Genomic DNA, 140581 nt, shown 5'->3' with positions numbered 1-140581 from the left:
AAGAGGTTGAAATCTAGAGCAGGAAACATAAGCTACTTGTAGGAGTGTAAACGGTTTCAGTCTTTCTAGAAGGAATTTCATAATATATTTTGGGTTTTTTTTTGTTCTTTAAAATTTTTTATTTTTTCATTGCAAAAGTCAGATATACAGAGAGGAGAGACAGAGAGGAAGATCTTCCGTCTGCTGATTTATTCCCCAAGCAGCCGCAACAGCCAGAGCTGAGCTGATCTGAAGCCAGGAGCCCAGAGCCTCTTATGGGGTCTTCCACACAGGTGCAGGGTCCCAAGGCTTTGGGCTGTCCTTGACTAACTTCCCAGGAAACAAGCAGGGAACTGGATGGGAAGCGGGGCTGCAGGATTAGAACCGGTACCCATATGGGATCCCAGCATTGCAAGATGAGGACTTTACCCTCTGGGCTACCACACCAGGCTGCATAAATATATTTTTTAAAGTAATTATACCCTAATTATCAAACAAATATCATATGTCTCCCTTGATTTGTAGTAGCTAACATGTAGGGTAAAAAAATATATAAAAAAGAAAAATTAAAAATAGGTAATTGCAGGCCCGGCGCGGTGGCGCAAGTGTTTAAAGGTCCTCACCTTGCACGCCCGGGATCCCATATGGGCGCCGGTTCTAATCCCGGCAGCCCCGCTTCCCTTCCAGCTCCCTGCCTGTGGCCTGGGAAAGCAGTCGAGGACGGCCCAAAGCTTTGGGAACCTGCACCTGCGTGGGAGACCCGGAAGAGGCTCCTGGCTTCGGATCGGCATAGTATCGGCCCGTTGCGCTCACTTGGGGAGTGAATCATCGGACGGAAGATCTTCCTCTCTGTCTCTCCTCTCTGTATATCCACCTTTCCAATGAAAAAATAATAAAAATAAATCTTTTAAAAAAAAATAGGTAATTGCTTGGTCCTAAAAAATGGAATTATACCTTGACTCTGCAATTTACTTTCTAACATCTTAAATAAACATAAAAGTATGTCAACACTGGGTAGGGCCACAGTTGTGTTACAATAAGCCACTGCTTGCACTGCTGGCATTTCCTATTAGAGTTCTGGCTTGACTGTCAGCTCTTCTGCTTCTCACCCAGCCTCTGCTAATATGAATGGGAAAGCAGTGGAAAATGGTCCAAGTACGAGGCCTCCTGCCAAATAACTGTAAAACCCAGAAATCCCCAGGTCTTGACTCCGGCCTAAATGACCCAGATGTTACATCTACCTGGTAAACCAGGAAATAAAAGGTCTTTCTCTCTCTCTCTTCATCTTTCTCTATTACTCTGCCCTTTAAAAACAAACAAACAAAAATCTTAAAAAAAAAATAAAGCAGTATACCCAGAGGTAGACATGATATTTATTTCAACATTGTTTTAGGTTATCAAAATATTATAAATGATTAAGTATCAATAACAAGATTGATTAAAAAATATTAGGTAAGTTTAAGGGTAAGTATGGTTAACTAAATTTAATCAATATTAACTAATTTTATATTAAATATTAATTAAAGTGTTAGTATTAAATATTCAATAAGCTTGATTAAATAAATTATACATGTCAATGAAAGACATTATATATCCACAAAAATTATAATGTAGAAACTTTTTTTATGATAAGGAGAGATATTTCCAACATCTTAGTAAGTTAATTTATTTTTAGTAAGTTAATTGTAACACAACAGCTTCACCATGATCCCATTTAAAAATTTATTTTTATTTTATTTGAGAGACAGAATAAGAGACAGAAACCTGCCATCCTCTGGTTCACTGTCCAAGTGTCTACAACAGGAGGATCTGGGTTGGGCCAGACTCAGGAGCCCAGAACTTAATCTGGGTCTTCTGTATGATTGGCAGCCAGCCAAGCAGTTGAGCCTCTGCTGCCTCCCCGGGTGTCCATTAGCAGAAAACCAGAATTAGCAGAGGCTAGGACTAAAACCTAAGCACTCCAACACAGAAGGCAAGTATCCCAAAGAATATCCTAACAACTACCCTCAAAATGATTTCCCCCATTCCAATGATCCCAGTTCTAATTTTTTTTAAGATTTATTTATTTTTATTGAAAAGGCAAATTTACAGAGAACAGGAAAAACAGAGGGGAAGATGTTCCATCTGCTAGTTCACTCACCAAATGGCTGCAGTGGACAGAGCTGAGCTGATCCTCGGTCGGAACCAGGAGCTAAGAGACTCTTATGGGTCTCCCACTTGCAGAGTCCCAAGGCTTTAGGCTGTCCTCCACAGGACGGCCACAAGCAGGTCACAAGCAGGGAGTTGGATGGGAAGTGGAGCAGCTGGGACACAAACTGATGTCTATATGGGATGCTGGCCCTTAGAAGGAAAGGATTAGCCAGTTGAGCCATTGCGCTAGGCCAATTATCCCATTTCTATAAAACGTTCACTAGAATAAAAGCTAGAAGGCTAAACGAAAGTATCATTTGTCATTATCTTAGGTATAGAGATTACAGGTAGACTGATCAAATCATTATTGTATGAATTAGCAAATATGAGAGTGAACAAGAACAATACTAATAATTATCCTCACAAATAGGTGAAAATATGGGCCCAGCACAGTAGCCTAGTAGCTAAAGTCCTCCCCTTGCAAATGCCGGGGGTCCTTTATGAGCACCAGTTCATGTCCTGGCTCCTCCACTTCCCACCCAGCTCCCTGCTTGTAGCCTGGGAAAGTATTAAAGGATGGCTCAATGCCTTGGTACCCTGCACCCGTGTGGGAGACCCAAAAGAAGTTCCTGGCTCCTGGCTTTAGATTGGCTCAGTTCCAGCCATTGTGTCCATTTGGGGAGTGCTTCGCAGACGGAAGATCATCCTCTCTGTCTCTCCTCTTTATCTGCCTTTACAATAAAAATAAATAAATAAATCTTTTGGGGAAAAAATGGTAAAAATAGGCTCACAAAATGTGAAATAAGATGTATGGTTACTCTAATTGAATGACTTTTATTTTTTTCCTTTTTGTGTTTTTGCATTTTCTGTTTTCATCTTTGTTTCCTTCTTTCTTTCCCTCTCTTCTTCCTCTCATCTTTTTTAAACAACAGATAAAATAAGAGAGACAAGAATGGTACAAGAGGGGGTCCTTCAGTACAGCTTCAGTTGAATAAAGAGCCTATATGAGTGAACAAAAAAAAAGAAACACAATTGGAAGTGGGGATTTCAGGGACAGAACAGACCAGATGGCAGCTTATGTAACAAGTTGCCATCTCCAGAAATCTGCTTACTGTTTCTGGGTTGATGTATTTCAGATCTTGGTGTCTCCCTGACACGGTTGGCAGCACACATACCTAGAAATACAAAGGAGCGGAAATAACAGAAAGTACTGCACACCCAAGTTTGGGGTCAAAGACCCTCTATAATGTTCTGTTAAGACTGTTCAAAAGACTGTTAAGAAGACAGGAACCTTACAAACCAACTGTCTTTATAATGTGCTCAAACAGCAATTCCATTTCTAAGAACTAAATCTAAGGAGCTGATCGAGGATGTGCAAAAAGTTTCCGATTTCTCTACAAACATGTCCATCTTGGTTTCATTCATACGGAAAAGTTACAAAACTAAATAGTCTATAAGAAAACATTTTAAAAGAGATTATGACTAGCCCCAAAAGCAATAATATGAAATAATTTAACATAATGAAGTGATGCAGAACTATTTTTTATATGAAAAGATCCACCTGATATAATATTAAGTGGGGACAGGCAGGTAGCCCAACAGATCATAAAACATTATAAACTATTTTTCCAGAAAAACAAAACAAAAAAAGCATTTCTGGGTGTGCTTGTGTTTCTTCAAAATATATATAGAAAAAACTGTGAATATACACCAAGCAATAATTCCCCTGGTTGATAAGGTTTGGGGTAAATCTCTTCATTTGCTGTCTTTTTTGTGATGACCAATATTATTAATATAACTTTAAAAGATATTTTTAAAAATCAAAAAAGCTCCCACTGGTTTGCATGAGGGCCAAGTGTGTGGTGGGCAGGATCAGGCCACACTCCTACACCTAATGATTGCTGTAGAAGACAGGGCTGGAAACAGAACTGACCCAGCAATAGCAACCACCAGCATGTGCATAAGCTGACTTGGGTGACAGACTGTGCCAGACCCTGTACTGGCATGCACACACAAGATGACCTCAGACGAAGTTTCTTTGGGGATCCCTCCAACTGAACTGCTGATCTCAGAACCCCAACCATGAAGAGAGGTGCAGGTTCCATGGTCTGATCATGGAATGTATATGTCAAAGCTGAGCCTGCTCAGAGGCTCTGACTGAGCAGTGGACAGCATATCCAGGTGCACATGAAGGATATGACAGTCCATCAGAACCTGCAGAGGACACCTAGTAGTACCACAACAGAGGACAGAAAAAATCTATCATCTACCCCATCCATGGGTTGGCAATGAAAATCTGGGTAAATGGAGACTCTAAGGTGGACTATGTCAGCCAGTGGATTCTGGAGAGATTTCATTGTGTTCGGAGTGGCAAGATCAGCAGCAATTCAGAACTGATGAACTCTCAAAACCACCTAAGCAGTACCCTCAGAGCACGCCCAACATTTGCGGACCCTAGGATGGTTGGGAGGCTGGGTGGGGCTTCTCCATTTATCTCCCCTCTTACCCCAGATACAGAAAAAGAAAAAAAGCAGAGAGAATGTAGAAACAATGGTCTTATCCACTTTCCTGTAGCCCTTGACCCTTTGTGCCCTAGTCAACTATGTAAAGATTATCAAAATAAAATAATAATTTAAAAACTAACAAAATAAAATTTAAAAGGTAAAAAGTTTCACACTTTCTCAACTGTTCCACATTTTCTCAGAAGGAAAATTTTCTTACTAGAAAGATTTAGGGCTTAGATCTATGCCCAGAGCAGCTCACATTCTCAAAGGGTGCTTGGTGAGACACCTAATTATATCTAGTATCTCTACAAAGAGAGGATAAAAGGCTCAAAAACAAAATTACTGAATTCAGACTCACCTTGGAAAAATCACCAGTCAGTTGCCCCTGGTTGGACACTTCCTCCAGCATGCAAGTGATATTAATGTCACAGAGGGAGACTGTCTTCTTTGAGCCTGCACCCTGAAGATGACAAGATTCCCACTCACGCCCAGTCCTCAAGTTAAAGGTTTAGAGAAAATAAAGACAAGCACAAGGACATGGCAATAATGATGGATATTCCAGCAAGTTCAGAGAAGGTATCATTAGGAAAAAATATTACAGGGTCTTGGTTAAACAAATCACTTTCCATGCATTATAGATTGTCATGATACAATACAAAGTAGAATGTTGGGGCCCAGTGGCATGGCCTAGTGGCTAAAGTCCTCGCTGTGAATGAGCCAGGATCCCATATGGGCACCGGTTCTAATCCCGGCAGCTCCACTTCCCTTCCAGCTCCCTGCTTCTGGCCTGGGAAAGCAATCGAGGATGGCCCAAAGCTTTGGGACCCTGCACCCGCATGGGAGACCCAGAAGAGGTTCCTGGTTCCCAGCTCCAGATTGGCGCAGCACTGGTCGTTGCACTCACTTCGGGAGTGAATCATCAGACGGAAGATTTTCCTCTCTGTCCTCCTCTCTGTATATCTGACTTTGTATGACTTTATAATAAAAATAAATAAATCTTAAAAAAAAAAGTACAATGTTGGCTAATTTTGTTGACAGGGAAATAAGGTCATGATATCATTAAGTGTGTTAGGAGTCATGTACTCTGTAATCACACTTTAACACAAGACAACTAGGGGCCCGGCAGCGTGGCCTAGCAGCTAAAGTCCTCGCCTTGAATGCACCAGGATCCCATATGGGCGCTGGTTCTATTCCTGGCAGCTCCGCTTCCCATCCAGCTCCCTGCTTGTGGTCTGGGAAAGCAGTCGAGGATAGCCCAAAGCCTTGGGATCCTGTACCCGCACAGGAGACCTGGAAAGAAGTTTCTGGCTGCTGGCTTCAGATTGGCTCAGCTCCAGCTGTTGTGGCTGCTTGGAGAATGAACCACTGGATGAAAGATCTTCCTCTCTGTCTCTTCTCCTCTCTGTCTCTCCTCTTCTCTGTATATCTGACTTTCCAATAAATAAATAAATCTTTATTTAAAAAAAAGACAAATGAATTTTTATATATTTGTATATGAAAAATGCCTGGAAGAACATAGATCAAGTGCTAATAGTGGTTTATTCCTGATATATGGGATTATAAATATTTTACATTGGCTGCTTCTTTGTTAATTTTCCATCTTTTATTTTCCTATAATATCGCATACCTGTTTTAATATCTAGCGATAGTTAGATTTTTTAAGAAGCGGAATGAGGGCTAAGTCCTGCAGAAGTGGCCATCTACCACACCCGTCTGTTCTGTGACGCCGTTTCTGCAGGTGTGCAAAAGCAGCAGGGAGACTCTCCCCGTTCCGTTCCCTTGTACTTTCTCGGGTTTCACAAAAGAAGGTCGGGAAGACAGTATGATGCCATCACTTCTCAAACTATACTACAAAACACACATTTACTGTGAAATGTTCTATACACGAGCAGAGACAAAGAAGAGACAAAAAGAGGCAAAGAACAAAGGAAAAAGATGAAAAAGGAATCCCCAGAATAGAATAGCACCAAGGACAATGAGATAGAAAAGTTAACAGGTTCTTATCTTTAAAAAAAAGTCTTACCTTCCTAAACATTTCAGGGCCAGAACAATACTTTTTGTGTGTTCGATCTGGTATCACGTTGTCCTTAGATTTTACCTGCTTCACTCTTGGCCTATTCAAACCCTCTGGCATTGAGGGTGAGCGATACAGGCAGCTTCTATTCAGGAATGCCTGTTTGGGATTATGAAATGAGAAGCCTTTTAAAATAACTTGGATGAGAAATTATTAAATAACATGGGTATGGCATTTTGCTGATGGTAGTTTCGGTGACTGGAAGAGAAAAGCGTAACTCAATCTTCTTAAAAAGTAATTACTAACAGAGAAGAAAAATCACAAGTTAAATATAACGCAAAAAAAAAAAAAAAGGAAACATTAGAATGCCATAGCATGATGACCATTATAAGATTGATACTATGGAACTCAGCAGAAAAAAACCTGGATGGATCAAATACTATGAAGAAGCAGCTTTGAGAGTTATTGACACAGAAATAAGACCAAAGTATTGAGAACAGATTATTGCTTCTCTGAAAGGCATGACTTGGGCATTATATTATACGCAGAGGCAGGGAGGATTAAGTGACCACTGATAACTATCAACTAATCCAAGACTCTATCCTCTGTCCTAAGATACCATGAGGCTTCTACCTCTGGCCTAGATAACAGGCAAGAGCTTCTTCTCTCTCTCCACACTCACCTCACTAGAGTCACAGATTGGTTTAGAAGGCAGCTAGGCAATGAGGGAACCATAACTGGAAGACAGGTTAACAAAAGACAGTAAGAACATCCATATTTTACTTTATACCAACTCTGACTATCACGATGTTTATCATACGAACAGTTCTAAGGAAACTCCGTTGCTCATGGTGCCAATGAACTGTGCAGCACATACTTTACATACTGTATTTTGCATCTACTATATCTACCTTCTCCCTCGGACCCCCACCCAACTGCCACAATGCCCATATGTTTCTGTCTACCCTACCTCCATCCACTGATAACTTGCCTATACTGTATAACGAACACATCTATTGTGTGGTGTAGAATAAGAAAAAAACAATCTGGACCAATCAGGTTTCCTTTCCTGGTAATTAGACATGAAAAAAAGGAGAAATAATTAAGCTCAAGCAAGCAAACAACCCAAGAGACAGTCAGAACTTGATCCCAAGTACTTTGATCCTAAGCACTGGATTAACCTGATGCACCACAATGCCAGTAAAATATGCTTAATTTTTTAAATTTTTTTTTTTTTTTTTTTTTGGAAAAGAAGCTTTTGTAAGCAGAAGGAGAAACACAGAGAAATCTTCCATCCTCTGGATCCACTCCCTAAAAGGTTACAACAACTGCTGTTTGGCCAGTCAGAAGCCAGGAGCCTAGAGCTTTTTCTTGGTTTCCCTTGTGGGTGCAAGGGCCCAAGGAATTGAGCCATCCTTTGCTGCCTTTGGACCATCCTTGACTGCTTTCCCAGGACACTAGCAGGAAGCAGGATGGGAAGCAGGGATGCGGGATTAGAACTGGCACCTATATGGGATCCTGGCAGAATCAAGATATTTAATTTAAAAAAAAAAAGGCTAATTTAATTTGAAGATCAGAGTTATAAAGAGAGAGGAAGAGATAGAGATATCCAATCCACTGATTCACACTCCCAATGCCTGCAAGGCCAGGGTTGGGCCAGGATGAAGTCAGGAGCTTCTTGCTTGTCTCCCACGTGGTCCAAGCATCTGAGCCATTCTCCACTGCACCCATGTGGGAGACCTGGAGGAAGTTCCTGGATCCTGGCTTCAGATCCACATAACACCAGTTCTTGAGCTCACTTGAGGAATGAATCATTGGATGGAAGATCTTCCTCTCTGTCTCTCCTCCTCTCTGTATATCTGACTTTGTAATAAAAATAAATCTTAAAAAAAAAAAAGAAGGAATTTTAATACAAAAACGCCATCAGAAAACACCTACCTTGCTCTCTTCTTGATCCTCCAGGAAAAATCCCATCAATTCACTTGAAATCTCTCTTGCTCGATCTTGTACCATGTCTGGGCTTTTATCCAATTTTGAAAATATAGTAATGGGACTACCCAAGTAATTCACCTCGTTTTCTATCAAGTTTCCATTGTCCTGTTAAGCATATAAACAGCATTGCACCTAATTTAGAATCCTTGGCTTACACGGTGTACAAAAATTAACTCAAGATATTTCAGAGAATTAAATTTAACCCAAACTATAAAACTCTTAGAAGAAAATATAGGTGGAAAAATTTAATGACACTGAATTTGGCAATTCCTTGGATTTGACACCAAAATATAATAAACAACAAAGATGTAAGTTAGTGTCCATCGAAATGAAACTTGTGTCCAAGGACACTGTGAGAGCTGGCATTGTTGACAGCAAGTTAAGCTGCAATCTGCAATACCAGCATCCCATATGCATACCAGTTTAAGTGCGGGCTATTTCACCTGTGATGCAGCTCCCTGCAAATGTACTGGGAAAGCAGCAGAAAACAGTGCAAACGATTGGGTCCCTGAAATCTATGTGAAAGAATGGGATGGAGTTCCAGCTACTGGTTTCAGCCTAGCCATGTCATTACTACCATTTGGGGAATAAACTGGTAAATGTAAGATTTCTCTTCTCTGTTCTCTTTCTCTCTCTAAATCTGCCTTTCAAAGAATTAAATCATAAGAATGTGAGTACCATAAAGTTATTTTTTAATCAAATTTTAAAAAGTGTCAAAAAAATTTTTTAAAAGTGAAAAGGCAACCTAGAAAATGTTAAGAAAATAATTTGCAAATAATACATCCAACAAGGGATTCATATCAGAATATGTAAGATCATCCCATATTTGAAAGTTAACAAAAAATACTCTAAATAGTACGCTATCAATAGACATTTCTCTAAAGAAGATACACAATGGCCAAGAAAATACATCACAAATGGCTATTGCACATATTGATTCTGTTTCAAATCCTGGTTGCCCCACTTCTGAACCAGCTTGTTAGTGGCCTGGGAAAACAGCAGAGGATATTCCAAGGCTAGACCCTTGCACAAATGTGGGAGAGTCAGAAGAATCTTCTGGTTCCCAGCTTCAGATTGGCCCACCTCTGGCTGTAGCAGACATCTATACAGCAAACCAGTGAATGGAAAACTGTTGCAAAAATCTGACATTAGGGCTCAGCGCAATAGCGTAATGGCTAAAGCCCTCACCTTGAACATACTGGGATCCCATATGGGCGCCAGTTCTAATCCCAGCAGCCCCGCTTCCCAACCAGCTTCCTGCTTGTGACCTGGGAAAGCAGTCGACGATAGTCCAAAGCCTTGGGACCCTGAACCTGCGTGGGAGACCTGGAAGAGGCTCCTGGCTTCAGAATGGCTCAACTCCAGCTGTTGCGGCCACTTGGGGAGTGAACCACCAGACTGAAGCTCTTGATCTCTGTATATCTGCCTTTCTAATTAAAAATAAATAAATAAATCTTTCAAGAAAAGAAAAAAAAAGAAAGAAACCCAAGGACTTGGGCCATTCTCTTAAAAAAAAAAAACTGATATTAAAAAAAAATAAATAGGGCCCAGCTGCATGACACAGTGGCTAAAGTCCTCACCTTGCATGTACTAAGGTCCCATCTGGATCCCAGTTCATATTCTAGTGCTCCTGCTTCCAATCCAGCTCCCTGCTTGTGGCCTGGGAAAGCAGTGGAGGATGGCCCAAAGCTTTGGGACCTGCACCCATGTGGGAGACTTGGAGGGGGCTGTTGGCTCCTGGCTCTGGATCAGCTCAGCTCTAGCCATTGCCAGAGTAAATCAATGGACAAAATATCTTTTTCTCTGTCTCTCCTCCTTACTGTGTATCAGAATTTCCAATAAAAATAAATAAAGCATTAAAAAAAAAAAAACCGCAAGCATGATTCGGGAAGGAGCGTGCCTGGAGAGGGGATGGTACGATTCTAAAAGAGTGATTAGGAAGGGAGATTAGAAAGACAGTATAAAATCAAGAAAAAAAACTGACTAGAACTGCTAAAAACATAAGCACATTTCAGTTAATGGAAACAAAGCATCTATCTTTTATGCATACTGACCTGGGGAAGGCAAGGGAAGAGAAGCAGGGAAGGAAGAAAGCTGGCTAGAAAAGGGGATTCCCTGAAGGGATTAGGGAATGATCTTCATGAGGTTTCAACTTGGAACTGAAGGGTATCCTAAGGCTTAAATGGGAAGGTAATGGCTTCCTCAGAACGGAGGTTCACAAGCTAGACTAAGGGGAAACAAGAAGAAATTCAAAAATTTACATTCGTATGTAAAAGCACAGTTTCTGAACAAGTTACATAACTTGCCCTATCTGTTATAAAGGAAAGAAAAACAATTCTTGCCACTACAATAACAGCCATTTTTGTTCTCAGAGCAACCAACTAAATATGAATAATCATGATGACTTGCTATGGAGTACTTCACTTAGTTTTCTGTTCTAGGGTCAAATCTCAAAGAGAATTCTTTTCTCCAGTGAGTCAGCTTGCTTCTCCAGCACACAAACTGTCATCCCACAATGATACCAACAAGTTGCTTCACTCAAAGAAGAAAAGCTGCTAACACATTTAGATTTCCATTCAACACTCACATTTTCTTTCTTCCTGAGTGACGTACACTCATGGTCCAAAGCATTCGGAGTGCTACACAAAAGCTGCACGCGAAAGAGATTGCTTGTTGAGAACATTCAACATGCCCAAGCCTCCCACCCGAGAAACAAACTCAAACCCCAAGTGCAGGGTTACTCACTGGGCTGCACTTCATAGGGCTCTGGTGACGACTCCTACAAATGAAAACAAACTACCAAAGTAAGCCCAAATACTATGCAGTGCTTCCACATCAGGGTGGGACAGCCTATCTTTTCTTTCTTCCATTCTAGAAGTCTTAGTCCTTCTTGATATCCCAAGTTGATTAAAAAATGCATTAGGAATTTTCTATGGTAAACATTATGACTCCAGTTTATCTTGGGCATATGCCCTCATGTCACTTATGTAAATATAGAGAGGCAGGCTTATCTTGTATCTTCTGTGGAACTGATACACCATTTACTGATTCTGTAGCATTGAATACTATGGGCTAATTTTTCCTTGAATGAATTTCTATCCATCCAGGATTCCATCTGGTCTAAAATCGTAACACTAATTAAAGCCATTCAAAGAAAATATATGTAAGACAAATGAAATTTTCATACATATTGATTAAAAATTCATGGAAATTGTGATTTACATTAAAATAATTCTTTAAAAACAAAACCTGAAAAACCTATTACCTCGTTATTGTACATAATAAAATTGCTTTTGTAATCCTTAACTTTAAAAAAACAGTCATGGGGCCCAGCATGGTAGCCTAGCGGCTAAAGTCCTCAACTTGCATGTGAAAAGAAACCATATGGGCGCCAGTTCTAACCCCAGAGGCCCTGCTTCCCATCCAGCTCCCTGCTTGTGGCTTGGGAAAGCAGTCAAGGACAGCCCAAAGCCTTGGTACACCCCCCCCAACCACTTGGGAGATAAGGAAAAGTTCCTGGCTCCTGGCTTCAGATTGGCTCAGCTCCCGCCATTGCGGCCGCTTGGGGAGTGAACCATCGGACAGAAGAAGATCTTCCTCTCTGTCTGTCCTCCTCTGTGTACATCTGCCTTTGCAATAAAAATAAAAAATAATTTAGTCATTTGATGGGCAGAAAATAAGTACAGGGAGAAAGTAAGTACTCCCATGTGCTGACTTATTCTGCAGAAGTTCATGGTGAAGTGAGGCTCTCGCGTAGGTGCTAAGAACCCAAGCACCCGAGGTACTACCGTTGCCTCCCAGATTTTGAAGCAGCTGGAATCAAAAGTCAGAACCAGGAATATAACCCAGATACTCAAACGCGAGATATGCAAGTCCTAACTGGTGTCTTTACTTCTAAGCCAAATGTCCACCACCATATTTCCATTTTTTTAAGATTTTATTTTATTTTTATTTAAAAAAAGATATATAAAGAGAGGAGGAGAGACAGGAAGACCTGTCCAATGATTCACGCACCACACGACCGCAACGGCTAGAGCTGAGCCGATTCAAAGACAGGAACCAAGAGCTTCTTCCAGGTCTCCTGTGTGGGTGCAGGGTCGCAAGGCTTTGGGCCATCCTTGACTGCCTTCCCAGGCCACAAACAGGAAGCTGAATGGGAAGTGGCACGTCTTGGATTAAGTATAGCGCCCATATGGCTTCTTGGTACATGCCAGTTGAGGATTTTAACCACTACGCTACTGTGGTGGGCCCCCTATTACCATACTTCTAATCACTAGGATAAAGCATCTTTCATATTTAAATAAAAGCCTGCAGGGAAGTACAGTATAACATTTTCTAAAAATAGGGCCCAGCGCAGTGGCCTAGTGGCTAAAGTCCTCGCCTTGAACGCGCTGGGACCCCATATGGGTGCCGGTTCTAATCCCAGAAGCTCCACTTCCCATCCAGCTCCCTGATTGTGGCCTGGGAAAGCAATCGAAGATGGCCCAATGCTTTGGGACCCTGAACCCTGTGGGAAAGCTGGAAGAAGTTCCTGGCTCCTGGCTCTGGATCAGCGCAGCCACGGCCGTTGCCATCACTTGGGGAGTGAATCATCAGACGGAAGATCTTCCTCTCTATCTCTCCTCCTCTCTGTACATCTGACTTTGTAATAAAAATAAATATATCTTTAAAAAAAACATTTTCTAAAAATAATTTTGATTATGCTTTATGTGTAAAAGAGATAGCTTTTATTTTCACAACACTCCTTGGATCTTGGAAAACCAAAATACGACCAAGGAAGCAATCTAGATCCTGGAGCCCCTTATAACCAAAATTTTGTACCTCCAGTTTCCAGAGATTAAAATTCCTGCGACCAGAGCTGAATGGCATTCACATGAAGTTCATTTAGCAAAAAGGTACTTACATCCCACTAAACTGCATTTCCTGAGGTTCTGAAGAATCCATGTGACCTACAACAAGACATGAATAATCAGTAAGATGCATTATTTTTATACATGCATCATTGTTTTTAACTTCAGATTTTGTCCGTCACCAGTAAGTTACATTAATTTCAAAGACTCAACTTTTGAGCATAAAACCTACTGACTGGTAAAAGATACCAGGGTACAAAACACAATTTCATGGAAGATTAAGGATTTATATGCATCTCTCAAAAATTTTTTTCTAGGAGACACTGTTCTATGTTAACATATAGAGATTTTGGGCCCGGCGCGGTGGCGCAGTGGTTAAGGTCCTCGCCTAGCACGCCTGGGATCCCATATGGGCGCCGGTTCTAATCCCGGCAGCCCCGCTTCCCTTCCAGCTCCCTGCCTGTGGCCTGGGAAAGCAGCAGAGGATGGCCCAAAGCTTTGGGAACCTGCACCCGCGTGGGAGACCCAGAAGAGGCTCCTGGCTTCGGATTGGCATAGTATCGGCCGTTGCGCTCACTTGGGGAGTGAATCATCGGACGGAAGATCTTCCTCTCTGTCTCTCCTCTTTGTATATCCGCCTTTCCAATAAAAAAATAATAAAAATAAATCTTTAAAAAAAAAACATATAGAGATTTTTTTTTCATGAGCAAAAATGAAAACTTATTATTCAGGAAATTTGAAATTGGAAGAAATATTAGCATCATTGATTAATGAACCATTCCTTTTGCACACAGACTTACAAACATGCATAAAAACTAATTTTAAAGTATTTGTGTTGGTTTCTTTGTCTCAGGTGGGATTACACCAGGGCACAAAACTACTCAGATCATATTAATCTTCATTCCCACTATTAATCAGTCAACAAAACCTAGTCACCTTTGTCTAACTTTCAAATGCAAAGTGACTGTTACTATTGTTATTATCTTTCCCATTGTGCTCCTAATTCTTATTAAAAACGCTCTAGTTATCCATCAAATTCAACTCTCCAGGTAAGCTCTTTAACCTACTTCTTTTAAATTTATCCAAGCACCTGGTTTTCTCCCTTAGAAGTCATTCATCCCTTTGAGCTCTTCACCTTCTTTCTCCCGACCAGTTTCATCAAGGTCCGCAGCAGCGGCAAGCTGAGCGCCAAACACCTCCGCACCGCTAAGATTCGAAAGATCCAGGCAACGTTTGGGGGTATCTCTGTTGAGACACAATAATACAACAAGATTACTATTGAATAGTTTCAATCCTTAAATGGCTAAGATTATTTGATTATCTTCATTTGAAACATCTTTAAAGTCTGTAACAAGCTGAACAGCATCCAAAAATAAGTAAATCCAACTGCTTCCTATTAAGTATTTCAGACTGGACTGACAAAAATCTCCCACATTTCTTGACTCCAAAATAAGACTACATTTTCTCTTCATCAACATAATGAGACAGTATTGCTATTTTTTTTTTCAAGGGAGCTCCAAGTTTTTGTTTTTCACAAAGGAACTCTTGATCGCCCCTCTTCTGTGTTGTGCATCAAGAACACACAGATTTGATTTCTTCTTGGAAGAAATCTGGTGGCCAACGTATCAGCACATGGTACGAACACAACTTAAAGCACAAGAACACCACCTCAACATTACTATGAATCAACTGACCAGCTCACATAATGTGGCAGTGTTCCAAGATATCATATCATTTGACTCTCGCAAGATTCTAGTGAGACACGAAAAATTATTTCTATGCGATGGAAGTCTGAGATTCAAAAGAGCCACACAGCCAAGGGCAGAGCCGAACGGAGATTTCAATTTTCATCTTTCAGACATGATCCTTTAAACTATCCCCTCCACACACACACAACTGTCCAGAAAAGTAAAAGAGATAGCTGCCAAAACACAAGTGGATTTACCCAGACAAAATGCTGAGATTTGCAGATTCACCGAGCAGCTTGTCCACCGGAGTTCTAGGGAGCTCTGGACAGATGGTAAAGGAACTGTCTCTCTCCAGCAGCAGGTGCAGCATCTTCCTCTGGTTGCATCTAAAACTGGGTCCTGAGCCACAGCTTCCCTCCTCTCTCGTGGATGAAGAGATATCTGCAGACATGGTCTCTTGAGTTCTCAGCAGAAAAAAACGCAAAATCTAAAGAAAAGATGAGACCATCGACAGAACCGCTCCACGCTTTCCAGTCCAGGAGATCAGTACTGCAGCGGGGCGGGGAGCGGCCCCAAAGAGCGAATGACAACCTCGCTTGGGGGACGTGGTACCCATAGGAGGTGACTATGTGGAAATAAAAGCAGACTGCGACCTGTCCAGGCCCTCGACAACCCTACCAAGTCGTGGCAACGCCCAGAGCCCTCTGAGGTAAAGTCGGCAGGACCCCGGCGGGAGCCTAAGGAAACAACCAGGGGAAAATAAGCAGGCTTACCTCAAGTCCCGCGTGTGAGAAGACTCCAGCCAAACGAAAGGAAACCTACTGACAGGAGGCAGTTCACTAGCGGCCAGGTCAGCCTGCTGACTGGGTAGTTCAGAGTCGAGAAGCACCGCGCCTCAGGTCTGAAGAGCCACACCACACCTTCCTGACAAACACACCAACAGCCGCCGTCTCGACCATTCGAACCTTCCGCCCTCCCAATAACCTATGGTCGCAGGGCTCTCCGATGCATCAGCCAATCCCCGCGCGCCCGCCCAAGTCCTGGCAGCCAATCGTTTAGCTCGTACTTCACCCGGACGGGGGCGTGGACAAGCTACGGAAGTGGGGTATAATTTGCTCCACCCCCGAAGCCAGAACCGGCCGGCAATTGGCTCACTAGCGTCGGGCGGGGTGGAGAGTAAGCTCCGCCTCCCAGGGAGCCTGACATACGGCTGACTGACTCCTTTTCCATGCTTGGCCCTGGTCCGGTTCCACCAAGCCAGGGAGATTTAAATGGCTCCTCATTAGGGACTGCCATTCGCCAGCATGGTATAAGCGATGAGGAGGGCTACAACGATTTTTAAGCATTTATGTGTTCCTGGGTTTTCTCGCGTCGATATGAGACCTTTCCTTCTGAAGACAAATCCCTTGCCACCAGGGAGGCAGGTGGATAGCTCAGCAGGTGTGAGGTGTGCGTTTATGCTGAGTGGTATGGGGTCCTAGTTCGCTGTACCTTTTACAACGCAGCAGCTCAGAGACGCTAGATAATGTGTGTTCAATATACGCATGTGTGTGTGTGTGTGTGTGTGTATTCCTTTTCAGGGGAAGTAAGAAAGTTCAATCATCTAGACATATCCTTATCACAGTGCAAAAGATTTGTACGCTTTAGACCTGCACATTGGCTAGGTAATACAGAAATGCTTACTAATGGGAGATGTTTCTAAACGGTTAAGTAAGGTTGTCAATGGTAACAGATGACATGACATCAGTCATGGCTATTAGAAACTGTGACCATTGTACCCGTGCTCCATCAAGCTAAGTGTTAAAGTACATATTTATTTATTTATTTATCTTTATTGGAAAGTGAGATATATACAGAGAGGAAAAGAGACAGAGAGGAATATCTTCTGTCTGTTGATTCACTCCCCAAGCAGCTACAAGGGCTGGAGCTGCACCAATTCAAAGCCAGGAAGGAACCCAGAGCCTCTTACGGGTCTCCCACATGGGTGCAGGATCCCAAGGATTTGGGACGTCTTCGACTGCTTTCCAAGGCTACAAGCAGAGAGCTGGATGAGAAGTGGGGCTGTCAGGACTAGAACTGGCGCTCATATGGGGTCCTGGCACGTGCAAGGTGAGGACTTTAGCCACTAAGCTACCTCACTGGGTCCCTATAATTCTTTTTAAATGCTTACAATAACCTTGACAGGAAGGAAAGGCCTCCTCCTTTTCCCCACAGCACACACATGAGAAAAAAAAAAAACTGAAACATTTGTCCCACCCAACTTCCAACACACCTTGACCATCCTCACCCTAATTGAAGCCCCACATAGGCATGCATTCCTCTCAACTATGTATGTAAACAGTGTTAAAGATAAAATTTTAAAATGTTCTTACAAAGGTAAAAAAGAGAGATCTAGTGTGGGGATGAGGTTTTATGAAAAGCCCCTTCCTTGGGGTGCTATCCAGACAGATGGCTTTAAGAAATAAAGGTCAGAAATGCATTATCTTTGAGAAACATTCAGAAATAGAGCCTTTATCGGATGTCAGGGTCTTGGTGGTAGTACTGGCGAAGAAGTGCAGAGTAATCAGGCAGTTTTTATCTTGACCTTTTCATCTATGCAGACTGCTTCCCCAGAAAAGGGAGGAGCTGGGTGAACAGGTAGCAACTGTGGGGTCAACACAAGGCCTTCTTTTCCAAGTGAGATGGAAAATCAGGCAGGAATTAAGTGTATTGATTTCTGCTACAGTGACTATAATCAGACCTTGTGGGACACTGGAATTTTGCTGTAGGTGGAGAAGTAGAGACAAAGTCATCCTGCAGCAGCAGCAGCCATAGCGAGACACACGATGGCAGGTGCATATCTGGTTATCAGTGCTTCGTGCAGGGGATCCCCAAGTGAGTGCAATTGTAGATGATCACAACAAAGGTGTCAACCAGAGGCTTTGTTTCGATGTCACGTGGCAAGACAACTACAGACTGAGAACCCTGGCAAAACTGTGACTTTTTATGCCATCAAGTCTTAATAAGTTCCCAAGATTTTCATAAGTGGAGAATGTCATATTTGGCCCAGAAGACTTCAAAGCTTTATCCATTAAAAAAGAAAAGAAAAAGCAAAGGTGTATCCATCTCGCCAGTATCTGCTTCTGGCTGATTTGGCAAACTGCAACACATATTGACAAATTCATATAAACACATGCATACATAAAAACTAAACAAACAAGGGCCCAGTGTGGTGGCCTAATGGCCTTGCATGTGACGGGATCCCATATGGATACTAGTTTGTGTCCCAGCTACTCCACTTCCAGTCCAGCTCCCTAACTGTGGCCTAGAAAAGCAGTAGAAGCAGGAACTTCCTCCAGGTCTCCCACATGGGTGCAGGGTCCCAAGGCTTTGGGCTGTCCTCGACTGCTTTCCCAAACCACAAGCAGGGAGCTGGATGGGAAGTAGAGCTACCAGGATTAGAACCAGCGCCCATATGGGATCGTGGCACGTTCAAAGTGAGGACATTTTAGCTGCTAGGCCACAGCGCTGGGCCTAGAAGGTCTTAGAAAAAAAAAAAGAGAGAGAGAGGTACAGTCCTTGCTCCTTGGATATCCAAATCAGGAAACGGAGATGAGACCATACCTGGTAAACATCCTCCCACCTCCTACAACTGCCAGCCAGTATATACAGGACAAGGGTTCAGTGGTATGTTCACTATTTCTGGTTCATTGGTTGGGTGAGGGGGTACAGGGGCTGAGCTGTACCTCTGTGGATTTCGGAGAGGTTTTCACTTTTCCTAAGTGAAAAGTTAAGATCAGCCTGAGTGCACACACCTCTGATTCTACCTTCCTAGGCAGGGATTGGAGAGGCAGTGGAGCCTGCCCGTTTGGATGACCTGGAGGACTGGCTGCAGGCCTGGATCCCTCACTAAATTTGGATGGAGACCACGGGGTGCCCAGGTAGCACCCTCTGCTGGAGCAAGATCGCAGATACTCTGCTCCTGAGGACACAGTTAAAACTGGATACAAAGTAGTAGCCTGAGGACACCAGTTTTTTGTGTTGTTTTAAGATTTATTTCTTTTTATTGCAAAGTCAGATATACAGTAATGAGGAGAGAGAGAGAGGAAGATCTTCTGTCTGATGATTCACTCCCCAAGTGACCACAATGGCCAGAGCTGAGTTGATCCAGCTTCCTCCAGGTCTCCCACACAGGTGCAGAGTTCGAAGGCTTTGGAGCATCCTCCATTGCTTCCCCAGGCCACAAGCAGGGAGCTGGATGGGAAGCGGGGCTGTTAGGATTCAAACCGGCGGCCATATGGGATCACCGGCACATTCACGGCAAGAACTTTAGCCATTAGGCCACTGTGCCAGGCCCCAGGGTACCAGTTTTAAAAAAATAATGTTGGGCCTAGATTGATGATTCTGTGGCTAAAAGACTTTAGCCACTAGGCTACCATGCTGGGCCCTTCTTTTCCTTGTTTTAAACATCTTAGTGTCTTTCAATGTCTTGCAAATGAACCAATGCCACTCTGACTCAACCATTTCACTTTAATAAGCAAGGTTAACACTAAAAAGGGGAACAGCCCGGTGGTGAAGGGCCAGGGCTCGAGAGTCGTGGAGCTTCTCGAGACTCATCTGTGCAGAGGCAGTCCCTCGACTTCTCCAGCTCTCTCAGCTGTGAAATGTGGAGGTTTGGGGCTTTTTTCTTGGTGAATGTAAATGAACAGAATACTTACTTAGAGGATGTCTTGTGGTATCTGGCATGTCATGTCTGCACTGACAAAACGTCTCTGCTACACCTCACAGCCTCTGCCTTTGCTCCCCGTCATTTGCTAACAGGAACTGTGAAGTGCAAGGAAAATCTCTCCATCCCCAAATTCCCCATAAACATCGCACTTTTCCTTTATTCTTCCTTTTCGGTTTGTTGGCTTCTGCTCCTTTCCTTTCCTAACTCCATAAAGAAGATTCCTCTTCCCTGACTTTGCTTTCTTGCTGATCAAAGCTTTTTCCGGCTTGAGTCAGGCACAAAATTCCATGTAAAATATAGATCTTTCAGGGAGAATGCTGCTAAGTGAAATAAGGAACATGAGCTGGTGCTGGCATGGTGGCATGATGGGCTAATCCTCTGCTGGCAGTACTAGCAGCCTATCCAGTCACTGGTTCTAGTTCCAACTGCTCTACTTCCTTTTCCTTTCCTTTTTTTTTTTAAATATTGATTTATTTTTATTACAAAGTCAGATGTACAGAGAGGAGGAGAGACAGAGAGAAAGATCTTGCATCCGATGATTCACTCCCCAAGTGAGCTCAACGGCCGGTGCTGTGCCTACCCGAAGCCAGGAGCCAGAAACTTCTCCCGGGTCTCCCACATGGGTGCAGGGTCCCAAGGCTTTGGGCCGTCCTCGACTGCTTTCCCAAGCCACAAGCAGGGAGCTGTATGGGAAGTGGAGCTGCCAGGACTAGAACTGGCGCCCATATGGGATCGTGGCACATTCAAGGTGAGGACTTTAGCTGCTAGGCCACGCCACTGGGCCCCGACTGTTCTACTTCCAATCTGGGTCCCTGCGATGGCCTAGGAAAGCAGCATTCTGTTAACGCCCTGGAAAACCCATGAAGAATTGCTCAAGACCCCAGAACCCTGAAACCTAGTAGGAAATACAGAAAACCGCTCCTTGTTCACAGCTTTGAATCGGCTCAATTGTGGACATTGCATCCATTTGGGAAGTAAAGCAGCAGATGGAAGAACTCTCTCTTTCTGCCTCTCTATAAGTCTTTCAAGTTACAGATTTGTATTAAAATATTTTTATTAAAAAGGCATATTTACAGAGAGAAGGAGAGACACAGAAAGATCTTCCATCTGCTGGTTTATTCCCCAAACAGTCACAATGGTCAGAACTGAGCCAATCTGAGGCGAAGAGATTCTTCCCAGTGAGAGGTGGGGCAGCCAGACATTGAACTGACACCCACATGGGATCCTGGCACTTGCAACGGGAGGATTAGTCAGTCAATTGAGTCATTGCACCAGGCCCTCAAGTAAAATAAATCTTCTTAAAGATTTATTTTTATTGGAAAGGTGGATTTAGAGAGAAAGAGAAACAGAGAGAAAAATCTTCCATTATTGGTTCACTTGCCAAATGACTGCAACAAGCAGAACTGAGCTAATCTGAAGCCAGGAGCTTCTTCCAAGGTCCCATGACTTTTGGGCATCCTCCACTGCTTTTCCAGACCACAGGCAGGATACAAACTGGTGCCCATGAGGGATCCTGGAGCTTGCAATGTGACAAGCCATGGAGACATTGCACCAGGCACAAGTAAAATGAATTTTAAAAAGAAATGAACATTACCTACATCACTATTACTTTCCAATCATTTTAAAAAGCAATTTAGAGCCTGCTGCAGTGGCCTAGTGGCTAAAGTCCTTGCTTTGCATGCACCAAGATCCCATATGGGTGCCGGGGTTCTAATCCTGGCAGCCCTGCTTCCCATCCAGCTCCCTGCTTGTGGCCTGGGAAAGCAGTCGAGGACAGCTCAAAGCCTTGGGTTCCTGTACCTGAATGGGAGACCTGGAGGAAGCTCCTGGCTCCTGGCTTCGGACTGGCACAGTACCAGCCATTGCGATCACTTGGGGAGTGAATCATCAGATGGAAGACCTTCCTGTAGGTCTCTCCTCCTCTCTGTATAACTTTCTTTGCAATAAAAATAAATAAATCTTTTTTTTAAGATTTATTTTTATTATTTTTTTATTGGAAAGGCAGATATACAGAGAGGAAAGATAGAGAGGAAGATCTTCCGTCCGATGATTCACTCCCCAAGTGAGCACAACGGCCAATGCTATGCCAATCCGAAGCCAGGTGCCTCTTCTGGGTCTCCCACGCAGGTGCAGGGTCCCAAAGCTTTGGGCCGTCCTCGACTGCTTTCCCAGGCCACAGGCAGGGAGCTGGAAGGGAAGCGGGGCTGCTGGGATAGAACCGGCGCCCATATGGGATCCCAGGCGTGCAAGGCGAGGACCTTAACCACTGCACCACCACGCCGGGCCCAAATAAATCTTTTAAAAATCAATCTAGGACTCTGTACCTGCGTGGGACACCCTCAAGAAGCTCCTGATTCCTGGCTTCAGATTGACTCAGCTCTGGCCACTGTGGCCAGTTGGGAAAAGAACTAGCAGGTAGATCTTTCTCTCCTTCTCTCTGTAAATCTTATCTGCTTTTCCAATAAAAATAAATCTGTTTAAAAATATAATAAAATAAGCCCTCCAAGCACACATGTGTGGCCTAGTAGCTAAGGTGTACAGCTCATACCCAAGTACCTGGGTCAGCAACCACGTCTGGAGGCCAGCACAGTCACATGGCACACTAATCTGCAGGACCAGCATCCTGGTTTGTGTCCCAGGTGCTCCACTTCGGATCCAGCTCTCTGCTTGTTGCCTGGGAGGTCAGCAGAGGACGGCTGCAGTCCTTGGGCCCTTGTACCACATGGAACCACATGGGAGACCTGGAGGAAGCTCTTGGCTCCTGGCTTCAGATCACCTCAGCTTCTCCTGTTGAGACCATTTGGGGAGGTGCCAGTAGATGGAAGATCTTTCTGTCTTTCCTTCACTCTGTAAATCTGCTTTTCAAATAAAAATAAATAAACCTAGTTTAAAAAGCAAAACTAGGGCCCGGCGCGGTGGCGCAAGTGGTTAAAGGTCCTCGCCTTGCACCCCCGGGATCCCATATGGGCGCCGGTTCTAATCCCGGCAGCCCCGCTTCCCTTCCAGCTCCCTGCTTGTGGCCTGGGAAAGCAGTCGAGGACGGCCCAAAGCTTTGGGAACCTGCACCCGCGTGGGAGACCCGGAAGAGGCTCCTGGCTTCGGATCGGCATAGTATCGGCCCGTTGCGCTCACTTGGGGAGTGAATCATCGGACGGAAGATCTTCCTCTCTGTCTCTCCTCTCTGTATATCCGCCTTTCCAATGAAAAAATAATAAAAATAAATCTTTAAAAAAAAAAAGCAAAACTAAAAATCACCTCTAGCTCCTATCTCCAGACCATGAGAGGCAGTGGTGATGGCTTGGGGGACTGGGTTCCTGTGACTCACATGACAGACCCATGTTCTGGATTTTGACTTTGGCTTTAGCCCAGCCCTAACCGTTGCAGACATCTGGGGAGGAAACCAGTGAATGAGAGCACTTGCTTGCTCTCCTTTTCTTCTGTCTTGAATAGTAAAATGAAAAAACAAAAATAAAACTAGTGTCCAGTGAGGTAGCTTAGTAGCACTAGTCTTGGCTTGCATGCACCGGGATCCTTATGGACGCTGGTCTGTATCCTGGCTGTTCCACTTCCCATCCAGCTCCCTGATGGTGACCTGGGAAAACAACCAAGAAGAGCCCAAAGCCTTGGGATCCTGCACTCATATGAGAGACCTGGAAGAGGCTCCTCCTCCTGGTTTGGATCGGCCGTGGCAGCCACTTGGGGAGTGAACCAGTGGATTGAAGATCTGTCTTGCCTCCCCTCTGTAAATGTGACTTTAATAAAAATAAATGAATCTTTAAAAGAAAATACATACAGAGAAGAGGATATAGCGGAAGAACTTCCATCCAATGATTCAATCTCCAAGTGACCAAAACAGCCAGAACTGAGCCAATCTGAAGACAGGAGCTAGGAGGTTCCCTGTCTGTGAAAGAGGAGCTACCGGGATCAGGACTGGCACCCATATGGGATCCAGCCGCGTGTAAGGTGAGGACTTTAGCCACTAGACTACTGCACCAGGCCCAACTAAATCTTTAAAAAAAAAAAAAAAGAAGAAGAAAAAAAGACCATAACCCAAAGGTGACTTAAAAGTTTAGTTTTCGCTTTTTTGGTTTGCCTCTCTGAACTTTTTTTTTTTTAAGCTTATATCGTATTGAAACTAGAGTGACAGAAATATTTTTGCACCCCATGCCTCACTCTCCAAATGGCTGCTAACTCCCTTGCTTGGGCCACGCTGAAACCAGGAGCCAGGAGCTCCTTCCGTGTCTCCCACGTGGGCTGCAGGGACTCCAGCACTTTGAGCCTTCACTTGCAGCGGCCCCTGGATGAGCTTCAGGGAGCACTCTGGGATGTGGGAGTCCCAAGGCCATGGGCCTACCCCTCCGTGAGCCATCTTTGAGGCTGAAGCTTGGATCTGCAACACAGCTAGAAACGATTTAACCAGCCTATTAACAAATGCACTCAGTTTCTTAAAACAAAACAAAAAGCACTTAAACTTTGGCCCCGCTGGTGATAGGGATGGAGACTTAATATAAGGTGGTTTCCTGTTCCTGAACAGGAAATAGAGAGCGGTCAACGTCTTTTCCCTGTCTGCCCGTTCGCTGTCTTCAGGAAAGTGGTCCAGCTGTAACCACCGTACTCCCCTCCGCTGCCCCCTCCCCCGCAAGCAACTGAACCGCCTATGATGTCATAATCACAATCCCATTACCTCATCCTGCTGAGGGGGGTACACAGGGAGGGGAGGGAGTGAAAGCCCTGGGCCCTCCTTAGCTCTGCAAAGTGTTGTGGGTAAGGGAAAACTATAGTATCAAGCGGGAACGCCCCGCGATCGCTACCAGTGCTGGATTTAGAAGGTTCGAGCCGATCCGACATCGGGAAGAGGGGCTCCGGGTACTCGGAGCAGGCCCTAATCGGCGCTTGGACTACACTTCCCAGCAGCCTTCACGCCTCGGACTGGTCCTTTGCTGGGGGCAGGGGGGCTCTCTCCAGAGAAGCAGCCCCAGAAGGTGGGGCAAGAGGGCAGGTGAGAGGCCCCGTAGCTAATCTTATTACACCACCCGAACCGAGCGGGAGGCTGCAGTTGGGCCGCTGTAGGAATGGAGGGTGGGGGAGATGGCTTTGTTTACCTCTGTCCGACTAGGACTCCCCCACGGGTTCGAAGCTATGCCTCCAGCTGGGCTCATCCACTTTTGGCAATATTCTGGAGGGGGTTATTCGTTAATGAAGAAACCTCCCTCTTTCATGAATCGAAGCACTAGGCTGCTTTCCGACAGCACTAACTGAGGAAGTCTTGAGGAAGAAACGGCATTGGGCCTGGACCTCCACGGAGGGCCCTGGTGGTTCTGCCAACCCCGAGTCCTCCCCCCGCTCTCCTCCGGGGCCGGTTGGTTCGCGCCGGCGCCTTTTAAGGGCACCGTGGGGCGAACCGAGCGCTCAGAGCTGCTCCGGCCGCGGCCCTGGGAACTGGAGGAGCCGCGGTAGGTGGCGGAGGGCAGGTGGCGCTGGGGCCTCGGGGCGGGCACCTCCACCGTCCCTCCCTCGATCCCTGTTTCCCCTCCCCCAGCCCGGCCGCCCGCGCGGCCCTGCCTCGCAGGCCGCCTCCGCGGGGATAGCTCGGGACCCGGTGGGGGAGGGGGTGGCGGAGTGCTAAGTCCCAGACCCTCCCCATCCCCTGCGTCCTGAGTTCGCTTCCCGCGGCCAGATGATGGACTGGAGTGGGAAAGAGGCAAGCGTCAACCCCACTGAGCCAGCCCTAGCGCCCCCCCCTTCCTCCAGGGGCCAGCGGACACCCTATGCCCCACCCCGCGGGGACAGGCAGGGCAACAGAGGAAGAGGCTCAAGATTGGGGTGGGGGGAGAGGGCTAGCCTTTTGCTTCTTCGTCGGTGGGGGGAGGGGTGCACCCCACTTGTCACTGCTCTCTCTACCACAACCATATGGAAGCAGAGCAGGCAGGTCCCCACTTACCTGTTAGTGCACCTCCCTCGTGTTTTCCTTCTGTCTGCCCCAGAGGTGTGGGCTAAGACCTGGGGGAAGGAAGGGAAAGCGCGCTGGGGGGGGGGGGGGCGGTTGCTCTCCCTCCAGAGAATTTGTTTCTCTGCTCCCCCTTGATTTGACTTGATCCTGGGTTGTCCAGGTAAAAGCCAACCTCAGCATCCCTGGAACTGGAGTGTCAGGGGTTCCTGCTATGCAGTAGGCCATGGGCTGGGGAATCCAATCTTTATTTTAGGGGCGCTGGTGTTTCAAAGAGGCTGGTGGTGAAGGGAAAGTCTGGGCTGAGCGTTGGGCCTGGTGGGGTTGCAGGGAGGGCCCAGCGGCCTGCTGCTCTGGCAAGGGCTCAGTGTGGTGCCAGTTGTTAAGCTGAGAAGTTTTAACTTGTTTAGTGAATGTGTAGGACTGTCTCCAGCCCTCAGAGATACAAAATGGAAGGGGAAGGAAGGCGGCAGGAGAGGGCTTCTTAGACTTTTTTCAATGCCTGCTTGAGAAAGAGGAGGCCCCTCGCCGAGCTGGTTTGCCTTCTTTTGTGTCCTGGTTTGATTCCTTATGGCTTCCGTTCTGTTCCCCCTCTCAGCCTGGCCTGTTTTAGGAAACTCAGACTGAGAGGATCAGTTGCGTGGTGGTAGTTGCATTGTTCCAATTACCGCCGTGTGTGGCCACATCCCAACAATTAAAATGCAGAAAAACACAAAATCACTCTCTTCACTTGATCCTGGAGAGGGCTGGGAGTTTGCTGTTTGTCCAAACGCCTCATGAAAGGCTCGGAAGAGTTTGCTTTTTGCTGCCTGCTCCTCGTGGCTGATCAGCCCGAGGCCTGGGGTCTGTCTCTAGGGTGAAGCCTGCCATGAGCTTCCCTCTCTGGTTTATGTTTTTAGGGCAGAGTTGACAAACCCAGAGCAGAAGTGATAGAAGCTTTAAGCTTCTCTCACAGCAAGTAGGGGAAGCGACTGGAGGGAGCTCTCAGGGTGCTGGGACTTTGTTCAGGGTGGTGAAAATAATTCTGCATAAAAATGGTAGTGAGTGCTAATGATGACTGACTTTCCTTGCACCTTCTTTGCAAAGCACTCTCCTGTACATGCAGCTGTCTTTGCTCTGCTCTTCCTTGGGACCTCTCTCTGAGGCAGGCAAGGGGTAGGAAAGTAGAGTGTTCTGCCCCCAAGGTCACAGAAGGAAGAGCCCCCTCCCTTGGTGTGCCGGGAGGGAGACGCGATCCCACCCGGGGAGACCCCGTCACCTCCCCGACGGCAGCGTCCCTCCTGACATTCTGAGGCTTTCGAGAGCAGTAACTAAGCTGGCTGAGAAGCAGCATTCTCTGGGGGCTCCCAAGTTTACAGGCCAGGAGGCATGCCTTTGTGTATTTTGGTATTTCATATTCTGTCATTCCTGTGACACTTTTAAGATTATTCTGCCCATTTTACGTATGGGCAAGCCAAGGTCAAGAAATGTTGACTGATTAACCAAAACTATCTGCCAATCCGATGAAGATTTTAGGTGGATTGATTCTCTAGCCTTCGCCATGTCTGTCCTCTGGTGCGCTGCCTGCTGGTTCCCCACGGGGTTAACCTCTTTTCCCTGGAGCAGGACCCAACAGGCAGTTGTGTAGGCTTGAAGTCTGTTTGTTGAAAGAGTTAAGTTTGCCTGTATCAGAAACTGAGAATCTCGATTAATTCTATTTATGGTCTCTAAGTAAGGTCAGGTTACAGATTTAGTTGAATAAAGTCATGGAGTTGTTTGGGAACATCTGTGGAGTGGAAATGTAATTGGAATGGCCCTGACCATGTCCTAAACTTCTCATTCTGTAAGTTACTATTGGAAAATATTGTAATCAGACTTACAGGAGGTTATATAGTCTTATCTTTTCTGGTTTCGAGCAGAAAGTTGTGCCTACCACTGCTGCCCCTCCCTCTTCTCTATTTCTATTTCTGTAATTTAGTAGAAGGGTACCTCTTCTTGCTTCTGACTTGAAGGCAAATTCAGGGGAGGGCAGGTGTGTGCTGCAGTAGTCAAGCTGCCGATTGAGATGCCCACATCTAAAAGCAGAGTGCCTGGTTGATTCTCAGGCTCTCTGCTTGTCGTCCACTCTGGGAGACAGCAAATGGAGACCTCAGTAGACCCTTGCCACCCCATGTGGGAGACCTGATTGAGTTGTGGGTCCTGGCTTCAGTTTGGCCCAGACCTGGCTTTTGCCGGCATTGAATGAACCGATGTATGGAAGATTGATTTCTTTGTCTCTCACTTTCCATGCCTGTAAAATAAAGTGAAAATAAATTTTAAAAAAATTTTTTAAATTAAAATCACTACCAGGCTGGTTCACAAGCATTTGGGCATTCCTTTGTCTCACTTGAAGTGTTTGTTAAATGGTGTTGGAAATCCAGGAGAAACAGCAGAGCTAGAACAAGGTTAGGAGTGGCAAATAGGTTTCAACTTGTTCCTCAGCTCCCGTTTGTTTGACTGGATATCTGGCGTGCCAAGTTCAGAGTGCTTCTGAGGCTATGTTTAGGCTTTGCAGAAAAGAGACATGATCAATTAAAGCTGTCTGCCAGAGGCCTGGCATGAGGGGTGCTGTGGTATGTGTGCCATGCATTTTCCATCTCTGGACCAGGTGCATCTCTAATATCGCTTGGGGCTGGTCCCTCAGCAGGCCTGACTGGCGAGGGAAGTCCCAATGGTGCTAGAATGGTGCTGCAGTGGCAGAAGACGGCTCACGAGTGAGGTCTCTGGAAGAACCACAGGGAAGACATCCATCATTTGCTCCAAAGTTGTGCAAGTCAAATCCTGGGGAGAATCATGATAACCCTGATCACTGAGCAGCTACAGAAGCAGACTCTGGATGAGCTGAAATGCACACGCTTCAGCATCAGTCTGGTAAAAGACCAGTCTTCCTGCTTCTCCACGACCCCCTCCCCCTTTTTTCTGAGGCTGTTTGTTGTTCCAACTTTACCCTTGTCCTGTGTCGTAGGAATCATGGTACTTGTACTGGAAGAGCCCACGAAAGGCTCAGAACCCGGCTCAAAAGGAAGGGGGCAGGGATTATTCCACCCACAGAGAAGGGACACCAAACATGGGTGGAGAAGGGTTTGAGATGTTGAAAAGATGTGGATTGCTTTACTCACTAACTTTGGGAAGGCCAGAGGAAGACCACACTTAGGAACCCCTAACCTCCTCACAGCCCATGAGTTGCAGGGGAGACCTGAGGAGGGCTTCCTAGAGATTGGTCAGTGTGTCTTGATGCAGAGTCATGATGGACATTCTCTTTTCTCTCAGCCTTTGCCTGATCATGCAGACATCTCCAACTGTGGGAACCCTTTCCAGCTTGTGTCTGGTAAGGCTGTGTGTGTTTGTGTGTCCTTATGCCTCTGCCCACACATTCCTTTCATTGGGTTTTAGTGACTCGGGTTAGATAGCCTACCTGTAGAACTTTCTTCCAGGGTCACATTCTGAGATTGGCACATGTCTCCATTTTACTGATCTAACATAAGATTTACCTGTTTGTTTAGTTTGCTTTAAGTCTAGCATTGCAGGGATTTTTAGAATTGAAATTTTGGGCTAGGAAATACATTCACATGGCTCATAGATTTTAAAATGACAAAAAGTGTTCCTCTACTAGCTCCTGTCCACTCAGTTTCTACCACCTCCCTAAAAGAAACTCCTGTTGTTAGTTTTTTTATATATAATTGCAGTTTCTTTTTTATGGGATTTTTTCCCCCAATTTTGTTTATTTAAGGGTGAGTGCATGGCAGTGTAGTTAGGCTGACTCTTGGGATATCCACATCTTACAGCAGAGTGCCTGGTTTGAGACCTGTCTCCACTTTCAGGTTAACTTCCTACTCATGTGTACCCAGATGCAGGTGATGCCTCAAGTTCTTGGGTCCTTGCCACTCAGGTGGGAGACCTGGATTAAGTTCTAGACTGCTGGCTTCAGTCTGTCTCAGCCTGCCTCGCTCAGCCCTGGCCTCTATGGGCATTTTCAAAGAGAGCCAGTGGTTGAGAGGGCTTTTTTCCCCCTGTCTCTCTGCCTTTTGGACAACTGGATACATTTAAGAAACCCGATATAATTTGAAAAATAAAAGTATTTGTTCTCATTTTATTTGAAAGGCAGAGGGACAGAGACAGAGATTTGCCACCTTCTGGTTCACTCCCGAGATGCCCACAACGTGGAGAATCCCCGAACCCAATTCCACTCCCCATGTGAGTCAGAGACCTGAGTATCCTTGTGATCATCGGCTGACTTCCAGGGTGTGTGAGCAGGAAACGGGTTGGAGCTGAAGGACCCGGGACGCAACCCAGGCGCTCTGATATGGGATATAGATGCCCAGAAGCAACTTCAGTGCTGCACCAAACACCCACCCCAGTGCATTCCTTACATAAGTACAAGTTGATAAAAGCATGTCTATTTGTCCCTTTTTTTAACACAAAAGTTACATACATCCTATATAGTTTTCTGTTTTGTTTTTAACTTCACCAAAATATAGTCAGGATGGCTTCCAGTGTGCTGTTTGTTCTCCTTGTGGTATGTAGCTATATATAATTACCTGAGTATACTGTAATTTAGCCATTCTCCTATTAATGTACCTTTAAGTTATTTCCTGTCTTTTGCTATGACACATAAAACTCATGCATAGGCCATTTTTTTACATGTGAGCATGTATCTAAGGAGCAGATTCCTGATTACAAGAGAATCAAAGGGCTTCTAGTTGTGAGATTGTTTAGGTAAAGGAGTCACTAATGGACAAGCAGAACTTTCTAACCTGTGCTGCTTGGCTGTTTTACATTTTGTTGCCTTTTCTCAGACACCTAGCAAGTGGAGTTGGTTGAATAAAGCCTCTTCATTCAGATGTTAGTTCACAAGTTAGGGGGAACAGCTGTTGACCAAGTAGAATCAGGTCTGAGTTTTGTCATGATCAAGTCAGATTACATGAACTTGTATTTGCTCTAAATATCCAGCCCATGTAGAAGCTCACCCAGCAAGCCAGGGGAGAGGAGCAGGCCCTTTGTCCCCTAATGAGGTCATATGCCAAAAGTCACCCGTTTGCTTGGAATGAGTAAGTTAGAATCATTTCTTTCAGTCATCTCTCCCTTTCTTGGTCCCTCCATCTTTTTGGCTGTAAGAGAAGGCCTAGGAAAAGGGAATTGGAGTGTGTGGCTGACCAGACACAAAGGGGTATGAACAGCACAAAGCATCATGACTTCCCAAGCACAAGTCCTGCTGTCAAAGGCCTTCCCCACCTTTGCTGCTTGATTACCTGTCACGCCCTAACTCATGTTTGATTCTGTTAACACTGGAGACAGGAGAGCATAGGCCTGCTTTTCAAAAGCCAGCACTGGAGCTGGGGCTTGGTGGGTCAGTGCTGGCAAGTAGAACCAGCTGGAATGGAGGCAGTATTGGTGGGGCATGCACATAGACTCATTTCTCTTGACTTGTTTTACCTTTAGGAAGGGATGGTAGGTAGAATGTGAACTGTGTCAATTTCTCACAATGGGGGCAGTGTAGGATAGCAGTTAAGAATCTTGGCCAAGGCATTAGACAGACCTGGGTTTGAATCTACTGTGGTTATTTGCTTGCCATGTGACTGGGCCATGTCACTATTTTCCTCCCATCTTTGAAATGGGAATTGTCATAGTATCTGTCTCTTGAGATTTGGGGAAACATAAAGTGCTCCCTGCATTGTGTGGCGCATAGAAGGCTCTTCAGAAAACTGTTAGCTATTATTAATGTTGCCTTCATTCTGAATGCTTTCCAGAAGGTGCTTCCTGGAGGGGCCTGCCCCACTGTTCCTGTGCCGAGATCCAGGACAGCCTCAACTTCAGCTACCACCCCTCAGGCTTGAGCCTGCACCTCAGACCACCCAGTCGGGAAAGCTCCCCACAGGAGCAGCCTCTCTCCCAAGTCCTAAGCCCTGACCCCCCAGACCCAGAGAAGCTTCCTGTGCCCCCTGCCCCTCCATCCAAAAGGCACTGCCGTTCGCTCTCAGTGCCCGTGGACCTGTCTCGCTGGCAGCCGGTGTGGCGGCCCGCCCCCTCCAAGCTGTGGACTCCCATCAAGCATCGGGGCAGTGGTGGAGGGGGTGGGCCGCAGGTGCCTCACCAGAGCCCCCCAAAGCGGGTCTCCAGCCTCAGGTTCCTCCAAGCTCCCAGTGCCTCTTCTCAATGTGCCCCAACCCACAGGCCCTACAGCCCTCCTTTCTTCAGCCTGGCCCTGGCCCAAGATTCTTCTCGACCCTGCGCCGCCTCCCCTAGAAGTGGCTCCTGGGAAAGTGATGCTGAGTCCCTCTCGCCTTGCCCACCCCAGCGCCGCTTCTCCCTGTCACCCAGCCTGGGCCCACAGGCAAGCCGCTTCTTGCCCTCAGCCCGGAGCTCTCCCGCGTCCTCCCCAGAGCTGCCCTGGCGACCCCGAGGTCTACGCAACCTTCCCCGAAGCCGCTCACAGCCTTGCGACCTGGATGCCCGGAAAACTGGCGTCAAGCGACGCCATGAAGAGGACCCCCGTCGGCTGCGGCCTTCCTTGGACTTTGACAAGATGAATCAGGTGGGGCTGAGGAGACAGAGGGCTGGGTTGGGAGTGGCAGGGCCAAGGAGAGGGCTGTGTTCTGGTCCCACTTTTGAGCTCCATTATATTCCTTGCCCTCCTGGCACGGCCTACCCAGGAGAGAGATCTCCTTACTGTTGGAGCTTTTACTGAGGACATCCACTGCCCTAATTTGGCTGGGACCGTCCCAATTTGAACACTGGAAGTTCCCTGCCCTGTGGGACTCCAGGTTCCAGAGAGATTGCAGTGAGACCCGTGTTAAATCTCTGGCAATAGTCCCACGTTGGCCTACTAGAGGCTCCTTCCCTCCTGTCCAGGATGTAGAACCAGACGTTCCATCACAGTACCCTGCCATGCTTTGTCCTCAAGGCTGCTCTTGCACACTGTTCATATATATTTTGTCTAGATTGCTGGGTCACATTGAGAACTTACTCGGAGTCAGCAGGCATATAGTGAATACGTACTGTATACGTGACTCAGTTGACTGGGTACTGGCAGTGCAGAGTACATGCTGCTTGTGTCTGTCATGAATGACGGGCCCGTGGACACTTGGTTTTGAGAAATGTGCCTGGACACTGACCTTGCTGGATTTTAGCAGGGAGTTTACAGACCTCTTACTAAAACCTAGGATTCTTGCCTTCTGGTGTAATTGATGGGGAACCCTTTGAAATAGTTCATCTTGGGGTACTCTGGGAAGTTGGTGTGCCTGCTAGAATTTCTGAACTCTGTTGTTTATTTCACAGAAACCATACTCAGGAGGTCTTTCTCTCCAAGAAACAGCCCAGGAAGGCAGCAGCGTCTCTCCACCATGGTTCATGGCCTGTAGCCCCCCACCCCTCTCTGCTTCCTGCAGCCCCGTTGAGGGTTCCTCCCAGGTGCTGAGTGAGAGCGAAGAGGAGGAGGAGGAGGAAGAGGGGTCTGTGCGGTGGGGGCGGCAGACGCTAAGCAAGCGGACACTGTGCCAGCAGGACTTTGGGGACCTGGACTTGAATCTCATTGAGGAGAACTAAAACTGCAAGGCTGCTTCCTGGGGCCACACAGACTGATTCTCTTATGGCTACTAACAAGTGTCGAGGCCCCAAGGCTGGGGGCCCAGCCTGGGAATGGGGGTGAGTGGAGGGCTCCGACTCAGGGCAGCCGGAAATCTTCTCCAGCAAGCTCGACCATGCCAAGAGATTGGCCGGGACAAGATAAATGAAGCTGGTGGCGGGAGGGACAGCCCCAGAGCAGACCCTTGCCGTGGCGGCCCTGAGTGTGAGTATCCCTGCCACCAAGAGAGCGCTGGGCAGGGAAGGAAGGGGTCTGCTGACCCCACCTCGGGGAATTTCATTAGCCCCTTTGCTTCAAAGGGCACTTGTGTCTTAGAATTTGGCCAGGGTGGGGGGGTTTGGCCTCCTTGGAGAAATTGCGTGAGAGTGTGTGTGTGTGCATGGGAGTGTACTTGAAGAATGGTGTGTTTGTGTAGCCTTAGGGAAGGAAAGCAGTTGCTCCTTAACGGCAGAGCATCATTGACACCCCCAGGGTCTTGCATTTTGATAGGACCCTGAGCTTGTTCAAGGAGTCAAGAGGAGGACTCCCACGTTTTCCTTTTTTCTAAACAGCTCTGGAGGCTGGCTGGTAATCCATGGCATCACTGGCTCTGCAGAAAATTCCATGTTGGGGGTGTAGCAGGGTCTGTTTCAGTGCTCTGCACTCAGCTAGAGAGTCTTTTTCTCGACCCCAGCCCATCCACTCAAGGTGGACCTAGTGTTGTTGGCTACAAGGGATTGCCGTGCTTAATCAGCTGGCCTTGTTTCTCACCAGGACCTCTAAGCTGTGTCCAGCCTGCCTCTTCTCATTCTTGTGTGTGACTACACCTGGACAACGGAGGCATGGTTGAAGGGCTCTGTGTGTCTTCTCTAAGCGGACCCTTCTCTTTTTTCCCCTCACCGTCTGACATCCCAGGTGTGAAACAAGGTAGAAAGGCCATATAACTGGTCCCCAGCATCCTCTGAGGCAGCCCCTCTGCAGGGGAAGGGGCACTGAGTCCCTGAGAGATGGGACAGCTCACTCCAGCCCTTCTCTCTGGAAGCAGACTGATGAGAAACCTATTCTTACAAGATCCGGATGCAGCCTCTTTTGCAACCTGCTTAAGAAAGAGGAAGGGGTGTACAGCATTTAATGGTTTGCTTGTCTTCCACTCCTGCCAGGAAATGTTTATTTGCTTGTTAATTGGCCTTGAGGGACCACAGGAAGGTTGGGGCTCACTGAGGGATTGGCTGAGAATGTGGAAAGCAAAGGCTGTGAGAAGCAGTTGGGAGTTTATTGTTGTTGGATTGAATTTCTTTTTTCGTTTCTCACCCACAATTTGAGCCAGGGCAGCAGGTTCCAGTGGCCACAGCGATGGGCTTAAGGATGAGAGGTGGTGGCTTGATAGGACTGGTATCAGGAGAAATGCAAACTGAAGCTGCTGTCCCAAGTATTTGTGGGGCTTTATCCAGCTTTGGTTAGATCCAGCAAGACCAAATTGTACTTGCCCTTCCTATTTATTGCAAGAAGGGCATGCTTTTTTTCTCTTCAATTTTCAGGATCTCTTAGGACCCAGTTCCCCATGTTAGGGAAGACGACCAAGGTCTTTGTTTTCTTCCTAGTGGAATTGAACCTAACATTTTCTGGGTCTCCCACGTGTCTCATAGGGGCACCCGTGAGGCTTCAGCCTCGTGGCCTTCACTCCAGAGGGGCTGGCTGGATGTGTTAAAGCTTCTGGCCCCCAGAGGTTCTCCCCTTCTAGGGCTCCTCCCCATCTCCTGGCTAGTTACCATGTGTCACCACTGGGCTGCCAGCTCTCCAGAGGCCTGTAAGAGGCTCTAGAGAATCCAGAGGAGCTGTGAGCCCAGGAGTTGCCCATCCTTGATTTCATCCCTCTCCTGACTCTTCAGGCCATAATTTCCTTGGTGCCAGCTGCTTTTTGTCCCTGGGCCCTCTGCTGCAGATTGGCTGTAGTAGGCCACTGGCTGTGCCAATGGGATACCTGACAGCCCCTAAGCTAAAGAAGTGAGGGCAGGAACTCTGCCTCCATCAAGGCTTCCCCAGAGCCCTTGTGCACCATGCTTCCACGGGGAGATCTACAGTTACTGTGTTGTAATTCTGTTACTTTAAGTCTGGAAAGCTTAACTAGTCAAACTATCATCTGCTTCCCAATCTCAGCACCTGTGGCTCTGGAACAAGCCTTTTCAAGAAGTGGTTCACTTTGCTTTACACAGTAGATCTGTTTGAACAGTTCTGTGTAATCCAAATGCTTTTTTTTTTCTTTTTTTTTAATGCTTTTGGACTGCTAATAATTTAAAAGCAGCCTATGATTGCTTCTTTTGTAAAGCAAGCAACTTCCCTCTATTTTAGCTGTTTTGACTCTTTGGATTTCACATATTGGGCTTACCCAGAGCGGCACACAGCTCCAGGGCTGGTGGTTGACGCTGGGTGGACGTCTGCATCTGTGCTGTGTGTGTGGTGTGGCTGGCCAGTAGGTGAGTATTCCTGCGTGTGTGAGTGAAGCCACTCCCAGGCTGGTGCTCTCCTCCTGTGCCCGGTGACTGCCCAGTGGCAGCCCCAGCTGCCCTTCACTCCCACCTGCTGCCAAAGTCCCTATGCTAATGGGATTACAAATACAAAAAGTGGAAAAAAAATTTTTTTCGTAAACTTTGTTTTATATTAAAAAAAAAAAAATCCATAAGTCTGTGTGTGTTAAACATGAGGTTCTGCCTCTGTGGCTGTGTTTGAAAAAATAAAGTTTTATTAGAATAATCCATTTTCCCAGGCAATCTTTTGTACTACAGTGTCTTCTTCCCTTGCTCACAAAGCAAGGCAAGGAGGAAGCAGGGGAAAGGCCACCTAACTGCCCTAGCCCCTTCCTCTAAGAGGTGGGGAATCTTTTTTTTTTCCCATGTCAGAGACTATTTGATGTTTGTAATCTCATTCATGAGCTATACAAAATTATCAGTTTAGAAATTAGCATACTGAATTTCAAGTTATGCATGCCTGCAGGGCCAGACCATAAGATTCACAGGTTCTGTATGGCCCATGGGCCAGATGTTCCCGATCCTGGCCTGAAGATAGCTGAGCATTCAGAAAGGGCACTATCTGGTCTGTTAGGCCATTTGCCAGCCACACTAGATCAAATCGTTTGGCCCGGGTTTTCTGCTGAGGCCTCTGTTATTTTTCGAGAAGTCTGCTTTTGTCTCCTTTTCCCTGTTATTCTTTCCAAACAGGTTGAAGTAACACACTCCAGCCCCTCTTGATGGAATAGTCAGCAACTTGTAGACTTGGAGAGGTAGGGGAAAGACAGGGTGGGAATTGCCCAGGAACCTGTAACAGTTTTCAAATGTTAACATTCTGAAGAGATGAAAATTATTACTAGGATTCAAAGACCTCCATGATTTCTCCATGCTAAAAAAAAAAAAAAAAAAAAAAAAGATGCTGGTTTTGGAAGGTTATGCTTGCGTCAAAGCTTCTCTTTGGTCCTAGAAATGGGTATTTTTCCCCCTAAGTCTTCAATTTGGAGTCCAGTTGCTGAAAGAAGCTGTGTGTTCTGTGTTAAGACCTTGCTGTTCCACCCTTTCTTCTCCCTATGTTAATACTCTTCCAATGTGTGTGAGTGAAATGTAGTTGCTTAGAGGTCCAGGCAGGAAACTGTCCCTAAGCTCAGCCTCTGTACCAGACAGCAAAAGGAGTCAAGTTGCTTAGCCTACGCCCTAGTTTCCTGCCTCAAATTGGTGGCATTCATTATTGAATACCAATGAAGTGTGCAGGAGTTCAGGATTGGCTTGACTACCTAGAGCAGGAACCTTTGTGAGGCTAAAAGTACTATTTGAAAGGGTGGGAGTTGTTACCAACCTTGGAATTACAATGTTTTACTTCCTTCAAACTTTGTTTCACCTACTCCTTAAGTAGGGTGGGGGGATAGAAGAACTTCTAAAATGACTTTGACACACACACACCTCCCCCCCCCCCTTTTTTTTTCCTTTCTTTTCAATTGTTAAGGTTGGGTTTGTTTAGTGTAATTTAATTGTTCCTTCCTGAAGACCTGTTAGTATTAGGAAAGTAGACTCCCTGAGGGCAAGGGTTCTATCTTGTTTGGGGTTGTGTTCCAACTTTGTGCAAAGTTCCTGGCGCATGAGAAGCACCTGCCACATTTGTTTTATGAATTTCCCCTTTGCAGGATTAGCATCTTTCTCTGGTGCCGTGAGAAGCCAGCCTTCCACATGGGGGCAGTAATTTAAGCCCCATTCAGGAAAAGGCAAAAATTTTTATAGAGTTGCAAGCTGCCCTGTCTGACTTCATCTTTCCCCTCCACTTCCTTCCTACTTCAGTGTACAACTTCTGGGATGTGTGCTTTAACCAGTTTCTTTCATCCTAGCAAATTATTTTGAGTCAGGCCTCAGGTTTAATTGTGGGCGACAGAAGTACCGGGAAATGAGAACAATGTTTCCTTGGCACTTCAGAAGCATTCACTTCAGAAGCATTCGTTTTAAAATGACTTCTCAGTGTGTGTGGTGGTACTTTACTGCGGTCAAAAATTGGCGCCTTCCCCTTCGCAAGCTTTGTTACAAGAATAAAGGTCAGGGAAGATGACAAAATTATGGACAAAGATAACTGGCCAGACACAGAAGGCTTGCAGAGCCAGCTACTGCTCTTTCCTCACGTATATGTGAGACCATGGAAACTAATAACCACTTTTAGAGCAATAGTCATGGCTTATTTCCAGACCCTTTCTGATTGGTTTATACTCCATCCATGCATGAAACAAACCATGGAACATGCTAGTTTGACATTCCCAACATGCAATGGTTGCTATATCCTTTGGCCTATGGATGAGATATTGCTGAATCTCCTTAACTACTAGGTTCTTCTAATACTCCTAAAAGTTGTTGAGATGCACCCACGTTGGAAGACTAGGGAGAAGATGGGCCATGAGTTTAAGGCCATATTACTAAAATGTTAGAAATAAATTGATCTTCTACCAATGGCATGACATCACATCCAATGGATGTAGTAATCAATCCATTGACCAATTGGGAGGGAATCTGAAGTTCTGTCAATATAGAACAGAATGGTACTAGATCATGGGCCAATGAGAAGGAAGATACTATGTCCTTTGGACCAATGGGTGCATGCCTCCTAGAAGTCAGCAAGGGTGGGTCATTTTAGAAAAATAAATGGGGTACTGAGGACAGTAATGAAGTACCTTACCCCTCAGTCCCCATCCCACAAGTCTTGTCCAAGGAGGGTAAGCCGAGGCCTTCCCAGATATGGACTCCCCCTTCCCCCAAAGAAATTCTGGGGTCTAGGGGACTGTGCCATGGGGCTCTGAAGGACCCTCCCACTCCCCCCCCCAACTCCAGCTACACCTGCAATTCCCCTCCCGGCCGCAGGGGGCACTGCAGGCCCCGGGGAGGTTAGGGCGGAGCGCGGCGAGGGGCCCGGAGCTGCCGCCCCGCTCCAGAGCGCGGGGGGCGCTGTGCGGGGCCCGGGCTGCGGCTCCGCTCCCGGCCACGGGGGGCGCTGCGCCGCGCCGGTGGTTGGTGGTAGCTGTTGGGGGGGTGGGGGGAGCGGCGGCCGCGGGTGGTGCGGAGGGAGGCCTTGCGGGCGGATCGGGCGCTCGGCGGCGAAGGTGGTGGGAGGCGGCGGGCGGGAGCGCGGGCCCGACCGGTCCTGGCGATGGCGGACGCGGCGGCCTCCCCCGTGGGCAAGAGGCTGCTGCTTCTGTTCGCGGACACCGCGGCCTCAGCTTCGGCCTCGGCCCCCGCGGCGGCGGCAAGCGGAGATCCGGGGCCTGCGCTGCGCACTCGGGCCTGGAGGGCCGGCACGGTGCGGGCCATGAGCGGGGCGGTGCCCCAGGACCTAGCGGTGAGTGGCGGCCGAGGCGGGCACTCGAGGCCGGGGCTGTGGGGCCTGTGGGCGGCCTCCCCGGGGGCCTTTGTGAGGGGGCGGTGGGGTAAGGGGTGACCCAGTTCTGCGCCCCTGGATCTCCCTAGCGCCCCCCGCCGGCACGTTGGCACCCGGGCACCCCGAGCTCCGTTCAGCATGGCTTCCGCGTCGGGGTGCGCGCCCCGCTTCCCCCCAACAGCCTCCCCTTCCCGGGGGGCGTCCAGGGCGTTAGGAGTTGTTGCTGCTTGCCGGCAGGCCCCGCCTCCGGGCGACCCTTTTCTCAGCGTCCCCCGCCCCCCCAAAACACGCCTTCCGAGCCGACTCTCGAACCCCGCACTCCCGATCCCTTCATTCCGGCGGGTGCTGCCGCTGCCGCTTGCAAGAGGCGGACCTATGGGGTCCCCAGCCTCTCCCGGGAGACCGGTGCCCTGTTCGCTTCCTCCCGGAGCCCCGAATGGGGCGGGCATGTGGGCAGTTGTGGGAGGCACAGAGGCTGAGGCTGCAGTTGGAGCTGCTGGGGCTTTTTTTTTTTTTTTTTTTTTTTTTAATCTGGCAGTTACTTCCTCCTTGTCTGAGCCAGGCTCGGCCTGGCACTCTGCAGAAAGGCCAGTTCCCGAAGACTGTCTCCGGCTCCCCTTTCTCAGTGTCTCTGGGTGACAGGAGCTGCAGTCGGGGTTGTCTCTGACAAGTTTGAGATCTTAGTAGCCGAGTAGGGGAATCGGAGCTGTGGGGTGGTGCTTTTTGCTTTTTTTTCCCTCCCAGCTCGGCTACACCCCCAACCTTTGGAAGAGGTTTTGTTTTGAAACTTTGTGTTGGGGATTGGTCGCTTTTGAAGGTTTGCGCTGGTTGTCTGTCTTGATTTTGCGTGGTTCGATTTGAGACCTTAAGTAGCTTTCGGAACTGTGATGTGTTAAATAGTGTCTTTGGCTTTTGGCAAGCCTCTTGATTTCCTCACTCTCCTAGCGGCTCTGGCTTCTCCGGTGTGATAAGGCGTTGGAAAATGGGGAGCGTGGGGAAAGGTTTCATTTGGACAGTAAAAGATTGGCAAGCAGTGGGTAATTTTTCTTGGTGAACATGCTTCTGCACACGTTTTGTTCACTGTAACCAGGAAAGCGGTTTTTGTGGTACAGAAGGCCGTCGGTTTCTGATGTTCGTTTTTCTTCCTATTGTGTTAGACCATCTCCCCCCCCGCCCCCAATGTGTTAAGCTTTATGAATTGTTTGGCTTGTGGTTGGCTTAGATTTTGGTTCTGTTATTTGCGTTGTTTCTCTCTGATCTTGTCTCTGCTCCTTAAGAAAGGCTTCTAGAACGTTTATGAGTCTGGGGAGGGGGATTTGTAATAAGATCTCTGGAATATAAGGAGGTGGTGATGATAAGGAAAACCAGGATTTGGATCTAAATTCCTGTCCTTTGGGATATGGCTGAGGTGAAGGAGAGGTGTGTCCCTCTCGTATTTAGGGACTCTACCCCTTTGGAAGCAAAACATACTTGGCATCTACCATTATGTGCATTCTTGGCCTTAGGCCTAGAACACCCCAACTTTTCAGTTGGGAATTTAATTTTCCCAAGGTGGCTGCCTTCATCAGCTGAATTGCTAATGAGTTCTACACCTGAAATGGCTACCCATTCACTTTGTTTGCTGGGCTCCCTAAGGGCAGACATTTTTTAAGCTTACTGAGATGCCGTCTGTCTACTAATAACTACTAGATAATGTTACTACTTGGCCGATGGAACTGGGTTTTGAAAACAAGTAAAAAGTTGCAGTGGCTCTTGGAGATTAAAGCAAAGTGCATGTTGCCACTGTGTTGAGGTCTTGCAGGGGGCTGTGGGAATGTAGCAGCAAAGGCAAGCTTGGTGTGAGATTGTGCTTAGGCTTGTTGTGGATGTATGTCCAGGAAATTAGATGAGAGCACAGCTGCAAGACCGAACATTTAGACTTTTTCTTCCACCAGCTTGTAAAATTGTTCAAGAATTGCAGTTATGTTGAGGTTCTATTAATGAGAATGACTAATACAGAATCGGAACTGGCCGTTCTGTTTTCCTTTTTCATTAAAGAGATTTCTTTTGGACTCTGGGCCTATGGACCTTTCCAATTTGCACCACACACCGTAGTAAACACAACTGTCTTCCAATCAGAATTGTTCCTCATGTACTCGAGGGTGGAGTTTGGAAGCAGCTGGCCTGTGATTGGGCAGATTTTCATTCAGTTCCGTTTAAGATGTTTTCAGGCACGCTTGGTTTTGAGTAATGCATAGCAGGGCGCCCCCTGTTAAGGATGAGTAATCGAGGATTGAGTGAATGAGTTTCTAAAGTGATTGAAAACATGCTTCTCAATTTTAGGCTTCAGTAATGTTCTTTTTCTAAATACTTTTTGATCCAGAAATCCTTCTAAATATAACACTGGTCATTTTAATGAAACCTTTTCTGGAAAGCAACCTCAAAGCCATGTGCTAACTCAAGATGACATGAAAAAAGGAAACCCAGAGTCTTCTTGATTGGGGGCTGTTTTGTTGAGGATGACAAAGGTGGCATTATTGCCAGCAATCTATGCTGACAAGTAACTACTGCGGTTTTTTAGCCAAAGAAGAAAAAACTTCCTTATCTCCTCACCCCCCTGCTTGGAATAGTAGTTTTTTCATTCAGAATACAATTGTATGCTTGCAAAATTTAAAAAAAAAAATCTTGTTGCAAAATAAATCCAGTGGGTTTTATTCCTTCTCTAGTTATTTCCTAACCCAGTGTGACTTTCTGTTCCATGTGAGTTGTCGAGACCTTGACTGTCACATATGTAGCCTTCATGTGTTTTCTTTTTTATTGTTATAAAAGTAAAATATCACATGTAGGTATCTACAACAATCTCCATCCTCCACTAGCACACCCTTAGCAAAGAAATAAAAGTTGGTTTTGTTCATGGTTCTTAATAATATAGGTATCGTGAAAACATCTGTATATTAGGGTGTTCAGTATCATTAGCACATAGCATCATTTTGTTCAGTGTTTTCAGCTGCATTGTTTAACATGTACCATGGGCATCAATATGTATAGATTTTACCCATCGATTATAGTAAATATCCATAGAATGTCCTGTAATGTACTCAGTCATTTCTCCTTTTCAGGTTCTTTAAAGACTTTTTTTACACTGCAAATTGTTGCCATTTATATACGTGAACATACCTGTACATGTATCTTCATGTAATTCAAGGTTTGTTTCTGTAGTTTAGCCGTCCATGAGTGGGTTTAATAGGATAAGAAGATACTGCTGGTTCTTTTCCAGTAAGATTGTAGCATTTTTTTTTAAGATTTATTTATTTGTTTTTACAAAGTCAGATATACTGAGAGGAGGAGAGACAGAGAGGAAGACCTTCCGTCTGATGATTCACTCCCCAAGTGAACACGACAGCCAGTGCGCTGATCTGAAGCCAGGAACCAGGAACCTCCTCCAGGTCTCCCACGCCGGAGTAGGGTCCCAAGTCTTTGGGCCGACCTCAACTGCTTTCCCAGGCCACAAGCAGGGAGCTGGATGGGAAGTGGAGCTGCCGGAATTAGAACCAGTGCCCATATGGGATCCCGGTGGGTTCAAGGCAAGGACTTTAGCTGCTAGGCCATGCTGCTGGGCCTAGATTGTAGCATTTTTTAAAAAAGATTTATTTATTTTCATTACAAAGTCAGATATACAGAGAGGAGCAGAGACGGAGAGGAAGATCTTCCATCTGATGATTCACTCCCCAAGTGACCCCAACTGCTGGTGCTGTGCCGATCCGGAGCCAGGATCCAGGAACTTCCTCCAGTACTCCCACGCAGGTGCAGGGTCCTAAGCCATTGGGCTGTCCTCGACTTCTTTCCCAGGCCACAAGCAGGGAGCTGAATGGGAAGTGGAGCTGCCAGGATTAGAACCCCGGCACCCATATGAGATCCTGGCATGTTCAAGGCAAGGACTTTAGCCACTAGGCAACTCTGCTGGGCACAGATTGTAGCATTTCATACTCACGTGTGTAGTTCAGTTTCCCTTCACTGTTGCACTAACTAGCAGTATTAGTCCCTAATTTTTGTTTAAAAAAAAAAAAACATTATTTTTGGGCCCGGCGGCGTGGCCTAGCAGCCAAAGTCCTCGCCTTGAAATCGCTAGAATCCCATATGGGCACCAGTTCTAATCCTGGCAGCTCCACTTCCCATCCAGCTCCCTGCTTGTGGCCTGAGAAGGCAGTGGAGCACAGCCCAATACTTTGGGACCATGCACCCGTGTGTGGGAGACCTGAAGGAGGTTCCTGGCTCCTAGCTTCAGATCAGCACAGCAGCAGCGGTTGGGGTCACTTGGGGAGTGAAGCATCGGATGGAAGATCTTCCTGTCTGTCTCTCCTCCTCTCTGTATATCTGACTTTGTAATGAAAATAAATATATCTTTATTACAAAAACATTATTTTCATGACTACCAGCCTTTTTGTGCATGTGTGTGTGTGTGTGTGTGTGTGTGTGTATTGGCCTTTTTACATTTCTTTTGTTACTTGTTTTTGCATCTCTCCTGCCCATTAAAAAATGAAAGTTGTCACTTTGTGTAAGTCTTGTTAATGAACTTATTTACTTGTCTAGTATGTTGCAACTGATTTCTCTTGTTGCTTGACTATTTGTTGCTTTATCACGTGGAAAAATAAAATCAGAATTATCTGTCTTTAAATTTGTATTTATTTTATGTATTTGAAAGGCAGCAAGGGGGAGATCTCTCTCATCTTCTGGTTCCCTCCCAAGTGCTGACCACAGCCAGGTTTGAGAAGTCAAAGTCAAGGCCTGGAACTTCATCCTGTGCTCCCTTGTCGAAGGCAGGGCCCACGTACTTGTGCCATCACCTGCTCATTTGCAGGGAGCAGGAACGGAGAGTGGGGCCAGTGTTTTAATTCAGACATTCAGAGAGGGATAAATATTATTAAAATTTTTTATCTAATATTTTCATTTATTTATCTTTGTCCTTGCCCATTTGGAGTATTTTTGTAGTTGGCGTGTTTAGATAGGGGATCAAAGTTTTTTCCTGTTGAGTAATTGTGGCAGCTGCAAATTCTATTAACTACACCATCTTTTTCTTGCTGTACAGTAGAATTAAATCATGCTGTAAATGTAGCACCGATTTGTTTTGAATGTGCAATTCAAAACAAACATCTAGAACTTGTAAGAGGAGTGAAAACACATCGGTCTTATTTTCTTTCTCTTTGTCTCTCTCTCAGTCTTTCATCTTTGTCTCAAGGAAAGATGGATTGTAAAATACTTCTTTCCTTTGATTCAAGATAATGCAGTAATTGGAGCTGTGTCCAGGCTAGTGCCATGTTTCTTCTTTCTGGAAGTCTTCCAAGAGGAGTGAAAGTTTATCTGCCTTGTTTTTTTACTCCTCCCTCACTTTCCTGTTTTGTTTCGGGGAAGAGTAGGTAGGTAGATAGAATACCCATCTCTTTTTACTGTTTCTAGCTAACGCAATAATTACTGCCAGGTCCTAGGTAGTAACTTATTTCTAATATATGTTCAAGTGTTATTTATTCCCTACTTATATTCAAATTTTGAATTTTTATCTGTGATTGAAATGGGAGTTTGTGGTTTTTATTTATTTAGTTTGTGGCTTTTAAAAAGTGTTTTTCCTCATCTTCTTACAGTGGGGAAGTTAAATAAAAATAGGAATGATACTATATCTTATACTCTTGTATATTAAAGTAAACTGAATATGACTTGTTGGTCAGTCTACAGCTTTGAGAGTTTTCAATAAAAATGAGTTTGTATTTGCTTGAAGATAATAATATCCACTGTTTAATTGTGAACCCAACCATATACACATACACTTGTGTGGATCATACTGAGCCCGGTGGCATGGCCTAGCAGCTAAAGTCTTTGCCTTGAATGCTCCAGGATCCCATATGGGTACCAGTTCTAATTCCGGCAGCTCTACTTCCCATCCAGCTTCCTGATTGTGGCCTGGGAAAGCAGTTAAGGACGACCCAATGCTTTGGGATCCTGCACCCGTGTGGAGACCTGAAGGAGGTTCCTGGCTCCTGGCTTTGAATCGGCACAGTACCAACCATTGTGGTCACTTGGGAAGTGAGTGAATCATCGGATGGAAGATCTTCCACTGTCTGCCTCCTCTCTGTATATCTGACTTTGTAATAAAAATAAAAAAATAAATCTTAAAAAAAAAAGTGGATCATACTGCAGAAATCCTGAACTGTGGTCACATGTTTTCAGGCACTTCTGTGTTTTGTACAGTTCACTTTAAAAAAAATACCTGTGTGCTTCTGTGTACATGACTTCTAGTAGCTCTATTTTATTTATTTATTTATTTATTTAAAGATCTATATTTTTTTATTGGAAAAGCAGATTTACAAAGGAGAAACACAAAGTTCTGTCTGCTGATTCACTCCCTAAATGGCCACAATGGCCAGAACTGAGCCAATCTGAAGTCAGGAGCCTGGAGCTTCTTCCAATCTCCCACATGGATGCAGGGTCCCAGTGCTTTAGGTCGTCCTCCACTGCTTTCCCAGGCCACAAACAGGGAGCTGGTTGAGAAGAGGAGCAACTGGGACATGATTCAGCACCCAAATGGGATCTGGGCACATGCTAGGCTAGGATTTAGCTGCTGAGGCATCATGCCAGGCCCTAAAAGGCAGATTTACAGAGAAAGAGATTTTCCATCTGCTAGTTTACTCAGCAAATGGCCTTAGTGGCTGGAGTTGAGCTCATCCAAAGTCAGGAACTAGGAGCTTCCTCTTAGTTTCCCAATGGGTCCAGGGCCCAAGAACTTGATCTGTCCTCTGCTGCCATTGGCAGGGAGCTTGATTGGAAGTAGAGCAGCCAGAACTAGAACTGGCACCCAAGTGATATGCTGGTATTGCTGTGAGAGGATTAGCCTGTTGAGTGTTGTGCTGACCCTATTTTTATTTTATTTTTGGTATTTTTAAAAATTTATTTGCAAAGGAGAATGACAGAGGGAGAGACAAAGTCATACTCCGAATGGCTCCACAACCATGTTTGGGCCAAGCTGAAGTTAGGAACCAGGAACCTCATCCTGGTCTTCCACATGGGTGACAGGGGCCCAGGCACTTGGCCGTCCTCCACTGCCTTTCCAGGTGTGTGAGCAGGGAGCTGGATTGTGGAGTAGCTTGCTTTTTATCTGGGATTCTAATGTCAAAAGGGGTGGCTTAATCGTTACCACAAAGCCAGCTCCATTTAATGTGCCTCTGTTTTCTGATTGTTTCAGGGCTTTGTGGTGGTCACATTATACACCACTGAGTTTATCCAGTATTGTCTTCCTTTACAATGCAATTGGATATTTCTTTAATTACCAGTTTTCTTCCTAACAGACTTGTTTCATGGAACTTGTGCCTGCTGAGGGCTTTTTCTCTCCTTTGATGCTCACTTGCCTGGGTCTCATCCCCAACTTGTGCTGGTTCATTTAAAAGTTCCACTTGAACTATCAGATTGAAAATGGTGTGTAAGAAATATTTTCTTGTTTGTGTTGGTTTTCTCGGTAACAGATGGAATATGTCCCTATAGGCTTTCCATGAGGCCTGTGGTATACTACACCTTTCGTTGCTTTTCAGGTCTCCGCTACCTTTGATAGGTTGATGGTTTTGAAGCCCTCCACCCAGCATTCCCATTGCTAAAGGGTCTTTCAGCCTTATTCTGTTGAGGATGAGACCTGCCTGATTGTTTGATAGCGGCTCAAGTAGTCTGACTTGTCTTGATTATGATTTTGCAAGGAAAGCAACACCATTGTTTTAGTGATTTCAGAAGTAATCAGGCTCTAGAGAACTATTTCACTAACCAAGTTCCCTAGAGATCGATTGTAAGTCTACATGTGAAATTATTAACGTACAAGGGGAGGTATACCTGTCCAGAAGTGTTCTGCTCCTGTTCTGCTCAAGAGACGGAGCCAGACAAGGTACACTGGGTATTGCCAAAAGGATATTTTCAGCCATCAGCCCTTGACTGGAGGTCCTCCACTGGCCTGCTTCTTTCTGACCTCCATTGTCTTCTTGTCCTGTTGCTATCAGTATTGTCAATCATCAAAATCTCATAAGGAGGCAAGAGAAGTTACCTGTTCTTCAAGCCCAGTTATCCTAGGGGCTTTGGCCCCTGTAAAGCCTTTTTAAATCCCCAGAACATTGTTTTTGTTCTTTGCTCCTTTAGTAATCTTTGGGAATTTTTATCACAGTGTTTCTTTTGAAAGATATATAACAAGATATTAGCTTGCTTTATCTCTTCTACAAATTTTAAGTTCAAGGATATGTTCATTTTTGTAACACTGTTTCAAAAAACCTTCCCTGACTATTCTATTTAAAACAATAGAATACTTAGATGTCTAAGTGGCTAGCATTCACTTCTTTTTTATTGTGGAATTTCTACTCTGTAGCCTTCTGTTACAATAAGGTGTTTATAATTTTAATGATTTTTTTTTAAAACATTCCTATTGACATGGACTCACTGTTAATATTTTTTGTCTTAATATTGTTGGGATCTAATTGAGAACCTTAATCCAAAGGCCCCTATCCCTTGGCTTTTGTGATTTACATCTGCTTGGTTTTCTTATATTGAAAACCTTTGACATATTGGTTTCCTGATTCTGAAGTAATGTATGCATGTCATAAAATGTGGAAATTGTTTTTTAAAGATTTGTTTATTTTTATTAGAAAGTCAGATTTACAGAGAAGGAAATACAAAGAGAAAGATCTTCTGTTTGCTGGTTCTCTCCCCAAGCAGCCACCACAGCCTGAGCTGATCCTATCTGAAGCCAGGAGCTTCTTCTGGGTCTCCCACGTGGGTGCAGGGTCCCAAGGTGTTGGGCCATCCTCCACTACTTTCCAAGACCATGAGCAGGGAGCTGGATGGGTTGTGGAGCAGCAGGGTATCATGGTACATGAAAGGTGAGGATTTAGCCACCAGGCTGTCTGTCTGACCCATCTCAGGATCTTGATTCCAGGTTCTGGCTCATATACACCCTGGGTGGCAGAGTGGTGATGACTTAAGTGATTGGATTCCTGATTGATTTGCTAACTTCTAACTATGTGCCTGGCCTTTATCTGTTTTGGATAACTCTTTCCCTGTGTCTGCCTCTTAAAAATAGGAAAATTAGTATTAAGAAATAGGAGTTTGGGCCTGATGATGTTGCCTAGCAGCTTAAGTCCTCGCCTTGAACACACCGGGATCCCATATGGACACCGGTTCTAATCCCAGAAGTTCCACTTCCCATCCAGCTCCCTGATTGTGACCTGGGAAAGTAGTTGAGGACGGCCCAGTGCTTTGGGACCCTGCACCCATGTGGGAGACCTGGAGAAGGTTCCTGGCTCCTGGCTCCGGATCAGCACAGCACCAGCAGTTGGGGTCACTTGGGGAGTGAATCATTGGACGGAAGATCTTCCTCTCTCTCTCTCTTCCTCTCTTTATATCTGACTATGTAATGAAAATAAATAAATCTTAAAAAAAAGAAATAGGGGTTTGGCACTGTGATATTGTGGATAAAATCGCCACCTGTGGTGCTGACATCCAGTTAGAATACCTTCTTGGATCCTCCAGTGTCTGTTCCACTTCCCGTCTTACTCCCAGAAAATAGCCTGGGAAAGCAGCACAAGATGGTTCCAGTGTTAGGACCTCTGCATCCCCATGGGAGACCTGAGGACACTGCCATCTCCAGGCTTCAGCAACCATGTGGGGAGTGGACCAGCTGATAGATTAAATGCGTTCTCTCTCTCTCTGGATTTCAAATTTTATAAAAAATAACATTTTTATTTGAAAGGCAGATTTATAGAAAGAGAAATCTTTCTACATACATCACTTTAGTAACTAAAATAAAAATATTAAATGCTCTGTCCGAATATTTTAAAAATTGAGTAGTTTGTTCCTCATTTTTTTAGAAGTTGTTTCAAATTTGGGGTTTTATCAGTAATACTGAAAAGGGACATTTTTGTGAATAAAATCCTTTCTGTGCTTTGGGTTATTTCTTAGCATTAAACTCTAAGATTCTTGACATGTAGAAAATTTTTTTTCTCTTTTTTTTTTAAAGATTTATTTTTATTATTTTTATTTGAAAATGAGATATACAGAGAGGAAGAGAGACACGGAAGAAAATCTTCCATCCACTGATTCACTCCCCAAGCACACGCAATGGCCAGATCTGAGCCAATCCGAAGCCAGGAGCCCAGAGCCTCTTTCGGGTCTCCCACGCAGGGTTCCTAGGCTTTGGGTCGTCCTTCACTGCTTTCCCAGGCCACAAGCAGGGAGCTGGATGGGAAGCAGGGCTGCCGGGACTAAAACTGGTGCTTGCAAGGTTATAACTTTAGCTGGTAGGCTACTGGGCCCAGGATGTAAAGTTGAATCTTTATGATTCTACAGGTTCTCCTCCCAGTAGTTCTCAAATACTTCATATTTAATTTATTCAGGGTATTTGAAATTTGGGGAGGGGTGGGGGATGCGTAACTATTAGGTAGTTCCCTTTAAAAATAAAAGAACCATAAGACCTAGTGGCTGGATTCCTCGCCTTGCACCAGGATACCTTGTGGGCGCCTCCCGTTTAGCTCCCTGCCAGTGGCCTGGGAGGGCAGTTGGGGACGGCCCAGGGCCTTGGGACCCTGTGCCCACGTTGGGGATACACAGGTGGGGTCTGGGTTCCTTGCTGTGGGGTCCTGGCTCCGGTCTCATGGCTTTGGATCATCTCAGCTCTGACCATCGCAGCCACTTGCAGGGTGATTCATTGGACAGAGTATCTTCCTCTGTCTTTCCTCCTCTCTGTGTATCTGATTTTCCAATAAAAAAAACAAATCTTAAAACAATTAAAAGAACCATTAAACAAAAATATCTTTTGCTAGCAATAACCTAGCCATGTTTCATTTCCCACTTTGTTGTTGAGACCAAACCCTTGAGAAAGACCCAGCCTCTTACCTGTCTCTTAGCCCAAGGTGTCCTTGCCTGTCTTTTAGGATTAACCTAACTTAACAAAAGGAATTCACTGATTTGCAACAGTAGTGCAGCTGGCCCTGCAAAATCCTGATCACTGAACTTAAGAAGTTGTTTGCTTCTCCAATTGAGAAAACCTTGTTGGCTTGTTTTGTCTAGAGGGGTTTTGTTCAAGCGAATTCCAGCATTGAGGTGGAATGTAAGCCGCACCCAGAGCAACTGCAGCCTGCCTGGCCATCGTGAAAGTTCTCAGAAGACCATGGTTTTACTGGCCAAGCAAAGGAAGACCACAAGCATCACTGACCAAACATGAAGTTGGACACAAGCTTATCAAGCACTCTAGAGCCCCAACTTCACTCCATATAACTCTCCAAACACCTGGGAAATTAAGCCTGGATTCTTTCTCTGTGCTTTGCAAATAAATACCTGGTTTTTTTTCTACCACACAAATGTCAGTGATTGACTTTCTGCCTGTCTTGCAATTGGTCTCAGTTTGGGGCGGTTCCACAGCACAGTTTTCAAAGTGATTTGTAATAGAGGTCATATATTGTTTAGATTGTAGCAAGGAAAATTAAGAAAGTTTATAAATCCTCTTAGGGAAAAAAAAAAGATGATCTCTTTATTGCTTTAGAACCTTTTCCATCTCTCTCTCTTTTTTTTTTTTCCATTTAATTTATTTGAGAGACAGATAGGTATAAAGCTCTTATCTAGTAGTTTACTCTCCGAAGGCTCATATCATTTGGAAAGTGGCTAGACCAAAACCCAGAGGCCAGAATTCAGCCAAACTCTCCTCCACCTGCGTCTTCCCTCCTGGCAGGAACCCAATTACTTGAGTTTACTGCTGAAAGCTAGATGGGACAGAAACCTAACCGGTATGCCTAACTGCTTGCTCTCTTTTCAGTGTATTAGATTATTGCTGCTTTTCGCTTAACATTTTATTTATTTTTAAATTTATTTTTGTTGAAAAGGCGGATTTTACATAGAGAAAGGAAGAGATCTTCTATCTGCCAAACTAGGCTTATTGGCTGGAGCTCAGCTGACCCAAAGCTAGGGGCTTCTTCCAGGTCTCCCACATGAGTGCAGGATCCTCAGGCTTTGGGCCATCCTCCACTGTTTTCCCAGATCACAAGCAGATAGCTGGATTCGAAGTGGGGCAGCTGGAATACAAACCAGTGCCTATAGAGGATGCTTGTGCTTGCAGACAGAGCATTAGCCAGTTGAGCTATTACACCAGCCTCTGGATTGTTATTGCTTTGTAACTGGTGTCCCAGTTTCTTCCTCCATCATTTTCCATTCTGATTCCAAAATTAATTCTTTCCTCTTAAAAAAAAAAAGTGTTGTGGAGCAGGCATTTAGCACAGTTGTTACCCACATTCCACAGAGGAAAGTCTGTCTTGAATCCAACCTCTGTTTCCAACTCCAGGTTCCTGTTAATATACTTTTTTGTTAGCAGCAGGGGATGGCTTAAGTATCTGGGTTACTGTCACCCATTCAGGAAGTCCAGATTGAGTTCTGGACTTCAACTTGACTTAGACCTGGCTATCGCTGGCATTTGAGAGTGATGGAAAATTGATCTCTGTCTTTTGCCTTTCAAATAAATAATCAGACATTTATTTTAAGGTGTCTAGCAATGATGGACTGCTTTCTAAGATTGCATATACTCCCTAATGTTCAAATACACATGAAAATCCAACAAGCAAACGTGTTGCTGATCAAACAAGGCAACTTTGCCAACCAATTTCACTTTATTATTAACATGCCACGCAGAACTTGCTTACATACTAGCTTCTCTCAAACCAGTTGATGTGTTTCCATGTTTCTCTACTGCTGTACCTGCTAGGAAGTCTTTCCCTCATTTCCTTGCCAAAATCTAGGTTGTTCTTGAAGTCCCAACTTGTTTACTGCTAGTTCTTGTGAAACTAGTCCCAAGAAAGATGCCTTGTTGAGTATAGAATGCTCATATCTCTATTATTTCTCCTGTACAAAGATCTATACTAAATTCTGTACTTCTCTTGGCTCAGGTAGGGTATGGATCACTCCAGTAAAGTTTTACCTTACTTGTTTGATATTTTTGGACCTGGCAAATTCTGCATATGTAAGAGATACTCTAGTTTTGTTGAATGAATGGATACATGAGTAATCTTACTATTTTTAGTAAGAATGACCTTGTAAAGAGACAGAATCCCAACTAATGATTAATCGGCAGGCATGATGTCCTAGATTTTCAGATTATTGCCATACAGTTTTATCAAGCATAATATGATTTTGTTTATTTCAGAAGCTGATGGACAGAAATCTCCCATCTGCTGGTTCACTTCCCATTAGGCACAGTAGTCAGGGCTGAGCCAGGCCAAAGTCAGGAACCAGAAACTCTCTCTGGGCCTCCAGCAGGGAATAAAATCAAGAGCAGAGTCAAGGCTCGAGCCCAGGCAGGAATCTGTTGGTGTTTAATTAATTTAGACCAAATGCCAGTTTTTAATGAACTTATTTTAGTGTCACTTAAATTTTTTTTACTATTTTTTTCTTTATTTTTGATAATCTTTACATAGCTAATTACGGCACAAAGGTTCAAGGGCTACAGGAAAGTGGGTAAGACTATTATTTCCTCATCTTTTTTCGTGTATCTGGGGTAAAGGCAGAGGTAGAGGAAGAAACCTCACCCAGTCTCCCTGTCACTTAGATTAAATCACTGTAGATCACTGTAGAGCATAAAAACAATTTTTAAATCCAAGAATGTTTAAAAAAAGATTTATTGATTTTTATTGGGAAGTCATATTTACAGAGAGAAGGAGAGACAAAGACAAAGATCTTCCATCCGCTGGTTCACTCCCCAAGTGGCTGCAACTGCCAAAGCTGAGCTGATCTAAAGCCAGGAGCCAGGAGCTACTTCTGGGTCTCCTATGTAAGTGCAGGGTCCCATGGCTTTGGGCCATTCTTGACTGCTTTTCCAGGCCACAGTCAGGGACCTGGATGGGAAGTGGAGCAGCCAGGATTAGAACAAGCACCCATATGGAATCCTAGCTCATACAAGGCAAGGACTTTTAGCCATTGGGCTACCACGGCAAGCTCCACAAAGCAAGAATTTTATACTAACTTTCCTTAATGAATCAAATTCATTATGCCTGATCCTTGGGTTCTAAGTGTAGCACATTTCATATTATTTGCTACCTTTACTCCAGTAGTAGACATGTAATCAGACTTTAAAAAATTATCTCGGGCCCAGTGGCGTGGCCCAGCGGCTAAAGTCCTTGCCTGGTATGCGCCAGGATCCCATATGGGCACTGATTCTAATCCCAGCAGCTCCACTTCCCATCCAGCTCCTTGATTGTGGCCGGGAAAAGCAATCAAGAATGGCCCAAAGCCATGGGACTCTGTACCCACATGGGAGACCTGGAAGAAGTTCCTGGCTCCAGATCAGCGCAGCACCAGCAATTGGGGTCACTTGGGAAGTGAATCATTGGATGGAAGGTCTTCATCTCTGTCTCTCCTTCTCTCTCTATATCTGACTTTGTAATAAAAATAAATAAATCTTTTTAAAAAATTATCTCGAAGTATTTTAATCCTATTCCAATTTCCAACCAATTTTGAGTTTCCAACTCAGTCTGACTACTACCATTGATATTAATTTATATATTTCCTCTCTATCCCATTGACTGCACAAATACCATTTTAAGATTTTTGTATTCTGTGTGCTACAATTTGAAATGCATATTTACTTAATATGTTCTAATTCCTTCTAGTTCTTTACTGGGCAAGTGAAGTAGAGTGCTAGAGCCAGTGTTCCTTACTGTTGGGAAAGCATATTTACATGTATCTACATTGCATATCACCCTTAGAACAAATTCATATCACTAGCCTGGAGTTATTGCTTCATCTCACAATGTAGAGAATGTGTTTGTCAAGTTGAAACATTTAATTCCATATCCTTTGCCCAGGCAAGTTAAAAGATAATTGCTTTTAAATTAGGTGAAATTTGGCTCCTAAATATTTCACTTTTCCCTGATATTTTCAGATATATAATAGGATTTTAGTTCTAGCTTTTTAAATTTTAAAGTTCATATTATACAAAATAAAAGTTATTACCACTGTAGCACAGTAAACAAATTTCAGTGTTGATGTTGGCAGTATAGAGTTAGACACACACACATTGATTTTTATAAAGTGGTTGGAAGACTAGAGTAACAGCATAATTTCTGGACATTGTCTTAATGCTTGGGAAAATAATGTGTCATTCAGAGTCAGATCCAGTTAGTATTGAACCACTACACTGTTTTTCATTGCTGACAGTGTCTACTAACAGTTTATTTTTTTAAAAGATTTATTTATTTTTATTGCAAAAGAATATATAGAGGAAGAGAGAGAGGATGGAAGCTCTTCCATCTGATGATTCACTCCCCAAGTGACCCCAACGGCAGTGCTCTGCCTACCCGAAGCCAGGAGCCAGGAACCACCTCCAGGTCTCCCACACGGTTACAGGATCCCAAGACTTTGGGCTGTCTTTGACTGCCTTCCCAGACCACAATCAGGGGAGTTTGCAATCAAATATGTCAGTGTAGACATTTACTGCCTGTTTAAATTTCCCTATTTTTTTAACTTCCATTGTGATTTTCTGTTGTAGCTTACTTGACTCTGATTTTTTTTAAGATTGATTTTTTTTTTTTATTGGAAAGTCAGATATACATAGAGGAAGAGAGGAAAATAGGAAGATCTTCCATCCTTTGATTCATTCCCCAAGCGGCCAAAACAGCCAGTTAAACCAATCTGAAGCCAGGAGCCAGGAGCTTCTTCCAGGTCTTCCACACAGGTGCAACATCCAGGCAGTGTTCCAGGCTTTGAGCCATACTCGACTGCTTTTCCAGGCCACAGTCAGGGAGCTGGATGGGAAGTGGAGGAGTCAGGATTAGAACAAGCACCCATATGGAATCCCAGGACGTCTAAGGTGAGGATGTTAGCCACTAAGCCGTCGCATGTGGCCCAGTTGCTGCACTTGGCCCAGTTGCTACACTTCTGATCCAGTTTCCTGCTAAGGTGTCTGGGAAGGTAGTAGATGATGGCTCAAATGCTTCCTAGCAACGTTAGACACACAAGGGAGACTGGGATGGAGTTTTTGGCTCCTGTCTTGGCCAAGTCTCTGCTGCTGGCAGCATTTTGGGGAGTCAGCCAATGAATGGAAGATCTGCTTTTTTCTCCCCTTTCAAATAAATTTTGTAAATATTTATTTTATTTATTTGATTGGCAGAATGACAAAGAGAAGGGGAAAAACAGATAAAGAGATCACACCCCGAGTGGCTGACTTCTGCTGTAGCAGAAAACAGCAACTCCATCTTGGCTCCTACATGAGTAGCAGCAGGCCCAAGCCACCTTCTCCTGCCTTCCTGGGCACATTAGCAGGGAGCTGGATCTGAGGCAGAAAAGCCAAGACTTGAATTGGTGCTCCAATGTGGGATGCTGGATTCACAAATGACACCTTAATTTATTGTGCTACATCACTGCCCCTCAAATAAACACTTTTTTTTTTAATAAATGATTTTTTTAAGATTTATTTTTATTGGAAAGGCAGATAGAGAGAGAGTAAGATCTTCCATCCAGTGATTCACTCCCCAAGTGACTGCAATGGCTGGAACTGAGGCAATCTGAAGCCTCTTCTAGGTCTCCCACACGGGTGCAGGGTCCCAAGGCTTTGTGCTGTCCTCAACTGCTTTTCCAGGCCACAGGTAGGGAACTGAATGGGAAATGGAGCTGCTGGGATTAGAACCGGTGCCCATATGGGATCCCGGCCGTGTTCAAGGCGAGGACTTTAACCACTACTCTATCGTGCTGGGCCCAAATAAACACATTTTAAAAAAAGATTTATTTCTATGGGAAGGCAGATTTTACAAACAGAAGGAGAGGCAAAGGAAAGATCTTCCATCTGCTGGTTGACTCTCCACTTGGCCACAATTGCTGGAGCTAAGCTGATGTGAAGCCAGGAGCCTGGAGCCTCTACCCAGTCTCCCACAAGGGTATAGGGTCCCAAGGCCTTGAGTTTTCCTCCACTGCTTTCCAGGCTGCAGTTAGGGAGCTGGAAGGGAAGTGGAGCAGCTGGGATACAAACTGGTGCCCATATGGAATCCTGGCTCATGCAAGACAAGGAGTTAGCCAGTAGGCTACTGCGCCAGGCCCTATACTGACATCTTTTAAAGAGCGTGAGTCAGCAGAATTTTTCCTAATCCATTATCAAAGCGGGGATTTATGTTTATATGTTAGAGTATAGTATTTTTCAATGTAATTTCAAACTGTTTATCTCTCTTTATTTCAGATCTTTGTAGAATTTGATGGCTGCAACTGGAAGCAGCACTCCTGGGTTAAAGTTCATGCTGAAGAAGTTATTGCCCTTCTACTAGAAGGGTCACTCGTATGGGCACCTCGCAAAGATCCAGTCCTTCTCCAGGACACTCGAGTGTCCGTTGCACAGTGGCCAGCCCTGGTAAGTAGCTTTTATTAGTTAGGAACATTTTTAAGCTTTACTCAGATAACTTTGATGTTTACCCAGTAGCTGAGTTCTGGAATTTTCAAAGCTGCTTGTACTTTAGTCATGATACGTTTATTCTGATGTCACCAAAGAAAAATTTAGTAAACTATCTTTTCTTATTTGTAATAGATAATATTTTTTACTTTTCATCTCTAAAACTTTTTTCATTATTAGTATTCATACCAAAGTGGTTTTTGTTTTGTTTTTTTAAGATTTACTTATATTTATTTAGGGACAGAGTTACAGAAAGAAAGATCTTTCAACTGTTAGTTCATACCCCAAGTAGCCATATAGGCCAAAGCTGAGCCAACCGAAAGCCTGGAGCCAGGAGCTTCTTCAGGTCTCTCATGGGTGCAGGGATGCAAGGAATTGAGCCATTCTCCTCTGCTTTCCCAGGCCATTAGGAAGAAGCTGGATCAAAAGTGGAGCAGCTAGGAATTGAACCAATCCCCGTGTGAGATCCTGGCACCCACAGGAAGATTTATTTATTGAAAAGATGGATTTAGAGAGAAGTTGAGACAGAGAGAGAAAGATCTTCCATCCTCTGCTCACTTCCCAGGAACCACAACAGCCTGAACTGAGCTGAACCAGAGCCAGGAGCCAGGTGCTTCTTTTGTGTTTCATAGGTGCAGGGTTCCAAGGCTTTGGGCCATCCTCCACTGCTTTCCCAGGCCACAAGCAGGGAGTTGGATGGGAAGTGGAGCTGCTGGGATTAGAACCGGCGTCCATTTCAAACTATTAAAACAGTGTTTATAGGGGCCCGGCGGCGTGGCCTAGCAGCTTAAGTCCTCGCCTTGAACGCTCCTGGGATCCCAAATGGGCGCCGGTTCTAATCCCAGCAGCTCCACTCCCCATCCAGCTCCCTGCTTGTGGCTTGGGAAAGCAGTCGAGGATGGCCCAAAGCTTTGGAACCCTGTACCCATATGGGAGACCTGGAAGAAGTTCCTGGATCCTGGCTCCGGATCGGCATAGCATCAGCCGTTGCGCTCACTTGGAGAGTGAATCATCAGACGGAAGATCTTCATCTCTGTCTCTCCTCCTCTCTGTGTATCTGACTTTCCAATAAATAAATAGATCTTTAAAAAAAAAAAACAGTGTTTATAATACACAGAGTTTTGAGTTATTATATTTGGCTTTATGAAGTGAGATGAAAGTGCTATAAAATTTTTTTTTTTTAAAGATTTATTTTTATTATTTTTCTATTGGAAAGGTGGATATACAGAGAGGAGAGAGAGAGAGAGGAAGATCTTCCTTCCGATGATTCACTCCCCAAGTGAGCCGCAACGGGCCGATACTATGCTGATCCGAAGCCAGGAGCCTCTTCCGGGTCTCCCACGCGGGTGCAGGGTCCCAAAGCTTTGGGCCGTCCTCGACTGCCTTCCCGGGCCACAGGCAGGGAGCTGGAAGGGAAGCGGGGCTGCCGGGATTAGAACCAGCGCCCATATGGGATCCCGGGCGTGCAAGGCGAGGACCTTTAACCACTTGCGCCACCGCGCCGGGCCCAGTGCTATAAAATTTAATTCAAAATTATCCAGCTTCAATCCTACTAGCAAACTTTAAGCTTAAAAAACTCTTCTTTTAAGAAACTTTATTCTTCCCTGGTGCTTTTCAAAACAAAATTTTTTTTAATATATTGGCTTTGTCTTCTTTCATTTGTTATTAAGCCACTTTCCAATTGAACCTTTTGTAGTACCTCTTTTTATTTAGGAAATAATAGGAACTCACAAATGCTTATTTATACCAGTGATAATTTTTGTTTACTATAATTACTATTTTGTGTTTTTTGTTTATTTACTTATATTTGTTTAAAAGGCTTAGACTTTCCACCCATGGATTTACTCCCTTGTGCTTGCATCAGCCAGAGCTGTGCCAGGTTTAAGGCTGAAGTTTAGAGCTTTATCTGGGTTTCCCCTGTGGTGGCACAGAGTCAGGTTGTTGAGCCATCATCTGCGGCCTCCCAGAATGCGCATTACCAGGAAGTTGGATGGGAAGTGGAGGAGCCGGGACTCAGGCCAGGCACCCTGCAAAGGCATGCTGACAGTCTGCCATAGCACTAGCCCCAGCAGTGTACTTCCTTATTGTGAAAAAAAAAAATTTTAAGATTTATTTATTTTTATTGGAAAGTCAGATATGTAAAGAGAGGAGGAGAGACAGGATTATCTTCCGTCCAATGATTCACTCCCCAGGTGACCGCAACAGTGGTGCTGCACCAATCCGAAGCCAGGAGCCTTTTTGGATCTCCCACGCAGGTGCAGGGTCCCAAGACTTTGGGCCATTCTTGGCTGCTTTTGCAAGCCACAAGCAAGGAGCTGGGTGGGAAGCGGGGTGCCAGGATTAGGACTGGCGCCTATATGGGATATTGGTGCGTGCCAGGCAAGAACTTCAGCCACTAGGTCACAGTGCCAGGCCCTATTCTGAAAATTTACTAAAGCTTGGATCTCATAAAACCTGGCAAGATCAGTCAAATAGCTAGGAAGAATTTGTAGTTATTTACTATTGTTTTTCAGCCATAAGAGGATATTGAGTTTGCTTGTATGAAGGGCAGCTGCTTGGAAATGTTTCCAAGAACATAGGCTTTAGCTTATTTCTAGTTATTGGGATGAAAGATTTAATAATATTAGTAGTAGTTGATTTCTCTAAAGTAGAGAAGTTTAGTTTGATTGGTATACATTTTCATTTCTAAGTACTAATCAATTTCTTGTCATTAAACCTCACAGACTTTCACTCCCCTAGTAGATAAGCTAGGTGTGGGGTCTGTGGTTCCAGTTGAATACCTTCTGGATCGAGAGCTTCGATTCTTATCGGATGCTAGTGGCTTGCATCTATTCCAGGTACTTAACACTTGCTTTAGCTGTGAGCATATTTACCTCTTTGCTTATTTCCTTTTTGATATGAGTAATTCCTGTTTTCATTCAACACTTCTTTAGTTCCTCCAATAAATTCTCCTGATCCTTTTAAATTTTTATTTCTCCTGAAAAGTTCAAATGGTGACTGAAGCTTCTTTCTTATTCTATACACCTGCACCACACCCTAAAACCACTCAAGACTTAAGATCACACTGCTAAGAGTCTTCAAGGAGGTTGCTTTCCTGAGATGGCTCTTCTGTAACTTGAGTCTGCGGGGCCTCCGTTTACATTAGGTGACAAGTGCCTGGATGTTTTGAGCTAGTTCCAAGCAGCATTAAGTAGTGAATGATTACAAAAAGGGCAAATCTAGTTGAGACAAGGAAAGGGATAAGTTAGTAGTTTAAACAAACTAATATCTCAGTTGCAATTTCTGAATTAGAGATACTATTTATCTTTTTCTTATAAGAGTTGCTACTGAAGTTTAAAAAATGGATTCCCAAAGCCCAGTGTTATTTTCTCAGATGCTTTCTCTGATGTTTTGGTGATGATTTCCTAGCTTGTTTGCCCATATTCTCATGATTAAATCAATATGAGAGGCACTGTCCTGAATGTTTATTTTGTATATGATTTCTCAATATCTTTAATATGCTATTCCATGTAGCAAGGCTCTAAGCCTAATGATCTTGTCACCCTTCATTTTTGCAATGCTTCTCATGAGAATGGAGTCCTACAGACATTCTTAAAAATGTTGATAAAAAGCTCCTTAGGGTATGGTTTTCTCACCTACTATTTACTTTAATATTCAGTTTGAGTTTTTTCATCTTTACCAGATGGGAACAGAGAGTGAACAGCAGATTCTATTCGAACATGCTGCACTGAGAGAAGCGGTTAATGCTTTGATCAGTGACCAAAAGCTACAAGAGATATTCAGCCGAGGTAAGAACAGGTAATCTTCTATCCTCAAACACTGACTAACATGTATGGCCAATGCTGAGTATAGAATGGGGCATCGTGCAACTTTCAGCATTTGTATTTCTTTGTGTTGAAGGAGGGAGGAGTTATCTCCAATTGGCTACATTTCTAAAATAGACTTAAAAATAGAATTTCACTCAGACCAGTGCATCTTTTTCCTTTCCATTCTGATTTCATACAGTTTTGTTGTGAGTTTATGTTGTTTCTTTTATTCCTTTCTTTTAAAATTTATTTTTATTTGAAAGGCAGGCTTCAGGAATCCTGCATCCACCGGTTTACTCCTTACATGGCCTCAACAGCCAGGGTTGAGCCAGTCTGAAGCCAGTAGCCAGAATCTTCTTCAGGGTCTCCCAGAAATTTAGGCCATCCTCCACTGCTTTTTCAGTTCGTACAAAGGGAACTGGATTGGAGCAGTTGGGACATGAAAGGTGCCTATATGGATGCTGCCATTGCAAGTGGGAGATTAGCCTTTTTTTTTTTTTTAAGATTTATTTTATTATTTTTATTGGAAAGGCAGATATACAGAGAGGAGAGACAGAGAGGAAGATCTTCCATCCGATGATTCACTCCCCAAGTGAGCGCAACGGCTGGTCCAAAGCCAGGAGCCTCTTCCGGGTCTCCCGCGCGGGTGCAGGGTCCCAAAGCTTTGGGCTGTCCTCGACTGCCCTCCCACCCCAGGAGGAAGGGAGCTGGATGGGAAGCAGGGCTGCCGGGATTAGAACTGGCACCCATATGGGATCCCGGGTGTGCAAGGCAAGGACCTTAACCACTGTGCTGGGCCCGAGATTAGCCTTTTGAGCCACCTGGCCAGCCCCTGAGTTTATAATATGGTTTTTTTTTAATTTTTTTAAAAATATTTTGTAGAAATATAGTATGCACACAAAGAAATGTACGTAAATAATGAGTTATTTTGTCATCTATTCACACTTATAGCCAACACCCAAGTTAATAATAAAGTATTGGAAGCCTGGCATGACAGCTCAATGGTTGACTTCCTGCCTTGCAACCTCTAGAATCCCATATAGCTGCTGGTTTGTGTCCTGTTGCTCTATTTCCCATCCAGCTACCCGCTTGTGGCCTGGGACAGCAATAGAGGATGGTCCAGTCCTCACTGTTCCCCTCCCATTTCTTTTTGTGTGTGTGAAGTAAGAATGTATCATCATTTACATGGTATAATTCAGTGAAGCACTATTTCTAACTATATACTGAGTGATTTGATATCCAGATTATTTTTATAATCCATATAGTAACAACCACATGTAAGAGAAAGCATGATATTTGTTCTCTGGAGTTTTTCATTTTTATTGTACTATTCTATTTTATTGTACTATTCTAGCCAATTGGAGATAATTGGTCTTAGTTCTCTTTTGTCAAAATAAGCACAAATAGGTAAGAGTTAGAAAAATGACCTGTTGAAGTAGGGTATCAGAATAAAATGATGTTTAATAGTTTAGGAAAGGTATGGACAAAGAAAGAATGAGGAAAAATTGGTAACAGAAATGAAAATTGAGTGGAAAGGAGAGGTAGGAGAATGTACGTAAGCATGTATAGAAAAATTAGGGAAGCTTAATTATAGCCCTGAGAAAGAATAAACTGAACTGGTAATGATTTAGCTTATAATCTAAAATGTTTAGAGATATGTGGGATAGAAAAACTACCTTCCTTTGCAGGGCAGCTGAAATTGCAGGATAAGATTACCTGCTGGTAAAGTAGTATCTGTGAAACTCTGTTCCTAGGAAGACAGGTGCTATATTTGTTGTGGCTATTATTAGTACAGAGGCCATAAAGCTCATAAAACGAACTCTTTACCCACTGTTATTAAAAGCTCAGCGTGTTAGCCTAGTGGCTAAAGTTCTCGCTTTGCTTATGCTGGTTCTAATCCCAGCAGCCCCACTTCCCACCCAGCTCCCTGCTTGTGGCCTGGGAAAGCAGTGGAGGACGGCCCAAAGCTTTGGGACCCTGCACCCGCGTGGGAGACCTGGAAGAAGTTCCTGGATCCTGGCTTTGGATCGGCGTAGCACCGGCCATTGCAGCCACTTGGGGAATGAATCAACAGAAGAAACATCTTTCCTTCTGACTTTCCTCCTCTCTGTATATCTGACTTCCAAATAAAATTTTTAAAAATAATAAAATCTTGGGCCCGGCGCGGTGGCGCAAGTGGTTAAGTCCTCGCCTTGCACGCCCAGGATCCCATATGGGCGCTGGTTCTAATCCCAGCAGCCCTGCTTCCCTTCCAGCTCCCTGCCTGTGGCCCGGGAAAGCAGTTGAGGACGGCCCAAAGCTTTGGGACCCTGCACCCGCGTGGGAGACCCGGAAGAGGCTCCTGGCTTCGGATCGGCATAGTATCGGCCCGTTGCGCTCACTTGGGGAGTGAATCATCGGACGGAAGATCTTCCTCTCTGTATCTCCTCTCTGTATATCCGCCTTTCCAATAAAAAATAATAAAAATAAATCTTTAAAAAAAAAAATAATAATAATAAAATCTTTTTTAAAAAACTCAGAAGAATTTAATTGTTTTTTTTTTAAGACTTACTTTTATTATTTTGTTTATTGGAAAGGCGGATATACAGAGAGGAGAGACAGAGAGGAAGATCTTCCGTCCAATGATTCACTCCCCAAGTGAGCGCAACGGCCGATGCTATGCTGGTCCGAAGCCAGGAGCCTCTTCCGGGTCTCCCACAGGGGTGCAGGGTCCCAAAGTGAGCGCAACGGCCGATGCTATGCCGGTCCGAAGCCAGGAGCCTCTTCCGGGTCTCCCACAGGGGTGCAGGGTCCCGAAGCTTTGGGCTGTCCTCGACTGCTTTCCCGGGCCACAGGCAGGGAGCTGGATGGGAAGCGGGGCTGCCAGGATTAGAACCGGCGCCCATATGGGATCCCTGGGGCGTTCAAGGCAAGGACCTTAACCACTTGCACCACCGCGCCGGGCCCAGCAGAATTTAATTGTGATATAGCATTCCTGTAGTCATTTAGCATATTAATACATTCAGCTTAGTAGTCTTCCACTTTTTTCAACGTGTCACATATCCATGCTGTCTGTAGTTTTTTGTTGTTGTTAAGATTTAGTTATTTCTATTATTGGAAAGTCAGATATATAAAGAGGAGGAGAGACAGAGAGGAAGATCTTCCATCCACTTATTTACCTCCCAAGTGGCTACAATGGCCAGAGCTGAGCCAATCGGAAGCCAGGAGCTTTTCCCAGGTCTCCCACTTGAGGGTGGAGGAGAGTTCAGGGTCTCAAGGCTTTGGGCTGTCCTCAACTGCTTTTCCAGGACTCAAGCAGGGAGCTGGATAGGAAGCAGGGCTTCCGGGATTAGAACCAGTGCCCATATGGGATCCTGGTGCTTGCAAGGTGAGGACTTTAGCCCTAGGTTACTGCACCAGATTTCCTGTCTATACTTATTAGTTACCTTTCTCTTTTTCTGTTAACCTCCAAAATTAGAAGAGTAAGGAATGGTGGATTCAGGGGCATCTGGGTTTCTAAGAATCTTCAAATAAATGAAGAACTTACAGAGATCGCTCAGAAAAACTAGTTGACTATTTATTTAGCTCTTTCAAGAGATCTGAAGGGGGAAATGTTTATATCATATAGTTTTCCTTCTACTTTTAGAAACAGTTATGAAGTGTAATTTAGGCAAAAATATTCAAAACTGACTAATCTTTTCTTTAGGTCCTTATAGTGTTCAAGGTTACAGAGTGAAAGTATACCAGCCAGAGGGGGAAGAAGGATGGCTGTATGGTGTTATAGGCCATCAAGACTCCCTCACCCGTCTTATGGATGTGTCTATAACTAAGGTGAGGCTCTGTCATTGCATCTGGTCCACCGGTTGCACTGAAGAGGGTGGATTAGGGACCAAGCATTTCTTTACCTGTAAGAAGACTTCAGTCCCTTCCCTGGCTGTATCACTTTATGATTATATGGTTCTGAGAAAGGCTGTTCAACTTAACCCCACTGTTTCATCTGTAAATTGGAGATAATTATGTAAAATTCGCACTGACCTCATGGTACTTCTTTGTGGACTAAGCTAATGTATTCAATAATTGTTTGAAATTTGTAAAACAGTATGGAAATATAAGTTTGTGTTAGCATTTTATCATATTCATAAAGGTATAGTAGTTAAATTAGTTAAAAATACTAGTCATCATTTGCTTCTGTAATATATTTTTACCTTTTTTTTTAGTTTATTTTGATTTGAAAGGGGATGTTACAGAGAAAAGGAGACACAGAGAGAGATCTTCCATTATCTGGTTCACTTCCCAAGTGGCTGCTATGGCCAGAACTTCGCTGATTGAAACCCAGGAACCAGGAGCTTTTTCTTGGCCTCCCACATGGAGGCAGGGACCTACAAATTTTGGCCATCCTCCACTGCTTTCCCAGGTCCTAAGCAGGGAGCTTGATAGGAAGTGGAGTAGTTGAGGCACAAACTATGCCGATATGGGATGCTGGACCTTATAGTTGGAGGATTAATCTGTTTAACCACCATGCTAACCCTTTTGTAATGTATTTATACTGCTGTATCGTAAATGTTTAAATAAATCACTTGTTTCCAAAAATAAATAGAGGGTCCCCAGGCCTTTGGCCAATACCTAAGATGATGAGAAGGACACCTGTGTCCCACATTTTGGGACCTGGATTTGGCTCCTGATTCCATTTTGCTGCTAATTTGGACCAAGAAAAATAAACAGCAGTGATTGCTCAAGTAGCTGGATTCCTGTCACCCATGTAGGAGTCTTGGGTTGGTTTCCTGACTCCCAGCTTCACCTCTCCTTTCTCCTGGCTCCTGGTTGTTCCCAGTGTTTGGGGTATGAGCCAGGGGACCTCTCTTTTTCTGTCTCTACCTCTCAGAGAAAAGAAGAAAAAGGGGAGGGGCAAAGAATGTAGCACAGAGAGATAGCTAGAGAATTGTTTAAGAAAATTGTAGGTCAGCTGTCATCACTGTTTTCTTAGGTGCCTTTGCAGGAAGCTGGATTGGAAATTACAGATGGGCCTTAAGCCTGAACTCCAATATAGGACACAGGCATTAACCCACTGTGCCAAATGACTGCCCCTATATTGTGTAGTTATATGGTACACAATTATATAAATCACACATTAGTAACATGTGATCATATACAACACTATATAATTTCTATTTTCCACTTAATTTTATATAGCATATGTAAATGTAGATCTGCCTCATCCTTTTAAGGAGGTGTGTGCTATCCCACTGAATAGATGTATTATAACTAGTTTAATCTACTACTGATCATCATTAAATCATTTTCAGTATTTTGTTTTTCTTTTTTTTCCAGCAAAAAATTCATATTTCCATTTGGCCCACAGTAGTATTTTCATTATTATTGTATAAGCAATATCATAGGAATTTATTTATTACTTATTGGAATAAATTCCTAGCTATCAAATTGTTGATTCAAAGGATATGCATAATGAATTTGATGTTTTTGTCAAATCCACCCCACTGCCCAAAGTTTTTATTCTTTAATAGTACAGTGATGCTTTTAATGCTTGCTGATATGGAAGGTAAAATATATGATTTATGTCTTGGGAAACAAATCATTCAATGTTTTTCTTCCTTTTATCATCTTTTTGCTGTTCTGCTGCTACTGTAGAGTGGTGAGATCAAGTCAGTCGATCCCAGACTGATCCACGTGATGCTGGTGGATACCTCGGCCCCTCAGAGTGAGGTAAGGTACTAGAGAAAGTCTCTGAACAGACTCGTGAGCTTTGCATTGTCATGTCATGTATAGTCCTTACGTGTGTTTTTCTGTGGACACCTTTGAGTCATTCAGCTATAGCCACAGTCAGTCTGGTTAAGGCAAGATAGTCTCAAAAAGGAAACCTAGTTTGAGTTAGATGATTATAATTATGCCTGTTCTCCCAATTTTTTTTTAAATCTAGGACCTGGCTTTATTCTCTCAGGGCAAGCATATTTAGAAGATACTAGACAATTAAAACTGCAAGACATAGTAATAATATTTATAACCTACCCAATTATAACAATTTTTTTTTCCTATTAGGTGTCAGTGAGCTCAAGCTCCAAAGGAGTCTGAATTCTGAATTTTGTGTTCTCAAGTAGAATCAAATGAAAGAGGGACCTAGCTCAGTGCTCAGCACTCAGTGGAATGTTTGAATGATTATAAACCAAACCTACTATTGGTTCACTCAGAATGATACCAGCCTAAAACAAATCCTGTATAAATCTCCGTCTATACCAGTCCAAGGAATTGTGTGAATTTCCTGCAGTACACCAGCTATTCACATATTCATCATATCTTAGTATCTGTATGAATATTGCTGACTTGGCCACTCTTACTAAGTGCACAGTTCTTCCCCATCTTCTTTATCCAGTTATCTTTGACCAGATCATCATGGGAAAACAAGCACAGGAAAGCAAGATCAGCATAGAAAAGGAATCAGGATTAAATTTAATAGCACTTTGGAACCTGGTACGGTAGCCCAGAGACTAGGGTCCTCGCCTTGTATGCACCATGATCCTATATGGGCGCCAGTTCTAGTCCCTGCATCCCCACTTCCCATCTCTTTTCCTCTCTGTATATCTGACTTTGACCCGGAAGAGGCTCCTGGCTTCGGATCGGCATAGTATCGGCCCGTTGTGCTCACTTGGGGAGTGAATCATTGGACGGAAGATCTTCCTCTCTGTCTCTCCTCTCTGTATATCCGCCTTTCCAATGAAAAAATAATAAAAATAAATCTTTAAAAAAAAATCTAAAAACAAAAAATTAATAGCGCTTTCCTCTGTATTATATTACTACAAATACGATAAGTTTCTTCACTATTTGCATGTCTGAAAACACCTGTTACTTTGAATGTCGTATTGGGCCTCATTTTTATTACTTTCCTTGTTTCTTTTGTTCATTAAGCACTTATTGCATGCTAGATTCTATTCAGCTGGCAAAATATTACTGGAGAGTACTGGTCTCAATGTTCTGGGCTGCCTACTTACATGTGAGTAGCTCACTGTATCAAGACATATGTATTGATTATTATTTCAAGGATTGGTAAAAATTGCTATAAACCATACTCTGCAGGTGACTGTGGAATATGCAGCAGAAGTTGATTCTTCCCTCTTTGGATTCTTCCTATTGTGACTATTTTCTGGGCTCTAAAAGTATGATTATTATTCATATATTGAAGACAATTATGTAAAGTTCTCACTGATCTCATAGCACTAGTTTGAGGACTGAGTTTTCTGCCCAGTTTTAGTGAGCCCTTCATAGAGATCCATGATCACTTTATCTCTTTTAAATATTAATATACTAAGCAACCAAGAGAACAGATGTCACTGGTTGTACTTCTGCAATTCACATTAAAAACTGAGTGGTGATAGAAGCTGAAAAAGAATAAAGCTTTAAAAAAGATCAACTGAAAATGGAGTTTAGCAAACAAAAACAATTCCAGAACAAAATTCAGAAATTTTTAATAATACTGCAGAAATAGGGGAACTGAAAGTAAATCATGAGCTTTATTTTAAAATTGAAGAGTGAAATCAAAGAACAGGTAGAAATGAAGACAGCAAAACAACTGTTTAATGTATGTGTGTAGATGTTTTCATATATATGCATATACACATACATGTACACACATGTATACATACTGGCAAGAACAATTTAAAAAGTTTAAAAAGTTGCCTTTATCACAACTATACCAATGATTATAATAAAGAGATTTGCAGAGAATCTGTTTAGTATTCAGACTATAATAGTGGATTAATTAAGTTGGTCAGTATGATGGCTGAATAACTTTGCACAGCTAGCTTATTGTCACCCAAACACACATTCCTGAATAAAGCCGCAGTGAAGACCTCCTTTGTAGTGAGAACAAGTCTCAGAATATCCTGGATATAAGTCTTTGCCACACGATGATTGCTTGAGAAATTAGCTGTTTCTCATGCCTACTTAACCTTATTCTTGAGTTTATGCAGAAGTGAGAATTGCCCCTTGTAATGTGATATCTTTGTAGGGTTTCTGGCCCCGTAAATATGACATATGCTGTCTCATGAGATAGCTTGGGATTACTAGAAGACACAACTGACTTGACTCCTTGGTGACTTGCCTCCCCCTCCTACTTTATTTAGTGCTTTGAAATAAGGTCAGGAGATCAATGGTTTATAGTCTCTATGTGAGCAGCATAAATCTGCCTGACAGCTCACTTTTCCTTTGGTCACAGACTAAAAACTGTCTGTTTTAGTGACTTCTGAAAAAAGGAGATTTCAATACTTGAAATGCAAGTTTCTGTCAAACAAGGAGGTAAATTTGCAAACATAACAAGTTATTACCAGAAGGCAGATGCACTCCCAGCCTAACTCTAGCTTTGTTATAAAAGAAATTCAGCAAATTGGTAAAACATTCAAAAATATCCTGTTGAGGAAGAAATGCATTTTATTCAGCATGTTTGCCAAGCGAGTTAACTTCTAGTAATCGTTGTCGTGTGTGTGTTATATATTGGGTTGAAGTAAGGTTGGCATTTTCTGACAAAAGACATGTCTTAGATCTGGCATTGGAACTTCTATCTGTGCCTGCTTTTTCTGCTTCTAGAGCTGAGAAAATTAACAGTTTATGAGTTTCACAAGATGAAAGGTCTCTTGTTAATAAATCTTTCTTGAATTTTGTTTTGTAGGGGGGTACATTAAAAGCAGTAAAATCTTCCAAAGGAAAGAAGAAGAGAGAGAGCATAGAGGGAAAAGATGGCCGGAGGAGAAAAAGTGCTTCGGACTCTGGGTGTGACCCTGCATCAAAGAAATTAAAAGGAGACAGGGGTGAAGTAGACAGTAATGGGAGCAATGGAGGTGATGTAAACCGAGGGCCCTGGAAAGGAGGAAATGCCTGTGGAGAGCCAGGGCTGGATCAGAGAGCCAAGCAGTCACCATCTACATTTGTCCCCCAGATTAACCGCAACATTCGCTTTGCCACTTACACCAAAGAAAACGGCAGGACTCTGGTGGTGCAGGATGAGCCCGTAAGTGGGGACACACCTGTACCTTTCACCCCATATCCTACAGCAACAGGTCAGACACCTTTGGCCCCAGAGATGGGTGGAACTGAACTCAAAGAGGCAGGAAAAACACTGGAACAAGTTGGCCAGGGTATGGTGGCTTCAGCAGCTGTGGTCACTGCCACAAACTCCACCCCAACCACGGTGAGGATCTCAGACTCTGGCCTTGCAGCCGGGACTGGGCCGGAAAAACAGAAAGGCAGCTGGTCGCAGGCCTCAGGAGAGGTGAGTCACTTCAGGGGCAGATTTGCAAGATTTGCGTTTACTTTTTCATGATTCTTTATTGTTAATACACTAAAATGCATCTCAAATGCCACAGGGAGGAAATATTCTTCAGCTGTGCTTAAATTATATTCTGTGGGCAGGCTTTTAAAGTTGCTCATTGGACAGATGTGTACATTTTAGTAACTGTTTCAGCTGTTTAGTCACCTGAATAATTGGCCGAATCCAAAATGAATTGTACATCCCAATTTAATGAGATGTTAAAATATATCTGGTGGGGAATCTTTTAACTTAAACTGTCTATTTAGTTCACATAGCAATTGAGCCTCTACCAGGGAAAGTTAATGAATTATGGTGTTGGAAAGTGAACACTTTAATGATGGCTGTGTATACAAGCTAACCTTACTGTTTTCACTTCTTTGTTTTTTGTTGTATTTTTCCTTGAGGCTAGTTTACTTTGCATCATTTAATAGGGACAAAAAGGTTTGTTTTTCTAAATTTAATTTTTTAAACCTCATCTAAACACTTAAATGGTGTTCACCTTAAATACTGAGTTGATTATATATATTGTTGCTAAAATGAAACTTCCATCACCTGTAAGTTAACATTAGTTTGGCACCCTAACTGAAACCTTAAATAATATCAAAATCACTTGTATAGTGTTTTTTTTTTGTTTGTTTGTTTCTTTTTTTACGCTAACCTTGGTCACTAAAGTGTGGTTTATGGTGCTAATCATGTTTTTTCCTGCCCCAAAGGAACTGTTAACAAGCTAAAGTATGAAATACAAAGATAAAGTATGTAGTGAATGTTTTAAATTGTATGTTTAAGAAACCACTGTATGCTATGGACTATATGAAATGGAGAACTAAAATCCTTATTTGAAGGAGCTCAGATCCTAAAGTGGCACAATTTCAACTATAACAATACCAAATAAATTATGACATACACAGTTCATCTGATTTCTTCACCTTTACCTATGTAAACATATTAATATCCAGTGATTAGTGATGGGGATGAAATGAAATGAAATGTTCAGACAAAAGAAGAGAAGGCCCATAAATGTGAATTTCAGTGTTTTTTATTTGTCCTGTGTAATTGGCCAATATCCCCAATGCACTCAGGTGAGGCTCTTGGTGGATTTCCTATGTGTGTAAGGAAGGCATCCTCGTGCCTGAGTTAGTTAAGATCAACTCCATGTCAAAGCAGTGTGAATATCAGTGGGGCTTATTAAAATAAGCCATGTGGGGAGTGAACCAGCAGATGGGAGATCTTTCTCTCTGTCATTCCTTCTCTCTGAAAATGTGTCTTTCCAATGAAAATAAAATAAGTCTTTAAAAACAAAACAAGCTTTACATGCTGCAAGAAGAGATTCACCAAAAAATGTTGCTGTAGTTGAAGTAGCCAAGCTGAGTAGATGAAATGAGTAACTTTTGAACAAGTTAGAAGAAATTTGAGACTATCAGTCATTTTGTTGGTGTTTCAGCTTGAGTCTTCTCCTGGGATATGATTTAAAAGTACAGAGATGAATACTTCCATTACGATAACTAGTCTAAAATAGAGACCTAGCCACCAGTAAGCTTCTTGGCCTGAAAATTGAGCTCCAGTCAGGTTGTCATCACTTGGTTATAAAGAAAGGATTTGGAATTTAATCATTTGAAGGAAAAATGAAAGGCTATCCAAATTATTTTTCATTCATATGTGCATTTATTTTTAAAGGGTAACTTTAGTAGTGAAACATGAACTGCCCATACTAGTTCATTGCATTCAGGCAGGTGCCAAGACACCTAGCCAAATCCTGCCAGCAGCAGAAGCTCAGGGCTCTGTCTGTTCTCTTCTGTTTTGTGGAGAAGGGGTTTAAGTATCTGTTTGCTGGTTAGTGGGAAGAAAATGAATTTCAGCTTTTTGACCTCTGAGATGTCCCAAAAGCATCTCAGTAGCAGATGTCAGTTGGAGGCTAGCCAGTAGTAGGCTCCTAATCTGTACACTGCATGTTGATAGGGAGTCTGCATGTTGACTCCTCTTGCATATTTAAAAAATAGCTTAAATAAGTTGAAATCTGCTTGCTTTATTTAAACAAAAATCTCTTCTGTTTAGCTTGGTTGGTTCTTTTTAATTTTAATAAAATCCCCATAACACTGTTCTTTCCTATTTTCCTGCTGGACTATGTGGTTTTTTTTTTAAAGATTTATTTACTTTTATTGAAAAGACATTTACTGAGAGAATGAGAGAATAATTAAACAATTATTATTTCTAATAGTTTAAAGTTTATATTTTAAGGCAAAGAAAAACAAAGTGTTTCATAATTTCATTCTCCCATTATACTGGTTTTTTCGTGGGTATTATCAGCCTACACATTTCCTCCCAGCACTTTGAAAAGGCCTTAGTAAATAGTTTTCCTTTAACTTGATGTTCTTAAGTCTAATATTAATTAAAATTAAACTTCTAGGTTAACTTGAACCCGTAGATGGCCACATTCTGGGAATGACCATCTTGTGAAATTCCTACTAAATTAATATATTGAAGTGGCTATCATGGGTGTTTTGTAAGATGGGCATCTTGTAATAGCTTAAATATAGCAACATTTAACAATAGCTTTTTGTTTTTTTGAAGATTTAGTTTTTATTGCGAAGTCAGATATACAGAGAAGAGGAGAGACAGAGAAAGATCTTCTGTCCGACGATTCACTCCCCAGGTGAGCACAACGGCCGGTGCTGTGCCGACCCAAAGCCAGGAGCCAGGAACTCTTCTGGGTCTCCCACTCAGGTACAGGGTCCCAAGGCTTTGGGCCGTCCTTAACTGCTTTCCCAGGTCCACAAGCAGGGAGCTGGATGGGAAGCAGGGCTACTAGGATTAGAACTGGTACCGATATGGGATCCCAGCATGTTCAAGGTGAGGACTTTAGCTGCTAGGCCACCATGCCGGACCCACCAATACCTTTTAAGGTCATTGAAGTAGATTGCTCATTATAGAAAATAATAGCTGTATTTTAAATTAAAAACTGTGTCTGTTCAGGAACCCTATTTCACAATTCCCTGGTGGACTCACTCCACTTTGAAATACTAGGGATACCGGGCCTGGTGCAATGGCTCAATGGCTAAATCCTCCACCTATCAAGTTCTAGGATCCCATATGGGTACCAGTTCATGTCCTGGCTGCTCCACTTTGCATCCAGCTCCCTGCTTGTGACCTTGGAAAGCAGTCGAAGATGGCCCAGGGTCTTGAGACCCTGTTCTTGTATGGGAGACCTAGAAGAAGCTCCTGGCTCTCGGCTTCACATCACCAAAGCTCCAGCCACTGTGGCCATTTGGGAAATGAAGCAGTAGATGGAAGATCTTTGTCTTTGTCTCTTCTCTCTGTAAATCTGTCTTTCCAATAAAAATAAATAAGTCTTTCAAAAAAAAAATACTGTGGATACTAAGATGTTGCCTCTGTATTTTCCTGGTGCTATAAGAGTGGCAGAAGGAATGATATCCTGCTATTCCTGGTTCCCCTTGCTCAGGATGCCCTCTCTGTGGTCTTTGGCACAGTTCTTCCCCAGTGCTGGTAAAATCCAGTTACAAGAGCAGATCCATAGAATTGTGAAGAAAATTTGATCCAGAAATGGCAAGGTCAAAAAAAGAGATCTTTAGGTTGTCAGCATCGCTAACTCAAGCTATCTTCCTTTCAGAATTCAAGAAATTCTATTTTGGCCTCATCTGGATTCGGAGCGTCTCTGGCAAGTTCTTCACAACCTTTGACTTTTGGAAGTGGAAGGAGTCAGTCCAATGGAGTTCTAGGCACAGAGAGCAAACCTTTGGGCTTTTCTTTTGGCTGTAGCTCTGCACCAGAGTCTCAGAAAGATTCTAATCTCTCCAAAAACTTGTTTTTTCAATGCATGTCCCAAACTTTGCCCACCAGTAACTACTTCACGACGGTTTCAGAGAGTTTGGCTGAAGATTCCTCTAGTCGGGACTCATTCAAACAAAGCCTTGAGAGCCTGAGCTCAGGCCTGTGTAAGGGCAGATCCACTCTTGGAGCAGACACTATGCCGAGCTGTAAGACTGGCAGCTCTGTGGACCGGAAAGTGCCTGCAGAGTCCATGCCTACCCTCACTCCAGCCTTCTCAAGGAGCCTCCTAAATAACCGCACCCCAGAGAGTCACGAAAATCTATTTTTACAGCCCCCCAAACTGTCCCGAGAAGAGCCTTCAAACCCTTTCCTGGCATTTGTGGAGAAAGTTGAACATAGCCCTTTCAGCAGCTTTGCATCTCAGGCATCAGGTAGCTCTTCCTGTGCTACCACAGTCACCTCCAAGGCAGCACCCAGCTGGTCCGAGTCTCACTCCACTGATTCAGCATCTTTAGCAAAGAAGAAAACCCTTTTCATTACAACTGACTCCTCCAAGCTGGTGTCTGGTGTTCTTGGCTCAGCTCTAGGCAGTGGGGGACCAAGCCTCTCTGCCATGGGCAATGGCCGCTCCAGCTCTCCCACCAGCAGCCTCACCCAGCCCATTGAGATGCCTACTCTCTCCTCCAGCCCCACAGAGGAGAGGCCAACTGTGGGTCCTGGGCAGCAGGACAATCCCCTCCTCAAAACCTTTAGTAATGTGTTTGGCAGGCACTCAGGCAGCTTTCTGTCCTCCCCGGCAGATTACTCACAGGAGAACAAAGCTCCTTTTGAAGCTGTGAAAAGGTTCTCACTGGATGAGCGAAGCTTGGCTTGCAGACCGGACTCAGACTCCAGCACCAACAGCGACCTGTCAGATTTGAGCGACTCTGAGGAGCAGCTGCAGGCCAAGACTGGTCTGAAGGGGATTCCGGAGCATCTGATGGGGAAACTGGGCCCCAATGGGGAGCGCAGTGCTGAGCTACTGCTGGGCAAAAGCAAAGGGAAGCAGGCCCCCAAGGGCCGGCCTCGGACTGCCCCCCTGAAAGGTGATCCTGCTGGGGATGTGCGTGGGCTTTGCTCTGGCCTTAGTTTCTGATGCCTGTTGTACTCTTAAGCAAAAGAGGCTGTCACTTTGATGGAAAGTTCTGTAATCTCATGGAATTATGGAGCCCAAAGGGCCCAAGAGAGGCCCCTCATTAGATCTGGCTTAGGGCAGGATTGCATCTAAACCAGCACTTTAAGGGGAATATCTGTCCCCATAGAAGGATAATCCCACAAAAGAGGACTCTTGCTTGATCTTTGTCATTGTGTTATTTTTATTCAGAAACTATTTCCTTATGTTTCTCTCAGCCCTTTTTTCTTCGCCTTGGCCCATCATTCCTAATTTACTTCAGAGGAATTACTGACAACTGGCCTCCATTTTCATGTAGCAGCTTTCTATAGAATTGATGAAGCAAAGAGGAGCACCCTTCAGATTTTTCCCATCTGAAATATCCATAAGGATTTTAACATTATTCTCATCAACTTTCCATGATGTGAGATTGTGGTCTGAAAGTATGTAAGAGAAAACCTGGAGGTAAAAAATAGCTGTTTTCCTTAGGAATCATATCCCATGGAAACTAAAGCGGCCTTAATTAATAGAATAGCCAGATCCTGAGTTAATGGAGGCTCTGTTTCCTTGGCTCCTCACACCTGTGGTTGGAGTTGTTTTTCAGTGAGCCACTTCCCACAAAATTGTCATGCTCTGTACTTCCTTCCTGTGTCCTTAATGGCTTCGAGGCTAAGTAATGCAGTGAGGAGTGACTTAGGTCAGGACAAATGTCCATCCCCAAGAGGACCATCTTACTGGGCTCTGTATATTCCTTTCATGACATCTCTTCTCCCTCCCTTGCTACAGTTGGCCAGTCAGTGCTGAAAGATGTGAGCAAAGTGAAGAAGCTGAAGCAGTCTGGAGAACCGTTCCTGCAGGATGGGTCCTGCATCAACGTGGCGCCTCACCTGCACAAGTGTCGGGAGTGCCGCCTGGAGCGGTATCGGAAGTTTAAGGAACAGGAGCAAGATGATTCTACTGTAGCCTGCCGCTTCTTTCACTTCCGGAGGTAACCATATTCCCCTTTGTCTCTATTCCTGCTTAATTTCCCAGTCTCCCTCTGAATTTGTAAGTTTCTCACTACCTTCCTTCCCACTTTCCCTTAACCCATTTTCTTAAGGCTTTACCAAGACTCTGTTAGAGCAGCTACATGGTAGTTTGAATTGTAGTTCTGTCTTTGGAGAATTGAAGTTGAATGATCTTCATTGCAGTCCTAGTTCAGAGAAGCAGGTAGGGTGGAGTGTGGGGCTCAATTGAAATGAGGTAAGGTAGTGTGGTGACGACCAGCTGTGGAAGTTATATGTGGCTACTCAATGGGATAAGAAGTGAGATCCTTATGAAGGGATTAATAACGTGTGACATTGAAGAAGGCTATGTTTTTATTTATGGTTGTATTAGTGGCATAGATACAGGAAAAAAACGAATTAAAACTACTGTTAACTCTGGTAACACTGGTGTAAAGAATTGAGAGCAGCTGAGTGTTAGCAAGCTTTGCTGTAAGTAGAGAATGCAGCATTGGTCACCGCATGCACTGACTCTTCCTACAGAAAGGTTTGTCGTCTACCGATTCAACCTTGGATTGAAAATGTGTTTCGGTTTGGGATGGTGTGATGCCTTGATTGACTAATTGTCCACTTGCAAGCGTTGTCATTCTATATGGGCACCAGTTCATATCCCAGCTGCTCCTATTCCCATCCAGTTCCTGCTTGTGGCCTAGGAAAGCATTGCAGGATGGCTCAAATCCTTGGACCCTTCACCCATGTGGGAGATCTGGAAGAAGCTCCTGGCTCCCAACTTTGGATTGGCTCAACTCCAGCCATTATGGACATTTAGGGAGTGAATCAGCAGATGGAAAGTCTTCCTTTCTGTCTCCTTTTCTCTGTAAATCTGCCTTTCTGATAAAAATAAATCAATCTTTTTTTGTTTGTTTGCCTAACAACATCGCAAAATTAACATGCAGGTTTTTTCTTGTCATTATTCCTTAGACAATATAAAAATTATTTCCATGGCATTTACGTATTAGATAATGTAAATAACTTAGAAATAATTTAAAATACACAGGAGGAAGCATTGCTTAAATGCAAACTGTGCTGTTTTGTCTAAGGGACTTGAGCGTCCAGGGATTTGGTATCTAAAATAGCTCATGTATCTTTTTTTGTGTTTGTATTTATTTATTTGTTTTGTTTTGTTTTGTTTTTTGAAAGTTTGAGTTACAGTGAGAGAGGGAGAAACAGAGAAATCTCCCACGTGCTGATTCACTTCCAAATGGTTGCAACACCTTAGCTGGGCTAATACAAAGCTGGCAGCCAGGAACTTCTAGGTTTCCCATATAGTTACAGGGAACCAACAGCTGCTGTCTTCCACTGCTTTTCCAGACCCACGGCAGGGAACTGAATTGGAAATGGAGCAGCCAGAACTCGAGCTGACAACCATGTGCAATACTGGTGCCTCTGTCAGCCTAGGTTTTCTATATTTCATGCTGAAAAGGATTGGAAAAAATTCCCAAAGGTCAAATATGGTGAAAATTCTTAGTGTGATTTAAGTTCTAGTATTTTATGCACATATTAGTTTGAAACTTGTGTTTCAACTATGTGCAATTGGTCCTCGTATTCACAACTAAATCATCTATAGACTCAGCTAGCTACAGATCAGAGGGGGGAAAAAATGCATCTGTGCTGAACATTTGGAGACTTTGTTATTGTGCCCTAAACAATACAGTGTAACAAGTGTTTACATGGCACAGATATTGTAGTAGTGATTATTAGCAATCTGGAGATGATTTAAAGAATGCTGGAGGATGTATGCAGGTTATATACAAAAGTACTCTACCCTTTTAAGATAAGATTGAACATCCAGTAGTCAGGGGAAATGTCCTGGAATGTCCTGGAATACCAAAGGATTACTATATCTACCCATCTACTTTCCTGTCTCAGGTTGATCTTCACTCGAAAGGGGGTACTTCGTGTGGAGGGATTCCTAAGCCCTCAGCAAAGTGATCCTGATGCCATGAACCTGTGGATTCCCTCTTCCTCCCTAGCAGAAGGGATAGACCTAGAGACCTCAAAATACATCTTGGCCAATGTTGGAGACCAGTTCTGCCAGCTTGTTATGTCTGAGAAGGAAGCCATGATGATGGTGGAACCACACCGTAAGGACCCTCTTGCTTGGTTTGCAGGGACTTCCACTGTGGAACTTGCTTTCCTTTTACTTCAAGGAAGATTGGTAGAAGTGGCGGATAGTATTTTCGGGGGGTTAATTAAAACTTCCAAGACATCTCTTTGTACCAACCTAATAGTTGATGCTTTAGCCACATGTAGCATTCTTCTTTCTTTCAGTCTTTGACAGTTGGGTTTTGTTTATGCCAAATATTTTCAGTTTGCTTTGGACAAATTTGTTTTAGTAAATGGTATCCTACAGTTTGGGAATAAACGAAGTGCTGCTATGTACCTTGTTTCACACCTAGAATCCACATTTTTTAAAACATTAATATTTTCATGCCTGTGAGCTACTATACCCTATTTCCGAACCAAGAAAAATTGTGCCATGAAGTTATACCCTGTATTTCAAGAGAAGAATTTTATTTCAAACTCAACCAACCCAGTGCCCCATTGGAAAATTTTACAGTTTCTGCTTCGTACCATGTAGCATGAAATGTTCCCTACTGATACCAGGTTATTTCATATTACCGTAAACCCTTGTAATAGTAGAAATTCCTTATTTCTGTTACAATTACAGGAATTCAGACTTCATGAATCTTAAGTTTTATTGATGGACAGAATCGCTTGAGTGTCGAGTCTTTTGCTATTGGTCAGGATAACTAATACCGTGTCTTCTTTGCCTGTCCACCAGAGAAAGTGGCGTGGAAGCGAGCTGTGCGTGGAGTACGAGAGATGTGTGATGTCTGTGAAACCACTCTCTTCAACATCCACTGGGTTTGTCGCAAATGTGGATTTGGGGTCTGCCTTGACTGTTACCGGCTAAGGAAAAGCCGTCCGCGCAGTGGTAAGCATATATTGTCCTATGTGATTCTAAAGGAAGCCTTGTAGGTATAGATCAGTGGAGTTATGGGACTTGGAAATTAAAACAAGAGTGGGTTTGTGGGTCCTCTTTAACTGTTTAGCTTCTTTCTTCTTTGTTTTACTGTTAAGATGTTAAAATTGCTGCTACTCTGCCTGACTGGGAATGCTAAAATAAGCCAAGAAAGAAACTCTTATTTTTCTTTCATAAAAAGTTGGGGGGAAGGGGGTGCGGCCTGGTGCAATGCTCTGATTGCTAAATCCTCAACTTGTGTGTGCCAGGATCCCATATGGGTGCCAGTTAATGTCCCAGCTGCTCCACTTTGCTACTTATGGCCTGGGAAAGTAGTGGAGGATGGCCCAAAGCCTTGGGACTCTGCACCCACCTGGGAGACCCAAAAGAAGCTCCTGGATCCTCACTGTGGATCTGCTCAGCTCCAGCCATTGCAGCCACTTGGGAAGTGAATCAGTAGATGGAAGATCTTTTCCTCTGTGTCTCCTTTTCTCAGTAAACCTGCCTTTCAATAAAAATAAATAAATCTTTGGGAAAAAAAGAGACTTTATAGAGAGGTACTAGAAAATTCACTGTTTGCGTTATTTATCTGAAAGCCAGGCAGAGAAGACCTTTTACCTACTACACACTCCCCAAATGCCCACAACACTTGGGTGAATCTTGGGCTGGTAAATGGAAAAATCCTTCTCTGAGTCACTCTGGCCTTCAGATTAAGTAATTTCTAAAAAGATATGCTAGTAGTAATAAGAACATGGAAATGTATCATTAAAAAAAAAGATTTATTGAAACCAACACTGTGGCTCAATAGCTAAATTCTCTCTTTGCAATCACTGGGATCTCATATGGGTGCCAGTTTGTGTCCCAGATGCTCCACTTCAAAAGGAGTTCCTTGCTTATGGCTTATGGCTTGGAAAAGCAGTAGAGGGTGGCCAAAGCCTTGGGACCCTGCGTCCATGTATGAGACTCAAAAGAAGCTCGCAGCTTCTGACTTTGGATCAGCCTAGCCCCAGCCATTGTGGCCATTTGGAGAGTGAACCAGAAGATGGAAGATCTTTTTGTCTCTTCTGTCCATAATTCTGATCTATGTTTCCAAAAATAGCCAGGAGGACTAGAGCCTTTGCCCATATAGCATGCTGGCACCTACAGGGGAAGGATTAGCTTATTGAGCCATGGTGACAGCCCCAAATAAAGAAAAAAAATTTTTTTAACTTTTTGTATTATTATTGTAATAACATTCATACTACTGAATACTTTTTTTCCAAGATTTATTTGTTTATTTGGAAGTCAGAGTTACAGAAGGAGGGAGAAACAGAGAAAGATCTTTGATTCACTGGTTCACTCCATAGTGGCTGAAATGGCTAGAGCTGACCCTATTTGAAGTCAGGCGCTTCCTCCAGGCCTCCCATCCAGGTATATGGTCCCAAAGCCTTGGGCCATCCTTTGCTGGTTTCCCAGGCCACATGCAGAGAGCTGGATGGGAAATGGAACAGCCCGGACTAGAAGTGGTGCCCATATGGGATCCTAGCACTTAAAGGTGGAGAAATAGCCAGTTGAATTATCGTACCTGCCCCAGATTGGCTTTCAGATTCTAGAATTTGCAGTTATTAAGAAGGATCTTTCATGTGACCCTGTGTGAACTAAATTCATATCTCTTTCAGAGACAGAGGAGATGGGTGATGAAGAAGTTTTCTCCTGGTTGAAGTGTGCTAAGGGACAGTCACATGAGCCAGAGAATCTCATGCCTACCCAAATCATCCCTGGCACAGGTAAAAAAAATAAAGAAAAGTCTTTTTCACATTCACATGTGAAAAATATTCTCACATGTTCTTAGTTGAAATACATGCTATAAAAATTGGTGAAACGTCTGGTTAATTCTTCTTATTTTTAATATCTTAATGAATTTAGATGCTGGGTTTTTCCTTTTTTAAAATATTTATTTATCTTGAAAGTTAGACTTACAGATTGAAAGGGAGAGATGGAAAACAAGAGATCATCTATCTGCTGATTCACTCCCCAAACGGCCACAGCGGCCATCCACATCTCCCATTTGGGTGGCAGGAGCACAAAGTCCTCAGCCATCTTCTGCTGCTTTCCCAGGCCATTAACAGAGAGCTGGGTCAGAAGTAGAACAGCTGATACACAAAGCAGTGCCATATGAACTGCCAGCATCACAGGTGGTGCCATTACCTGCTACCTCTGCCAGATTTATTGCTTTAAGCCTCATCAGATTGAGAATTTGGGTCTTTAAATGTGTGTTCGAGAGCTTGTGACCACTGCACATTCTGCTGCCGGTTTCTGGAAGAGTTAATCACATATCCAGACACCATTCCGCATTTACATGGTTGGCTGAGCCTGAATAAAAAAGCCAGTCCCTAGGCTTTTAGAAAGGTCTCTGATTTTAGGTTTGCAGGAACCCAGCTGAAGGTAGTCAGACCTTTTAACTGCTTAATAAAGGGAGCTAGCTTAACAGAAGGAAATAATGATCCTTCTGTGTGACAATCCAAGTTCCTCCTCAGATTCTGTATACCCAGCTTCCCACATGTGCATTAACATAGACTTATGAGTGTACCCACAAAACTACTACATATATTCTCCACTGAAGAGAACTTTAGGAGCACAAGCATCCCTTGGATCCTATATACTCAAAAACATTTGAACAGGGGCCCAGCAGCGTGGCCTAGTGGCTAAAGTCCTCGCCTTGAATGCGCCAGGATCCCATATGGGCGCTGGTTCTATTCCTGGCAGCTCAACTTCCCATCCAGCTCCCTGCTTGTGGTCTGGGAAAGCAGTCGAGGATGGCCCAAAGCTTTGGGACCCTGCACCTGAGTGGGAGACTTAGAAAGAAGTTCCTGGCTCCTGACTTCAGATTGGCAAAGCACCGGCCATTGCACTCACTTTGGGAGTGAATCATCGGATGGAAGATCTTTCTCTCTGTCTCTCCTCCTCTCTATATCTGACTTTCCAATTAAAATAATCTTTAAAAAAAAAACACTTGAACAAATAATAGAGACAAGCTCCCTCCTGGTCTAAGTATGGTTAATGCCCCCGTGTAAAATCTGCATTAATCTGCATTAATCTGTATTAAAGGTATAAGTAACAGTGAAATGTGCAATTCACAATGTTTCTCTTGAGCATAAGTAGTCTACCCCTCAAGTTCCTCCTGGAGTACACCCTGCTAATCTCTACTACAGGAAGCAGAGACAGTGTAACTTTGTTAAGAGAGCACAGAACTTTGCGGGTAAATATAACTTTAACTTAGGTTAAAGTCTCAGTACTTCAATTTCCCAGCTTTATAAACTTGAGCAAGTGACTTGACTTCTCTTAGTGTCTATGTGATTTTGGCAACTTGAGGACAGAAGCAGCTACCTTGTTGAACTCTAAGGGTGGAGGGACATAACATAAAGTCATTCCTGAAACAGTTTGTGCATGGGCCAGTGCTGTAGCATAGTGGGTCGTCATCACTTATGTTGCCAATATCTTATATGGTCCCCAGGTATAGTTCCTTACCCGTGTGCCTGGGAAAGCTAAAGATGGCCTAGGTATTTAACCCTTGCTCCCATGTGTAAGACCCAGGTGAACCTCCTGGCTCCAATCCATTGTAGCCATTTAGGTAGTATACTAGTAGATACAGCTCTGTCTCTCTTCTCTCCTTCTATAACTGTACCCTTCAAATAAATAAATAAATCCTAAAAAAAAAGAACAATTTGTGCTTATATGAGAGGACATCTAAGAGTTCATGGAAAAATGGAATTGAAAGATGATATACTTTTTCTGTGAACTTTTTTAATCTCCCAAGTACAAATGTTCTAGTGTTAACTTTCTTTTTTTTGTAACTTACTTTTTCCTAGCTCTTTATAACATTGGAGACATGGTACATGCTGCTCGTGGCAAGTGGGGAATTAAAGCAAACTGCCCTTGCATAAGTCGGCAAAACAAATCTGTGTTGAGACCTGCTGTCACCAATGGAATGTCACAGGTAAAGTGAGTGACCCTTAAATTTGTAGGACCAGAATGATTTTTCACCTCTATTGTTTTTTACTACTATAGAATTCCTGGAAAGTAAAATAGGGCTGGGCAAGTCTTTCTAGAAAGAGTTCACAAAGATTTACCCAAGAGGAGTTTAGTCACTTTGACTGGTTTCTGTTTATTCATCCTACACCATTTCAATCTTAATTGTTAAATAGCACAAATAGATTCTTTGCATCCTGTCATGATGTGTACCTCATGATCTATGGATTACAGGAACCGTATAGGAAAGATGACTAGAAATACCATCGATTTTCTTAGCTATATCTCTGAAGGTTACATGGACTTATCATCGGATTCATTCAGGTACAGAGGACAGAAATATGGAAATTGGCCAACTGAGTTAGGTTCATTCTACTTTCAGAGTAATCTCAAGCCTCTAATAAAAAGGCAATGGTTTTCTTTCTTTCCTCCTTGCTTTGTTTTGAAAAAACAGTTATCTATTTGGAAGGCAGAGTTTTATAGGAAGGAAGAGACAAAAAAGATCTTCCATTAACTGGCTCACTCCCCAAAAGGCCACGACTGCCAGAACCAGGTCAGTCCAAAATCTGACGCTAGGAGCTTCTCCTGTGTCTCCCACTTGGATACAGGGGCCCAACCAGAGATCTGGATCAGAAGCCTAACAGACAGGACTCAAACTGGATGCTGTAGAATAGGCAGTGGCTTTACACACTAGGCCACAGTATCATTGCTTTGTCACATACAGGGATTATCCTGACTTAAATAAGCAGTTGTCTTTTAACAAACAAAACATACACACAGCTGTTAACACTCACGGCTTTTCTAGAATACTACAAACACAGAAATTACTGCTGAGGGATGTAGAGATGTATTTTCAGTAGAGTTGACCTATTAGAGCAAGTTATTTGGAAAATTCAGTACTATAGTATTAAACATTTATTGACCTTTTATGCATGCCAGAACTGTGCTAAGTTCTTTGCATGTACTGTCTTATTTAATCCTCACAACTGCTCTGTGAGGTTATTTTAATCTCCAGTTTGCCATTATAGAAGATTCAGACATGTTAAATAAATCTTTATTAACATTAAGTTCTTGTTCACTGCTCCTTCTACAGAACTTGGTATGGTTTCTGGCACATTGTAAGGCTCAATTCCAAAATGAATGAAAGAATTTTTATAGGCTATTTTTGGATTCCCAGACCCATTTACTGTCAGAGACCACCACTAATACCAAAGAAGGGCATTCTAACCGCATTTGCTTCTCTGCCCTAGCTTCCTAGCATCAACCCTAGTGCCTCTTCTGGAAACGAAACTACCTTTTCAGGCGGAGGAGGAACTGCATCAGTAACAGCTCCAGAGCCCGACCAGGTTCCCAAAGCGGACAGCTCTGACAGCAGATCTGAAGAGCCTCTGAAAGCAGACAGTTCGACATCAAATAGCAATAGTGAGCTAAAAGCCATCAGGCCTCCTTGTCCGGACATGGCCCCACCCTCCTCTGCCCTGCACTGGTTGGCAGATTTAGCAACTCAGAAAGCTAAAGAAGAAACTAAAGGTGAGATAAGCAAAATCCTCTGCTCTGTCAGTGGGTGAGACTACTGGGATTCTTTAACTCAGATATTATCATCCCCATTTATAAAACATACCACTTGGTTTCTCTGGCTGATTGCATAAAATAAAGCAATCTCTTTAACTTCTTTCTAAAAGTGGGGCTTTTTTCAAAACGTACATCCTGGGTCCTACTCCTGGTGTCCTTAATCAGAGTTGATCATGGTTTTTAAAAGTTTCCCAATGATTCTGTCATACAGCAAAGGCTGAGAACCAGACTTAGAACAGTAGTTCTCAGGCCTGGCACAGTGGCTCAATTAGCTAATTCTCCCCCTCAAGCGCCAGAATCCCATATGGACACCAGTTCATATCCCATCTGCTCCATTTCCCATTCAGCTCTCTGCTTGTGGCCTGGGAAAGCAATAGAGGACAGCCCAAAGCCTTGGGACCATACAACGGCATGGGAGACCCTGAAGAAACTCCTGGGTTTAGATAAGATTAGCTCTGCCTGTTGTGACCAGTTGGGGAGTGAACCATCAGATGGAAGATTGTTCTGTCTCTCCTCTCTGTAAATCTGCCTTTCCAAAAAAATGAATCTTTTTAAAAAGGACAGTAGTTTTCATTGGATACAAGAACCATAGGGAACAATATTGAAAATTCATATTCCAGTGTAGCATCCACACTATTAAATCAGAATCTGTTAAAGTCAGCAGTCTCCATTTTTAACAAGCACTCTGGATAATTTCAGTATTGGTCCCAGAGACACACTCGAAAAAACACTCTTAGTGAGGAAGATGAAAGGCAGTTGGGAATAAAAGGGAAAAGTAGTAACCTTTCTCCTTGGCCATTAAATGTCCCATTTTTATAGTTTGGTAGGCTTGGTTCAGACAAACTATCTATGGTTTGTAGGGCAGGGGAGAAGAAAGTGCCTCTTCTTGCTCCGTGACTGAGTTTGAGGAGTCAGTGGCACCCTGGGCATTGCTTATCGTACCTAATGCTGTTGTTCCTGCTTGTGTTTTTACAGAGGCAGGGTCCCTGAGGTCGGTGCTCAATAAAGAGTCTCATTCACCCTTTGGGCTGGACTCCTTCAACTCTACTGCAAAGGTCTCTCCGTTGACTCCAAAGCTTTTTAACAGTCTGTTACTGGGTTCCACTGCCTCTAACAATAAAACTGAAGGCTCTAGCCTTCGAGACCTCCTCCACTCTGGACCCGGAAAGCTTCCTCAAACCCCCCTGGATGCAGGCATACCTTTCCCCCCAGTCTTCTCTACATCTTCGACAGTAAGTGTTTACAGCTCCAGCCTTTGTGCTTTCCCATGCAAACACCCCCAGAGATTTCACGATGGGGTTAGAGGATCTGTGGGGGAATTATCAAATTCACAGGATCTCTCATGCTAAATTTCAGAAATGTTTGAAATCATTCTAAGGAGTGATCCTTTTGTGTCTATGTTAGGGAATTGGTAAAAGACATTTTTCAGTCATTATCTGAAAAGTTACTACATAGCCCAGTTGATTTTCTTAATAATGACAGACTTTTAATTAGGGGGAAGGGCATTGTGGAGTATCAGATTAAGAACCGCTAGTAGCACTTACATCCCACATTGGAGCACCAGTTAGAAATGGATGTTCCACTTCCAATCCAGCTCCTTGATAATGCGCCTGGGAACGCAGTAGAAGATGGCCCAGGTACTTGGGCCCCTGCCATCACATGGCATACCAGAATGAAGTTCTAGGCATGCTGGTCAGAAAAATATTAGAACTCTCAAACTCAATAAGCTTTTTTACTCAGTTAAGCCATTTTTCTATCTCTGGAGTCTAAATTAATATACTTAATATATGGCTAAACAGGAAACATGTTCCTTATGTCTCAAATCTTTAAAGCAGGAAAGAATCTTTCTCTACTTTCTTTCATAAATTAATGCTAAATATGAATGATAATAACTTTTGTGAAATTTAATAATAACTTTTGTGGAATTTTGGTGAGAACTTCTCGTTATTGCAACCTTGAAAGTACAAGGTTGACCTGATGGATTTGTGTATGGCAGGGAGTGAAGAACAAAGCCAGCCTACCCAACTTTCTTGATCATATAATTGCCTCAGTGGTGGAAAATAAGAAAACCTCAGATGCTTCAAAGCGGGCCTGCAACTTGACTGATACCCAAAAGGAAGTGAAGGAGATGGTAATGGGGTTGAATGTGCTAGACCCCCATACTTCACACTCCTGGCTCTGTGATGGAAGACTCCTGTGTCTCCATGACCCTAGCAACAAGAATAATTGGAAAATCTTCCGTGAGTGTTGGAAGCAAGGCCAGGTAAGGGAGAAAGGATAATTCCTAGCTGGCTGCCTGCCTGCCACTGCTACCCGGATAATTCCAGATCTCTGGGAGATTTCTTGCCAGAGATACACTAAGGCATGGCAAGTTTGTTATTAATAGGTTGATACTTCATATTTCTTGGATTTTTTAAGTTAGAGGGATTCCTAAAAATGCATTGTATATTATTTTATTTCTAAATTGAGTTGTCATGTTCTTAAAAGACAGTAGAGGCTCCTGTTAACTGTTGATCTGCCATTCTTAAGTGTGATATAAGATAGGGTGAGGGTGTGAGTAGAAGTGGGTGATGCTTTTATGGGTAAACGTTGTGATGATGTGCTGATGACTCTTCTTTATGTTTATCATTTAACAGGTGCTTTAGGGAGGGAGAGATTACTAGTTTATCATTTTCAATGTAAGGAAGTCTTCTCAAAGTTGGTTTGTTAGCTTTTTTACCTTTTCCTAGGGCAAAAGAAACAAGTTCTATAGCCTGACAACCAGGGTCAAATTTAAGGATAAAAATGGAAAAAAATATAAAAATAAAACCAATACAGTTACATAAGAAAGAAAAAAAGGGGAAGAAGCTAGTTCCATTCTTGTTAGCTGACTTGTTGGAATCCATAAATGATAAACCTGGGAAGCAATAGTAGATCTTTGTGGAGAAGAGATCACCAGGAAACCATCCTATTCTGTTGCTTAGCCATAGAGCCAAGAGTGTTCCTACTCTCATTGGGACATTTTTATTTCCACAGCCAGTGCTGGTTTCAGGGGTACATAAGAAACTCAAGTCTGAACTCTGGAAACCAGAAGCCTTTAGCCAAGAATTTGGAGACCAGGATGTTGACTTGGTAAACTGCCGGAACTGCGCTATAATTTCTGACGTCAAAGTTCGGGACTTCTGGGACGGCTTTGAGATCATATGCAGTGAGTAGCTTTGCTGTTTAGTTTAGTAAAGGCAAAATGGGAAGGAAACATCTGTATGTCCATCCCTACTATTGGAGTAACAAATTATGTCTTCTTGGCCTGAAGAGCACTGTCTCTTGGTGCTGAGCACAGTGTAGCTTGATGCAGTCAAAGCTCCCAGAGTGAGGCTGGGCTTACACAGGTGATGCCACGGTGACCCTGGGAGAGGTGATAGAATCCCTGTCAAGTACAAAAGCAGCAATGGATGAGAAAAATAAAGCTCACCTAACGCAGGCTATATGCAACTTTACACATCTTCAGTAAGAACTCAGTCTCCTAAGATTTTTCATTCAAAATCAGGCAAAATGCAGCACATGTTTGTAGAAGTTCTGTCTGTCTTCTAGAACGACTGAGATCAGAAGATGGACAGCCAATGGTGCTTAAACTAAAGGATTGGCCTCCTGGGGAAGATTTTCGAGACATGATGCCAACAAGGTTAGTGACCTACAGTAATGGGCTCCAGCAGTTATCACAAAATAAACAGAAAAGCAAAACTTTGCCACCTTGCCTTCTCTACCTGTCCCAAACTAAGTTATCTTTCCTGCCCTTTTGTAGGTTTGAAGATCTGATGGAAAACCTTCCTCTGCCAGAATATACTAAACGTGATGGCAGGCTCAATCTGGCCTCTAGGCTGCCCAGCTACTTTGTAAGACCTGATCTGGGACCCAAGATGTACAACGCCTATGGTATGACGGAGAGGTCTGAATTGCCCTTTTTGGGGACTGTCATTCTCGTTTTGGTTACAAAGGGTGATTTATGGTCTGGGTCAGGAGTAGAGGTGATTGAGGGCAAGGTACTGGAGAAGCTAGAACTATCCAGGGTGGTTTAGAGTGTGTTTGCTTTGATCACACTGTCTTGTGTAACATCCACATGGGCCCAGTCCACAAAGTGGTAATTCTCTTGGAGTTAGAACATGTCTTTAAAAATGCTACCCAGGGAGGCACATTCTTAGTCCTAAGAGACTTGATAAAACAACAGTGAAGAAAACTCACTGCCATGTTCCCTAGCCAGAGCCTTTTGAAATGCAGTAATGACCTAAGTACTCAAAGTGGGCTGCATCTGAGTGTCCTATTGCCCAACCTTTTTTACTTTGCAAGGAAAGATGATTAGGAGAAGTGGGTTGGTTTCGTGGACAAAGCTGATGGCTTTACCAACCAAGTTAGAAATCAATCTGCAACAGTATAAAAGAGATGAGAAAGACTTATTGATAAACATGTATTTCATTCCAAATGTTACCCACTTAAAACCAGCCTTGAGCACATTCTGAGTCTGTTCAGATGCTAGAACATTGCCCTCTCATCCTGCATGTTTCCTTTCACCTTCAGGCTTGATAACAGCAGAAGATAGAAGAGTTGGCACAACAAATCTTCACTTGGATGTGTCTGATGCTGTAAATGTGATGGTGTATGTTGGGATCCCCATCGGGGAGGGTGCACATGATGAAGGTATGATTTCTTAGATAGTAAAGCTTGCCCTGAGGATAGAGTTGAGTCTCTCTTCTCAGTGAGAGCCAAGGGCTTATTCTTACGTTTCTACCAGGTCTAATAATTACAGTTGGTGCACAAAAAAAAGTTGCTAGAAAATTGAGGTTCTATGAGAAAGATCACCACTTACATATCTTTGACATAGCTATTCTGCTTCTGAAAAGGCTGCCCTTTTCACTGAGTATGTAGCATTATCAATAGGAATGAAGATCGACTAGCAAGTTCCTTTGCTTTGTGCCTCAGCCAGAGCAGTTGTGGAGTAACAAAAGAGGAAGCCAAATCACCTGCACAGAAGTGAAACATCAAAGTGATGGTTGGCCATACTATTCTTGCTCTCGCTGTTGTAGTTAATAGGTATGAGGCTAATGCTATAGCATAGCTGGTAAAGCCACTTCCTATGGTACTGGCATTCCTTATGGCCACCACTTTGAGTGACTGCTCCACTTTTTATTCAGCTTCCTGCTAATACTCCAGGAAAGCAGTAGAGTATGGCCCAATTACTTCGGTCCCTGAACTCACGTGGGAGACCTAGAAGAAGCTCTTGGGTCTTGACCTCAGACTGGCCTAACTCTGGCCATTTTAGTCATTTAGAGAATGAATCAGCAAATGGAAGATGGATATTTCTCTCTCTCTCTGTAATTCTGTTCTTAAAATAAGTAAATAAATTTTTTTTTAAGATTTTTTTATTTATTGGAAAGTCAGATATACAGAGAGGAGGAGAGACAGAGAGGAAGATCTTCTGTCCGATGATTCATTCCCCAAGTGAGCACAACGGCTGATGCTATGCTGATCCGAAGCCAGGATCCAGGAACTTCTTCCAGGTATCTCACACGGGTGCAGGGTCCCAAAGCTTTGGGTCGTCCTCGACTACTTTCCAAGGCCAGAAGCAGGGAGCTGGATGGGAAGTGGAGCTGCCAGGATTAGAACCGGTCCCCATATGTGATCCTGGCGCTTTCAAGGCAAGGACTTTAGCCACTAGGCCATGGCACCGGTCCCAGTAAATCATTTTTTAAAAAATAGAATTAGGGGGACCCAGCACAGCAACTTAGTGGCTAAACTCTTCGACTTGCATGCACCAGGATCCCATATGGGCACCAGTTCATATCCTGGCTGCTCTACTTCCAGCTCCCTGCTTGTGACCTGGGAAAGCAGTGGAGGACGGCCCCAAGCCTTGGGACCCTGTACCTGCGTGGCTGACCTGGAAGAAGCTCCTGGCTCCTGGCTTTGGATCAGCTGAGCTCTGGTCATTACAGGGAGTGAACCAGTGGATGGAAGATCTTTCTGTCTCTCCATCACTCTGTAAATCTGTCTTTCTAATAAAAGTAAATAAATCTTTGGGCCTAGCACGGTAGCATAGCGGTTAAAGTCCTCGCCTTGCATGCACTGGGATCCCAAATGGCCACCAGTTTTTGTCCGGGCGGCCCCACTTCCCATCTAGCTCCCTGCTCTTGGCCTGGGAAAGCAGTCAAGGATGGCCCCGGGCCTTAGGACCCTGCACCTAAGTGGGGGACCCAGAAGCTCCTGGTTCTTGGCTTCAGATCAGCTCAGCTCTGGCCTTTGTGACTACTTAAGGAGTGAACCAGAAGACAAAAAATCTTTCTCTGTCTTGTCTCTGTACATCTGCCTTCCCAAGTAAAATAAATGAATCTTTTTAAAAATAAAAAGCCTTAATGATAAAAAAAATTAATATGTGTTCATTATGGAAATTAAGGAAAAATTTTTTTTATTTTTTAATTGTAAAGGCAGAGAGAAGAGACAAAGATTTTTTTTAAAGATTTATTTATTTTTATTGTAAAGTCAGATATGTATAGAGAGAGCAAGAGAGACAGAGAGGACGATCTTCCCAAGTGAGTGCAACAGCTGATGTTATGCCGATCCAAAGCTGAGAGCCAGGAACTCTTCTGGGTCTCCGATATGGAGGCAAGTCTCAAGGTTTTGGGCGTTCCTCGACTGCTTTCCCAGGCCACAAGCAGGGAGTTGGATGGGAAGTGGAGCCACCTGGATTAGAACCGGCGCCCATATGAGATCCCGACCCATTCAAGGAGAGGACTTTAGCCACTAGGCCACTGTGCTGGGCCCACAAAGATCTTTGTGTGCTGGTTCACTCCCCAAATGGCCACAACAGTTGGAGCTGAGCTGATCTGAAGATAGGAGCCTAGACCTTCTTCCAAGTCTCCCAAATGTGTGCAGGGTCCCAAGGCTTTGGGCCATCCTCTGCTGCTTTCTCAGGCCACAAGCAGGGAGCTTAAGGGGAAGCAGGGCAGCCAGGACATGAACAAGAAAACTATGCCTCCAGAAATACTGAATCTTCAATAAGCAAGGAAGATTTAGTGTTGTTCTTTCTATGTGAATGAAATCTAACCAACATGAGCTTTGAGTCTTTGATTCTGTCTTGTGTTATTACTTCACAGAGAGACAGAGGAAAGGAGAGACTGAGTTTCTTTGAATTGGACATTTGGCTTTACTCAAATACTAAAGTAGCTGGTTGCATTGAAGATGTCACTTTGTTTGTTTTAGAGGTGCTCAAGACAATTGATGAGGGAGATGCTGATGAGGTGACAAAGCAGAGGATTCATGATAGAAAAGAGAAGCCAGGTGCTTTATGGCACATCTACGCAGCCAAGGATGCTGAGAAGATACGAGAGCTGCTTCGAAAGGTATGTTCCCAGAGTAATGAATGGAGGCTGAGTCAGTCTGTGTAACCTGTCTCCTCATGTGGAACCATTTGGCATTAAAACCTGCTAGTTACCGTGCCTCTTATTGAACTGCCCAGAGGATGTTGGATAGGATAAAGCAGAAAATTTGTACCATTAAAAACATAGATGCAGCAAGTTAGATTTGTGCTGTTAATATTTATGTATTCATAGTTTTTCCATTATCCATGGGAGATACATTCCCAGACCTGCGGCATATGCCTTAAAGTGCAGATGAAACAAAACCCTATATATACTGCTTTTTTCTATACATATATGTGTTAAAGTTTAATTTGTAAACAAGACACAGTATGAGAGTAACAACAGCAATAAAATAGGACAACTATAATAAGATGCTATGATATCAGTTACATGAATGCATCCCTCTAACCCTCCCTCTCTAGCCACCTCTCTCATGTCATTTTATTGTACATTCATCTCCTCACTTACAGCTGCAATTTGCATTTCCAAATTACCATCTTTACTATTCTTATAGTTTGAGGATTTTGTTTAAGTAATAATGATTAGTTAAAATTAAGCATTGCAGAACTGAGTTCATCAATCTGATAACTAGGATGTTTGCTGAGTACCTAGCAGGCAGGCACTGCAGATAGTATGGACACCCTGGACAGAAGGATGATCCGTGTTCCAGGTTGAAGGGGGCTGGACACTGTAAAACTTTGATCATACTGTGCATAACAGAAATCATTTGAATTATTTATTTCTCAAATTTTCTGTTTAATATTTGCAGACCACAGTTAACCACAGTTTACTATGGGTAGCTGAGGCCACAGTAAAGGAAACTGTGGGTAACTGTGGACCACTGTGGTGATTTTTGGGTTTTGGATTTCAATCATGGCTTCAGGTTGGAGAAGAACAAGGTCAAGAGAATCCCCCTGATCATGACCCAATTCATGACCAAAGCTGGTACCTGGACCAGACCCTCCGGAAGCGACTCTATGAGGAGTATGGTGTGCAAGGCTGGGCTATTGTGCAGTTCCTAGGTGATGCTGTCTTCATACCTGCCGGAGCACCCCACCAGGTAAGTTCCATCTTGGGGATTGGATTCAACAGCTTCTTATGTGGGTTTCCTTATCTCTGCTTGTCTCATCTGGCCAGGTTTACTCTCATTGTTCTTACAAATGCAGTTCTTTTTGTGATGGTACTGCAGTCCCCCTTTATAATTTTAAATACTTGATGTAAAAATTTTAAGCAATATAAACTGACAGAAGCAACTGAAAGTCCCAACTTGGAAAATAAAGGGTTTATCACAAAAAAAAAGTCCCAACTTGGCTGCATAGACCAAACCCTGTTTCATTCTCCTGAGACTGCTTCCCAATTTAGTTTCCTTGCCCAAGATAGCTACTATTTGTAATCCGCTATGTATCTTTTCAGCCATTCTTTGTGAAAATACTAATTTTTAATGTATGATTTTTCATTTAATGATTTTTGTTATTATTTATTCATTTTGTTATTATTTTTATTACTGCATCATGGATGATTTCCATGTGTTACTGAAGCCCTAATGCTACTGTTTTCCCTCTGGACTTTTCCCTGCCCAGGTTCACAATCTATATAGTTGCATAAAAGTAGCAGAAGACTTTGTGTCTCCAGAACATGTAAAGCACTGTTTCCGCCTGACTCAGGAATTCAGGCATCTCTCTAACACTCATACAAACCATGAAGATAAACTGCAGGTAAATGACTCCTCTTCTCCCCCACTCTGTCTTCCTGTCAAACCCTGACATCCATATTCTCCTTCCTGAAGGTCTGACTCTTAATGTGGAGTAGACATGACTCAGGGAAACCATGTCTGGGGAGAGGGAGACTTCCTTTCAGGAAGCATCTGACTACTTGCCTTCAGTTTGGTCAGCCCAGGGCGCTTATCTTAAGCATTCTTTCCCGGTGTGACAGTCTTTTCTGTTTCTGTGCCATTGGGGGGGTTGACATGTATCACTGGTGTTGCTAATGGACTAGACTGACCTCCCTGTTCAATTGAAGACTGCTCTGTGCCTGAGCAGCCTGCTTCCCAAAAGAGGAATTGACCTGAAGCTGCTTTTTTTGACTGACTTCTGTGCAGATTCAGTTCACAGTCTGTCTCGCTAGGAACTGCATTCTGGGAGCTGACTGGACAGTTAGATTAGGTTTCCTCTGCTTTTGAAATGCCTGGGAATTTTAAGGACCACATTTCATTATTAGTATACTTGGTCACTTGAGTAGCATAAAATGGACCAAGAATAAGAAAACAAGATTCTCCATGCAAAACATCAGCAGTGTGAGAGCACAACTTCCTGCCTTTCACTGTGGCCTCCTTTCCTCCATCAGACCTGGGGCTCAGGGAAATCTCTGAGTGGTAACCCATCAGGATCAGGTTGAATATGGTTGTTTTCAATCACCCTCCACCCTGAATGTGGTCTACTTTTCATTTTTCAAAATTACAGAACATTTCAACTGTGAAGTTTTTGGTTTTTGTTTTTTAAGATTTCTTTATTATTATTATTGGAAAGATTTACAGAGAGAAGGAGAGATAGAGCAAGATCTTCTATCCACTGGTTCACTTCCAAAATGGCTGCAATGGCTGGAGCTGAGCTGCTCTGAAGTCAGGAGCCAGGAGTTTCTTCTGGGTTGCCCCTGTGGGAACAGGGTCTCAAGGACTTGGGCCACCCTCCATTGCTTTTCCAGGACATAAACAGAAAGCTGAATAGAAAGCAGAACAGGCAGGACACAGACCGGCGCTCGTAGAAGTTGCCCTCACTTGTAGGTAGAAGATAAGCCAGTTGAACCAAAGTGCTGACTCTTCATCCATAAAGTATTTATACAAAATGTGACTACAGGGCATGGTGCAATGGCTCAACTGGCTGAAATGCACCCCTTGCAAACACCAGGATCCCATAGGGTGCTGGTTTGTGTCCCAGTTGCTCTACTGCCCATCCAGCTCACTGCTTATGACCTGGGAAAGCAGCAGAAGGTGGCCCAACTTGGGACCCTACACCCATTTGAGAGACCCAGAAGAAGCTCCTACTTTGGGATTGCCTCCGTGTTGGGGAGTGAACCAGTGGAACAAAGATCATTTTGTTTTTCCTTCCTCTTCTTCTGTATATTTGCCTTTCCAGTAAATACAAGGAAATTTTTTAAAGTGACGACAGATACGCAATTGTACATATTTCACACCCCTCCCCCTCAGACTTGGAACTTATCACCCTACCCATTAGACCTTCCCTGACCACTGTACTAAGAATAACATCAGGGCAGGCATTTGGCCCAGCCCATCTTAAGCCAGTTACAGGGCTGATATTGTGACACAGTGGTTCAAACCACAACCTGCAATGCTGGCATCCCATATCAGAGAAGCAATTCTAGAGTCAGCTGCTCTACTTCCAGTCCAGTTCCCTACTCATGTGCCTGGAAAGGCAACGGAATATGATCCAATAAATTCGGCCCCTGCCACACGTATAGGAGACATATGAATTTCCTTTCCTACTGGCTTCTGCCGCCCCATCTGTAGTCACTGTAGCCATTTTAAGAATGAACTAGTGGACATCTCTCTTCTTTCTCTATCTTCTTCTGTTTGTTATTGTCTCTTTAAATTAATACAATCTTCTTTTAAAAAAAAAAGATGTCAGTTTGAGTATCCATAACCCAGCCCAGAATTTCTGAGTTCATATCTGAGCTTGGCTCTCAATGCCAGCTTCCTGCTAATACATACCTGACAGGCATTGGGTAATGGTGCGTGGAGCTGAGCCCAGGCCATCCACACAGAAGAGCTGGATTAAATTCCCAAGCATTTGGGACTGAACCAGCAAATGAGAGCTCTTTTTTTCTCTGTCAAATGAATAAAATTAATAACTTTTTAAGTTCATGAAAGAATAAAATCAGAGAAAATTTAAAAAGAAAAAATATCATCCATCCCAGAACTTCCACTTTGTTCTCACTGGTTTATGCTTTATATATAAAGTATGTGTATATGTATATATAGTATGTTTAGCCATCTGACATAATATTTTATCTGTATATGATTATCATAACTGGAATTAAGCTGTTTAAAACCTTGTAAAGGCAGGAATTTTACTGCTTTTCTCTTACATGTCTGATGCATAGGAGTTACTCAGTAAACATGTATTGAACTAATACTGAAAATGAGTATAGTGGGGTCATTGTTGTGATGTAGCTGGTTAAACCTTTGTCTGCCAGCAGCATCCTAGATGGGTGCTGAGAACCAATGAGTCCATCTGCAATCCAGCTCCCTACTGACATGCCTGGGAAAGCAATGGGCGACTGCCCAAGTGCTTAGGTCCCTGAGCTCACTTAAGAGACCCAGAAGAAGCTGTGGACTCAGCATCAGCCTAGTCCAGCCCGCAGCCATTGCAAACATGACAGCCACTCAGCTTAGCTCTGGCCATTGCAAGCATTTGGGGAGTGAACCAGAGAATGAAAGATATTTCTCTCTGTCTCTTCTCTCTGTAAATCTGCCATTCCAATTTTAAAAAAAAAAAATAGATTTTGGTTATTTTACACAAAATAATCTGTAATTCCATTTTTCTTAGCTTTTTTTATGTACTCTTATTATAGCCACATAGATGGTGATAATTTTATATCCTTTGAAATGATTTTATCACTTTCTTTTGAATATGGCCTTTTTTTTCCTCTGAGAGTCATAGAGAAAGGGGGAGCTCCCCATTCACTGGTGTATTGCTCCCCAGATGCCTACAGCAGCTGGGACTGAGCCAGGGCCTAAACCTAGGAGCAGAAACAAGGTTTCCCATTTAGCAACAAGAAGCCAGTTTCAGAAGCCAACCCAGGCATCAAACCCAGAAACTCCAGTATGGGACATGGCATCTCCACTGGCATGTTTAACCACCTGCTCTTTGACATTATATCTTATGTGGCTTATAAATCACACTGGGAATTGACCTGGAAACCACACAGTCATTGCTGGCTATTTCCTCGTGAACTTGAAGGCATTTGGTCGTGCTAGAGTATTTGCATCTGCAGAAGGTAGCACGGAGCTGCTGTGAGCTGACAGTACTTGTTACTCTCTCCAGGTGAAGAACATCATTTACCACGCAGTGAAAGATGCTGTTGGCACTCTCAAGGCTCATGAATCGAAACTGGCAAGGTCTTAGGCATGGAGAAATTCCAGACTCCCCTGGGAAGCAGGTCTTTCCCTCACACCACTTACAGGGAGCAGCAGGGTTCACTGCTGGAGCAGAGGCCCCTCACCCAGAGCCAGTGTGGTCAGTATTACAAACTCTCCAGCCACTCTTTTCTACGCTGCCTCAACACTGAAGGTTGACACAGGAAAGTCGCACTGTTCTCTCTCTCTCTCTCTCTCTCTCTCTCTCTCTCATACACACACACATGCACACACACAGTTTCAGACTACAAGCCGAGGTGGCACATCCCATCCTGTGGCCTTTTGGGAATTTGAATTGCCTGAACATCATTGGGCTTTCCTACACATTCTCCTGGTCTAAGATTTATATGGAAACCAGGAATGTGGGCACAGCTAGCTATTCTTCTCCTCTTGTGCCTCAATAAGTGGGAATGTGTCTGGAGGTGGGGAGAATCCGTAGCTGATGCACATGGAGGATGGTTGCTTCAACACACCTGGTGGGAGCCAAATGGGTCTCTGCACCTGACCTGTGGCAGGGCATCCCAGGAGCTGGGAGAAGCCATTCCCCACACTCTCCCGTGAACACTGCAATCTGGCAGGACCCGGGGAGAACCCACTGCTTTTCCCAGGAGGCTCCAGGATTAGGAAATGTGTGTATTTAGTGAAAAATAGGTTTGTAGTGAAATAGTTACTATTTCATGAAAGTAGATATTTTTAGAATTTTTGAAATACCACAATTGTTTTCCTGGATTATGAGGAAAGGCACATTACATTTAGTCTTCCTTTCGATGAAACTCTTTGAAGAAATAGGGTTTTTAGAATTCAGCTGCCCACTATAGCACAAAGTCAGCCAAAGCAGAATTTAAAAGAATTGGCTTTTTAGGGTTCTTTTAGTCTCTCCCGACTCCTTTCAGTCTTACCTTGAGGGAGCAGTCGTATGAAAACTTCATCAAGTCTGAGCTGTGGTGTGCTCCCCATGGACACATACTGGTGACTCCAGGAACCATTTTCAACTGTTACCAGCGTTCCCTTGGGACTCCGCCTACGTTTCCAAATACAAAGGAAAGTTTGATTTCCAACTTGAAGTTTTTTGTTTTGGGGTTTTTTGTCCAGAAATATTTTCAGCAAAACTTTCCAACTCAGTGGAGTTTTATTAAGAATTTATTTGAAAGTGATGGAATTCATTGGCCCAGAGGTACATTGGGAATTATATCTTTCCAGCTGTACTGTAGTGCCCTGCCGGTTTGTTTATATGTTCACAATTAACTTTTTTTTTAATAAAAATCATTTACTGTAGAATACTTTAATTTCACTTTCTGTATTTTAATTCTGTTGAAGGGCTGAATGGGATTTCCATGTTCTTATTAAAAATCTAACAAATTGTTTTGAGTGGACTTAATTCTTCTTATACCAGTCTTTGGAACAATCGAGGCCAAATTGCGGGCCATGTCAGAGGTGGGGATTTATTTCCATACTACATCTGATTGTTTCTCTATTTCCTGAACTTGTAGTTAGTTGGAAGAAAGTCGCCAGGGCCTGTTCACTGTGGTTCTTAGGACTTTGAGAGGGGACAGGGGACAGGACATGTGAATCAAGAAGCACGAGAAGAGCCAGGGTTGCGGAGTTTCTGCCCCGTCCTTCCTGGGGCAGAGTCTGAAAGGAGAGGGCCATGGGGCACAGCCACCTGGGCATGGCTTAGGACAGCCCATGGTGACACAAAACATGGAGCCTTCAGCCTACCTCCGAGGGAGCACCAGGAATTTGTTTATCAAGGAGCAATGTAGCACCTTGAAGGATGAGAAGAGACGGAAGAGAAAGTTGTGAAGAATAGAGAAAGGGGTTGTCGTCTGGATCTGCTTCTCTGGATCCTATGGGAAAACATCTTGGAAAGCGTCGGCCTGGAAATGGAATCATCAGGTTGCAATGGTCTTTTGTGCGTTCAAGCCTACTGGGCCTGGATTCTGACATGCAGGTTTGTCCTTTTAGCCTGAATGGGTATGGGCTGATGCTGTTGTCACCAAAAGAATTACCTCAACATAAAAGGTAGAGAAACGCAAAAGCTCAAAAATGGGACAGGAAAGGAGAACAGAAGGAGGGGCTTTGGAGCTTGGTTGGTGAAAATCAGGATGTGCACTAGCCTACATTCTGTAAATGAGCATCTTCAGAATTAGGACATGTGCTGCTGAGTGGTGCTGGCGTGGACTGCTGCAGCCCCTCCAAAAGGAAGGTGTCACCCTGCAGAGCCCAAGGCAGGGTGGGTCCTATCAGCAGGGGTGATTGGTAAGGGTGGGCAGGCACAGCTGTGACGGTGCTTCCGGGAGTTCAGGTGCATGTCTTTACCTGCCTGTAACTTGGGTGGGGGGAGTTGTCAGCCAGGTGGGCTTGTTGCCTGTGTTCTCATCCTAGCAGTGTGGCTTAGTGGTGTTGTATTCTTCAGCAAATTAATGAATTTTCCTAAGCTTCCCATTTCTGTATCGTCAAAATGAGGATAATTATGCCCTCTGCCTTCCAAGGTTGTCCTAAAAATTCCCTGGAGTCATGCATGTGAATCTCGGAAGCTTGTGCATACGGTCATGTTTCCTCCTAAGGTTTTTAGGCACGAAGCAGCCGGCAGTACCTCCAGAAAACAGAACAAGCAGTTAGGAACCAGGGTACTAAGGGTCGAAGGCGCATGCCCAGCCCTAGCAGGTGCTGGGGGGCGCAGCGCTGCCGCCGCGGCCTCCCCTTTAAGAACGCCGCCACCCACCGCCGTGGCTGCGGCAGGGACCTCCCCTTTAACTAACGGCGGCGGCTCCGCGCTCTTCTGCCCCCGCAACGGCTGCGGCTCCTGCGGCTCCTGCTGCCGCCGCCGCTCGGCTTCGGGTACCTGCCTCCTCGGCCCGGGCCGGATCCCCGCCTGGCGCTGAGCGCGGCCCCGCCATGGTGTCCTGGATCATCTCTCGCCTGGTGGTGTGAGTGTGGGGGCGGCGGCGGGCGCGCCCACAGGAGATGGAGGGCGGAAGGGTGTATCGGAGACCTGGGTGGACAGCGCCTCGGCTGCTAACCTCGGCCATATCTGGGGTTCCCCAGAGACAGGGAGCTTTGGAACCTGAGTGGCGCGTGGCGGGCCTTGGCTTCCCAAGGGCTTCACTCCCATTATTTTTAATAACTCCTTTGATTTTTAGTGTCCCTGTCCCCGCACCAGCCCCTCCTACGGTTTGATTTTATAAAAGGAGGTGGGCATGACCCTGTCCCAGCCGCCCCACCAGACTCTCGTGCAGCCCTGTCAGCCTCTCGGGGCAGGGGTAACAGAAGAGCGTGGGGGCAAGGCAGGGCCTCATTCCTGAGCTGGCAGGCTTTGCCAGCCGCTTGGTCGCTCGGAGGGCCCAGGCCCCATCCCCGCACGCTGGCTGGGCAGGGCACTAGTGCTGAGGATGCGCATGTCCTGAAGGCCCCGGGAAGCCGTATGGGCGCCCAAAGCAGAGATGCTTGGAGGACAAAGTATGGGAGGTAACGGCGAGAGGGCGGGTTTTGGAGCTGCGGCAGGGAGAACCTGTAGGGGCTTCCCTCCAGGCTGAAGCCAGGGCCACATGTGGAACTGCGTCCCTGGCATTGCCCCAATCTCCCGAAGGGAGTACAGACACTCCACCAAGACCCCAGACTTTGTCCTTAAGGCCAGTTTGCAAGGGTCCTACCTCCATCAGGCCAGTCCATGCAGGAGCAGGCAGCACCCTCAGGTTGCTAGGGAGTTGGGCCTCAGAGCCAACAACCCCTACCCCAGCAGGGGACCTGCCCCTCTGCTTGCACGACGGCCCCGCCCTGCTGCAGGCTTCTCAGGTTGGATTGTCTCCGAGCTCAGCAGAGTCTGGGGGCCTCCTGCCTCAGTGTGGGCTTTGCAGGATGGGGCCTGATTCTCTTACTCAAGGGGCATGCCTGTCCCATCTGTGTTCTGTAATGTGATCAGCCACAGACAGTGCCTTGAGCCGCAGACCCTCCCCTGAGCTAATCCCTGGGGTCTGGCCAGGAGGGAATAAGCCTCTTTGCCCCTCACTGAGCCTCTTGCCTCTGTGCCCTCTGCTCCCTACGTCCCCAGGGCCACAGTGGTGCCTCTGAGTGCCAGGTACAGGGCCCGGTTGGGTGGTGTAGGGTTTCTTGGCAGAACTGGCCCTGTCTGGGCCCAGACAACACCAGAAGGTGTTAAAGGCAGGCAGGTGGATGAGTATGAATGGACATGGGCTTGAGAAGGGAGCCCCCACCCCACCCTCCAGCCACAACCGTACCTCCACTCCCCATGACATGCTGTGTCTAACCAAGAGTCATGAACCCCTGAACCCTCAGGCCTCTGTGCCTCTCTATGCCTCAGGGAAGAGAAAACCTGTCCCAGGAGAAAGGAGGGTTATCCCTACCTAGCTGGGTAGAGTCTCCATGCTTTGCCCTAGCTGGGGTCCCCCATCTGGCTGATGAGAACCTCTGGAGTTCTGACCCAGAGGCCGCTGTGCTTGGCTGAGGGCTCCAGTAACCGTGCCTGCCCCCTAGGCTCATCTTCGGCACCCTGTACCCGGCCTACTCCTCCTACAAGGCGGTGAAGACAAAGAACGTGAAGGAGTATGTGAGTCCAAGACCCTTCCTCACAGCAGGAAGAGGGGAGGATGGGGTGTGTGATGCACTAGGGCAAAGGAGGTTCCTGGGTGCTCCCCTCTCCCAGCCTGGGTGATCCAACACCCATAGGGCACATCCCCTCCCATTGTGCCTGCAACATAGCCCACCAGCAGACCTGGGCTCAGCCTCAATGACTGGCAGGTGAGCTGAGGTCCCAGTGATACCCAGGGTCTCATGATTGGCAGGCAGGCCAGGCTGGGAACCCCAGGCATGCCCCCTCCCCCCCACCAACCATGCCCCTGCCTCCTCAGGTGAAGTGGATGATGTACTGGATCGTCTTTGCTTTCTTCACCACAGCTGAGACCCTCACAGACATCGTGCTGTCCTGGTGAGCTCTACCATCCCTGCCAGCCTCTCTGTGGGCAGACCCAGCATGCAAGGGTTCTCAGTTCCCTTCCCTGTACTGATCTGATCAGAGAGTGCCTGGGTCCTGCCTGACAGCAAAGCACCACAGGGGATTTGGGAGCCCTACTCGGTCACCCTTCCCCAGGGCCCTGGGCAGGTCACAGCTCTCACCCTGGGGCCCCCATTTGTCAAGCGGGCATGAGAGTCAATGCTGTAGACACCAGAAGCTTGCAGGGTTTTTTTTTTTTTTTCTTTCTTTCTTTCTTTTTTTTAAATTGCAAAGTCAGATATACAAAGAGGAGGAGACAGAGGAAGATCTTCCATCCATTGATTCACTCCCCAAACGGCCGCAACAGCCTGTGCTGTGCCGATCCAAAATCAGGAACCAGGATCTTCTTCTGGGTCTTCCACATGGGTGCAGGATCCCAAGGAGTTGGGCCATCCCCGACTGCTTTCCCAGGCCACAAGCAGGGGGCTGGATGAGAAGCAGGGCCGCCAAGATTAGAACCGGCACCCATATGGGATCCCACTGCAGGCAAGGCGAGGACTTTAGGCGCTAGGCTATTGCACTGGGCTCAAGCTTGCAATTCTGAAGCATTTCCCAGGTGTTGCAAGACTGTGTACATGGATGTGTGAAATACAAGAGCTCAGAAACCTATACTGAACGAGTGAAGGACTCTTTATAAGGGAAGGCCAACCACCCAGCCCATGAGACGCTGAAAGAGTTGTGCTTACAGATGCATCCTTGGGCTTGAGCCAAGTGCTTCTAGTAGAGGAAGGAGATTAGAAGAGAAGAGTTCAAAATTGAGGGTTAGAATGGATGATTGGGACAATAATTAAAACACTACTCAGCAAACCACATCCCAAGTCAGAATCCCTGGATTGAAGACCTGGCTCCACTTCTGATTCCAATATCCTATTGATGTGCAGCCTGGGAAGCAGTAGGCGATGACTTAAAGGGCTTGGGTCACTGCCACCTGTGTGGGAAGCCTTGGGCTCCTAACTTTGGCCTTGACCAGCCAAAGTTAGGACTTTTGGCCTTTGTCAGCAATTTTGAAGTGAGTGAGTGAACCAGTGGATGCATTTTCTTTCTTTCTCTGCCCCTGCACAGCTGGAAAAGCCTACTCCTCTTCCCAGGAGGGAGGGCCAGAGCAGGAAACTGAGGAGCTAGCATGGACCTGGGCACAGGGGAGAGATGGTCTGGGGGCCTGCCTTGGTGCAGACCCCAGAGCAGGGGAGAGATGGTCTGGGGGCCTGCCTTGGTGCAGACCCCAGAGCAGAGGAAAGAGGGAGAGGAAAGCTGCTGCAGTTCCCTGTCCTCCCTCCCTAAGGACTAGAAATGACCCAGTCCAGCGAGGCTGAGTGGGGCAGGCTGTGCAGAGTCCTGCAGTTTCCACATTGCTGAATCCTATGCCCTCCTGATCTCCCCGACCCCATGCTCTGTACCGTCCCTGTTCCCAAACAGGTTCCCCTTCTACTTTGAGCTCAAGATCGCCTTCGTGATATGGCTGCTGTCTCCTTACACCAAGGGTTCCAGCGTGCTCTACCGCAAGTTCGTGCACCCGACCCTGTCCAACAAGGAGAAGGTTGGTCCTCACCCTTAGTTCTCTGGCCTTCCCCAGGCATCTGGTTAGCCTGAAATGACCTGGCAGAGTCCCCTCAACCCTAGAGCATGCACTGCTTGTGTCTCCATGTGAATGAGGAGGGATGGTGGCAGGGTCTCAGGAGCAGCCCCTCCACCTCTCACTTGTTCCTCCTTCCCACTGCACTCTCAGGAAATCGACGAGTATATCACGCAGGCCCGAGACAAGAGCTATGAGACCATGATGAGGGTAGGCAAGAGGGGCCTGAACCTCGCCGCCAATGCCGCAGTCACGGCTGCTACCAAGGTGAGTGAGATGTGAGGGACAAGCCCGGATGTCCTTAGACTCACATCCTGTGTAGTCCATCTCATGCCCCAGGCTGGGCCGCTTGGCACCCAACCTGTCCTCAGACCTGTGAAACTCAGGGTTCTAGACCTGGCTGTGCCACATACACATACACACACCTGTCCCAGCTGAGCTGGGTTGGGTTTCTATATTACTCCAAAGGAAAGAGTGGCCCCCCATGGGCCAGGGTGAGGAGACTCACCTCTGGCCCCACCCTGCCTCTTCCCTTGCTCTTTGGGTGCGGCGGCGGTGGTGGTGACCCAGGGCCAAGGAGTGCTGTCAGAGAAGCTCAGGAGCTTCAGCATGCAGGACCTGACCCTGATCCGGGATGAAGATGCCCTGCCCCTGCAGGGGCCCGATGGCCGCCTCCGCCCAGGCCCTGGCAGCCTCCTGGATACCATCGAGGACTTAGGTGCAGGCAGGACCTGGGACTGGTGGAGAAGAGGGTGGGGGCAGGGCTCAGGGGCAATGAGGCCAGGACCCATGTTCTCCTTTTCTCCTTGCACCCAGGAGACGACCCTGCCCTGAGCATAAGGCCCAGCACGAACCAGACCGATTTCCGTACAGAGCCCTCTGAGGAGGACATGGGAGACAAGGCCCCCAAGAGGGTCAAGTCCATCAAAAAAGTGCCCAAGGCTGAGGTGAGAATGCAGGGCTCCAGCCTGGGGATGTGGAGGGTAATAGCTCTGGCTGAGCTGTCCCCTCCTTCCCTTTACAGTCACCATCTTCCAAGACCCTGAAGACGAGGCCCAAGAAAAAGCCTGTGGCTGGGGGCGATTCAGCTTAAGCCCCTCTGCCCCCTCATCTCTACCCCACGGGCTACAGAGCCAGGAGGAAGCTTGGGGCCATCTGAGCCCAACCCAGCCCCTTCTTCATGCTGTGCCACCAGCCTGGGGTGTCTCAGCATGGGGCCTGCCCAGTGGACACTCCTCTGGAGGGCAGGCCCGGTGCTGGGAGATGAGGGTGGAGCCTGGCCCAGAGCCTGAGAACTGAGCCACCCAGGGAGATGGGGGAAGGCTCCTCAGCCTGTCTGGCCCTTCTCCCTCCTCCTACCCAGCCCTGTCCCTGCCCACCCAGTGCCTTGCTGAAGACCATGGCCATCCTCTCCTCTTAGGTCCCCACACGCGTCCACTGCTCTCTGAGTTGGAGGCAGCATGGACCACAGCCCAAATGGACCAAGGCTGAGCCTGAAGGCACCCGTGAGAAAAGGGGGATCCACTGGGACTGCCTCAGGGAGGGATCAGGTGGGGGCCAGCAGGTCACTGTTATAACCCGAGGACAATTGGATTTAGTGTGGGCCAAAATGGTCAGGAGGGCCGGGGCTGCAGCCGGCTCAGAAGGTGCCAACTATCTCCACTAAAAACAGTGTGGGGTGGGGGTGGGGCACCCACTCAAGGACTCTCTCTCCAGTGGTCACTCCATCTGCCCTCAGCCCCCTAGCCCCAAGGCCACCTCCTCCCCTCCTTGTCTCCCAATCTCTGAGTTCAGAAGACCCCAGTCCATGAGAGAATGGGGTTCTGAGGGACCCTGTTCCTGCCATATGCCCTGGGCTGGACTCCTTTCCCCACTTGGAACTGGGGGCCCTACCCCAGGATCCCCCAACCCCTGTTCCCATTTTCTGTGCCAAGTAGACCTGGCCCTATGTGAACAGAGCCCCAGTCCAGCTCAGCCCAGCCTCCACCCACACCCTGCTCCAGCTTCTGCCAGGCAGACCCTGAGAGGAGGACAGGAAGGCAGGAGCCAGGGGCTCCAAAAGCGTTGGGAGCCAGGAGAACTTTGACACTGGACGAGCCAATAAACCCACCGCTGGCACCTCATGCTCTTTGGCCTCTGAATGTTGTTCTTGCCTCACTCATCTGAGGGACGGGAAGGGGCCCTGAGTTAAGCAATAGCAAGACCAGCTATGGCGCATGGTAGGGCTGGGGTGGGAAGATGCAGGGACAGGTGAATCAGCACTCCAGGAGCCCTGGCCTCCAGGGAATAGTAGGTACAAGCAGCTTCTGTCTGGGAAAATGGGACCTGGAAAAATTTGGGACCTCAGACAGTTAAAAAGGGCCAATAACGGAGGGGACAGGGGAGGTTGCAAAATGGCTCGACTGGCTAATCCTCTGCCTACATGAGACAGCACTCCATGTGGGTGCTGGTTGGTTCATGTCCCAGCTGCTCCACTTCTCATCCAGCTTATTGCCTGTGGCCAGCAGAAGATGCCCCCAAACTTATAGGGCCCTTAACCCCCATGGGAGACCCAGAAGAAGCTTCTGGCTCAGTTCTGGCCATTGTGGCCATTTGGAGTGTCAACTAGCAAATGGAAGATCTTTCTGTCTTTTTCTCTCTATAAATCTGCCTTTCAAATAAAAGATGAGTCTTAGAAAGGAGAAGGAAGGAAGGAAGAGTCGGCAGCAGAGAGCAGGCATAGCCGGCTGATCTGCCTCCTGTGTTGCCTGCCATGTCCATATTGGAGGGCTGATTCACACTTCCTGTGCACGCACCTGGGAAGTGGTAGTCGATGGCTCAAGTCTGAGCTCCTGTCCTGTAGGAGACCCGGGTGCGGTCCCTGGTCCTTGGCTTTGGCCTGGCCAGGTCTCTTCTGTTGTAGCCTGCTCTCACTCTCATTCTCTTGCTCTGTCACTCTGCCGTTTAAATAAATATCAAAAAAGATGAGCCACAGGCTGAAACCAAAAATGAGTAACCCAGTTGCTTATTGGTTTACTCTGTAAATGTCTGCTACAGCTGGGGTTGGACCAAATAGAAGCCAGGAGCCAGGGACTCCATCTGGGCTCCCACTTAGGTGGCAAGGATTCATTGCTCTCCAAGGAGAACATTAGCAGGAAGCTGGAAGGAAGTGGAGCAAGGCCTGTAACCCAGACACTCCCAAGCAGCACCTTCACTGCTGCACTAAATGCTCACTCTTCAGAGATAGCCTTGCCACTCAGAGCCCTGCCCCAAAGATCCAAGTGGACCATATGGCACCCCACAAAGTGCTAGATATGTGGGTTTGGCCCCCAAGAAGCCCCCATTGAAGAGAGAAGGCTAAGAGCCTGCTGGGATTTGCTCACCAACATTTCTGGTAGACACCAAAAATGTGGAAGAGGCTAAAGCCAGAGACACTGACGGCTGAGAGAAGCGGCGGCGATTAGAAAGTCATGAAAGGCAATCCCATCACCACTGGGACACACAGGGTGGCACAAGGAAGGGAAGGGGCCAAGGCCTCCATGGCTGTGCTTGGCTGGAGGAGAAAGGAAGTGTGCAGGCCACAGGGCATGGGATCATAGCCCTGCTGAGGCAGTAGAGTCTATGAGGGGCCAAGAAGGGCAAGTAGTTACACACCGGGTCCCAGAAGAAGTCAGCACCCAGAAGAAGGGAACAGATAGCCAAGAAGCAGCAGCTGCAACGGAAGAGAGGTCAGCGGAGGGTAAGAATGGACGGGGAGGGAGCGATCAGAAGTTCAATTTGGGGGTGGGAACAGAGGACACAGGGTGTGGTGTCCTAGGCCCAGGTGCTGGAACCCAAGGTTGGCAAAATGCCTTCTGACTGCCTCTTATCTTCCCTGGCATCACAACACATGTCCACCTGTCATATTCAAGAAATCCCTGGGGGCCCAGCACAAAGGCCTAGTACCTAAATCCTCACCTTGCAAGTGCCAGGAACCCACATGGGTGCCAGTTTGTGTCCCAGATGCTCCACTTTCCATCCAATTGCCTGCCTGTGGCCTGAGAAAGCAGTCAAGGATGGTGCAAAGCCTTGGGAGCCTGTGCCCGCATGGGAGACCTGAAAGCTCCTAGCTCCTGGCTTTGGATCAGCTTGGTTCTGGCTATTATGACCACTGCAGGAGTGAACCAGAGGACAGAAGACTTTTCTCTCTGGTCCATCTCTCCTTCTCTCTGGAAATCTGATCTTCCTTTCCAATAAAACAAATTTTAAAAGGGGGACCTGGCGTGGCAGCCTAGCAGCTAAAATTCTCACCTTGCATGCACAGTATCCCATATAGGTGCCGGTTTTAATCCCAACAGCCCCATTCCCATCCACCTCCCTGCTTGTGGCCTGGAAAGCAGTCAAGGACGGCCCAAAACCTTGGGACCCTGCACCTGTGAGGGAGGCCTGGAAGAAGCTCCTGGCTCCTGGCTTTGGATCAACTCAGATCTGGCTATTGTGGTCACTTGGGGAGTGAAGCAGCGGACAGAAGACCTTTCTTTCTGTCTCTCCTCTCTGTATATCTGACTTTCAGTAAAAATAAATAAATCTTAAAAAAAAAAAAAAAAAGCCCTCTGGGCTCTGGGTCCTCAGGTGCGATGCCCATGAGGCTTCCCCAGGATCCCTGGGCGAGAATCCCTCTCCGCACCTCTCACTGGGCTCTGAAAAATTCAGAAAGGAGAAGAATGTGCTGAGGAAAAGTCAGGGAACAGATTTGTTCTAGGAAAATCCCCCAGGGAGTAAGAAGCTCCAGCCCCAGGCCAACAGGTCCCACACGGTCAGTGAACCAGATAAAGCACAGTCCACCCAAAGCTCATTTGTTGCATCTCAGGCACATACATATACACACACGTATGTGCACATGTACAAGGGTGTGCTTGCACCGTCACGGCTGGGGAGGTCCCTGCCAGGCTCAGCACTGTCAGGCGTGCTGCACACATTTGGGTTCCTCAACATTACATGGACATGCTCAGATTGTTAAGCGCCTTGGTCTGTTGCCATGGAAACACGCAGGTTTCCAGCACTCTGAGCACAGGCCCCGCCCCCTGAGGTGCAGGAGGAGAGAGGAAAAATGGAGGGTAACAGGATGGAAGGGAGGGTTCCTGTGAGGAGGCTGGCTGGTGGGGAATCTGCTGCTGTTTCCCCAATCCCTGGAGCCACCTGCCCTCTCGCCTCTGCCTGCTAGATCTCTCCTGGACAAGAGCGGAGGACAGAGAGGTGTGGCCAGAGCTGTGCACAGCGTGGAACCCAGGGGCTTTCAGAGGTTTTTGCTTGTGTTAGGGGCTTCTGGAGAGGTGCTCCATGTCCAGGCCTCCCAGGCAGCCCTCCAGGCCTGAGGTTCCTGGCTATAGTAGCTTCAGGTTTGGGGCTGTCTCAGCCAGCTCTCCCTCCCTTTCTGGTGGCTTCTCCACTCCACCCAGAGAGCCTGCTTAAAATGGGATTTCCAGGCTGTGACGTCAAAGGGAAGCCAGCAGCTGTGTCCAGCCTCTGCCTGCTTTCCAGATCAGCAGAGCTCAGTCCAGCTTTGCTCACCTGGAAGGAGGCAGGGCAGACAAGAGAGAATAGGGTGTAGCTGGGGGCTCTGTGCCCACATTTCTGTAGCATCCTGGATGAAGTTTGAAGTTACTTCCAATCCAACAGCTCCGGCTGGTTCCCCCACTACCTTAAATTTCAGCCACAATATGATTGTCTCTCTCCCTAATTCATCTTGAGTTTCTTTCTCTAAGCTGGGTCAGGTCCATATGAAGGAGGAGGGAACCACAGGTCCCGGGAGGGCGTGCTCGCAGCGCCCCAAATCCTACTTCCAAGCTGGCGTTGGCGATAGCGGAGCGGAGCCTGCAAGGAGATAAAAGGCCACCAGGTGGCGCAGCTCTCCCCCCAATGTGGGAGTCCAAGGCGGCAGGCAGATCGGGACAATCCCGTGCTGCAGCAGGTGGTTCAAGGTTTGGTTAGTGGCGCGCTTTCTACTCCTCTCCCCGGTGCCGGAGATTCAAGAAGAAAGCATCCTCGAGGGGTGGACAGCACGGTTGAGGGTTCCAAGCAGTCCCTTTCCAAACCCAGCCTGTGCATCCCTGCCCCCTCCACCAGAGACACTAAAGCCTTGTGAATAAGATGCAGGGTATGCCCTGCCCCTGGAAGTGCCAGACCCGAAGTTCCCCATCTGGGTTTCTGTTATTGCTTCTATCTAGAGAGGCTGTTGGAGCTGATTTGGGGGGTTCTAAGAGGAGAGGGACTCATCGGGAGTGAAAGGTACAGGGGCTGTTGTGTGAGAACTGGCATGAGGGCCTGTGCCTAAGATATGGTCTGGCGAGCGAAGGGAAGGGGACAGGGAGCACAGTAGCAGTCCCACGCCTGCCTCAGGTTCCCTTGTCCTGTGGAATTGAAACGGGAGAGCAAGCTCCGAAACTCCGCAGGGTCCTTGCCAGGGCCCTTGGTGGAACTCCTCAACCACCTAACCTTTTCATGACCTCTCTCCCCATCTGACCCCAGCAGCCCTGTATCCCCTATGAATTACACTCTGCTTTTGTCCCAGCCACAAGTGGGATCAATAAATAATGCTGCTTGAAATATTGATGGCAAGTTGTACACCTGCATCCCTCAGCCAGGCCAGTCATTCAGTGCCAGTAGGAAGATGCCTGACCCCCAGAAGGCTCTTGCTGCGTCAGCCAACACAGTCTTCCTTTGCCAGCACTCTGAGCTGTTCCCATCTTAGCCAGAAGTCTTAGTTCCCATGAGCTAAGAGAAAGGGTCCCTCAGAGATCAACATAACCAAGCCCCAGGGAAAGACAGGATGGGCTGAACCACCAGCAGAGACCCTTCCAAAGCCTTGGTCTCCCGTTTCCTCTGTTCGTGCATCGTGGGTCAGCTAGATCCTGTTTTCCAGGCAACTGGCTCAGACAGAGGCCAGCGCCTCCAGCGCCCCTCCTAGAGCTGGGGCAGAAGGTACTAGCGTGGTCCCAGATTTTCCTGAGGAAGCCTCTCAGGCTGCCCCCAACCTCGAGGAAGGGGGACGGTCCTCAGACTGGAGCTGCCCAGGTGGGCTGCCTCACTCCAGCATCACCCCCTCCCCACTCTGTGCCTGCTCACTTGTTCTCTTAGTTCCTCTCCACAGGCAGATGGGAGCCAGCTTCCCAGCCACGTTCCCTTCTCACTTTAATTCAAATGCTAAATTGGGAAGAAGAGCAGCTTCACACTCCCAATTTAGCCTGGAAGAGAAAAAAGTGAGAGGGCCTGGATGTTGCCAGGGAAAGGAAGGAGTTGGGTCTGGGGGGTTGGGGTGGGGATGGCAGAGGTACCCAGAGTCTGACAGAGAATCACAAAACCCCAACTTGACTTACTAGCTCTAAAAATCAGCCAGTCAGTGCTCTGGCCTTGTGTGACCCTTAAAGCTACTTTGCCATCCCAGGGCAGCCCTCTCTGGCATTACCTTAAGTCTCAGGGCAGATGGGGAGAAGGGAACAGTATGATGAGGAGGAATGGAGGAGTCTCTGGTTGTTAAAACCACACAGGAGGAAAATGTGACTGCTTTTTTTGTACTTTTCTTTTTAAGATTTACTTACTTTTTCTTTCTTTTTTTCTTAAAAGTTTTATTTTATTTTCATTAGAAAGTCAGATATACAGAAAGGAGGAGAGAGAGAAAAAGATCTTCCATCCACTGATTCACTCCCCAAGTGATCCCAACGGCCACAGCTGAGCCAATCCAAAGCCAGAGCCTATTCCAGGTCTCCCACGTGGGTGCAGGGGCCCAAAGCTTTGGGCTGTCCTCGACTGCTTCCCCAGGCTACAAGCAAGGAGCTGGATGGGTAGCGGGGCTGCCAGGATTAGAATCAGCAGCCATATGGGATTCCGGCACATGCAAGGGAAGGATTTTAGCCTCTAGGTTACCACGCCACACCCAAATGTGGCTACTGTGACTACTGGTAATAGGAAAGGAGAAGTTCTTGCTTAATCTGACTATTACCTCCCTTTTCACAGCTCTAGGTTAACACCTCTGCATGATGACCTAAAAATCTGAGTCCACAAAGAGATACCTGTGAGCCAATATTTGCAGCAGCAACACCATTCACAAGAGCCAAAGAAGTAAACAACCCTTGGCCCGTCCATAGACAATACAGGTCTGACTAAAAAGGAGGTGGTACCCTCCAGTACAAGTGTGGGCTGGACAGTAGGGTCTGTTGGGCTGAGCTAGGCTCCATTACTCATGGATGTATACAAGAGCCAAATGGGATATGGGCCAGACTGGACCAGTCTACTGTACATAGTGGTATGCACAGGAAAAGTAGCTGGGGGCAGGCATGGTAGGGTTATGGGGGTTGCTTCAGTTCCACTGGTGTACATGAGGACAGAGTATGTGGCTGGAAGGGTAGGTAGGACTGCAGCATCTACTTGTTTATGTATGAGATGGGACTGGGACAGAACTGACCAAGTGACGGCAACCATCAGCGTGTAAGCTCATGTGGGCGATGAACAGAGCCAGATCCCACACTGGCTGGCACACATAGAAGTCAGGTTGGGGTCACTTCTGGGGTGCTTTCTTTGGGGAATCCCCACCTGGATCAGACTCAGAACTCCAACTATGGAGAAAAGTCACAGGATCTGTGGTCTATCATGCAGTGCATGTGTCAGAAATGGGTCTCCACGGTGCTGAGGCCTATGCAGTGGACAGCATGCCCAGATATTCATGGCAAGCCAGTATGTCATGGGGAACATGACAATGAGTTCACTGAGGCCTGCAGAGGACATCTAGTACCATGGATGGCAGAACAAATTGGACAGTTCTCCTGGACAAACTTTGACAGTAAATATCTGGGCAAACTGAGACTCTAAGGTGGACTCTGTCAGCCAATGGAAGGATTTCCTCAACCTTGGAACAACGAAATCAAGAGTATCTCAGAATTATCAAAAGCATTTAAGCAGCATCCTTGGAACATGCTCCACATCTGGGACCCTGGCATAACATCAGGTAGCGCCATCTCTGGGTACTGGTGTGCATAGCTTGTTGGGAATGGACCTCTTCCTTTCTCTCTCCATTTTCCCCAGATACAGGAAGAAAAAAGGAGATTAGAGGGAGCTGTCTCTTCTACTCCCCCCCCCATTCCTCAACCTTCTCCACCCTAATTGGTGACCCACACGCACATGTATCCCTCTCAGCTACGTAAACATCATCAAAAATAAAATGAATTTATTGCTTTTTAAAAAGGGCCAAGATTTTAATACAATTTATGACGGACAAACCCAGAAAACTCATGCCAGGTAAAAGAAACTGGACACCAAAGGACACATGTTATGACCTCGCCTGTATGCCTGTGAGAGCGTCAACTTGTCAGAGACAGAAGCCGTAACCGAGGTTTGCATGCAGAAGGGGAAGTTGCTGCCTAGTGGGTATAGTTGCTACATGGAATGATGAGAAAGTTCTGAAAACAGATGGTGGTGACAATGAATATTCTTCATGTCATAGAATTGTACACCTAAAGATGATTAATGTGATATATTTCAAGTATATTTTACCACAGAGATAACTTTAATTCATCGAATTAAAATGTGAAAGACATTGAATTTAATTTTAGCTTAAAGACAGCATCATCAGTGAGCCAAAACCATGGCGCAGTGGGCATCCATTTGGAGTCCCAGCAGCTCCACTTCCATTTTATCTCCTTGTTAATGTGCCTGGGAATGACCCAAGGGCTTAGGGCCCTGCACCCATGTAGGGGACCTGAATGGAGTTCCAGGCTCCTGGCTTCAGTCTGGCCCAACCCTGGCTGTTGCAGCCACTTGGGGAGTAAAGCAGTAAATGCGGAATATGTGTGTGTCCTCTCTCTCTAACTCTGCTTCTCAAGTACATAAATCTTTAAAACCTAAATAAATAAATATTAACATTTATTTATTTTTATTTGGAACATCAGGTTTATAGAAAGAAAGAGACAGGAAGATATTCCATCTGCTGGTTCACTCCCCAAATGGCCGCAACGGCCAGTGCTGAGCTGATCCAAAGCCAGGAGCCAGGAGCTTCTTCCAGGTCTCCCACACTGGTACAGGGTCCCAAAGCTTTGGGCCGTCCTCGACTGCTTTCCCAGGCCACAAGCAGGGAGCTGGAAGGGAAGTGGAGCAGCCAGAATATGAATCAGCACCTACATGGGATCCCAGCAGCACATGCAAGTTGAGGACTTTAGTCACTAGGCTACCATCCCAGGCCCTAAATAAATAAATAAATAAAGATAGATAGATAAATATAGATTTATGCCATCATCCGTTATGATTGTTTCTGTACAACTGTATCAGAGGGAAACTGGCAGCTCCACATGGCACAGGCCCCTCCCTTTCTTCCCCTGCTGGTTGGGGCAAGGCATTGCCTATACCCAGGACACAGCACAACATTTTGTAGCTCCTCCTGGAGCCAGGGGCTGGGCCTCCTTTCTTTTTGCTGCTTAACTTTTCCTCCTGCTGCTCAAACAGGCTTTGCATTTAGGGGAAGTCAACAGGAGAGTAGCTGAAGAGGGAAAAAGAACAAGGGCCCTTCCACTCAGCCTCCCCAGCCTGTCACCATGGCACCCAGGGTAACGGATGCTCCTTGAGCTGCCTGTCTGCAAATCTGGGAGTCCCCTTCTTGCTGCCTGTCACAGGGAGCCCCTGAGGGAGCTCTCGAAGCTGCTGATGCTGAGGCCCCAGGTCTCAATCAGACCCATCTGTTCTTGCCCTGCCCTCACCTTCAGCTGCCTGTGATGGTTTCTAACCTGCGTGTTGGTACTTTGATGGCCTGGGCAGCATGGCAGTGGGTGGGAGACGTATTAGGTGCTTCCCCGGAGAGGGTCCACCTCATTCTGTTGTAGTTGCTGCTTCCCTGGTCTGACACTCTCACCAGGCTGTAAGCTTCAAGCAGTGGCAGAGCCCATCACTTCTCTGCATCTTTAATGCCTGAGCCGCAGATGATGTTGATCCATGACTGCCAGGTAACATCTGCCTCTTCGATGAGCCCACCAGACTCTAGGGGTGAAGCTTTGCCCAGTTCACCCAGAGATCTCAGAGAACAGCGCTTGGCAGGAGCCAGGCTGCTGAAGCCCGATGGGATAGGAATCCTGCCTCTACTCTGTCACCTCCAGCAGGTCCCCTGTCCTTCTGAGCATGTCCTCTTGTCAGCTGACAAGCCAGTGGGAGGACAGGCACCTGTCACACAGTATACATGCTGGGGGTGGGGAGTGTGCCCCTAGGTGAAGGAAAACAGAGCACTCTCCTTGCTTTCCCTGCAGCCAAGTGTGTGTGGTGGGGGAGGGGGACCAGAGCCAGAGCAGGGTAAGCCCAGGGCTTTCCCTCCCCTCCCACCCCTCCCACCAGGCCTACAGAATCCAAGCTCACCCACCAAGAAGCCGAGCAGCCCCGCGGCGGGAGGCGGTGAGAGGCCAGAAATAACCGCCCTTGCTATTGCTGCCTTCCTGGGCTGGGTGGAAACGCTGCTTTTCTCATCTAAAGGCTGCTCTCCACTTCCAGCACATCAGTGGGCTCTTATGTAACGCTTCCCTCCCGCTCCTATCCAACGAGCTTCCAGAGATTTCTGCAACCAGGGCTGGCTTTGCTGCACACTCTGCGGGGGTGTAGAGGGAGCAAAGAAGCCACAGCCTAAATTGTCCTCTAGCCCAGGGTCCTGTTAGCCTCAGATCTGGGAGGGAGACAGCCAGCCAACCAGCCAGCCAGCCAACCAGCCAGCCAGCCAAGGACAGAAGCCTCTTTCTGCACCTGCAGGGGTGCTCTCCAGCAGAGAGGAGCAGAGAGCCCCACCCAAGCACCCACCTCCCTTCAGCTCCTCGCTATTACCACCTTCCGCACGTGTCCTCACCCTAGTCTCCTATATCAGGTCCGACCATGTTAGGCTGAGAGGGCTCCCAACCTCGACACCTGGCGCCAAGTCCACGGTGGTCTTTTCCCCTGCAGTCCCAGGGTATGCAAGGCGCCCACTAGGCACCCTCTAGGTTGGCTTCCCTCTGCAGGGCCTTTCTCCTGCCCTAGAGCCTCCTCAGGGCTGTCTCCAGGCACCAGAGCTACTGAGAAGGCTCCATACTGCAGCTCTCCCGGAGGTTCTTGCTTATCTACCCGTCTCTGCCTGTGTCTCCCCACTTCTCATGTACCTTCTGCCCCACCCTGTATCTCGGTCCACCCTAAGCTTCTTCCCACTACTCAAGATGCTCCTTGGGATGGGAGCAGAGCTGCCCCCAGACCCACTAAAGTCAAGCCTTCTGTGTTTCCGGGGGAGCTCATCACTGTCATCGGAAAGTGTGACGTGACGGAGCTCCGGGCCCGAACCCCACACAGTCACTTCCTGAGCCCCAGGCTGGCCACAGCCTGCGGCAAATAGCAGTCTCAGCTGTGCATGTGGGTGCTGACGTGGCTGGGCTGAGGAGGAGGAAGTGGCAATGGAAAAAAGGGGCTTGTTTTTCTGGGGGAGTTGCAAACTGCATGGCCTGGGCTGGGGGTCTGGAACAAGATGGCCCTCTTGACTGCCTTTCAGCTGAGCCTCCTCCTTCTCTCCCTTTACAAGGCACATCCTGAAGAGTGCTGGCAGTTTGGACCTGCATCCACCCCCAAGCACCCCCATTATTCTCAGGGTGCTGGCAGCACTGGTGAGGCCTAGAGCCCGAGGGCAGCCTTAAGGTCAGGGCACAGGGGCAACTCAAGGCCTGGAGCCTCCAAGCTGCTCTCCACGGATTTCACACCATCAGGAGGTTGCATCCGGGCCTTTGGGAAACCTGCAGTGCTCACACTGCTCACACCGGTGGAGCCTTCCTCCTTGGGAGGGGCCAATTCTTTCCGCCAGCTTTCACTTCCAGATCCCCCAGTCACAGCCAACGGGAATGTGCCATAGACTTAAGATGGACCAGAGAGGATGGGGTCCCAGTGGTCCCTAGCCTGGCTGCTGGGAAGCCAGGCCTCAGTATAACCCTGGCTTGGAGGCCACATTCAAACCCGCTTTCTCATAGTTACCCCATGCCTATTTCTGGCAGCTTCTCTACAGACATGGGCTGGGCTTAAGAAGGCCACTTCTCCGTGCATGAACCACCACAGTAGACCAAGGAGAACAAGTGGAGTGGCATGGGGTTGGCTCTAGACATGCTTGCTGCCCATGTCTTTAGATGAGTCCTGGTGGAACCTCTCGGCTTCCTGAGGCCTTTACAAGGTGGTGCCTCTGCCTGCACTGCTTTCCCCTCCACCTGTCTATGCCAAGTCAGTTTCCTCTTATCTTTTCTGTCTCTGCATAAATGTCAGCTCTTCCAAATGCCTTCGTTGGCCTGCCTGCCTCCTTGACATGCAAGCAGCACTCATCATGATCTGAAATCGCCCTTTTTATTCACATCCTGTTCACTTTTGTCTACACCAATACACTTTTTGGAAAGAGTTTTCTTAGCCCTCCCTTCTGCCATGTTCCCGCAGGAACACTGTCTGCCCTAGCTCCTGGCCCAGCTTCCTGCACCCCAACCTACAACAGTTTCTCCTCTTCCCCACCATGTTGCTCCATCCCGAGTTCTTACTCCTCCAAAATTTCATCATTGTCCCTTCTCTGAGTCCTGGGGTCTTTCCCGCCTCTTATTCTGATGCCCTGTTGTGTCTCTCTGGTTTTTGGTGGCTATCGGGACCTCTTCTTTTCTACACTCTTGTAGCACAAAAGCTGGGTCCTTGTACACCCATCACCCATCTGCATGCTCCTCAGAGGCAGGAGCACTCGGCTGTAGGCATTATTCCCAGACCTGGCCCACAAGAAGAGGAAGTTGTGGTTGCTGTCAACAATAACAGGTGCATCCATCAGAACCTGTTCTGTGTCTGCCTTTTTTTTTTTTAATTGGAAAGTCAGATATACAGACAGAAGGAGAGACAGAGAAAGATCTCCGTCTGTTTGATTCACTCCCCAAGTGACCAAGTGACCGCAACAGCCAGAGCTGTGCCGATCTGAAGCCAGGAGGCAGGAGCCAGGAGCTTCTTCGGGGTCTTCCACGCAGGTAAAGGGTCCTAAGGCTTTGTGCCGTCCTCGATTGCTTTCCCAGGCCACAAGCAGGGAGCTTGTTCGGGGTGGGGAAGTAGGGGATGGCTTTGCCCTGAGAGCCAGTGGGTGTTTGAGCCTCCATATGACCCCTGCAGCCTGCTTGTGATGCCCACGGTCAACCTGCTGGGAGCAGTGCTGAGCTAAACAGACCTGCCCCTCCCCCACCACGCCACATCTGGGGCAGGAAGGCTGGGGAGCAGCTGGGCAGACAGGCTGTGAGTGCATCTAGGCAGCCTCCTGGACCATTAGCCATCTGATGGAAAAGCAGGGCCCATATGGGATCTGTGTGTGCAAGAACTTTAGCCATTAGGCTACCACGCTGGGCCTGCATTTGCCTTAAAATATTAAATAAAATATTTAAAATGAAAAGGAGATTCATTGGCTTATGTAACAAAGACACACAAGGCTATGTCTGGGGACTTTGGCTCTACCTGTCTCTGCTCTGACTTTCCTTGCATTGGCTGTTTCTCAGGCAGGTTCTAGACAAAGTCCTGGGAACAGTCATTGGCTGGGCTAGGATCCTGTGCCACTGTGACTCAATCACTGTAGCTGCACAGAGGGTGTGCTCTTAGCTCCTGGATGGATGGTCAGGCCTGGGACACAAATTCTCCTGAGATCCCCCGCCCCCAGCATAAGGATCAAGATGGTGTCCCAAAAGAGTTGCTGACTGAGGAACAGTTAAGAAAAGGAAGGTTAATTGAAGGTGGGCATGTAAAACAAAAGATGTGGATTTCAAGGACTTCACACCGATGGAGCAAGGACCTGAAGATGCTGTAGGTCAGTTTCGACCTTCCAGCCACTGGGGAAGCAGCTCTAGCCGGAGGAGTGGGAGTGGGGTATCCCTCAGTTTAGGCAGTTCCCCACGGAGGATCACAGGTTGAGATGCCTACTAGGTTCTCCCAGCCACAGTCTCAGGAAGAGGGTAATTTTTACTTTATGGTGAAGGTTGAAAAAGATCTGCTCTAGGAAACCATACAGGAAGGATTCAGATCCACTTTAGGGACACTGTTCCTATTCTCACTTTCTGGACAACTTTGCAGAAAAGGTTCACTGGGGTATTCTTTCTTTATTTATTTTCTTTTTAAGGTTTATTTATTTATTTATTGGAAAGGCAGATTTACCCAGAGGAGAGACAGAGAGGAAGATCTTCCATCCACTGTTTCACTTCCCAAGTGGCCGCAACAGCCAATGCTGAGCCAAATCAAAGCCAGGAGCCTAGAGCTTCTTGCTGGTCTCCCACATGGGTGCAGGGTCCCAGGGCTTTGGGCCATCTTCTGCTGCTTTCCAATGCCACAAGCAGGGAGCTGGAAGGGAAGTGGAGCAGCTGGGACACAGACAGGGGAAGATTTAACCACTAGGCTACCACACTTGGTAAGGTCACTGGAGTTTTCTTAGAGGTCAAGGTGGGGCTTAAATTCTGGGTGCTGTCCCTTAAGAGAACAGCAGTCACTGACACAGAATTTCGATTTTAAGGTGGGCATGGGGGCTTAGGGATTTCACAGAGGGCAGCAGTGGAAACTTCAGGCTCCACACAGCTTTTCCTGGAGGGATATTGATCAATGCCACCCCCTTTCATCACAGTACAAAAAAAGTGGGGTATAAAAAGCCTGGCCAAAGGACCCCACCAAGCAGAGGCAAAAAAAGGAGCATCTGGTCTTCTGACCCTGCCCTGCCCCCCACAGGCAAGCAGGTGGAAGGGAGGAATGCCCCCCTCCTTCACCTTGCTCACACACTTGAGATTAGGGGGAGCTCCACGGGCGAGGGAGTCCTAGCTCACAGCTGAATTCCTAAACTCGATTATTGCAAGACAATGTAGAGATGGGAGAGGCAGACGGAGAGGTATGAAGCCCTAGAGAACGGCAGGCTTCCCCCTAAGCCTCCCCCTTCGGTCTGCACCCTCCTTACCCATACACACTTTCTCCTTTTCACAGTCAGAAAAACACGCTTCTCCGTAGATTCGGGGCTAGAGCCAGGGCCTTCCCTTCCTGGAATCACTGTTTCCTTTGGGGTACGCATTCGGTTGCCAGGTGCGGTGGGGAGCGGGGAGGGCTTCCCTGTTCGCGGCTCGCTCGTGCCCGGCTCGGGGTGGGGGTGTCATCCCGGAGTCGGGGCGCCTTGGCAGCCGCGCCTCTCGGGGGACTGCAGCCGGGGAGCCCGGGCTGCGGCGCCTGCTCAGTGGGCGCGCACTGCGTCGCAGGCTCCCCCGGCCTGGCTTGGCTGCGCGCCCGGCACACAAGGGGGAACCAGGCCGGGGGCCCGCAGGGGGCAGCACCGAGTCGCCAAGCAGGTGCTCTTGGACGTGGGGTCCCCGGACATCCCACAGGGAAGCCCCCGATTCAGAATCCCGCAGGGATAAAGGTGAAGGAAGTGCCCCAGCGTCACCCACAACCCGCCCCGCTTGGCTCCCGCTTGGGGCCAGACCGGGGTCTCTCCTAGAATAATCAGGAACCCAAATCCGCTCACCGCCACCCCCGCACAAGGTGAGCTGTTTGCAGGCCGAGGACACGGGGGTCAGCGTTTGGTTTCTGGGTGGCGCAGAGCGTCTCCGACCCCCCCCCCCAACAGTCCCATCCCACTGGTAGGTGGCCGGAGAAGCAAGCGCCCCACTGCCACGCGAGATCCCAAGCGGCCGTGCTTTCCGGGCCTCAGTTTCCACGGTGACACCTGGAAAGTCACCGTGTCATTGGTCCGGGCGCGGGGTCAGCGCTCCGCCTCTCCCGGGCGGCCTCTGCCCTCGCCAGCACAGCCGCTCCTCCCCCTCCGCTCCCCGCTGGCTCCCACGGTCCCCGACGTGGGCGGGCGGGCCCTGGATGACGGCTGCAGAACCCCGGCCCGGCTCGCCCTCGCCCCCGCTCCGGGTCCGGCTTTCCCAGCCCGGCGATCGCCGGGCATCCGCCGCCTCGCGCTGTCCCCGAGCCCGGCGCGCGCCCGAGCTGCCGCGCGCACGCGCTCCCGACTCCGACCCCGGGAGGCGAGCGCGGTGGGGGGAGGCGGGGAGGCCGGCGGCAGCGACCCGGAAACGCCATATAAGGAGCAGGAAGGATCCCCCGCCGGAACAAGCCTTATTTGGGCAGAGCCTTATTTGGAGTGGCCCGATATGGTCCGGCCGCTTCCGGCGCGGGGCGGAGGGGAGCAGGCGGAGGGAAGGGGCGGGGGCAAGCCGGGAACTCCGGGGCCGCCTCGCCGCCTCGAGGCCCGGGCTGGAGGCTGGAAACGGCGGCTGCCCCCGGGGCCTCGGCGCCTGGGATGCGGGAGCGAGCGCGGGGCCCCACGGCAGGACGGAGGTGCCCCCAGCCCTGCGAGAGGGGGCTTCGCGTCACTCCGGGTCCTCCCGGCCGCTCTTGCCATATTAGGGCTTCCTGCTTCCCATAAATGGCCATGTACGTCACGCCGGAGGCGGGCCCGTACTGTGCCAGACCCTTCAAATAGAGGCGGATTCGGGGAGTCGCGAGAGATCCCAGCGCGCAGAACTTGGGGAGCCGCCGCCAGCCGTCACCAGCCACAGCCGCAGGACCGGTCCCTGCCCAGCTCCACGCGACCGCGCCGCGTCCACGCCCGCCCGCGGCGAGGACGAGCCGGGACTCTACCGCGCTCATCCCAGTTGCGCCCCGCATGTGACCCGGCCGGGTCCCCCCACCTCCCCCCAAGAGTGTGTCCCCGGCAGCGGCGGCCCCCCGGCTGCGCGCACCCGCCCCGACACCAGCTCTGCCGTCCGCCCGTCGGTCCGGGATGGCTGCGGCCAAGGCCGAGATGCAGCTCATGTCTCCGCTGCAGATCTCAGACCCTTTCGGCTCTTTTCCCCACTCGCCCACCATGGACAACTACCCCAAGCTGGAAGAGATGCTGCTGCTGAGCAACGGGGCTCCCCAGTTCCTCGGGGGCGCCGGCGCCCCGGAGGGCAGCGGCGGTAACGGTAGCGGCACCAGCGGAGGCGGTGGAGGTGGAGGGGGCGGCAGCAGCGGCAGCGGCGGCAACAGCAGCGCCTTCAATCCTCAGGGAGAACCGGGCGAGCCGCCCTACGAGCACCTGACCGCAGGTAAGCCAGGGCCTGCGCCACTGTCCAGCCGTGCGGTCCCTCCGCGCAAGAGTGCCTGCGACTGGGGTTTCCCTTCCCTTCGCGCATCCACAGGGTCAGGTGTTAAAAGGGATGCCGGGACACCCCTGGCCCGGTCCCTGGCGCGCAGCGAGCTTTCCTTCTGCAGGGAGAGCCGTGGAGCTGCGTGGGTGGGTGGCGGGCGGGGGGAGGGAGGCTTGTTTTGATGAGCAGCCTTGCTGCGCCCCTCACCTCCCGGTGCAGAAAAGGCTTGCCCTGCGGGCCGCCTGTGCGCCAGGAACCGTGGACATCTGGGGCCAGGGGCGCGCAGCAGGCAGCCTCGGCGGCCGGGTGCGGGCGGGAATCCTCGGCCGCGCAGCCGCTGCTGCTGCGCAGCGCCAGGGAGCCGCAGTGGAGGGGGATTCTCCGTATTTGCGTCAGCTGTTGTTGAAACGGGCCCTGCCACTGGAGCGGGTCCAGGAACATTGCAATCGACTGCCATCAATTATTAACCAGCTCCGGAGTCGCTGGTGGCCGCCCGACCTCTTGCCCGCCCGGCAGCCGGGGTCCTCCTTGTGAACCAGCTCTTGCTCTCCCCTGTAACCAGGCCTCCCTTCTCTTGTCTCTCCCAGAGTCCTTTCCCGACATCTCTCTGAATGGCGACAAGGTGCTGGTGGAGACGAGTTACCCTAGCCAAACCACACGGCTGCCCCCCATCACCTACACCGGCCGTTTCTCTCTAGAACCTGCGCCCAACAGTGGCAACACCTTGTGGCCCGAGCCCCTCTTCAGCCTGGTCAGCGGCCTCGTGAGCATGAGCAACCCTCCAGCCTCCTCAGCACCATCTCCAGCGGCCTCCTCCTCCTCTGCCACCTCTTCCTCTTCCTCCTCGTCCTCTTCTGCCTCGTCCTCGGCCTCCCAGAGCCCACCCCTGAGCTGCGCCGTGCCCTCCAACGAAAGCAGCCCCATCTACTCTGCAGCACCCACCTTCCCCACTCCCAACGCGGACATTTTCCCCGAGCCTCAGGGCCAGGCCTTTCCTGGCTCGGCAGGGACTGCGCTCCAGTACCCACCTCCTGCCTACCCCGCCACCAAGGGGGGCTTCCAGGTCCCCATGATCCCCGACTACCTGTTTCCACAACAGCAGGGGGACCTGGGTCTGGGCAACCCAGACCAGAAGCCCTTCCAGGGCATGGAAAGTCGCACCCAACAGCCTTCGCTCACGCCACTCTCCACTATCAAGGCCTTTGCCACACAGTCGGGCTCTCAGGACCTGAAGGCCCTCAATGCCACCTACCAGTCCCAGCTCATTAAGCCCAGCCGCATGCGCAAGTACCCCAACCGGCCTAGCAAGACACCACCCCACGAGCGCCCATATGCCTGCCCTGTGGAATCCTGCGACCGACGCTTCTCCCGCTCTGATGAGCTCACACGGCACATCCGCATCCACACGGGCCAGAAGCCCTTCCAGTGTCGCATCTGCATGCGCAACTTCAGCCGCAGTGACCACCTCACCACCCACATTCGCACCCACACGGGTGAAAAGCCCTTCGCCTGCGACATTTGCGGGAGGAAGTTTGCCCGGAGCGATGAGCGCAAGAGGCACACCAAGATCCATTTGCGGCAGAAGGACAAGAAAGCAGACAAAAGTGTTGTGGCCTCTTCGGCCACCTCCTCCCTCTCTTCCTATGCGTCCCCGGCCACTACCTCTTATGCGTCCCCAGTTGCCACCTCGTACCCGTCCCCCGTGCCCACTTCCTACTCCTCGCCGGGCTCCTCGACCTACCCGTCGCCTGTGCACAGCGGCTTCCCGTCACCGGCTGTGGCCACCACGTACTCCTCCGTCCCTCCCGTCTTCCCAGCCCAGGTCAGCAGCTTCCCGTCCTCAGCTGTCACCAACTCCTTCAGCGCCTCCACGGGGCTTTCGGACATGACTGCCACATTTTCTCCCAGGACAATTGAAATTTGCTAAAGGAAAAGAGGAAACTAGGGGAAAAGGGAAAGAAAGAAAGAAACACAAGAGACTTAAAGGGCAGGAGAAGGAGGTGGCCATTACAGGGGGCTCCTCTCGGGTTGGATGGTGGAGGCTCTTCTGGTGAAGACCCCCCTCTGCCCTGGAGTGGAGGGCCCTGGTCCCCTCTGCTACAGAGTGGAAGGCCAGCTCCCTCTGTCCGCTTTTCCCATCTCCCAGAAGAAACCCTTCCCTATTCCTGTTGACTTCAGCTGCCTGAAACAGCCATGTCCAAGTTCTTCACCTCTATCCAAAGAACTTGACTTGCATGGATTTTGGATAAATCATTTCAGTATCATCTCCGTGGCCCGCCTGACCACCCCTTGCTCCCTTCAGTGCTAGAAAATCGAGTTGGCAAAAAACAGGATGTGGGTCCCTGGGACCCCTGCCCTGTGCCCTTGTACAGTGTCTGTGCCATGGATTTTGTTTTTCTTGGGGTACTCTTGATGTGAAGATAATTTGCATATTCTATTGTATAATTTGGAATTAGGGCCTCATCTTGGGGGGGGAGGGAAAAAAACAAAGAAAAGCCAAGCAAACCAATGGTGATCCTCTATTTTGTGATGATGCTGTGACAATAAGTTTGAAGCTTTTTTTGAAACAGCAGTGTCCTAGGCATTAGTCAGAGCATGTGTCAGAGTTGTTCCGTTAACCTTTCTGTAAATAGTGCTCGATTGTACTCTCACATGTGGCAAAATATGGTTTGGTTTTTTCTTTTCTGTTTTTTGGAAAAAAAGAAGTGTTTTGTTTTTTTTGTCCTCTTGGTTTAAAAGTTTCACGTCTTGGTGCCTTTTGTGTGATGCGCCTAGCTGAGGGCTTGACATGTGCAATCGGGACGGACATGCTCACCTCTAGCCTTAAGGGGGGCAGGGAGTGACAATTTTGTGGGGGGAGGAGGCTTTGGGAGCAAAACAAAGATGAGGGCTGGGCTGAGCCTCGGTTCTCCGGAATGTAAGGAAACAAAAATCTAAAAGCAAAATCTGAACTCTCAAAAGTCTATTTTTTTAACTGAAAATGTAAATTTATACATATATTCAGGAGTTGGAATGTTGTAGTTACCTACTGAGTAGGCGGCGATTTTTTGTATGTTATGAACATGCAGTTCATTATTTTGTGGTTTTACTTTGTACTTGTGTTTGCTTAAACAAAGTGACTGTTTGGCCTATAAACACATTGAATGCGCTTTATTGCCTATGGGATATGTGGTGTATATCCTTCAGAAAAATTAAAAGGATAATAAAGTAGCTGTGATTGGGTATGTGTTTCCTGGGCTGGGGGAAGGGCTGTGCTGTGGTAGGGGTGCTGATGGAGGGGAGATTTTTCTAAAGACTGGGCCTTTATAGATTGGAGGATGCTCCAGCCTGAGTCGCAGCACATGTGTGTCACAGAGTAAGTTCATAAGTACTAAGCAGGGGTCTTCCCTGCTTAATATACGGTGTATTCCTCTCCAGTGATGGTGTGCTGCAGCTTTACCCCAGGGAGTTAATGCTAAAAGAAAGAGAAGTTCAGAACTCGAGTTAGGAGTTCTAACCTGTGGCCAGAGACAGGGCTACCCTCTGAGCATCAAATGTTCAGCTAGGCCTGCCCTTCCAGCCCCGTGCCTCTACCCAAGGTTGGAAATCCCTGCTGAGTGCATTAAGTGAAGATAGGAGGTGGGCACAGGACTTTGGGAAGTAATAAAGACCATCTGGGGCTGGTTCAGCCTCTCCCTCCCATCCCCCATGTTCCCCAGCAACCAGAGGGCATCAGAGAAGCCTAGACTGAGGCAAAGGCCAGAGATGAAGCCAAGAATCCTTCCAGGAAGAAAATCTCATCACTTGCCAGCTGGAACTGTTGTCCTTGGCAGCTTCCTGGGACATGGGGCAGAGAGGGCAGGAGGCCGGCTTGGTGTGGGAGGTTCCCATCCAGGCCAAGTCTGTCCGCAGCGTGTAGGAAGCAGATGGTGCTGGGTCCTTGGGGCCTCAGCTCCTTAAGGGCTTATTGTCACTGCTGGAAGAATCCTGAAGGGCACGTGAGAGTATTTCTACTCAGAGAGGCCTTGACCTGACCACCAGAACTGTTTGTATTCCAAGAATTCAGACTGTTGGTCAGGGAGGTAGAGAGGTAAGCCAAAGATTACTGTGTGGTGTTAGGTTACACAATATGGGCAAGGAGAGGCTCTGTGTGAGAACAGCGAAAGGCTCCCATCTTTCCTGGGGCCTTAGAAAGGCGGAAAGGTTGAGTTTGGAAGCACAGATGGAAGTCAATGCAATAAGTGACTTTCTGTGTGAGGCAGGGAGGACGCTAGCCAAATGTCTGCTGATGAGTGTGGATGGGATGGAAGTGTCACCTCCAGCCCTGGTGTCTCTGGTTTGGCATCTGCTGTGGAGCAGATAGGCAATTGATGTGAGCCTTGGTTAATAAAGAGACTCACAGCCCATCCTGAATGGCTAAGTTCTAGCTCCAATCCTGATTTCAACTTCCTGCTCATGTGAGCCCTAGGAGCAGGTTGTGGATCAAGTAGTGGGTCCCTGCCATGTACATGGGAGTTCTGGACTGACTTCCAGGCTCCCAGGCTTGGCCTGCTCCAGCCAAAAGCATTTGGGAAGTGAACCAGCAATCTCTGTCTCTCTGTCTCTATCTCTCAGCCTTTCAAATTAAGGGAAAAAGATAAAAAGAAAGAACTAAAAGTAAAAAAAAAAAAGAAAAAGAAAAAGAAAATCTGGTATCCTGCCATCCCCAAACCTTGGCTCCCTTCTCAACTTCTGACCCCTAAAATCAGAGACAGTGAAGTGCCATCTCTACCCTCAGTGGCTCACCAGGCCCTACCATGCCTCCACCCCTTCTCCTCTACTGAGGATCCTCCAGGTTGCCAATATATACCTCCTTGGGATAGGAGAATTCCAAGAACGCTTTGCCATGAGCCCCACTCTTTCTCTGTGTTCGGCCTCTCTCTTTGCACCAATGTGGTTGCTCTCTGCCCTCTCTGCTCTCTCTACCTCTTCAGGCTGGAGCAGGGAGGAGCAGGAACTCTCTTGCTGAGTCCCTTCTCTGGGACTCTCCCGATGAAGTTACCAGGTCCCCATAGGACAGTGTGCTGTACACCTCTTCCCAGCCTCGCCTACCCCTCCCCAGGTCTTGGAACACAAGCCTATGCTTGTGTTTCTCACCCCAGACTGCCAAGCAACAACAGAGTCAGGATTAAACACAAAAGAAGGTGCAAAGAGACTCTATTCCTTGAGAGCAGTGCCTCAGAAATTCCCAGGCCCTGGTGCGCTGACACCCAGCCTCTGGAGCTGACCTTGGCGTCTGTCAAAGCTGCTCTGAGGCAGATGGCTCTTAGAGAATGTCCGCCAAGCTCACTAGCTCATTTTTATTAGTCTCCTCACCAGGGTTTCTGGAGATTCTTACATGCAAAATTTTGCATGGCTGGAATAGAACACAGCTCAAAACATTGCCCCATTTTGTGGTAGAATGAGTGTCCACTGAGAAGCCAGGATACTGGGGCAGTGCTGATAAGAACTGTCATCATCGTCAAGGTTGGGGCTTAGGAAGGGACTCGGGGGACATTATCTAGGGCTTCAGGAATGTGAGGAAGGAGAAAGTGGAGGAGGACTGGAGAGCAAAGGGAAAAGGAAGACTTGGCCAGCTAAGGTCAGGTTAGATTCTGAAGTACAAGAGCCAGGTCCCATGGAGTCTTAGCCCTGGCTCTAGGTACCTGGTAAGTTCTAGTTTTGCTTAAATCTCAGGGACGGTCCATCACATCTGCTCTGAAAGATTCTGAGTACTCAGAAAGCTAGAGCCTAGCTTGGCAGTCACCCTGGGGTTTGCTACGTATGTCCTTGCACTCTTCCCAATGGACGTCTTTGACATCCACAGAAAAAAAAAAAACCAGGAATGGGTACTATAAGGTCAGAAATATTCCCTGTTTTTTTCCCAGCTTTGTTTTCCTTTTCCTTTTTTTTTTTTAAATTTATTTATTTTATTGGAAAGTCAGATACACAGAGAGGAAGACCCATCTGATAATTCACTTTGCAAGCGTCCGCAACAGCTGGAGCTGAGCCAATCCGAAGCCAGGAGCCAAGAACTTCTTCCGGGTCTCCCACCGGGGACAGGGTCCAAAGGCTTTGAGCCATCCTCGACTGCTTTCCTAGGCCACAAGCAGGGAGCTAGATGGGAAGAAGGGCCACTAGGATTAGAACTGGCATCCCTATGGGATCCTGGCATGTATAAAGTGAGGACTTTAGCCACTAGGCTGCTTTGCTGCACGCCCACCTCCCCCTTTTTTTTTTTTTTTTAAGATTTGTACTTATCTATCTGAGAGTTACACAGAAAGATCCAGAGAAATCCTCCAACTTTCCATCCACTGGCTCATCACACCCTGAAGAGGGCCACAACAACAATAGATCTGTTGGCATTTTCTAGAGTTTCTTTTTTATAAAGTTTTTTTTTTTTAATTTTTATTGGAAAGTCAGATTTATAGAGAGGAGGGACTTAGAGAAAGATTATCCATCCACTGTTTCACTTGGAGCTGAGTCTATCTAAAGCCAGGAACCTGGAGCTTCTTCCAGGTCTCCCATGCAGGTGCAGGGTCCCAAGGCCTTGGACCATGCTCTACTGCTTTCCCTGGCCTCAAGTAGGGAGCTGGATGGGAAGTGGAACAGCTAGGATATGAACCAGCGCTCACATGGGATCCTGACGCTTGCAAGGTGAGGACTTTAGCCAATAGGTTACTGTGCCAGGCCCTCTAGAACTTTTTTCTTTCTTTTTTCCCCAAAGATTTATTTTTTTAATTGGAAATGTAGTCATACAGAGAGGAGGGACTGACTGAGAGAAAGATCTTCCATCCGCTGGTTCACTCCCCAAGTGGCTACAATGGCTGGAGCTGAGCTGATCTAAAGTGAGAACTTTAGTTGCTAGGCTGCTGCACTGGGCCACAGAGTTACTTATGAGTGAAATAATTCAGTAGGTGCTTGGTTCTCATTTCAGTTAGCATCTTTATGTTATGATTCATTCATATTGTGTGTACAAGTAGTTGTATCTCTGTACTACCGGGTGATACTCCAGTGTATGACTCCATGATAAACAGTTCATTCCTGCCTCCCCTCCCCGCTCCTCCCCCATGCCTTTATTTCCTTCTGTGGACATTAGTTCGGTATCCTTGAGGACTGTTAGAAATGAAACTGCTGTCGAATTTTGGGTACAAGTCTCTGTGCATTGTCCCTGTCCACTCTGTTGCCTCCACCTCCGGCACTTTCTTCCACCACAGTCTCATTTACTGACCTCCCTGGTGCTTGAAAAAAATCACCCACTTGTCCTGCTGCTGCTCTGGAGTCAGGGTCTTGCCTCTTGAAAGATTCGCTTCTTTTCATGTCTCCTTGAGTAAACAGAGCCAAGCCCCTTCATCATTTTTATTACTCTACTCCAAACTCTCTCTTGTTTGTTTATATCTTCCTGGTAATGAGATGTCTGGACTAAGCAAGGTATATGGTCATTATCTATGCCTTCATGATACTGGGCTAAGGAAGAAAAGCACATGGCAGAGTGGCTTGGGACATATGAGTTGTTGTTATCCCTAAAAAGAAGAGAGACTCTGAACATTAACACAGTGTAGACAGGGATCAAATTATGTCATCAGAACCCACCGACAGGTATCATTTTTATGTATCTATTAAAGATTAAAAAAAAAAAGTAAAGGTAAAAAGAGGCAGGGGGCAAACGGATGTTTGGAACGATGGTTAAGTGACCAGTTAGGACAAACCCTATCTCATACGAGGTGAAGTGACTGGGTTGGAGAAATAGCTGAACTCTGTACTCTGACTTCCTGCTAATGCAAACCCTGGGAAATATCAGACAATGGCCCAAGAACCTGTGTTCCTGGAACTCACATGGGAAACCCAGATAAAGTTCTTGGCACCTGTTTCTGGCCTGGCTCAGCCTTAGGTGTTGCAGGCATTTGGGGAGTGAACCAGTAGGAAGTTTCTTCTTGGTGTCTCTCTCTTTCATGCACACACACACATTTTCAAATGAAATAAAATAATTATGTATGTAAAAAAAAGGCTCCCCAGGTGTCATTTTTATCCTAACGGCATTTCCTCCATTTCTTGTGACAATGGCTCTTACCTGCGCCCTGGCCAGCTGTCTGCTCAGAAGACAGCCTGCTGAGATCCTGGGCTGGTTTCCAAGCTCAGGCCACAGAGCCAGTCTTGGAGCAGAGGAGATGAGGCCATCCTAAGACAGGCACTCATTTGAGGGAGGAGCTCAAGAAACTGGGAGAGCCTTGCAGATTAAAATGAGCCTCTCCTCGGAGAAACCAGGCTGCCCACCAGGCCTGGACATCCTACAACTCCCAAGCAAACCCATGTGCTTCCATTTGCCCAGCTATGGGCAACTTGGTCCTGGCAATGTGGAGAGCATCCAGGAGAAACAGAAACTGACCCCTTTAATCTCCTTCAGCCCAGCTTTGAATTCCCTCAGGTTGGCTCCTCATACGCAGAGCATCCCTAGCAGCTGTCGGATCAGATGCCACTTACAGCCACCTTACTGCCACTCTCCATCCACCCATGTGGTCTTCTCAGAACCTGTCAGTGACACCCTCAGATCCACCTGACGCGGTCCACTGGTTACCTTCTCAGGTCAACGAAAGCAGTGTTCTCCATCTTTTGCTAATGACACTAATGTAACTTTTCTCATCCTCAGGTACACACAAACCAGAAATTCCCATATGGTGACTGCTTTTGATCCATTTACAGCAGCCTTAGGACCAATTTGGTCACCTTCGATTGGTAATGACAACCCTGAACTGCTGTGTCCTCAGAGCCATCCTTTTTTTTTTTTTTAAAGATATTTTTATTGCAAAGTCAGATATATATAAAGAGGAGAGACAGAAAGATCTTCCATCCGATGATTCACTCCCCAAGTGACCCCAATGGCCAGTGCTTTGCCAATCCAAAGCCAGGAGCCAGATCCTCTTCTGGGTCTCCCAGGTGGGTGCAGGGTCCCAAGGCTTTGGGCCGTCCCTGCTTTCGTAGGCTACAAGCAGGGAGCTGGATGGAAAGCAGGGCTGCAGGATTAGAACCGGCAGCCCATATGAGATCCCAATACATTCAAGGTGTGGGCTTTAGCCGCTAGGCCATGGTGCCAGGGCCCTCAGAGCCATCTTAAAGCAAATTCTTATTTGGGGAAAAAAAAAAAAAAACGTATTCTCATGACTTAAAAGGCAGAACAACAGAGCTCTGCCCAAGGGTTTGTTCTGGAGACTTCCATAATCCCTTGAGGATCAGTGATAATCTCCCCCACCTATAGGATGAGTGGCAGCCTGGAAGCCAGAGAGAGAGAGAGAGTCAGGAAGTTTCCTTTTTCTCCCCTGTGACTCTCCCCCCTGCCCCCTTTTGCGGGGGAGCTGCCTGGGCTGCTCTGGGAGGAGGGACTGAGGGAAGCCAGGCTAGCTCTGATGCAATGCCTGGAAGGAGCTGGCAGCTGGGAACCACTTTCTCTCGGCTTGCCCTCTGCTGGGGAAACTCCATGACTGTGCTGGCAGGGAGAAGCCTCTGGATCGGAGTGCTGGGGCTGCTGCAGTGCCAGGCAGGGCCACGCAGGCAGGTACGGAGGCTGCCTTTTCTTGTTGAGGATTCCCTGGAAAGGCCATTCCCTAGGGACACAGAAGCAAACACCAAGGCTGGCAGGGCGTGGGACTGGGGACTGCAGACCCAGGTCCTGGTCCTAGGGCCGCCGCCACTCTTTGGCTATGTGATGTTTGGGTCTCGGAGCTTAAGACTTTTGCCCAAATTCTAGCTACTGTATGAGCCAATGTGGTCCTAATACCTCCCTCAGAGCTGTAGAGAGAATTAGCTGAAATAATGGATGGGGCACTGGAACGCTGGTTAATACATATTCATCAATTCCACAGAGGGGACAGAAGAGAAAGGAAGTCAGTGGATCCTGGCGTTTTGTGGTTGCTCAGTGTACACAGAATTTTGCACTGGACGACAGGCGTTTGTCAGGCATCTTGTAGCAAAGAAGATGCTTGCTTAGCACCACAAGATCCCCAGAGGCTCCCTACATATTCTGAGTTTCATCGCAGGGCTCCCTGGCCTGCTTCAGTTCAGCTTGGAGGGGCAGCAATGACAGCCTGCTCCTCTGAGACCCAAGTCTCCCTTTTGAGCCGTGTGCTGCCCACCCTTCCCCCCACTGCTCCTCTCCCAAGCCTTATGCCCCAAGAACCAGCCCTTCCTCCAGGCTCCCAGCTGTATGTTCCAGTTCTGGGGGAGGCCAGAATGACACAGCTCCATGTCACCCTGTGGCCTACAGTGGGGGAAGGAGCTGTGTGTGTGTGTCCCTGCTGGAACTGAAAAAACATCCTTCAGGGCTGTAACTTTTACAGGGAAGGTTACCATGCCAACCACAGCCTTCTTGCCCAACAGGGATGAAAGGAAACAAGGCCGTGGGTGACACGCATCTATTGTATGGCCAGAAAGCTTGCCTGCAACCTACTGGGGGCTGCTGCCTGCTGCTCAGTGAGCTGGGGCGGGAGGATTCGGGTTAGATTCCATTGGGGCTCTGGGATGGGCAGGACCGGCCCGGGGAGGATTGGGAAATGTTCTTCTGAGATTGATACCCATCTCTTGGTGAAATGTGTGGGTGTGGGACTGACAGCAGGCGTGGGAGAGGATCGTGTCCTAGATAGCAGGTTCTGGCTGTGACAGGAACTTCAACTTCCTCCAGGTTCCTTTTGCCCTTGCCAAGGGAGCCTGGGAGGTCACATCTGCCTCCCTGGGGTTGAAGGCCCCAAAGGCTGGCATTCAAGATCTAGAGGTGACAAAAAAGGGGCATCGTCCCCCAAGGGGGACAAACGCTAAGGGCTCACGTTCCCATTCCTGACCTGGCAAAACACAGAAACCAGAGGCATTACACACACACACACACACACACACACACACACACATACACACACACACACACGTGCGCGAGTGCATTTTATTCAATTATCACAGCAAACCTGCCTATCAGGAATTATTGTCCCATCTCACCCAAGAGGCGGTAAGGTTGAGAGGGCAACCAGCTTTCTCAGCATCCATCAGGTCTGTGCTCTGGGGGCAGAACTGCGGAGCTTTAAAGTTGCCCTATTTTCTTCTGCCAATATCTCTCCCCAAGCATGCCAAGTTTAGGCTTCTCAGGAACCAAGGCGGCTGGAAAGAGACCAAAGGTCGAATGGGACTAAGTCTCCCTCACCCACCCCCAGCCACAGTAGTTACGGTGCAGGAGCGGCGCCAGAAGAGTGCTCTACCTGCACCCGCTCCTTTGATCCCATATCCCCTGGGGCGGCGAAAGCCTCTTGCACAAGGTCGCCAGGGCGAGTGCCAGGGCCGAGCTGGGATTCCCACTCGGCTCAGCCTGGGGTTGAGGCTGCTCCGAGCCCGGGAGCCTTCGGCGGCGTCCTCGGGGAGGTGCAGCTGCAGCCAAGGGAGGGTCCGCCGAGGGCGCGGGGCGGGTGCGGCGGCGCCGGAAGCGGCCTCCATCCCGGGCGGCTTCCCCGCCCCCGGCCCGCCCCCGCCCGCCCCGAGCCATGTATGGCGCTTCCTCCCGGAACCCTACAAGGAACTCCCTTCCTGCCAGAAGCCCAAACAAGGCGCTTCCTTCCCGGCGCGTCTGGCAGGCGGCCCGCTGCGGGCGGGGAGCCCGGCCTCGGAGTCCGCCCGCGCCCGGGAGCCCGCGGGCCAGGGGGGACCCGCTTGCCAAGGAGGGGGCGGCCGGCGAGAGAGGCCTGGCCGGGGCGGCGTCGGGCCCTGCCGGGCGCGGGGGTGCGGGGCAAGCCGCGGCTGGGTGCAGTTCGGCCCGCCGCGCCCCGCAGGTCGGAGACTCCCGCCGGTTTCGTGTTTTGCCCAGACCCCTTGCTGGAGATCCGCCTGCAGCTCCTGGCGCAGCACCTGAAGCTCGGCCCCTCCTCTGCTCTCCTGGGTTTGGCAAGTTGGCCTTCGTAACTGCTTCTCTTTTTGCCTTCCTTCCTTTGCTGTGCTGTCGCGCCTCCCTGCCTCTCCTCGAGCTTCTGGGCTCACAGCGAGCTGGGCTTTGAACCGCCTTCTCATCCCCATCCTTTAGGTCAGGAGACCTGGGAGCTCGACAGCCCCCTGCCTGCTGGGACCGCCCTTTGGCCCTACTCATGCTGACATTTCTCCTTCCCACTCAGGGCGAGGCCAGTTGGGGGGCGGAGGGAAAGGCCTGTCTCCTTCAGATGGGGGTCCTTGCTTTTTTTTTTTACGTCTAACATCCTCAACGTTTCACCAGACGTCACAGCTTTTGAGTCCCCCAAGAAGCCCACTAGGGCAGGGTAGGGGAGCTTGGAGGGTGCGCTGGGACGCGGCCTAGGAAGGAGCAGGCTGGAGGCTTCCTCATCCCATGGCCTTCTTTGTTCAAGAACCCCACAGCACCTCCAGAGAGTTGAACCTGGCCCTTCCAGGGGCCATCCTGATGTGTGTCTTACATGAAAACAAAGGGACCGGTGGACGGTCCTCACCCGCCCCCCACTGGAAGGAGCGCACCCCAACTCAGGGGCTTTCGGGACCCAGTGGGGTCCCTGACTGCTCTCAGGTCAAAGGAGGTTCCGAATCTGGGGCAGAGTGGGGCAATATGCCAGAAAGGAGCTAGTGCCAAACAACTTCTGAATAAAAATCATTCAGGGGCTCCTGGACACACACACGCACTCTGATAGCAAAGAAGGAGCTTTGTTGGTCTTCCCAGACCCAGAGCTGTTTGCCGCCGGTGAATTGTGGGCGTGGAAAGGCTCCCAAAGCTACAGTTGTATATAAAACAAAAAACACTAGGTTCCAAGGCCGGCTTCCCAGCCACCACCAGGGAAGCCTCCTGGAAGGTGCCCCCAGCTGGGGCTTGCAGGCCCCAGCAGGCTCCGCGCCGCGTTGCCTCCTAGGATTGTGGGTGATGTAGTCCACAGCGGGCTCCACGCGTGCGTGCTTCCCGCCCTTTCCCCGCCTGCCCGTCGCCCCCTGCCGGCCTTAGCCGGTTCCTGCTCGAGGCTGACGGCAGTTCGGGGTGAGCGGGCGCTGGTTCCTGTCAGGGCTGGGAGATCCCCGTCTGGAAACCCGCGAGCTATTTATGACGGAACGTAGCTGAGGGGAAGGTCTGAGAGGAGCTGGGGATTTCCTGTGGGCCGTGGCAGAATTTTCAGGAATCGCGGGCTACTGTCTGGGCAGGACTTGGTTCTCGTTTGTGTGAGGGGGAGTTTGAGGGCCTGAAAATCCTACAGATTCTCTTAGAGAGGACAGTTAGCCCCAGTGGACCCTGGGACCTGGCTTTTGGGTCTCTGTGGTGGAAATACTAAAACTTGGATGGGTAAACAGGCTTCTTTTTTTTTAAATTCCCCAACCCCCCACCCCAAACAGGCTTTTTTTTTTTTTTTTAAGATTTATTTTATTTTTATTGGAAAGGCGGATATACAGAGAGGAGAGACAGAGAGGAAGCTCTTCTGTCCGATGATTCACTCCCCAAGTGAGCGTAACAGCCGATGCTATGCCGGTCCGAAGCCAGGAGCCTCTTCCGGGTCTCCCACGCGGGTGCAGGGTCCCAAAGCTCTGGGCCGTCCTCGACTGCTTTCCCGGGCCACAGGCAGGGAGCTGGAAGGGAAGTGGAGCTGCCGGGATTAGAACTGGCGCCCATATGGGATCCCTGGGGCGTTCAAGGCAAGGACCTTAACCACTGCGCCACTGCGCCAGGCCCAAAACAGGCTTTTTTAAATGAAAAAAAAAAAAAAAGATGGGGGCAGTGTGACACCCAATAGACTGTTATATGTGAGATTTTTTTTTTTTTGGTATTATTTTACTTGAAGTTAGAGTTACAGCTGGAAAAGAAGAGATACAGAGAAGGTCTCCCATCTGCTGGCTCACTCCCCAGATGGTGACAGTGGCAGGAGCTGAGCTGGTCTGAACCTGGGAGCCAGGAGTTTCTTCTGGGTCTCCCATGTGGGTGCAGAATCCCAAGGCTTTGGATCATTCCCCACAAGTAGGCAGCTGAATGAGATGTGGAACAGCTGGGACTTGAACTGGCACCAATATTGGATGCCCATGCCAATTAGCTTGCTATGCCACTATTACCCCCAAAGGTAATTTTTTTTTTCCTTAAAAGATTTGTTTGAAAGAAAGAAAGAAGGCAAGACAGGGAGAGATCTTCAATCTTGTGGTTTACTCTGCAAATAGCCGCAGTGGCTGGGGCTGAGCTAGGAGCTTGGAATTCCATTTGGGTTCCCGTGGAGCTAGCAGGGTCCCTAGTATTTCAGCTGCCTTCTGCTGCTTTCCCAGGTGCAGAAGAGGGAGCTGAGTGGGAAATGCGGCAGCCAGGACAAACCAGCGCTTCCATGGGATGCTGGCTGTGCCAAGGGACGGCTTAACCCAACGGGGCACAATGCCAGCTACCATCTGAGGGTGCTTCAGCAAGTTTGTGGAAAAGTTAAGCTACAAGGTGAGTTTATTTTGGTGCTAACAGTTTTGAAGGAAGATGCATTTTCTTTGTTTTCCTCTGGTTTCTCTTCAGCCAAATTGTATACTTTTTACGGACAGAAACCAGATTTCTCCCAAGGGTACCCAGTCCTCCTTTCAAAGACTGTATCAGATGCTACTTTGTCACTTCCTGTGACTTTGCTTGACTGGTGGTGTGGATCTGAATTGTACCCCCATTTCCTGCCATAATACACAGTTATTGACTGACTAGGAACCGACGATAGTGCTTGCCATTTGTGAAATGCTTCACATTGACTGCGTTGACATTTTACCAGTGGTTATGGGCTGCACACCAGCTTCCGTCACTTAAGTGCCAGCCACCAGGATCTTGTGTGTTTGAGCAGAGATAGGAACTGGTACTTGGCTTCAGAGTCACGCCTGGCTGTGGCCCAAGTGTGCCTTCCTGCTGGTGGTAATGTGGTGCCTCTGGCTGCCAAGCAGGTAGACAGATAAGGAGAGTGAGGGGTAGCCATGGGGGAACTGAATCAATGGATGGAAGATCTTTTTCTCTGTCCTCCTCTCTGAATATCTGACTATCTAATCAATATAAAATAAATCTTTAAAGAAAAATCTGTTTACTTATTTACCTGAAAAGCAAAGTGACAGGAGAGTGATATATACCTATTTATACATATGCCTGCAACAACTAGATCTGACTCAAATGGAAACTTGGATTTCCATGCTTGTTTCCTGTGTGGATGGCGGAGGGCAAAAGAACTGGCTATTATATGTACCTCTCAAGCACATTAGCAGGGAGTTTGATCAGAAGTGAAGGAGCTGGAACTGAATAAAAGAACTGGGATCCAGCACTTCCATAAGGGATGCTGGCATTGCAGACAGCATCTTAGGTTGCTGTGCCACTAGGTCAGTCCCTCGCTTCCACGTCTGGAGGGTAAGAACAGCTCCTTCCTCCTACCTCTTCTGCTGCCTTCTGAGTCTCCTCTGTTTGGACAGAGTGTTTAAGTAGATGTTTCAAGACATTTTTTTTTTACTTTTTTTCAAAGGATTTAAAAAATTTTTTTAAAGTTTTTTTTTTTGTTAAAGCTTTATGTATTTTTATTGCAAAGTCAGATAGAGAGAGAAGAGAGACAGAGAGGAAGATCCTCTGTCTGATGATTCACTCCCCAAGCGGCTGCAGTGGCCAGAGCTGAGCCAATCCGAAGCCAGGAGCTTCTTCAAGGTCTCTCACGCGGGTGCAGGGTCCCAAGGCTTTGGGCTGTCCTCGACTGCTTTCCAAGGTCACAGGCAGGGAGCTGGATGGGCAGTGGGGCCGCCAGGATTAGAACCAGCACCCATGTGCATGCAGGGCAAGGACTTTAGCCACTAAGCTATTACGCTGGGCCCTCAAGGTACATTCTTAGACTCTTTTCTCAACCTGCACTCTAAGCAGAAGGACCTTTGAACAATGTGAACTAATGCTTCAGTGGCTTCTCACACTCTTTGGAACGAAGTCTCAGGTTCCCCGCAGAGCACTCGAGGCTGCAGCAGGTCTGCCCTGCCGGTCCACGCAGCTTCATCATCTGCCATACTCATTGTGCCCTGCCTTTTGAGCTCCACTTGCAAGGGTCTTCAGTGACCTGAGCCTGCTGCGCCCTGTGTCATTTGCCCTGTCTAGCTCCCCTGCAAGGCACCCTCAGTGTGGTCCTCCCTCCGATGTTTACTGTATTGGATCTTACACCCCCTGGAGTGATACAGTACCTGGCAGCCCAACGTGACAGGAACTGGGTCTTTTGTTGTTGTTGTTGTTTTTATTTATTTTTATTGGAAATATAGACTTGCAGAAGGGAGGAGAGACAGAGATCTTCATCTGTTGATTCACTCCCCAAGTGATTGCAAGGGCTGGAGCTGTGCTGATCTGAAGCCAGGGGCCTGAAGCCTCTTCCGGGTTTCCTATGCGGGTGCAGGTTCCCAACACCTTGGGCCATCCTTGCCTGCTTTTCTAGGCCATAAACAAGGAGCGGTACAAGAAGCAGGGCTGCCAGGATTAGAACCGGCGACCATATGGGATCCTGGTGTGTGCAAGGCGAGGACTTTAACCACTACGCTATTGCGCTGGGCCTGACAAAGAAATTTTTTTTTTTTAAAGATTTATTTTTATTATTTTTTCATTGGAAAGGCGGATATACAGAGAGGAGAGACAGAGAGGAAAATCTTCTGTCCGATGATTCACTCCCCAAGTGAGCGCAACGGGCCGATACTATGCCGATCCGAAGCCAGGAACCTCTTCCGGGTCTCCCACAGGGTGCATGGTCCCAAAGCCTTGGGCCGTCCTCGACTGCTTTCCCGGGCCACAGGCAGGGAGCTGGAAGGGAAGCGGGGCTGCCGGGATTAGAACTGGCGCCCATATGGGATCCCGGGCGTGCAAGGCGAGGAGCTTTAACCACTTGCGCCACTGCGCCGGGCCCGTGACAAAGAAATTTTAAAAAAAGAATAAAATATATTTGAGTAAATCTAACCAATGATTTAAGACCAAAAATTATGAATTTTAAAATTTATTTTTATTTTTAAAATTTTTATTGGAAAGGTTAATATATAGAGAGGAAGAGAGACAGAGACAAAGATCTTCCATCCAATGGTTCACTCCCCAAATGGCTGCAATGGCTGGAGCTGAGCCAATCCGAAGCCAGGAGCCAGGAGTTTCTTCCGGGTCTCCCATGTGGGTGCAGGGTCCCGAGGCTTTGGGCTGTCCTCGACTGCTTTCCCAGGCCAGAAGCAGGGAGCTGGATGGGAAGTGGAGCTGCCAGGATTAGAACCAGCGCCCATATGGGATCCCAGCATGTTCAAGGCGAGGACTTAAGCTACTAGGCCACTGTGCTGGGCCCAACATACATATTTTTTAAAATAAAAAAAGCTGGAGTACTTTATTTTAAATATTTGCTTGAAAGGCAAAGTTTCACAGAGAGAAAACGGTGAGATCGTCCGTCTACTGGTTCCCTCCCCAGTGGCTGCAATTGTTAGAGCTGTTCTGGTCTGAAGCCAGGAGCCAGGACTTTGATCTCGGTCTCCCACATGGGTGCAGGGTCCTAAGCAGTTGTGCCATCCTGTACTGCTTTCCTAAACCTCAAGCAGAGAGCTGGATGGGAAGTGGAGTAATTGATCTCCTAACAGTGCCTGTCTGGATTGCTGGCGCTATGGGCAGCAGCTCTACGCACCCTGCCACAGCACTGGCCATGACAGGTTTAGCTTGTACTCAGGCTGCCCTGCTTCTGATGGAAGAAATACTGAGTTCCTGTCACTCATGTGGGAGATTGATGGAATTCGTGGTTCCTGGCTTCAGCTTGTCCCAGCCCTGCTGCTGTGGCCGTTTGTAGAACGAACTTGTGGATGAAAGCTCTCTCCATCTGTCTGTTGCTGCTCCAACTGTCAAAGAAAAACAACAGATCCCTGTCATTTCTGCGCCTGGAAGCTTTCCTGTTTTCAGCCTTCTTGTCTATCTCCCGGGTTTCTGGAGATGGGTTTCCCTTGGCTGGGGCTGGAGAGCCCAGCAGGAAGGGCCAAGTCTAAGTAGGGTTTGTTGGCAGAGCGCAGGAGCTGGGAGCCGTGGCAGTCGGGGAAACCTCTGTGGAGTAGATGTGGAAGCTCAGGGGCGTGCTGGAGGAGCAAGTTCATCTGCACAGTCAGGCCACTGGGAAGTGACCTTAGGTGTCACACCTTCCCGGGATGTCGCCATTCCCCTTCCAGCTATCCCTTGGCTCTCGGCCACTCCCTTGCTCCCTCTGGTCTTTTTCCTCATCCCTAGCACTGGAGAGAATAAGGCTTAGGTGAAAGGATAACAAGGTTCCTGTGTTAACACCAAATTTGGGAGCTTAGCACCAAGGTTCACCTGAGTTCTGCTGATCTGTGGCACGAACCTGACAGGTCACTGTGTTCTCTGTGCTTCAGCTTTCTTCACTCTTCAGTGAGAGTTCTGCAACAGGTAAGCTGCAGGGCTCTTTCAAGTACTGGGTTGTGTCAGAGAGAAGAGCTGTATTTGAGAGGCTGCAGACACACATTAGGCTGAGACACCATCCTTTCTGAAGAAGGACTCCAAGCACCCAAGTACAGCTCTGCCTTCCTGCCATCACTTTCAGGGTTGCTTAGTAAGCCAGGGGTCAAAGTCTTTGCTCTCCACACAGGTCCCTTACCTCATTCACCAGATCACCCCAAGGCTGTTTTAACTTAGTTGCCTTTGCTGCCCCCAGTCTGGCTCCATCATCCAGGCCTCAACTCTGAGTCCCACTGGTTGACTCAGAAGACGTATCTTTTCTCAACTACAAACTTTGCAGAGTGGATTTATAAATGCTGACTTGAGTAAAACCAGACTTGAATGCAGAAAAAAAGCAAAGTGTTATGCTACATACCTTGAGACCCAGTAAGATCCCTAATACCATATATGTACAAATTTCTAAAATGGATGTTCCTGAAGACCGATTGAAGATTGTATATTTTCTATTTCAGTAATTTCCTTATTGAATATATCTTCTAAACTCCTCTCCCTTAGACTTCAATATGTAGTTCCTAAGAAAAAAGTATTCTCACAACCACAATGGCCACCAAACTTACATTTACCATTGCTACAATACTTTAGCTACAGTCCACACCTCAAACTTATTACAGTTG

The 140581-nt window shown here is 46.9% G+C and overlaps 5 protein-coding genes across 14 annotated transcripts in view; 4 read left to right on the top strand and 1 right to left on the bottom strand.

Moving 5' to 3' along the window:
- The window catches only part of CDC25C (cell division cycle 25C), an 18408-nt gene extending 2363 nt beyond the window's left edge, over positions 1-16045 (bottom strand). The window contains exons 1-10 of the mRNA XM_040974230.1: positions 15931-16045; positions 15415-15644; positions 14620-14714; positions 13523-13568; positions 11365-11398; positions 11207-11269; positions 8566-8727; positions 6637-6786; positions 4972-5073; positions 3222-3284 (exon numbers count right to left, since the gene is read on the bottom strand). Coding sequence (XP_040830164.1) covers positions 3222-3284; positions 4972-5073; positions 6637-6786; positions 8566-8727; positions 11207-11269; positions 11365-11398; positions 13523-13568; positions 14620-14714; positions 15415-15608 — 909 coding nt within the window. The 5' untranslated portion in view covers positions 15609-15644; positions 15931-16045. The remainder of the gene's footprint in view (positions 1-3221; positions 3285-4971; positions 5074-6636; positions 6787-8565; positions 8728-11206; positions 11270-11364; positions 11399-13522; positions 13569-14619; positions 14715-15414; positions 15645-15930) is intronic.
- Positions 16046-25245: 9200 nt separating this feature from the next.
- FAM53C (family with sequence similarity 53 member C) lies at positions 25246-35846 on the top strand. Of its 6 annotated transcripts, none has more exons than XM_040979120.1 (5): positions 25246-25318; positions 28478-28701; positions 29101-29158; positions 31578-32362; positions 33106-35846. In XM_040979120.1, the coding sequence occupies exons 2-5, from the start codon at positions 28624-28626 to the stop codon at positions 33370-33372; spliced, it is 1188 nt and encodes a 395-aa protein (XP_040835054.1). In that variant the 5' UTR covers positions 25246-25318; positions 28478-28623; the 3' UTR covers positions 33373-35846. The 6 variants fall into 6 exon arrangements, with proteins under 6 accessions (XP_040835054.1, XP_040834986.1, XP_040835126.1 ...); XM_040979052.1 differs by having other exon boundaries at positions 28475-28701; XM_040979192.1 differs by lacking the exon at positions 25246-25318 and having other exon boundaries at positions 28115-28549.
- KDM3B (lysine demethylase 3B) lies at positions 33466-98222 on the top strand. 3 transcript variants are annotated; one of them, XM_040978867.1, is made up of 24 exons: positions 33466-33616; positions 56484-56651; positions 59414-59527; positions 60373-60478; positions 64182-64306; positions 66122-66196; positions 69150-69749; positions 73414-74659; positions 75511-75712; positions 77637-77851; positions 78553-78705; positions 80391-80498; positions 82581-82708; positions 83991-84270; positions 85288-85544; positions 86309-86575; positions 87328-87499; positions 87883-87973; positions 88094-88224; positions 88864-88983; positions 91540-91679; positions 92581-92757; positions 93278-93412; positions 96758-98222. In XM_040978867.1, the coding sequence occupies exons 1-24, from the start codon at positions 33557-33559 to the stop codon at positions 96836-96838; spliced, it is 5151 nt and encodes a 1716-aa protein (XP_040834801.1). In that variant the 5' UTR covers positions 33466-33556; the 3' UTR covers positions 96839-98222. The 3 variants fall into 3 exon arrangements, with proteins under 3 accessions (XP_040834801.1, XP_040834630.1, XP_040834708.1); XM_040978696.1 differs by lacking the exon at positions 33466-33616 and adding an exon at positions 39004-39244; XM_040978774.1 differs by lacking the exon at positions 33466-33616 and adding an exon at positions 39004-39244 and having other exon boundaries at positions 85288-85548; positions 86313-86575.
- A 939-nt stretch (positions 98223-99161) lies between these two features.
- On the top strand, positions 99162-105556 carry REEP2 (receptor accessory protein 2). Of its 3 annotated transcripts, none has more exons than XM_040979426.1 (8): positions 99162-99779; positions 101344-101416; positions 101718-101794; positions 103277-103397; positions 103587-103700; positions 104004-104151; positions 104250-104380; positions 104458-105556. In XM_040979426.1, exons 1-8 carry the CDS (start codon positions 99748-99750, stop codon positions 104524-104526), a joined length of 765 nt encoding a protein of 254 aa, XP_040835360.1. In that variant the 5' UTR covers positions 99162-99747; the 3' UTR covers positions 104527-105556. The 3 variants fall into 3 exon arrangements, with proteins under 3 accessions (XP_040835360.1, XP_040835415.1, XP_040835490.1); XM_040979481.1 differs by having other exon boundaries at positions 103587-103704; positions 104014-104151; XM_040979556.1 differs by lacking the exon at positions 99162-99779 and having other exon boundaries at positions 100957-101412.
- Positions 105557-121116: 15560 nt separating this feature from the next.
- On the top strand, positions 121117-124917 carry EGR1 (early growth response 1). Its single transcript, XM_040978598.1, has 2 exons — positions 121117-121489; positions 122119-124917. The coding sequence occupies exons 1-2, from the start codon at positions 121183-121185 to the stop codon at positions 123456-123458; spliced, it is 1647 nt and encodes a 548-aa protein (XP_040834532.1). The 5' UTR covers positions 121117-121182; the 3' UTR covers positions 123459-124917.
- The last annotated feature ends 15664 nt before the right edge of the window (positions 124918-140581 follow it).

Source organism: Ochotona curzoniae, unplaced genomic scaffold, assembly GCF_017591425.1.
Source record: "Ochotona curzoniae isolate NIBS_2020 unplaced genomic scaffold, NIBS_Ocur_1.0 contig_1, whole genome shotgun sequence".
Classification (NCBI taxonomy): Eukaryota; Metazoa; Chordata; class Mammalia; order Lagomorpha; family Ochotonidae; genus Ochotona; species Ochotona curzoniae.
The sequence above is the reverse complement of the archived record's forward strand: the minus strand, read 5'-3'. Positions and strand labels throughout refer to the sequence as shown.

Bases quoted from the DNA above. Each gene is read 5' to 3' on its own strand.
- KDM3B (XM_040978696.1), top strand. From the start codon at position 39,056: ATGGCGGACGCGGCGGCCTCCCCCGTGGGCAAGAGGCTGCTGCTTCTG. The intron at 66,197-69,149 runs GTAAGGTACTAG...TTTGTTTTGTAG, and splicing joins CCTCGGCCCCTCAGAGTGAG to GGGGGTACATTAAAAGCAGT. The intron at 80,499-82,580 runs GTAAAAAAAATA...ACTTTTTCCTAG, and splicing joins CCAAATCATCCCTGGCACAG to CTCTTTATAACATTGGAGAC.
- REEP2 (XM_040979426.1), top strand. From the start codon at position 99,748: ATGGTGTCCTGGATCATCTCTCGCCTGGTGGT. The intron at 101,795-103,276 runs GTGAGCTCTACC...GTTCCCAAACAG, and splicing joins ACAGACATCGTGCTGTCCTG to GTTCCCCTTCTACTTTGAGC. The intron at 104,381-104,457 runs GTGAGAATGCAG...TTCCCTTTACAG, and splicing joins AAAAAGTGCCCAAGGCTGAG to TCACCATCTTCCAAGACCCT.
- EGR1 (XM_040978598.1), top strand. From the start codon at position 121,183: ATGGCTGCGGCCAAGGCCGAGATGCAGCTCATGTCTCCGCTGCAGATC. The intron at 121,490-122,118 runs GTAAGCCAGGGC...TGTCTCTCCCAG, and splicing joins CTACGAGCACCTGACCGCAG to AGTCCTTTCCCGACATCTCT.
- FAM53C (XM_040978986.1), top strand. From the start codon at position 28,930: ATGTGGATTGCTTTACTCACTAACTTTGGGAAGGCCAGAGGAAGACCA. The intron at 29,159-31,577 runs GTAAGGCTGTGT...AATGCTTTCCAG, and splicing joins CCCTTTCCAGCTTGTGTCTG to AAGGTGCTTCCTGGAGGGGC. The intron at 32,363-33,105 runs GTGGGGCTGAGG...TTTATTTCACAG, and splicing joins ACTTTGACAAGATGAATCAG to AAACCATACTCAGGAGGTCT.